The following is a 105,869-nucleotide window of genomic DNA, read 5'->3' on the forward strand; positions in this document are numbered from 1 at the left end:
GCAAGGCGCAGGGCTCCAGGGGAAGCCCAGGGCAAGTCTCTCCTCCAGCACTTCTGTTCTTTTGTGAATTTTAAAACGCTCAGCAGGTATTAATAAATTTTCTTACCTATGAACTACACATTGTTTTAAAATCTAATTTTCAGAATCTCAAAGACCAAGACTAAGACTAAGTCTGCCCAAGGCCTTAAGCGAGAGGGTGGAGATGTCAGTCACTGATAAACTAATTAAAACACCACTATTCAGTTGGCAGTCAAATTCTAATAATTTAAGTTTCAAGGAAAAGGCACTTTACTTAAAATCCTTACAGACTTTCACATCTAAAACAAAACCAAAAGTTTTAAATGTTATCCCCTCCATCTGGCAGTGTTTCTGGGTGTTTTTTGAAATGGTCTTATACGGATATTTAACTATTCTGAATATTTGACGCTGCATCTTTGTGGAAAATTGTGATTTTTATCAAAGAAGAGGCAATTAAGTGCTGTCACTTGGAACCTGGATCTTATCACACAAGAATCATCCCGCAGCAACTGCCGCCCTTTCCAACCGGGAAACAGATAACAGAAACCGTCCTGCATGAGGCACAATAGTCTAACGTGATTAGAAATCAGGCAAACTCTGGCTTCTCTTGAGCTGTACTCCCCCACAGGCTGAATTATAGCTCTCCTACCAGTCCCAAGGCGCTGAATGATGTCATGGGATCTGCAGCTCAGAGAGATGAAAGGGATAAAGCAGAACCCGCTGGCACTAGGCAAGGCTTCCAACACACAATCCACAACACAGCTTGGGAACCGAAAAGGCTACAGATCCAGCCACTCAGCCCAAGCTTGGGAGAACCGCCGGTATTGCCCCGCTGCAAAAAAAAAAAAAAAAAAAAAAAAAAGGAGGAAAACAACGTGATCGGGTTAAACAAAAGAATTTGTGGACGAGGAGGCTCGAGGGTGACTACCTGCTGAAAGTGAACTTTCTTAATATCCGTGCATCTGTATAAATTTAGCCCTGCCTTTGATGTTCTGCAACTGATCACCGATCAGATTACGGGCATTTCATCTCCCTGCTTGTCTGCCTTTGATCTGCATGGTTAATTTTATTTTCTTGGATTTGAAGTTTCGTCTGGGCTTGTGCTGACATACATTTTTGGGAAGGTAGAAGCATTTGGCATAGAAGTGCTGCCAAGGAGAAACTAACTTGCAGAAAGGGTGAGTGCTGGAAAGAGTTCCTCTGCTGCAGGTACAGCATTTTGTGTGTTGTTGTTGCTTTCACTTCACTTTTCCTGTATGTTCTAAGAGAAAGATGGTTTTAATCAATTAAAAACAAGCATTTCTATACTTGAATACTACATTATGCTACATGTGTGTATCAGAGTAAAGACGATACTCCATGCCATTTTCGTAATTTGTAGAAAAGAGTTTGCAGTGTCATGGAAATTTTACTTGGAAATAAGTTGCTCAAAAGGACAAAACAGAAGAGTGCTAACTTTAGCCTACAATCGGTCCTTCAGAGCCTGGGATCCTAGGCTGTAATTGCTCTAAGTATTTGCAGGTTACTTTATTTAGTAAACAGGCGGTGGAGCTTTACTTGATGCCAATGCTTTTCTTGTTTTCTTATATAAAAGAGTATAGTGCATCTCTGGCACTACTGTTTCTTTAGTTTATTTCTTCTCTCACCTCCAAGACATAAACCTATCACATGCATTTTCTTATGCAGATAGCATCCTCAAGGGAATCGCTGAAAAGCCATTCAAGTACGATTAAAGACTTTCATGTGTCAAACTGAAGAATTTTAAAGCAGTGAGGGTAAAGTTACACTAAGTTTGGTTAAAAACCCTCTAGTGACTTTCTGTAATCTTTGGAAATAGTACGAGCCTTATTTGCAGAAACATTCGCAAGTTTAATATTCTAAATTAACATTTACTTTGAATTTATAGTGACAGCTGTCATAATTTAAAATCTGCCAACTGTTTATGAAAACTATCTGAGTAATCAACAGCTATTATGTTACATAAAATTTTTAGTCACATTTTCGCTTGGGTTTATGCTCAATATGGGAAAACCAAATTACACTGCTGTGCTGAATTTGAAAGTTAACTTATTAATTCAATGATCACACACACACACACACACAGTAAAATCTTTACATTGAGATGCAAGAACTGAATACAGTGGAAGAGTTCCATGTTCACTCCAGTTCATTTTAATGTTCCAGTCCTAAATTTATTTGGGTAAAATATTTAATTATCATCACAATAGTCTATTCTATGCTAGATGAACCGCAAAGAAATTCTAAACGATAAGACCAGTTGTCCTTCAGTCTGAAATTCTGATGAAACAGGAAAGGTCCAATGAGTCTCATTTCATATGTAATTAATCTTTCAGAGCCAATTAATTCAATTGCTTTCTAAACTTCCCTCCTGGGCTTAGAAGGAGGGCAATTAGCATTGTTTGCTTAATTTTAAAACTTTGATAGCTGTTAAGTGGAGATTATTCAAAACCGTACTGACTATATTTTTCAAATGTGTCAGTAAGAATTTAATCTAAGACTCAACTGTGGTTTTTAGTCATGCTTGGGAGAGGCATTTAAATTTTTGTTCTACTGACAATGTAAAAAAGCATGTTTATAATATTCCAGAGGATCAGTTTAGGTTGATTGTTTTCATTCATTTGTTTAAAAAACCCTCTTTAAATCATAAAAGCAGTATTAATATTCACATTCAGATAAAGAAAATTAAAGCAATGACTGGAGAAGATGCCTAAAAAAATAGTGTGCTTAGAAACTCGTGGTCACTTAGCTCAGAATTGGGATTTTTTAATTTTTTGAAATCTTTTAAATGACTGTTTATTCTGCTACCAGGCTCATTTCAACAAATACAGACTCTCCTCAGCACAAAACAAAAGGGAGAATTAGCAATTATCTGATTAATTTAGGGCTTTGTAGAAAACTAGCTTGGGCAAGTCAAGTCTTTGAAAATCCACTTCAGTGTCTGGATTAATTCACTTAATTGTTTCCTCCTTGTGTCTTCATTGAAAAATGAGATATTGTACCCGATTCTAAAAGCAAGATGGCTATTGCTGAGTGTGCAGGTACAGTCTCAAAAAGCGTTTCTGAATTAATGGCCGCACGATGATCTTGACTGTGGTTGAGCAGATGCACTCCATGGTGCTTCCTTCTAGGACACTGCTCAGAGCGCTTTCCTGTCTATTGCTTCAATGGCTGCTTTGTTCCTGCAGAAAGTCCAAGTCTTCAAAAGACTTTTATTTCTAGTCCTGGTTCTGTCACTGATTAGCTATGTGACCTTAAGAGAGTCACTTCGCTCAGTTTTCTCATGCATGAAATGAGGGGGTGGATCAGATCATCTTCATGAAATAAGCAGGGTGGAATTTTTATAGCCATTTTACAGATTCGGAAACTGAGACTAGAGAAAAGTAACTTGACTCTTAGCCAAGGTCACATGGCTAGCTTCCCAAGTCCTAGTCCAGCATTCTTTCTAGGTCACCATGCATAGTCTATTTTCCAACAACTGCTAAAACAAGTGCACGGGGTAGCTGATCGGAGAACAACGTTAGTTTAAAAGATAAAGATAGCCACTTCCTATGGCAGTACATTTTTTTCTTTCCATGATAGACATGTCAATCAACTGGATTAGTCTGGTTGTTTTCCGACTGTTCCTTTGCTTCTGCAGTTCTGACCAGTTGAGACACAATTACTGCTCACACAATTTACCACAATATTTAAAATGACTTTCACAAAAAATCTAGTATATCAATGCAGTGTGGAATTATTTGTATTTGTGTGCGTGTGTGTGTGTGTGTATACAAGTTTGGCATTATAAAAGCACATCTTTGTGTGTTTCCAAGGAATTGATATTTTTTTAGAAGATGTTAATGGTGTCCGTGAAAAGTTTGATAGTTAATTAAAGGTTGTTATTTCTCAAAGAAGATTACCAGTGGGATTTTGAGATTTCAGTTTGCAAGTTCAATATGGGTTTGTACATGATTTGTGTTCCATACTACATCTGATTATTTTAAGAATCCTCAAACATATTTTCATTAACTCTGGTTTTTTTCTTGGAAAAAATAATATATTTCTTGTGAATACATTTATTTATTGACTGTAAATTGTACACATGCACACTGCTCTCAAGACCAAATAGCTGTCCCTCATGTTTTATCAACCTCGTAAAGGTTTCATATAAAACTTTACAGATTATTACTTAGTACCATTTACTAATATTTATGAATTCACTAATTATTAATTAATTCACTAATATTTATTGATATACTTGTGTATTGAATACTTGTGTGCCAGGCACTCTAACAATATTTGTTTAAACGCTATCTCATTTAAATTTACAGCATTTAAGTTTGTCATGCCCATTATACAGATGAGGAGAGTGAGTCTCCAGGGTTAAATAACACGCGTAAGATCACAGGGTAATTAAGTGGCAGCACTAGAGTCTGATTTCAAATCTTTTGTTCTAGGGCTAGGAGCTAATTCTCCTATAAGAATTATGTAAAGCTGAACTTAACTGCCAGCAAACATTATAGCCAAAATTTTGGTCAAATATGGTCTCCTTTTTTTCTTTCTTTGGTATATTCTGCGAGAGCTCTGAGAAATTTTTGATGGAGTTTTCCATCACTTGGCCTAGAATCTTCAGCTATGAAGCCCTCAGGACACAATCCATTCTTTCTCTGCTTCAGGACGAGACTGAACTCGAGCATCCACCATTGCTTTGGTCAGACTCCCTGTAAGGGCAGGTCCAGTTCAGCCACCCTGGAAAAATTAATAATTTGGTGCCCCTCTAAAGAGTGATTCTTTGAAATTTTGTCTGCCCAATTTAGAGGAACGGGCTAGGAAAAGGAGGACAGAGGAGGCCCCCAGGTGGCCATGCTGCAGTTCTCCTCTACTGTCACAGCCATTCAGCTTCGGCTCCAGAGTTGTCCCTCGAAACCACCCGCTTGCTGAATTCACCACCCAGAAGTTACCAAGGTTGAGAGGCCGTTTAACACTATCCGTTGTGACTTAAATTTGCTCTTTGGTGCAAAGGGGGAGGGAGGGGTGAGTTGGTAGGGTGGGGTTCTCGAGCGACTTTATCAAACCATTCCTTCCCACATAAACCACACTCTCCCTGAGAGGAGTTCTAAGCACATCTTTCTCCATCCTGCTTAAACGTCCCCAATACTTTGGCAGCCCCATCTCCTCGCATCATGGGCTGCTGCCCAGTGAGCCCGTTTCTTAATTCAGCCATATGCAGAGGAGTCCACCATATTCATCGGGAGAGAGAGGAGGAGGGTCAATGGCCTGTTTCTTCTCATTAAACTCATGAAAAGCCTGCCCAGTGGGGGTGTCGTAAGCTCACAAAGATCAGTGTAAGTGCTACAACTTATAACAACTTTGCTCTGTAAGTCATGAGTTTGACATTATATACCCAAGTAAATAACCTCCTTGGCCTTTTCATGTATATTTGGCAAACTTTGTTAATCTTTGGGATTCTCCCTCCCATTTATTAATTCATTCCACAAATTTTTAATGAGTACCTACCATGTGCCAGTCTCTGTGGACTAACAAACAAAATTCAGTAGTCTCCTGGAGCTGGCATTCTACTTCATTTTCCCAAGGAAAAGTGATTTACACTAAAAATCACTAGAAAGTTAAACAATTTGCCATTAACTTTGCTTCCAGTGAGCTAGCTTATTGCTGAAACTATTTTTAAAAGAAGTTTGTTACTTCATTAGTTCAACGTTTTTGGGAAAAGATCCTAAACAAATGCACTGTGTATCAGCTTAGATGTTGCTAAAACTAGCTTCAGGAAACTGACCCTTAACATAATCTTGAAAACAACACCTCTACCAAGATCCTCATAATAATTTGGCTTTTCCAATAAAAATTTCAGTCCATTAATGATATTCAACGTTTTAAAGGGAGAAGGACGTTTGCAGCCCTAATTCTAATCATCGATTTCCTTCTGAATGAGTCTAAGAATCATACAATTAATTCTGTTCTACCGCCGGTCCTCATTTGTGGATCTGGGTTCTCATTCCGATCACACGATCATACTGTCTCCAGACCATATAGACACTCAAAGTGAGGGGGAGAGGGGAGTATTTATTTAACTTAACTAGCCTCTCCTTTAGAGAGTAAGATGCCTGTGATAGCTAGAGTGCAGAGCTTCAGTGCTGTTTGTCCCCACTGTCACATATCATTTCAATGATCATGTATTTACTGATGCTAGGCATTGTACGCCCCACAGAAGATAGACTGCTAATTATGGCTGCTATTTAGTGAGCACTTACCATGTGCCAGGCCTTGTACTAGGTGGTTTAAATACCTTATCTTAGTTAACAACCACAATAAAACAATGCATTTTACAGGTGAAGAAATGGAAATTTAGGCGCTGGCCCTGTGGCCAAGTGGTTAGGTCCGCAGACTTGGCTTCGGCGGCCCTGGTTTTTGCCAGTTTGGATCCTGGGCATGGACCTAGCACCGCTCAGCAGGCCATGCTGAGGTCGCGTCCCACATAGCACAACCGGAAGGACCCCCAACTAGAATATACAACTATGTACTGGGGGCCTTTGGGGAGAAGAAGAAGGAAAAAAAGAAGATTGGCAACAGATGTTAGCTCAGGTGCCCATCTTTAAAAAAGAAATGGAAATTTAGAGCGGTTAAGTAACATTTCCAACGGCATGCAACTAGTGAATGGCAGTTGGTATCTGAGACTAGATCATCTGATGCCAAAGCCTGGTAACAGTAGGGTCTCTCTCCACAGGGAGCTAACAGGCTAACTGGGAAGATCAATCAAATACACATGAAATGATGCAAGAACTAATGAACTAATAATGTGTTACTGTCTCTAAGTACAAAAGGAGGCCAGAGAAAAAAAGAACATTTGGCTGAAGTCAAAGAGTAGTTCCTGAGCCAGCAGATTAAATTCCACTCAGAAAACATTCATTGAACATTTGTGTGAATGTTTGATACTATCAGAGATACAAGTTTGAACAACATATGTCCCTTCTCTGAAAGCAGTTTTAACTCTTTGAGGAAGAAAGCTGAGTCACAGATAATTATGACACAGGGAGAATGTGGCAAGTGCTGTCACTGCAGTAAGAAGGCCACAAACCTTGGAGAAACTCTTGAGAGTTGTGGCTTTTGAGTTGGTCCTGAAATGGGAGTAAAGTGAGTAAGGAGTTAGACAGGTAAGGGAAACAGGTGAAGAGGATGAAGCTTAGAGAGCAAAAGGAAGGGCAAGTTCAGGGCACATTTAAGGCAAGGCATGCAGACCAGTTTGGCCAGAATATGAAGTGTTCAGTCTACAGACAAAGATAAGGCTAAAAATGTGGGTGGAGCCCAACATGGCAGTCTTTGAATGCTAATTCAAGGAGTATAGAAGCCATTCTTGACAATGAGGAACCTCTTGTAAATATTTTAATCGGATAGTGACAGTGAGGAAAGGCAGGAATGGGGAGTATTGGCTGGACAGAACAGCACGGAGCGTTTGATGGTGTGGCGAGATTCAGAGGAAAGGTGGGGAGGGCCTGTACTGTGGTGGAGGCGGTGGAAAGAAGAGAAGAGGTCTTAAGAAAGGGTGAATGTGTGAGATCTTACAAAGGAAGAAGGAATAATTCAGCTTAAAAAAGATGTGCTGAGCATCCTATGTGTTAGGCTCTGCGATGTTCAGAAATTAAGATGTGCCCTCAGGAGACTGAAGTCTAGTTGGGAAAGGCACCCAGACAAACAGATAGCTTCCCTAGAACAATGAGCGTATTAGTGCCATGAACAGAGTCTGCAGTAGGACTAAGGAACAGCTGACAGGCTAGGGGAACATATGCTTGCCTCGAGCTTCCAATGAGATAGTGTATATCACTTGAAAATCGTTTACAGAGAAGTCATTATTGTGATTTATATTCTGGCCCTGTTAGATTTAAAGCAGACAACCTTGAGGTGTGACACTTGGGAATGATAATATTTCTAATGTATTTTTCACAAGTACCTAGTACAGTACTGTGGTGTTCTCAGTGTAGGATCACAAGATGTGCTTATAAGTAATTAACTATAACGATTTATTCATTCATTCAACAAATATTTAGTGAAAGGCTACTATGGGCCTTGGGGTGTAGAAGAGAAACAAAGGATTGGGTTCCATCCCACGAGACGTGCAAGTTGTGCCGGGGAAACACAGCCAACACAGGAGAAACGGCGGATGCCTCCTTGTACCAGCCATGCACAGTATCCTGCGTTTGAAGGAACTTTGCCTGTTTACTCAGTCTTCGGACAAATGAAACAACAATTACATTTCTATAGCATTCTACTGCTGGAAAAGCTTTTATTTTAAATGTACATGCTTCTCTTACTCCTTCCAATAAATCTGCAAAATGGGCACCATTAGCTCCCCTTCATAAATGCACAAACTGATGCTCAGGAGTTTCAACACTTTACACAAAGTACCAGTGACGACACGGAGCCCAGGCTCTGTGCTCCCCGCACGTCGCCAGCGACGTCCAGTGACCCTGGGAGCTGGACTGGGCTGTTCCTGGCGTGGAGGAGATGGACACAGGCGTTCGCCACCACACACCCCTGAGCTCCAGAGGTTTCTGTCGGGTGGGCGAGCCTTGGGTGAGTATCTGCCGGGAAAACGCATCAATGAATGAATGAGGCGGCTGGGTCACCAGAGCTAGGTCACCGTGATCTGGACCCCCCCGGAGCAATGTGCCGCATCGTTTTCCGGAGGCCCTTTCTCATAGGCAGAAGCGGGCGCTGGGGAGAACAGGACCCCGCAAGAGGAAGCCACAAAGGTCCCAGGAAAATACGTGCAGGGTGGAAGCGCAGGCCCCTCTCCTCACAGCCAAGCTCTCGGTGGTGTGGGCGTGCTCCGTCCCCCGCCGCCCCAGGTCCGCCCGGGGCTGCAGTCCCCAGCTCCAGCAGTCGCGCGCGGGCCGCCAGCGCCTCCCGCCGCCGCGGGCCGAGCGGGGCCGAGCCGGGCTGGGCGCCGAGGGGCGGGGCGGGGCGGGGCGGGGCGGGGCGGGCTCCGGGGGCGGGCCCGGGCGGCGGCGGCCGTTGCCCGGCTACGGGAGAGCGCGGGCGGGCGGCGCGGGGCAGCGCTCGGCGTGCGCGCGGGGAGAGGAGCGGACCTGCTCCGCCGCCGGTACCGCGCGCCCCTGCGCCTCCGACTCCAGCCCGGCCTGCGGGGCGGGCGGAGGAGCGCGGCCTCCGAGCCTCTCAGGTGACGGGGAAGGTAGGTGCCCGCTGCACCCGGCGCTGTGCGGCGCCGCGCGCGGTCCCTCGCCCTCGCCCGCGTGCATCCCGCGGGAGGGAAGCCGGAGAGGAGGCGGCGGCAGGGCGGAGGGAGGGGGCGCCGGCAAGGGCTGCCCACGTGCAGAGGAGCGCGGCGGCCGGACTGAGCCGGGCGAGGCGAAGCGGGCACTGGTGACAGCCAGGGGCTGCCGGGGAGGAGGCGCCCGAGATGCTGGCGCTTTGGCCGCCGCAGCTGGAGGGACGAGAGGGTGGGAACGCCTCCCTGTCTCCGTTGGCGGTGGGGATGGCAGGACTTTGTCTTTCTGTCCAGGGACCCGGTAAGTAGAAAATCTGCTTGTAAGGCGAACGTGTGTGAGTATGCATATAAATCCGCGTGGGGCGTGACCCCCGCCTGAGACGATTGCGCCCCCTTTCCTGCCCGAGGCGCGTCCGCCCCGCGCGGCGCTGGGAGAGGCAGCCCCCGAGTGGGCGCGCCCCGGAGCGCGCTTCTCGGGAGGAAGCTGTCTGCAGGCCGGGGCTGCCCAGTTGTAGCTAAGGAGTCGGAAGGAGAACATTTACAAGATTTACAAGTAGTCCATAAACATGTTCATTCTGTGGAAAAAGAAGGTTTCGCCAATGTCAGCAGTATTTATTAGTACAGTGATGGGTAGAGCGTGGAATGGATTAGAAAGGTCAGCTCTCACAGCCCTGGACGCGGTTCTGATGCCGTGTCAGGGAATAGAAATTTAGCTAATGTGCTTTTGGAGATGAAGTTTGAAAGGACCAGAATTCAGTGATCTGTTTTGATGGTAGCGAACTATGCATCAAAACCTACATTTACCATTGTAAGAAATCCACGTCGCTTTACTTTGGTGTTTCAATGCAAGGACTCAATTTACAAACAAAAGCATAAGAATTGTGCTCCATATTTCTTTAGTTGATACAATTTAACCCGAAATATATATGAAAGTGTAGTTTATACTCCAGTGAGAATTTGCCTTTACTAGGAGATGATTTCTTTATATAAACAGGAAACGGTTGTTAACCATGACTTCTGCAAACAGAAGAGTTTATTTTAATAGGTTATTTCATGAACAGATACTTCTGTGCGACTGGGAGGATTATACCGCATTCATTCAGGGTTTGCTCATTATGTTTTGTGTTGTGCGGTTTCACCTTAGGCATTTCTGCCAATGCTACTTTCATGTCGTTTAAAAAAATGTTTTATTTCAAGGACTGCTTATTATCTAATTTAAAGATAGAACTAGAGAGGGTGAGAATTGAGTCCTTCTGTGGAGGACAGTTTTTGACATTATTCCATAGAGATGTGGGTACTTAAAGAATTTTTCTTTGCGTAATATTTATCGAGTTCTGAAAATATTACGAAACATAAAAATGCAGTTTCCTTTTGAAACTGTTGCCTTGATATCAGTACATGGTACATTATCATGAGCTCTGTAAGTTCTTTACTTTTTAATCTATGAAAATGTCTTATGACATTTGTTTTATTACCGAGGCCACATGGCTTTATTGACTTTAGGCTTTTTTCCCCGTAGTTTCCAGTGCTAACTCTGGGATACTGTGTTAGCATTATCTGGGCCACTCATGGGAGTTATTTGTTTCTTTGACAGGAGTGTCTTTTGACTCTTGAGTCCAGACTGGGTCTTGAGTTTGTAGTTGAGGACATATGAAGAGTCTTTTTATGCAGTTGAAATTGCAGTGTAAAGTGCCTTTTCTATCCAGAAGACTTTAATAAGGAATATTCCTAATATTTAAGAAGCTATAAGAAGCTTTTAAAAAAGCAATTTTTTATTTTTACTTCAGATCGCCATGAGTTTTAATTTATACCTACTTGCATACACCCATGAATGGAAAATGAATTGAGACGTGTATTTGTCACATGCTGTCCTTCATATAGTAATTTAATTATAACTATACTAATAGCTCTGATACCTGATCTAGGGCACATTGGGGACTTTTGAAGCACAAGGGAGGAATTCTGTGCACGCTCATGAGGAGAATTTGATTCTCCTTTTTCACCTGTTTGAATCTCTGAACCCAAGCTTAACCCAGCCCCTGTGACCAGTTCCCTTATTCAGAAATTAACACAACACCAACTAAAAACTGCAGGCATCTTTATTACATGAAAGAAGCCAAGTCCTTTCAAATCTGATGAATCAATATTTAAAGTCAAGCATTTAAAATTCTAGAAAAGGCCAGCATCCTCTATCTGTGTTGACTACAGGTTTAGTAAGAATACCCACCTTGAGGGGCCAGCCTGGTGGCGCAGCGGTTTAAGTTGACACATTTCACTTCTCGGTGGCCCTGGGTTCACCGGTTTGGATCCCGGGTGCGGACATGGCACCACTTGGTGCACCATGCTATGGTAGGCGTCCCACGTATCAAGTAAAGGAAGATGGGCACGGATGTTAGCTCAGGGCCAGTCTTCCTCAGCAAAAAGAGGAGGATTGGCAGTAGTTAGCTCAGGGCTAATCTTCCTCAAAAAAAAAAAAAAATACCCACCTTGAATAAATGTACACCCCAAATAAATAGACAGCTGCTGTGTGATAAGAGAGCCAGCAACAGTGAAATACATTCGTCTCATGGCAGCTGATTATGCACTGTTCAGGCCTCTTTAAGGTAACCTCCTAGCTGAAGAAAAAGAACAGCAAAGCAGGATGAACACAGTTTCTTTTCATGATTTACTGGTTGAGGAAGGAGTTCATTCACCGTATTTTGTCTGTCTAAAATGTTTACATTTAAAAGTAAGATGTTTAAACAGTATTGGGTTATCTTCTAGTCCACACATCACAGTATATGTACCTTTTAAACTGAAGTTTTAAAACCTAGGTTTTAAAAAGAGAATAACCACCCATCAGTAATTATATAAGACAAAAGAACATGTATATGTGAAGATTAAATGTCGTTGATCCCTGCTTCAGTCAGCTTGGATGGGTCTAACATGAGGAAATTCTAAAAGAATGAAGGCTACTTGTACTGGAGAAGAAGACTACAAATGTTACAAAGAGGGCTTTTGGAATCTATCCAGACTTACTTCTACAATAAAAATTTAAACAGCTGTGTTTTAGAAATGGTTATACACTGTTCTCTTAACTGAGTCCATCTTTGAGGTCCCTTTAATCCTTGATGTTGCAGTTTATTCTTTCTGTATTTTAGGATAGAGAAACATTTATGAATTCGGGGAAAGGTACCTTGATTACAATATGCTTGTTGATTGAACATTTTGAGAACGCTGACAGTGATTTTCCTAAGGCAAAGAGGATGGGTGTACAACTCCGAGAAATAAAAAGAATTAGTCTCAAAAAACGCTATCCTAAGTTAAGTTCTGTTAAAAAAAAAAAAAATTGTAGCCTGACAGCAAGTACCCCCTAATGTTTTTGAACTTTGGGGGAATTGAAGATGTTGTATTTGGCAACAGAACATTTTAAAGCTTGTAGAGCTTTTAGTAGAAAATATTTCATGATTTGAAAAGGGAAATCATTCTCATTTCCCAGCCAACAACAATATGTATATTTTCATTACAGCATACCTTTGTGAACTTCCTAGGCTCCAGGAGGGGCTGCCAACGCCACAACGTAGGAAGAATGATTTTCGAAATATGGGAAAATGGAAGGCTGTGATAAGGAACAGCTAGAGGCCAGGGGTTAGTGTCCTGTTTGAAGATAGCAGTACCCTAAATTTCTAATTAATGTTTTATTCTCTTAGCACATGAAATTGACCTTATTTCAAAGCCTTTTATGGTTATGTTCCACCATTAAAATGTAAAAGGCTGTATGTATTAGCATGTGTAGCAATGCTGATTTTATGAGTTGTAAGCCTGCCAGTTTACTTTAATGTTGATTTTAAAAAATATATTTCAACCTATTGCATATTGGAAAAAATGTATGAGTTGAATGTAGCTTGATTACGTAATGTTAATACAGTTTCACTAGATGAAAACTGTTCCCAACTGCATGCACTGCCTGTTGGATAATAAATCAAATGGCTTTTAAGGGACGGAAAAGTAAAGAAAATTAAATAATTTATTCTGAAAAAAATTATCCAGATTATTTGAATTATTCTAAGAGTCGTATATTTTGGTCATATACAAGATAAAAAATAAAGGTCATTCTCAGAAAGGTCACTGAATTGTTAAAATTAGAAAGATACACACCGGACCTTCCTCCTTAGTGATGTCTGTCAATGTTATAGCACTGCAGTCAAGGAATGGAGTCCTGGCTGTGTTCTAACACAATAACTTTTACTTCAATGTCGTTATTCACGTATTTTTCATATGTATTGTTTTAGCTCTTACAACAATCCTGAGTAAAATAGTATCCCTAATTAATGAATTTCTTCATTCAGCGTGTATTAGGCACATATTTTGGGTGAGTTACAGTCCTAGAGTGAAGTCACAGTTCTTTGCTTTAAGCCTCAGAGCCTGTGGTGATAAACTCAGATGGCTTGGTTGGTGATAAAATGAAGAAAGGGAGCCCATGTGACAATAGGGAGTGGTGGAGACTGGAGCACTAGAAAGTATATTCTTCTGTGTAAGAGACTACCAATGCTCAACTCTGGCTCATGTTACCTTGATGTGGGAGACATCGTTGCCAGATTTTCTAATTTTTCAAGAAAATTCTTCATTTTTAATATTAAAAACTTACTTTAAAAATTGACTACTATGGTGTCTGAAGAAAATAATGCTGCAGGCAAGATGGCAACACAATGGCTACAGAGCGAGAGAGGTTACCAGATAATTATGCCATGAGATAGAGAGAAGTCCAGGGTGCTATGGAAGCATGAAGGAGAGGTCATGCTAGCCTTAGGGAGATGCCAGAAGAACGGTGACAGATGGGGCAGGCATGGTAGATAAAGGCACAGTACACAGGAAGGCCCCAAGGCGGAAGGGAGGGTGGCAGTGGTTTGGGAGCCAGTGGTCTTGTCCAGCCAGTAAGAGATGAAGCCTAGAGCTGCTCCTCCCCACTGGGGCTCCTGTAAACTGCCACCTCTGAGACTCTGCCTCTTTGCCTGTTGACACCCCAGTGTGGGTTTTCATGATTTAGACAAGGAAGTCAAAGGGCTATACATTTCAGCACCTTTGGATTTATCCCATTGAGAGGCTGGCTGGCGAGGACACACACATCCATGTTAGTTACCGTTCATTCAAATGAGCAGGCTGAGCAGCTCGATTTGATAAGCAGCCGCTTTCTATGCAGCTGAAGAGAACATTTGCTAGCTCTGCGCTTGCGGCTCCTGTATCTTCTGTGTTGCTTGCCTGGTTCTCTTGATCCTGTCCCCTGCTCCATATTGGGGAATAGCAGATATGAGGCAGAAATTCCATACTCCTAGAATACAGTAAACCAAGCATCATTAGTCTTCTCCTTATTGCCTAGGTAGGGCCAGTTTCTCTGTGCACGTTTTGCAAAAATGAGTGCTACATTGTTAGTAGATGTTGTCTAGTCTGGATATTTTGACAAACTATGAAAACTGCAGTGGACCCATTGTACATAATCTCAATAATTTATGTATCTCATGCTTGATAAGTCATCCTCAAATAAATAGAACACTGAAATATATAAAAGGATTTTTGTATCTGAGCCAGACTCTGAATGTCCAGAAGTTAAAAGCATTTTCTGTAAATACCTTTTTATTGCCTTATTTTTATTTCAAATGTTATTACTTAAACACTTGTTTCATTAAATTTTTCCTTTTTTCATGAAGGCCAAAGCATTTCCAAAGGTATTTCATTTTATTCCCGGAAATTCAAGGTCACTCTTATAACACTCCACCAGCGAAAGTGTTTTTTTCCGTATACCCCGTGGCCGGGCTATCAGGAAAGGCGTTCAGGAGATTCCACCGCCCCTGCTGACCCCGGGGCTCCCTCCAGTGCACCTGTGGGGTGTCCTCCCCCAGCCTGGTGCTGCCTCCAGTCAGGCCTCTGACACCTGTTTAATCAGAGTTTGTTGGATAAACGGCTAAATCATTAGATGTATGTTTTGTTATGTAGTTTGTTTTGGTTGACGTAGTCCTGCTCTGCCGCATGCCAGGGGTCCCGGATGCTGCCCTGGAGCGGGATATGGCCCTGCGTCAACCTGGCAGAATGGCTGAGAGCCCTGGAGTCACCAGGCATGAGTTTGGTTCTGTTTCCACCATTTTTAGTACGTGTCCTTTGACTCTCAGGTCTCTCTCCCATAGTGTGGGGATAAATATCTACTTTAGAGTGTGGTAGTAAGGAAGAAACCTTATGCTTCTTATAAAGCCTTAACACAGTACTTGACATTATAAATGCTTCGTTCAAACTTTGGGTCTATTCTTAGTCTTCGAATGCTTTCTGCAGACCTGTGCATCTTAAAACATGACCTGCCACTCGGTTGTGACCGTCCGAATAATGTCTCCTGTTTGTCTAACAGGTTACAATCTTCAAGGACTGTTACATACACTGGATCATTTGATTCTCAGTATAATATCATTAGCAGTGACAGCAATCCTTGCTGACACTTACGTAGCACTTATTATGGGCCAGAAACAGTCTATATCGGTTAACTCTCCTATGAGCGCTTTACAGTGGTTAAACTCACTCACGCCTCACGGCAACCCCAGCAGGTAGGTGCCATCACTGTGCCCAATTTAGAGATGATGGGCGAGACTTAGGTTAAGGAACTTGTCCAAGTTCACACAGCTAATAAGTGATGTTCTCAAAAACAGCAGCAGCAATAGCAACGTCAGCAGCCATCCATCATCGAGGAGGCTTTTCTTCTGTTCCAGGCACTGGGCTAAGCACTTCATGTGCATTATCTCAGTTAATCCTTGCCACACCCCTGTGAGTAGCTTCTGTTTTTATGTCTACAGATAGATGTTTTAAAGTGACATTGCTAAGAAATGGAGCTGAAAACCCAGGTGTTTCCAGTTGCCTCTGCCAGTCTGGATAAAACCCTGGCTTTTTTCACCCATATTGAATTTACATGCGGAAAACTATTGGTACTTGACTGTAGGTCACCCCAGCTGCCGTCAGGACGATCTCCCGACCCGGGATCCAAACTGGCGAAGCCCCGGGCCATCAAAATGAAGCACATGAACTCAACCTCTCCGCCGCGGGGCCAGCCCCTATTTTGTGGCTCTTCATTCTCTTAACTGATTCAGTAGACATTCACTGAGCAGCAGTATGTGCCAGGCACTGTGCTAGACACGGGAATATGAGAGTAATAAGGTGGGGTCCCTGTTTTAATGGAGTGTACAGTCTGTTGAGTAAAGCTGACCTACAGCTAAGCATAATTGCTCTGCAGTGCGATAAATGCTGCACGTGAATGTAGAAAGGGCTTTAGGGCCATAGGGAGCAAGTCTTCACTGTGCTTGGTCATGGACAGCATCTCAGCAGGGTGACAGTGAGTTGGTTCTTGGTGGGATTTGGTAGGAGAAAGGCTCTCCAGATCAAGGTTACAGTGTGTGCAAGAGGGCAAGATCGTGGGTGTTCAGGAGAAACATGAGTGCCCAAGCGTGGCTGAGCTGGACAGGCAGTGAGGGCAGTGGCCAGTGATGAGACTGGCAGGCCAGTGGGTGAGATTATAAAAGGTATAGGTGCCAGACTAAGGAGTTTAGAAAATAATTTGCAGGGACAAATTCATTCAACTATTCAGTTTCACATGAGCGTTGGGGGAATAATACAAATCAGCAATAGGATATAGTTCCAGTAGTTTTTTCCTACCTATCGTCGAAAAGAAAAATTTCTTGGTGATGCAAAAATCATAGCACTTTATTCAGTTTTCTCCTTTCTTTGGTGGTGTTTATGTGGTTTTTATCTTGTCACGTCTTTTAATTTATAAACTTTTAAAGGAGAAGGACCATATCACTTACCTTTTTGCCCCAAGAACACTATACGTAAATTTTTTCATGATTAATGAGATTTTTACGTTATAAAGAGTTTTTGGGAAAAAGGGCTAAATTTCACCCAGAATGCCACAATATAAATGTAACGGTTGATAATATTTTGGCATATTTATTTCTGCACATAAAATAGGTGTGTCTTATGAAATGAGAATCATATTGCCGTGACTTTGAACTTGATGTGCATGTCAGTGATTGCCTTATAAGAAGATGCTGCAGGATTTGTCTGCTTCCACAGAAGTTAGTACAGCATCCCAGTATTCTGTCCAGGCTGGTTGCTCGATTATGGTGCGCACTGACTGACTCTATCAATGTCTTTTTTCTCATTATTTTGTGTAAATGCTTTGGTATTTGTACCTTTTCCATATTAGTGTAATTCCACATAGATTTTATGCTTTTTACTTTTAAAAATTAGCACATTTTAAAAAATTTAGGACCATGTTGAGAAAGATAACCTGAAGCATACCTTTCAGAGAATGTGATTTTATCTGCTGACCCCAATCCTGTGTCTACACAAGCAGTAAGCCGCATAGTTGGGTAATTGCTGGATGATTTTGAGATATGCAAGGGGGGAGAAAAGCTATGACCAAGAAGCTGGAAAAGCAAAAAATGTTGTTTGAATTCACTCAAAATGGTTCCTTCATTCAACAAATGTAAAAATGATCTTTCATTCTCTGATGCTTGGCCCTGCTCGGGCAGCTGAAATGACCATTGGGTTGTCCATCTCCAGGCTATGTTCGTGTGCACCCTGGTTGGCTGCTGGGCCCACGTTGAGACAGCAGCCTGCCAGCTCTGCTTCCGTTGTTGCTACTGGCGTTGTTTTTCTTGAGCTCTTTGCCCACGGTTCTGGTTCTCTGCTCTGCTTTCTTTCTAAGCAGGCAGATAATCTGTGTTAGGTCTCTGTTAGTTTTGGAAGGTTCGACTCTAAGGAGAAACTGAACCGTTGTTTCTCTGCCTGACAGATGGACCCACCAGATGAGTCTTCACTTTTTTTTTTTTTTAAATAAATCTCTTCTCTTGACGTTGTGTGGATCTGTGAAAAAAAACAACCAGATTGGTTTCTACATTTTAGATCATTTCTGGTGAGGATAAAGAGGCTTGGATTATCTTTTATTGAAATGTCAGGTGCCTCCAATTTCATCACTTGTAAATGATTTTTAGATGTGTTTAAATGAATGCTTATTTTTCTGCTAATAGATAATTTGCACTGTGCTGGTTTGGGGAGGAATTCACAAATGCCAAATGTTAGCTGTGTCTGCTTTTTAGTGGAGCTGAAGGCTCCAGACCCAGGTATATCATTTTCACTAAACACAGCAGAGAGTTTTGCAGGGTATATGTGACACAGGGACACTGGGGCCAACCCACCTGTGTTCGCATCTAACTCTGCCTCTTAGCAGCAGTGTGACCTTGGGCAAGTGACTCAGCCCTCTCTGAGCCTCAGTTTCCCCCATCTCTAAACTGGGGATAACAGTACTATCTACCTTCCCGAGTAGTTGTGAAGATTGTCAGTTAACATGCTGAAAATAGTACCTAGCACAGAGTGCTCAGTGCGGGTTGTCGTTTTATCACTACTGTATCCTGCTGGCGCTCACTCAACCTGTGTAAATGGAAGGTTTATATAGTCACTGTTCGAATGTAATTCTCTACTGGGTGAGTAGATTGGACACTACACAGACCTGGTTAGAAAATAAAGGCATGTAGAGCCTGGGAATTCAGAGCCAGTGGGAGTTTTGCATAGAGTGTGTTAGTAGACAAAGCTTCGATTCTCATAGCCTCAATTTTTAAAGAATCCCGTATTATTTGCCTATTGTATCTTTTTTAAAGGTTTTATTATTTTAAGGTTATTATTTAAAGGTTTTTCTTATTTTAAAACATAATTAATATTACCTAGTATATGTAGCAAATGGTAAACATTATATAGTAAATACAGAGCATCTTCACTAATGTTATTTATGTTAACTATATCTTATCTTTTAGAACTCTTCAAGGATAAATACATTTACTAAGAGCAATGGCTTTAAAAGTGCTACTCGAACAAGAGAAAAGATTTTTCACCGTTGTAGTTTTACTAGCCTGTTTGGTAAGTCAACTCTTAACTTTCATATGAATGTGGTGAAAATTCCTATAAGTAGAGCCAAAACTATTTTCTATGTCTAATTTCATATTTTAAAACATTTTTCATTGCATTTTTTCATTGTGACATTTAATTAATAAGTCAAAAATTGCTGCTGTATCTGGACATTTGTAACAGTCATTGAAATTGCCTTATTTAAATTTAGTTGAAGTCAAAATCATAGTGTTCCTTGCAGCCCCGTGACAATGATACCTTGGTTTACAGACGTGTCTCTCACAGCACATCCCAGACCCTGACAAGACCATCAATGCCGGTTCGGAGCCCATGACTTACACACTTTTTGAAGAGCTTAGAATTGATTTTTAAAAGAGCTGTTATTTTTATGTAGTTATTTATATCTTTCTTGCTTCCAAAAAGTGTTAAAGACAGATGGGGAATTTTAATGTCTGAAAGCTTGACACAAAAGATCTATGAAGGTGTTTGAAAGAACTGAAACATTTAATCTGGAAGTATAATCATGATTTACACTGAATTATTTATACCGAAGGCAGCCCCTAAAGTCTTCTTGGAAGACAGAGTAAGAGGAAATGGGGTCAGATTGGAGTCTGAGATTCAGACAGATGCAAGGAAAGCTTCCTTCCTTTGGGATGAGGTTGTTGAACACTGGAAGAAAGGGTCTAGGATGGAGGTTGTGGAATTTCTTTCTCAAAGCCATTACAGTGTGTTTGCTGGAGAAGGGCTCTCCTACCTCTTAAATGAAATCAGGCTCCTCTACGATTGGTGGTGAAGGGGGGTTCAGAGAGGTGGAAGGAGATTGTCAGATCTTTAGCCCCAAATCATGTTCTGACCCTAAACCCACCTTGAACTCTCCCTCCTGCCTGCTCTAGAGGTTAAGGCTTTGGTTTTATTTAAGGAGGCTGGCTGACATCATTACAGATATTCCTGCCTCAAGGTGGAGGGTAGTTTGTACTGAATGACTGCTCATTATTATAACTACCAAAAACAATTTTCGTGTGCCTGTGTGATGGGCATTATACATAACAACAGTCTCTGTTCGCCCGTGCTTCCTAAGGTTTTCAGCCTTCACTTAGGAAAACAAAATTATAGTCAGGAGTGTTACTGAGGCCACTCCTGCTTAGGGTAAGAGGTGGAACTGAATGTTGTCACCAATCTGAGATTCTATTAATATCCACTTTTTTTATGAAATGCTATCTGTTAAGAAGCAGATAAACACACTTTGTAGGATGATAGTATATGAAGCAAACTTATTGTTTTTACATAAAATAAGAAAAAAAGGCTATATTTTGGAAAATAATTTACAACCTTTATTTTGCCAAAGTTGATAATCTTTCTATATTAAGTCCTGTGCTTATTTCTATATTGATAATCTTTCATATTAAGTCCTATGCTGTGAAGCAAAGTCTGTAGTTAGATCCCATTTAAATGGTTAAATGGTCATGAGTAAGAATGTAAGTTCCTATTTACGTAGCACTTTTACTTTGAAGAGTTCAGAGAGTTTGGCCACTGTTCTCATCTTTATCATCATCAAGAATTTTACTCATCTCATGACTGTCAGATAGTGTTTTTTGGAAGACAGACTCTAGGTAAATGCAGTTCAACTGAAAAAGATTGAAACTTCTATATCAAAACCGTGTGGCGGATGTGTCTGAAGGATAACAGCAGAGTCCTTGTGACTATCCTAATTGATTCCATTTGTTTATTTATCTAATCATTATACTTAAATGTGTTTATATTTCTTGAAGATCAAAAAAACATTGTTTTTGAATTCAGAATTCTTCAGGTTGCAAAAGGATCTCACGTCTCTTACAACTATTCTTTTATACATCCTCTTACTAGAAAAGAAAGTGGCTCCTAAGTCATCTTTTTCCTTGGGTACTCAGAAAAGTATCAAAGGAAGATAGCGATTAATTCCAAGAAAAAGGGAGACCTCATTCAGGGTCTCCAGAGAAGAAGCAGGCTTATTGATTTATTTGTTCCACTGACTTACTCAGAAAGTGGTTTTTCCTCCTAAAGTGAAAATTCATTTAAGAAGAATTTTAAATTAATGTTTACATTCAGTGATTGTGTGAATAATACTGATGATATTGTTTGTTTTGAAAAAAATTTAATTTACTTACTTTACAATAACGCTTTGTGAAACATTTTTTTCAGGCATGTGAGGTGATTTGTGAAACAGGAGACTGTAGACAACAAGAATTCAGAGATCGGTCTGGAAATTGTGCTCTTTGCCAGCAGTGCGGGCCAGGCATGGAGTTGTCTAAGGTAGATGTTGGATACGTGGTAAAGTTGTCGATCGGTGTTTTTAAAATGTGTTCTTTTCAGCTAAATTCTTTTTGTTAATTACTAGTGAAGATTTGGACACCATGACAGAATTCTTGGTTCATTATGTCACTTTAGCCAAACATTATACAGTTCCCTTTTCAGTACTTTTGATTCATGTGTTACTGAGATAAAAAAAATAGGTTCTAATAACCAGAATTCAGTAGCTGTCATTGTTTTTTTGTTGTTTTTTTTTTTTAAAGATTTTATTTTTTCCTTTTTCTCCCCAAAGCCCCCCGGTACATAGTTGTGTATTCTTCGTTGTGGGTCCTTCTAGTTGTGGCATGTGGGATGCTGCCTCAGCGTGGTCTGATGAGCAGTGCCATGTCCGCGCCCAGGATTCGAACCAACGAAACACTGGGCCGCCTGCAGCGGAGCGCGCGAACTTAACCACTCGGCCACGGGGCCAGCCCAGTAGCTGTCATTGTTTTATATAATTTACTTTTTATCATATTTTGCTGAAAGAATATAATTTCTAAGGTTTATTTACATTAGTTAAAAGAATCAGTATTCTACTAATGGTTTAAAAACAAAGCATTGATAACAGAAAATGGTAATGCTACCCTTTACGGGGCCTTCTTTTTCTTACAATGATTGTGACCATTGTCAAGAAGTAGAGCCCAACAGTGACTTAAGTAACCATCCTTCAAGCTAGTAGTTCTTTTCCAACCTGGGTTTTGAACACTCCTTTGACAATGCAATTATTATTCATCTCCCCGTGTTGAGTGTGTGTTACTCTCAGTAGCGTTTTAAGTATATTCATTTTCACCACTATTTAAGAAGCACTGTGTCCTAGCAGGGCATATTTCAGTCTTGGATGTTCTTGGGGCCTTTCTTTTTTGTGAGCATGTTCAGAGCTATACATTCATTTGCTTTATTTTCTGACCTTTTGAAGATGTTACTAGTTGTGGACAATTGATGTATCCTTTTATTCTAAATAAAGCATCAAAGTCTTCCTGTTAGAAAAGGAACAAAAGATTTTTCTTTTTATTTAAAGTGACTTTTAGAAGAGAAGTCCTTTGCCTCTACAGACTGCCATTATTGAAAGTTGAGTCTTGTCATTCATAGATTTTTGATCAATGATCTACAAACAGCAGGAAACAAAGAATTATGCATTCCACAAGTACTTCCTGGAGGATGGCCCTCTCTGGTGGTTGTGTTAAATAAGTGCTGGCTTTCAGGATCCTGGTTGACTGGAGCATCTCAGCTGATGTTTTTCAATCCCTGTTGATTGTCAAGTATGTGCATTTTCAGACATAAGTTCTGCTATGTAAGACGTAAAAAGATCCTTTATAGCAGCTCTGCATACCTATGGTCAGTGAACAAAGTAGTTAAAAATGCAATAGTGCCCAAGAGGAAAGTAGATGATGATGTCTCCACTCCTCAAAGAAGAAGGAAATCCTTCTTTTCTCAAATCACTATGGAAATCTGAATGAAACTACACAGAATCTAAGAGATGAGTAAATTATTTCTGAGAAGTTGCTCCCTAACTTTCATCCTTTGAATCCAGGAAATACAACCTCAAAATAATTTCTGGAGAATCAGACCAGAAGATGAAAGTCCTATAAGCTCTAATATTTCTTTTTTAAAGATTTTATTTTTTCCTTTTTCTCCCAAAGCCCCCCGGTACATAGCTGTATATTTTAGTTGTGGGTCCTTCTAGTTGTGGCATGTGGGACGCTGCCTCAACATGGACCGATCAGCAGTGCCATGTCCGCGCCCAGGATTCAAACCGGTGAAGTCCTGGGCCACTAAAGTGGAACGTGCGAACTTAACCACTCAGCCACAGGGCCCAATCTCTAATATTTTTTTATTTAAAAAGTCCATCTTCTGAGATTATCTGGTAACAGTTTCTGTATTTCATAATTTCCCATTGATAACCAGAAGAGATATTTTTCTCTTAGGTAGCAGTTTTCCCTGAGTATTGAAACAGCCGTCCAACCGTGTTACATTGGAAGCAATCAAAGGGAAACAATGTGAATAATTCTGCCTTTATCTGCTTATTTTATTTATTTCCATTTCAGTACTTATTATCATTTTCTGCGTTAAAAAAATAGACCAGGAGAAATCGAGTGAGAAAGGATAAAAGTAAAGGTAATGATATCACTGAAAAATTAGATTCATAAGACCCACTGAGATGCTCAGATGTTCTGAGTGGGTCCATATTCCTGGGTGCCCTGAGGTGTCCACCTGGAGGACAGACAGCCAACTCCTTCAGCTTTCATCCTCAGTGTCTAAACAGTGTGCCTTGCTCCTGACAGACACATAGTATATCTTTGCTGAAGGAGTGAACAGATCAGCCAACCTCTGATAGTTCTCGGGGAGAAAAGTGACCTTTAAATCTAGTAATATAAAAGTTAATGAATTTGTGTGTATTATAAATAATATTTTTGCTAAGTCTTTTATCTTGATTTTAGCTCATAGTCAATAAAATTAGCAACTGAGCCTTGCTCATACTCTAAGATGCAAAACAGAAGAGAGGCAAAGGTGGAAATCCAAGCCACAATGAGATGTCACCTCACACCTGTTATAATGGCTATCATCCAAAAGGCAAGAGAAAACAGTGTTGGTGAGGACGTGGAGAAAAGGGAACGCTTGTGCCTTGTTGGTGGGAATGTAAATTGGTGCAGCCACTATGGAAAACAGTATGGAGGTTCCTCAAACAATTAAAAATAGAACTACTGTATGATCCAGCTTTTCCACTTCTAGGTATTTAGCCAAAGAAAATGAAAACACTAACTGGAAAAGATATATGCACCCTCATGTTCATTGCAGAATTATATATAATAGTCAAGATATAGAAACAACCTAAGTATTCCTCAGTGGATGAATGGATAAAAGAAATGTGGTATATATATATATATATATATATATATATATATATATATATATATATACACACACATACACACCACCATATACACAGTGGGATATTATTCAGCCATAGAAAGAATGAAATCTTGCGTTTTGCGACAACATGGATGGACCTTGAGAGCATTATGCTAAATGAAATAAGCCAGACAGAGAAAGACAAATGCAGTAAGATCTCACTTACATGTGGAATCTAAAATAAACAAACAAAAAACTGAAAAACACAGCTGACAGACACAGAGAACAGATTGGTGGTTGCCAGACGTTGGAGGCATGGGCAAAATGGGTTACAGGGGGTTAAAAAAGTACAAACTTCCAGCTATGAAATGAATGTCATGAGATGTAATGTATAGCCTGGTGACTATAGTTAATACTGTATTGTATATTTGAAAGTTGCTAAGGGAGAAGATCTTAAAAGTTTTCATCACAAGGAAAAGAAATTTGTAACAATATGTGATGGTGAATGTTAACTACCCTCACTGTGGTGATCATTTTGCAGTATATTCATATATCAAGTCATTATGTTGTAAATCTGAGAGTAGTATAATGTTATCTATCAATTATATGTAAATTTAAAAAGAGAGAGGCAAACATACCAATGGAAATATACAACTAAATAATTATTTTTATTTCTCAGTTAACTAATTAAGGCAAGGAGCTTGAGGTTTTTATAAGCAGTTACTTTGGGGCTAGAAATTTCTGTGCCGTCCACTCATGAATTTGCAGTTGGTTCTTTCCAGGCTGCCTTTGTTAAGTTTATAGCAATAGCATACCTTTCAGAGCAAAGAAAAGTAAGTTCTGAGTCTATTAAAATCAGATAAATCACAGAACAAGTATACTCAACTGGTTAATTATGACTTTCAAGCTTTACAAATCCAGGGAAAATTTATTCTTTTGACCAAGACTCAGCTTTTTAAAAAATTTTCACACAGCTCCGTTTATAAATAATCTAGTTGCTTTTTACTTGGAATACTAGATATGTAGTCTGGAGGGGGTACCTGAGAATTTGTAATGAATAGATCAGTCTAAGAGCATCACCTTTTTACCCGAGGCTGACGGTTTTCATTACCTGTGGTGTCTGAAATTTTGAAAGCACGATCACCAGTAAATATTTTAAAGTTAGTTATGGAAAAGTAGAAAGCTGGATCAAATTATTGATATCCACAACTAAAGTTTTCCTTAAAACTTTTTAAAAAGTGCATTTTCACCAGACATGAAGCTTTCAAATTACCTTTATTCTAACATGATAATGTTACTTGTTTTGCTGTACTAAGGCTAATTTAAAACTTCTGTCCATTTTCTAATATCATGTCTCTCTATCTAAAATGACAAACCCTGGGTCATGAGATTCTTTGAATTACATGTGTCTGTGTCTTAAAACTGAAGCTTGGAAATACTTTGGGTAAGCAGAGACAGTTAACATTTCCGTCTGTGGTTTTGTTACTCCTAATTATTATTTTGGGGCAAGACATTCAGTTCTGTTTTTCTCAGGGTATCTGTGCTTGCTTTCCCATTGTTAGGGCTCTGCCATTTAAAACATGAAGTTGGGGGGGGCCGGCCCCGTGACCAAGTGGCTAAGTTCCCGCGCTCTGCTTCGGCGGCCCAGGGTTTCACGGGTTTGGATCCTGGTTGCAGACATGGCACCGCTCATCAGGCCACGCTGAGGCAGTGTCCCACACAGCACAGCCAGATGCACTCACAACTAGAATATACAACTAGGTACTGGGGGACTTTTGGAGAAGAAAAAAAAAGAAGATTGGCAACAAATGTTAGCTCAGGTGCTAACCTTTAAAAAAAAAACAAAAACCATGTAGTGGGGCTTGCGGGAGCTACTGGAACAGCCTTCCTGGAGATGGTGCGTCCTTGCCACACCTGTGGTGTACGGTCAGTGGCTCCACCGACCTCTTTTCATTTTCTTTCAATTATTAGATGGTAAGAAGTCCCCACCGAGCTCCATAATATCATTGTTGCTTATTTAAATTGACGCCCTTTTGTTCTTTGGCCGCTTTTTAAATGATTACTTATGTTAACCTTTCACCTTGGAAACTTTGGGTTATATTCATCTAAAGGATGTCCCTTAACATAACAGAGATGTATTATCTCTCAAATATGTCTTTAATTATTACTCTGTAATACATATCATGCAACCAAAATAGATAATGTTAGCTAATGTTTATTATAACAAGCCAGGTTCCATGTGATGTTCATATATTACATAATGGAATCCTTACAACCTGTGTCTCAAATAGCGAGTATAACTACCTAGTTTCATAGGTGGAAACTGAGACAGAGAGTTAGTTATCTGTCCAGGGTCACTGTTAGTGAGTGCCTGACAGTGAGCACTGGGGAAGGAGGTGGAGCCACTTGGGGGTGACCATCTGTTTCTCATTTTGACAGTGCTCTGTCCAGCACTGTCCAGTAGAACTTTCTGTGATGGTGGAAATGGTCCGTATCTGTGCTGTCCAGTATGGCAACTCCTGGCCACTGTAGTTATCAAGCGCTTGAAATGTGGCTGGTGTCACTGAGGAACTGGATTTTTTATTGTACTTCATTTTAATTAATTAAGTTTCACCATATGAGGTGATGGCTCTTGTATTGGACAGTGCAGCTCTAGAATGATGAACTTCCCTCCAGAAATTCTGGCTTAGGATCAACTTCTGAAAGAAGACGTATCCAAATCACGTGGATCTGCTGCATGCGCCGTCTTCCCCTCCTTCCTCCTCTGAGCTGCCCTCGTCCTGGCCACCGGTTCCCACACTCCCACCGGTTTCTGTTCCGCCATGGCCCCGTTTGGCCTTGCCAAGTGGGAGCATCGCTGTGGTTCCTCACACCAGATGCCACCCTCCTTGTCACCTCTCGTCCCGTCCTGAGCAGTCTCATCTCATCAGCTCTCCCGGCTTCCAGTTCCCTCCCTGAAAGCCCCAAGCATCATCTCGTCTCATTAAGGTTCTTTTTGGTAACTCAGCTTAAATAAGTAGTTTTCCTCTATCTTTGGGAAAATATATGACAGGTCACTGAGCCATTTGGAAATTGTTTTGAGAATTTTGTCACATGGAGCCATATTTACTCTCTCTCTTCCGCTGTAGGGTTTAGTTTTTGAAAGTTCATGGGAAAGATAATTGTTAGTATCCTTTTCCTATTTCTGAGGCAAAAAATACAAAATATTGTTTACATTGCTCCATGAGTAGTACATACTGGGCATTTGGAGCCATGCATGTGCGTAGCAGTGTTACATGACCATCCTTTCAGCTCATGAAAATAAACAGTGTTGCAGTATGTGGGAGGAGGAGGATTGTTGTTTTCCTAAAGTGACCACATTAGACTTTTAATTCTTACTGTCTAGAATTTGCCCAGCCACGGCCTCCTCCTTACCGAGTCTTAATGCCAACAATGTGCTTTTAACATGATCGCCTCCCAGCAGTAAATCAGGAAACTAGTTTTTGCATGAACCACTTGAAACAGACTTCAAGTCTCTGGCACAGCTTTCAAAGTAAGCTTTTCTAACCAATTATTGGGATGACTTTAGTTAATGTGAAAAAATTAATTCTTGTAAACAACTGCATACCTCCCTCCACATGAGTGTGTGTCCGGCTTTATATTTTTAGAAACACTACATTTCTTTAAACTGTTTTCATCCCTATGGAGAAAGTCAAATAAGAAAAAATGAATGTAATTTGCAAGCATAAAAAAGATTCATTTCTGCCATTTAATTACAGCGTTGCTCACTTTATTTATGTTTAATTATACCTAATCGAGCCCAGTGATGTTTGGCAGATATTAACAAGCTCTAGCTTGTAATTTTTCTTTAAAAAACTCAACTACGGATTTTCATAAACTGAAAGTTGAGGAGGGGATATGCCTTTGGTGATGTTTTATTAAAGGAAATTAAAAAGCTGATTTCTAAAAACCAGCCACCTAAATCTAATTTGTCATTTTCATTTGTGTGCCCTAGATTTTCTCCACAAATAACTTCTTCTCTGTCCAAATTTGAACTTTTAAAGTTCAAAGAACCAACATTAATAACTTGGTGGCTGTACAAATAAATAGTGCTTTAGACCCGAGGCCCCTGAATGTGTGTCCTGGACCATTGTGGTCCGTGAGGACCTCCCCTGTGGCCTGGGGAGCTGCTCTTCCAACATGCAGGTGGGACCCACTGTGTTTTTAGGTGCTGGATTTGCACAGGGAGAAAAGAGAAGGGGATTTGAGGACTGTTTACTTTGAGTCATTTTGCTACTGGAAAGCCACCAAATGTGGCTTAAAACTATTGGGCCCAGTGACAGAGCCACTGCTGCCGCCAGCCTGGGTGGAAGCAGCCCAGCTGGATCCGGCCCTCTCCTGCCTTGGAACCCAGATAAGGAAGGCTGCTAACACCTCCATGCTCACCCCACCCCGACCCCCCAGCCTCGTCTCCCCCACCCCCAGCTCCACCTCCGCCAGCCAGGAGAGTTCTTTGTCCTTACCTAGTGGGAGGCTGCTGTGGCCTTTACAGGTTTTGCTCCCTGGAATAAAATAATCACAGAAATAGTAATAAACTTTAGGAAATACTGCCCTAAATAATATTTGTTCATCCATTTGTTTACTCAGCAAGTGGTTATTTATTACTCGCCAGCCTGTTAGGTACTGTTAAAAAAAGAAAAATTCAATGACACCTGTTAAAGATGGCAAGGCAGGCTTTGTTAGCACCTTTGTGGTAGGTGGAGGGACCAATGCAATGGGATTTTACAGTGGGGAACAGAGATTGGGCTGGACTCCGAATACAGCCTGGGCAAGTGAGAATTTATAGCCAAGGAGCAGGGCAGGGTCAGTGGATGGAAAATGACTAAGAGGAAACATCAAGGCTAAGGGGGATTCTGGGTAAACTGACCCAACAGGATTCTTCTCTGAAGACAGGCCAGGGTGATCTGACATCACTGGGGGATGGTGGAGGAGGAGGAGCCCAGGCAGATGCTAAGGGTGGGGGTTCTGGGTAAACTGATTTGGCAGAGTTCTTACTAAAACTGGATTTTACAAAGACATGTAAAGCTGGGCCTGGTAGAATGTTCGGGAGCCTGACAAAGTCTGATCAAGCAAAGAATCTTTGTCAGTCCCAGGTGCTATGCTAGTCTTTGGGAAAGAGTGGTGGAGGAAGACGTCATGCCAAGGATTGTGCACTTATTGTATGATTTTCAGAAGTGAGTAGGAACCTTACAGCAATGCTTTTTAAAAATTGCATTTTTTTATGCATGTGTGTATTTTCCCACCTCAAAGTTTATTAATAAAAAGGTCTTCTCAGAGATTCAGGGAAGTCCTAGGTATTTCCTTCAACTTTTAAGGTACCAGATCATAATTTCAAAAATAAAGACTATAGGATTATTTTACATCCTAAATATATTTCTGCCATTGATATTAATGGCAGACCATGCCCCATAAAAATGAAACACACAGATCTAATTCTGAAGCCCAGGCCAATGATTGACTGACTCTTCCCACCCTTGTTTTCCCTCCCACTTACCCTCCCTCACCACACACACACACACACACACACAGTCCTTCCAATGAAATGAGAAGGAGAACTCTAGTGCAACCTGGAAAGTGTCAAAGAAAACTGCAGCAGGACAGAGGTTAAAGCAGTAAAACCAGATTTTATTCAGGAACTATTGCAATGGGGGAAAGAGACCTCAGTATGGAACTGGGCTCAGTTCCAAATACAACATGGACTAGTGGGGATTTATAGCTGAGGAGCAGTGTGGGGGTCAGCGGGTGGAAGATTACTGAGAGCCAATATAGGGGCGAGGGGAATTCTGGCAGGCCGACCTGACCGGACTCTTGCTGAAGGCAGGCCGGGTGATCAGACATCACCTGGGGGACAGTGGGGGACGAGGAAATGTGATTAGATAGCAAAGGTAAGCAGATATTGAGGGTGGGGGATTCTGGCTAAACGGACTCTTGAGGACAAGGCCCAAGGATGGGGCCTAACGGAAAAAGTGGCTCAGAGGAGCCTGGAGAGTTTGGTCCCGGAGAGAGCCTGTGAGAAGGCTGTCTGACCACAGTCCGCCGGGCAGCTCCCTCTCCTCTGTGCTCCTTGTTCTAGCTCACCGAGACCCATCCATACAATTGCTTCTGTTCCCAGGGGTAGTTGACTGGCCTGCCGCAGAAAATAATATGCCTAGGGAAATGTCCCCTTCCTACCCAAAAGTAACGGGGGGAACACCCAAAGATTTGATAGTGTTTGCGGGAGCCGCGCAGCGAGGAGCACGAACGCCGCCCGCAGAGTCAGTCAAGCTGCGGCCTGTAGCGCTCGCCGCGGGCTCATACGTTGAGCAGGGGACACAGACAGACTACCTGCAGAACCGCGTGTTACACACACACTCACACATATTTGTGGCAGGTTGCCTCGAAACCTGGTGATAGAGTTTGCCTGTGTGGAGGGAGTAGGACGTTAGAGACCAGAGATGGGAAGGAAGGTATACTGTTTGGTTTGTTAAAAAATCTTGTGTGTAGTAGTAGTTTTTCATAGGAACAGGGACAAAAAGAAAAGGGAGAAGAAATGGCATTCAGCCGGGCGGTGGCGCCCGTTTGTGAAGGCCCGTCTCCGTGTGTGCGTGCGCGGAGGGTCCTGGCGGCGGGAGGCGGGGCTCAGCTTCAGGTATTTGTTGCACTTAATGGGGGTGATTTCAAGGCGTTTTAACCCCCTAGTTTTCCTGAATGGAGTAAAAACATCAAAGTAGACATTTATATTGAGGTAATTAATATTTATATGCTGTTTACTCTATAGCCTGGATTTCAAATAATTGCAGCATCTCTATGTTTATGGTGCTTTAGAAATACGACAGCCCTAAAAGTGGTTGCTGCTGTGGACTCGACATTGTAACTTAATTCCTTGGAAATAACTTATCTGAATTTCTAGTTAACTCAAGGTTTCTAGTTAGTTTAACATGTACAATGGTCACTTCATAAATTTCTTAGACTATCATGAACTGTAAGCTATGTTTTTGAGTTTAAAAATATAATATTAGTTTGGTTTCTAATACTGCCCTGTTTAAAATGGCAAATATTTTAGAGAAAATACATTTTTAATATAATTTTGTAATTCTCTAATTAATATGTTATATCTAATTATATAATAAATTACATAATTTATTAAATGAATATCATTTAAATAAAACCCCCCCAAATAACCTCTGTAAAAGTTCCCTGGAGACAGACTGATTCACAGCACATGCTCCATCAATTCTGGTGTTATTTTGTGACAGTCACAGATAGAAAGCCTTGGCTCAGCCTCCATCTAAATCCATTCCGAAGAAAATTACTGTTGCTGCTGCCAAAACGTAGAAACTTTAAGCAGAAATAATATGTTAATATCCAGATAATAAGGCAAAATATGATGCATCTGGAGCCGAGCTTTGTTTTCTTTCTATAAATGATTTGGTCCAGTGTAGAATGGATCAAAAAAATTTTTTTCTGTGTGAAATCCTCCTTCTACAGAACATGATGACATATAAATGACACAGAGTGATATATGGCAAAAAGGCATTGGTCAAAAGGGCCCTTATGTACACTATAAACTCTAGAAGACAGTCAAGAATCAAAAAATAAGCACAAAGATCTCCCCAACGCTAAAGTGTATATTCTTTTTCAAAAGAGATGAGACTGTTGAAACACCCATTTATATTTCATGTTCCTTTCTAGTTGGGTCATTTATCTAGTTTCTCAGGAATGGAGAGAGGAAGTGAATTGGAGGCAGTGATGCTCAGCAAGAGCGAGGAGTGAGAGTGGACTGCCTGGCAGGGGTGTTAAAACAGCAGAACTGCCTGTGTGGACACAGCGGCTCCCTAGGGTTTTGTATTGCAGCCCAGCGCAGGAGTTGATTCAACCAGATACGGTTCAATTATGTTTTATGTACCTGTTTTTTAAAAGGCCGTTAATTGCAATTCACTTTAGAAAGATTTTATTCAATAAAAATGTTTTAGATGGAAAGTGATGTTTCAAGTAACCTGGAAAAAATTGGAATCTGAAGATCCTCTTGATCCTCAATGAGGCTTTATTATGCTTGAATCAGGAAAGTTGGTTTATTGGGTTGTAAAGAATCCAAAATAACATAGCCATAGGTGTCATTTATTTGGTGAATGCCTACTCTGTGCTTGATTTATACTTGAGAGGCTTTATATGTTTTCTGTTTATTCTTCAAAGCAACCCTGTAGGGCTAGTGATTGTCCCCATCTCACAGCTGAAGGGACTGAGGATCAGAGAGTTCCCAAAGTAATTTAGCTGACAAGTGGTAGAGTTGGCATTCAAACTCATGTGTCTTTGGCTTCATGGTAGGAAAATACATACTTTCCCCTGTGTCAGCCTTGCTTGAAAATGGGCAAAATTTCAAGACCTTTACTCTCAGTTAGTGGACTTTTCTCTTCCCCTTTGTTTTCTCTTCTGCTCTCTTCCTTTTTCCTTTCCTTCTTTGTTGTGTGTTAACTCGTACGTGAGACTCCTACAGTCCAGGCTGCCTGGATCAAAGTGTGGTTTTCAGCACTGCTCCTGCACGAACCTTTGACGTGGAGGTGCTGAGCCTGTGAAGGACGAGGCCCCGCCCCCCACATGTCAGGTGCACCACACTTTGATCCTGGGAGACAGTGGAAGGCCCTCTTCTGTGCTTAAAGAAAGCCTTCGGATGCATGGGGCTCTCCGCAAAAACACACTGGTGTCCGGGCACAGAATCACATGCCCACTACAAAGCAGTGGAAACAGCGGTGAACTCCTCGCAAAGACCTAGTGCCTGTCCCAGGAAAGGCTTTTGAATATCTGTCTTTATTTTTTCCTGATTACTAGAGTAATAGGTGCTTTTTGTAAGAAACTCTGCCACATCTCGCTGTGTCCGTGGGCTGCCCAGCATGCTATCTGCCTAGATACTCTTCTTGCTCTTACGCTGCTGTCTGCTTTTTTTTAAATGGCCAGTGTTCTGTAGAAACCATCACAAAGTACAGATAACCAGTGTTAACATTCGATATGTAATCCTTCAAGCATCTTCCTATGTGTATGTCAGGTAAAGCACCTGACACTTCCTATAGTTTAGTGATAAGAAGTCTGACTGAAATCAAACTGTAGGTTCAAATCCTGGTTCTGACATTGGCTGTGTCACTTTGGTTAAGGTGTATACCTTCTGGGAAGCTCCGTATTCCCATCTATGAAATGGGAATAATGATAGTGCTTCTCTCACTGGGAAGGAGTATGAATTAATGAGATAATGTGTTTAAAGTTCTTGCATAGAGTAGGCACCCAATAAATGTTAGTACTTACGTTTTTGTAAGAAATGGGATCATACTTCCAATTCTGTATTGTGACGTTTTTAAACTGTCCTGAACACATAGCTACATCATTCTTCTTATGGTTGCATTATAATTACATTATATGATATGCTGTGATTTATTTAGGGCTTGAACTCGTGGAAATGATCATAAGTGGGTCAAAGAGCCATCTGTTTCGCCCATCCTTGGGAAACAGTACTGTGTTCTGATGCTCAAATCTAGAGAAGCTTGAGACCTGTAGTACCACACAGCTTTATCCAAACAAGAATTCAGTGTTCTTTTAAGAACTATGTAAAAACCTTCTGCTATCAGACACTAATAAATAGCTGAACATTTCAAGGTGCTCTCCCCCCGGTAGATTTCTAGGCTTGGAAGCTTGTGAAATTTCTTATGTAGTTATCCTCGTTTTCTAAAATCTCACTATTGATATCAAAGTACTTATTTTCTGCTTTGATAAGTGAGTAAACGTCTGACTATTTCCCTGACGTCCGTTTCTGAACATTCACAGGACTGGCTTTGTTAGGAAAGAAGAAAGTGCCATAATTCTGCCATAAGCTGGCAGTAGTGCAGCCGTGGGGGTCCTGGAGAAGAACCTTTATTATTCAGATGCTCGTGGCTCGTTGAATAAAGTGGATGACTAAGTGTACTTATCGTAGTAAGAGAGATTATTAGCAGTGGGAGACACATTTGACCTTGCTGAAAGAGCTGCCTTTGTTTCTAGGAAGGCCGGCGCTGGGTCATTATGAGACCAGCTCTTCGTTTTATTCCAGCCACCTTCCCTTTTTCACGCTCGCCGTGTCTGAATAGCTTTCTATTGCCTGTTAATCCCGGCAGGAATGTGGCTTTGGCTACGGGGAGGATGCCCAGTGCGTGACGTGCAGGCCGCACAGGTTCAAGGAGGACTGGGGCTTTCAGAAATGCAAGCCGTGCCTGGACTGTGCAGTGGTGAACCGCTTCCAGAAAGCAAATTGTTCCGTCACCAGCGATGCTGTCTGCGGGGACTGCTTGCCAGGGTACGTTGGATGATTTCTTTCCCTCATAATTAGTTAATTATTTTTCAACAGGCGTTTCTCTTGTTCCTTTCCAGACTTGAGTGCATGCTGATATTAACTTGAACCCATTTGTCGAGTGTTTGTGACTTCGTATCTCCATGTTCACCACTAGATTCTTTGTGCCAACTATGTGGTATGCACTGTGACAGGTGCTGGTTATAAATGAAAGGATTAGTGTTGCGAAAATCTGAAGAGTTCCTACAAATGGGTAAAAAAGAAAACATGGACAAGTGGACAAAAGAATAAACAGGCAGTTCACAAAAAAGGACACACAAATGGCCTGTGATCATATGAAGATGTTCATCCTCATTACTGATCAGAGAAATAGAAATCACAGCCATTCAGTCATTTCAGCAGATATTTGTCGAGCAACTATAAGGCACCTCTTAGGGAAAGAGGCAAAAATCCTATCCATGTGGAGCTTATATCCTAATAAGATGTTTAGAAATATCTACACAGTAAGTATTAAAGAAGTAAATTATGCAGAAAGTTAGAAGATGATCATTGCTGTGGAAAAAAAAAACTAGAGGAGCTAAGGGGGATTGGGCATGCCCCCAAGTTGGGTTGGCAAGTTGCAGTATTAAAGTGAGTAATCGGGGTACGCATTATTGGACAGGTGGCAGTGGAGCAAAGCCTTGAAGGAGATGAGACAATTAGCCAAGTAAATATGTGGGGGAAGAGCAATGTAGACACAAGGTACCGCTAGAAACAGGTCCTGAGGTGGGCGTTCACCTGGGTTTTGTTTTGTTTTTTATTTTTTTATTGAGGTTATGATAGTTTACAACCTTATGAAATTTCAGTTGTACATTATTGTTGGCCAGTCATGTTGTAGGTGCACCACTTCACCCTTTGTGCCCACCCCCAACACCGCTTTCCCCTGGTAGCCACTAATCTGTTCTCTTTGTCCACATGTTTAACTTCCACATATGAGTGAAGTCGTACAGAGATTGTCTTTCTCTATCTGGTTTATTTCTCTTATCATAACACCCTCAAGGTCCATCCATGTTGTTATGAATGGGACGATTTTATCCTCTTTTATGGCTGAGTAGAATTCCATTATATATATACCACATCTTCTTTATCCAGTCATTGGTTCATGGGCACTTAGGTTGTTCCACGTCTTGGCTATTGTGAATAATGCTGCAATGAACATAGGGGTACATGAGTCTCTTTGAATTGCTAATTTCAAGTTCTTTGGATAGATACCCAGAAGTGGGATGGCTGGGTCATATGGTATTTCTATTTTTAATTTTTTGAGAAATCTCCACACCGTTTTCCATAGTGGCTGCACCAGTTTGCATTCCTACCAGCAGTGTATGAGGGTTCCTTTTTCTCCACACCCCCTCCAACGTTTGTTATTTTTTATCTTGGTTATTTTAGCCATTCTAACAGGTGTAAGGTGATATCTTAGTGTAGTTTTGATTTGCAGTTCCCTGATGATCAGTGATCAGGAGCATCTTTTCATGTGTGTGTTGGCCATCTGTATATCTTCTTTGGAGAAATGTCTCTTCATAACCCCTGCCCATTGTTTGATTGGGTTGTTTGATTTTTTGTTGTTGAGTTGTGTGAGGTCTTTATATATTATGGAGATTAACACTTTGTCAGATATATGATTTGCAAATATTTTTTCCCAGTTGGTGAGTTGTGTTTTTGTTTCAATCCTGTTTTCCCTTGCCTTGTAGAAGCTCTTTAATCTGATGAAGTCCCATTTGTTTATTCTTTCTGTTGTTTCCCTTATCTGAAAAGACATGGTGTCTGAAAAGATCCTTTCAAGACTGATGTCAAAGAGTGTATTGCCTATATTTTCCTCTGGAAGTCTTATGATTTCAGGTCTTACCTTTAAGCCTTTGATCCATTTTGAGTTTATTTTTGTGAAGGACATAAAAGAACGGTCTGTTTTAATTCTTTTGCTTGTGGTTGTCCAGTTTTCCCAGCACCATTTGTTGAAAAGACTTTCCTTTCTCCGTTGTATGTTCTCAGCTCCTTTGTCGAAGATTGGCTGTCCATAGATGTGTGGTTTTATTTCTGGGCTTTCAGTTTGTTCCATTGATCTGTTTGCCTGTTTTTGTACCAGTACCATGCTGGTTTGTTTTTTTCTTCTTTTTTTTTTTTTCTGGAGGAAGATTAGCCCTGAGCTAACATCTGCTGCCAATCCTCCTCTTTTTGCTAAGGAAGACTGGCCCTGAGCTAACATCTGTGCCCATCTTCCTCTACTTTATATGTGGGACGCCTACCACAGCATGGCTTGCCAAGTGTTTCCATGTCAGCACCTGGGATCCCTGCCAGCAAACCCTGGGCCATTGAAGCGGAACGTGTGCACTTAACCACTGTGCCACCGGGCCAGCCCCACCATGCTGTTTTGATTACAATAGCTTGGTAGTATATTTTGAAGTCAGGGATTGTGATGCCTCCATCTTTGTTCTTTTTTCTCAGGATTGCTTTAGCAATTCGGGGTCTTTTGTTGCCCCATATGAATTTTGGGATTCTTTGTTCTATTTCGGTGAAGAATGTCATTACAATTCTGATTGGTATTGCATTGAATCTGTAGATTGCTTTAGGTAATATGGACATTTTAACTATGTTTATTCTTCCAATCCATGTGCATGGAATGTCTTTCCATCTCATTATGTCATCATCACTTTCTTTCAGGAAAGTCTTGTAATTTTCATTGTATAGATCTTTTACTTCCTTGGTTAAATTTATTCCAAGATATTTTAATCTTTTTGTTGGGATTGTGAATGCGATTGTGTTCTTGAGTTCTCTTTCTGTTAGTTTGTTATTAGAGTGTAGAAATGCTACTGATTTATGTAAGTTGATTTTGTACCCTGCAACTTTGCTGTAATTGCTGATTACTTGTAATAGCTTTCCAATGGATTTTTTAGGGTTATCTATATATAGGATCATGTTGTCTGCAAATAGTGAGAATTTCACTTCTTCATTACCTATTTGGATTCCTTTTATTTCTTTTTCCTGCCAAATTGCTCTGGCCAAAACCTCCAGTACTATGCTGAATGAGTGGTGAGAGTGGGCAGCCTTGTCTTGTTCCTGTTCTCAGAGAGATAGCTTTCAGTTTTTCCCCGTTGAGTATGATGTTGGCTGTGGGTTTGTCATATATGGCCTTTATTATGTTGAAGTACTTTCCTTCTTTACCCATTTAATTGAGAGTTTTTATCATGAATCAATGTTGGATCTTGTTGAATGCTTTCTCTGCATCTATTGAGATCATCATGTGGTTTTTATTCCTCGTTTTGTTAAATGGTGTATCATGTTGATTGACTTGCAGATGTTGAACCATCCCTGTGTCCCTGGTATAAATCCCACTTCATCATGGTGTATGATCTTTTTAATGTATTGCTGTATTCGGTTTGCTAATATTTTGTTGAGGATTTTTGCCTTTATGTTCATCAGCGATATTGGCCTGTAATTTTCCTTCTTTGCATTGTCCTTGTCTGGTTTGGGGATCAGCATGATGTTGGTCTCATAGGATGTGTTAGGAAGTGCTCCATCTTCCTCAATTTTCTGGAATAGTTTGAGAAGGATAAGTATTAAATCTTCTCTGAATGTTTGGTAGAATTCTCCAGAGAAGCCGTCTGGTCCTGGACTTTTATTTTGGGGAGATTTTTCATTACTGTCTCAATCTCTTTACTTGTGATTGGTCTATTCAGATTCTCTATTTCTTCTTGATTCAGTTTTGGGAGGTTGTAAGAGTCTAAAAATTTACCCACTTCTTCTAGGTTATCCAGTTTGTTGGCACATAGCTTCTCACAGTATTCTCTTATAATCTTTTGTATTTCTGTGGTATCCATTGTAGTTTCTCCTCTTTCATTTCTGATTTTATTTATTTGAGTCTTCTCTCTTTTTTTCTTAGTGAGCCTGGCTAAGGGTTTGTCAATTTTGTGTATTTTCTTGAAGAAGCAGCTCTTTGTTTCGTTGATCCTTTCTACTGTCTTTTTTGTTTCGATTTCATTTATTTCTGCTCTAATTTTTGTTATTTCCCTCCTTCTACTGATTTTGGGCTTTGTTTCTTCTTCTTTTTCTAGTTCTGTTAGGTGTAGTTTAAGATTGCTTCTTTGAGATTTTTCTTTATTAAGGTGAGCCTGTACTGCAATGAATTTCTGTCTTAGGACAGCTTTTGCTGCATCCCAAATAAGTTGGTATGGTGTTTTCATTTTCATTTTCTCCAGCTAATATTTGATTTCTCCTTTGATTTCTTCACTGATTCATTGGTCGTTCAGTAGCGTGTTGTTTAGTCTCCACATCTTTGCTCCTTCCAAGCTTTTTTCTTGTAATTGATTTCTATTTTCATAACATTATGGTCAAAAAACATGGTTGATATTATTTCATTCCTCTTAAATTTGTTGAGGCTTGCTTTGTTTCACAATATATGGTCTGTCCTTGGGAATGTTCCATGTGCACTTGAGAAGAATGTGTATTCTGCTGTTTTTGGATGGAGTGTTCTATATATGTCTATTAAGTCCATCTGGTCTAGTTTTTCATTTAATTCTACAATTTCCTTGTTGACTTTCTGTCTGGAAGATCTGTCCATTGTGTTAGTGGAGTGTTGAGGTCCCCTGCTATTATTGTATTGTTGTTGATATCTCCTTTTAGTTTTGTTAATAGTTGCTTCACATACTTTGGTGCTCCTCTGTTGGGTGCGTATATATTTATAAGTGTTATGTCTTCTTGGTGGTGTGTCCCCTTTTATCATTTAAACTGCCCCTCTTTTTTTCTCTTTACCCGTCTTGTCTTGAAGTCTACTTTGTCTGATATAAATATGGCAACACCTGCTTTCTTATGTTTGCTGTTAACTTGGAGTTTCATCTTCCATCACTTCTCTCTTGGTCTGTGTTTGTCTTTGGGGCTGAGGTGTATTTCCTGGAGGCAGCATATTGTTGGGCCTTGTTTTTTAATCCATTCTGCCACTCTGTGTCTTTTGATTGGAGAATTCAATCCATTTACATTTAGAGTGATTATTGAAATGTGGGAGCCTAAGGCTGCCATTTTATTGCTCATTTTCCAGTTCTTCCTTTGTTTCTTGTCCCATGTATTTTGGACTGCCAATTCAGTTAGGTAGTTTTCTATGTTTGTTTTCTTAATTTTCCTCTTATTTCTAATTTGTGTCTCTGTCCTAATTATTTGTTTAGTGGTTACGATGTGATTTGCATAAAATATCTCACAGATGAGATAGTCCATTTTCTGATAGCCTCTTATTTCCTTAGACTAAGCTGGTTCCATCCCTTTCCTCTTCACATTCTACGTTGTTATTGTCACATCTTTTTTTCTTCTTGTGTTGTGAGTTTGTGGTTAAAATGACAAGATTATATTTATTCTTGGTGTTTCCCTTCCCTTTATCTTTAATGTTATACTTAAGCATTTGCTAACCTGTTCTGATGGAGAGCTGCAATTTTCTGATTTTGTCTTTCTACTTATCTCCTTGCTCAGGGTTTTGTCACCCCTTTCCTTTCTTTTCTTTTTTTCTTCAGGTATGAGGGCCTTCCTGAAGATTTCTTGTAGGGGGGCCTTGTGACAATGAACTCCCTTAACTTTTGTTTATCTGGGAAAGTTTTTATTTCTCCATCATATTTGAAGGATATTTTCACTGGGTAGAGTATTCTTGGCTGAAAGTTTTTGTCTTTCAGAATTTTGAATATATCATTCCACTCTCTCCTAGCCTATAAGGTTTCTGCTGAGAACCCTGCTGATAGCCTGATAGCGGCTCCTTTGTAGGTTGTTTTCTTCTGCCTTGCTGCCCTTCATATTTTCTCTTTGTCGTTGACTTTTGCCAGCTTTACCACTATGTGCCTTGGGGTTGGTCTTTTTACATTGATTAAGTTTGGAGATCTATTGGCTTCTATCACATGGATTTCCAGCTCCCTCCCCAGGTTTGGGAAGTTCTTGGCTTTTAATTCTTTGAACAAGCTTTCTGCTCCATTCTCCTTCTCTTCTCCCTCTGGCATACCTATAATCTGTGTATTGCGTTTCCTAATTGTGTTGGATATTTCTTGGAGAGTTTCTTCATTTGTTTTTAGTCTTAGTTCTCTCTCCTCCTATATCTGAAGCATTTCTATATTCCTATCCTCCAGACTGCTAATTCTGTCCTCCATATTATTAGCCCTACTGTTCAGGGAGTCCAGGTTTTTCTTAATCTCCTCCATTGTGTTTTTCATCCCCAACATTTCTCATTGGTTCTTTACAGTATCGGGGCTTTTGTGATGTAGCCCTGAACTCATTGAATTGTCTACCTGTATTCTCTTTCAATTCACTAGTGTTTTAATGAGAGCTCTTTTGAATTCTGTGTCATTTAGATTATAGATTTCTCTGTCTTTGTGGTTATTTTCTGGGTACTTGTCATTTTCCTTCTGTTCTGGAGATTTATTATATTTTTATACTGCTTGATGGCGTGTATTTGTGCCTCTGCATAGAGATAAGAGTTTGGTTACTGCTTCCACTTGCTGCCACTGTGGGGAGGGGTTCAGAGCTGTGTAATCTGTGCTTACCAGGATCGCTGACAGCTGTTCCTGACTGAGCCTGGGCCACTCCCTGGGATCACAGTGGCCCTGTGGGGTCTCCCGTAAACTGTGGGAACAATCACATGGAGGTTTCGGGTTGCTGCTGCCTGCTCCCACAGACCTGCCTAGATGTGCTCCCTCCTTATGGTCTGCAGTAGTGTTATGGGCTTTCGTGGCAGCCGGGAGCTTGTTCACCCAGACTTGCAGCTGTGCCGCTGTCTGGTCCCGCTGGATCTCACTTGCCCCTTCTGGGCTGCAGCAGAGCTATGGGCATCTAATGCAGCCAGCAGTTAGCTCGCCCTGCCATGCCACATCTGCTCCTGGGTCGCCTAGCCTGTGTGCTTGGTGGGCGGGGGCTTTGCACCTGGTATTTTTAAGAAACTGCAATGAGGCCAGAGTAGCTGCAGGAGAAGGGGAGAGTAGAGTAGAAAGAGAGGCAGTGAGAGGGTGGAAGGCAGGGGCAGGTGTGCATGGTGAAAACCTGAAATGTGCACACTGAAAATGAACTGAGGCTGTGGAAAGAAGGGGACCATGTCTGGGCCAGGCAGAGAGACCATACCCAGGAGGAGGGATTCTAAAGTTGTAAGTGCTTCTAGGTAACCATTGGACAGATTCCCCAGATGAAACAGGCAGTTGGGGGTCAGAGTCTATATGAAGAGTGGAGTCAGGGAGGCGTGGGTGGTGATCTGTCAGGAGTGAAGAAGCCTTACGACAGGAGGTAAGAAGGAGAAGAGGCAGAGCAGAAGGTCAGGACGATTTAATGAGTGTAGAGGGGAGCCAGTGTTACCAACCAGAGTCAGAAGAGAGAATTCAGATTTCCTGGAGCTTGGAAACCAGGTTGCATTGCAGAGGCATGGCAACCAAACAACAGCATTACTGGAGCAGCCAACATTTAGTATTTATAATGTGCTGGGCACTTGGCTAAGCACTTGCCATGAATTATTTTCTGTAATGTGCACAGTGTCTTAGAAATGAAGAAAGTGATCCTAATAAAGGTTTAAGCTTCCTCAGGCAAGATTGCTTAGCCAGTCTGAGGGGAAGCTTGGAGCCACATCAAGGAATCTAATGCCAGAACTCACACTCTGAGTCACTGCAGGCAGGACTCTAACTGGGCCTGGCCAGAATATGCCCACAAGAGCAGGGTGGTTTTGACCAAATGGCACAGGCTAGTTCTGGGGCTTTTATTGAGGCTGGATGGGGAGGTAAACCTCTGCACCTGGAGGACAGAAAGAGGGTGGGAAACAGCATTGTGACTATATCAAGTATGTCCTTATGCAACGACTCAGCCCTTGAAGAGGTGCAAAAGTAGGGGTCTAACATCGCAAGCACAAGCAACCAAAAAAAAAATAGCTGTGTTGAACTTCGTCAAAAGTAAAGTGTGCTTCCAAGGATGCCATCAAGAAAGTGAAACGACAACTCACAGAGTTAGAGAAACTATTTGTAAATCATATTTGTGATAAGGGACTCTCTTATCTAGAGTATATAAAGAACTGTTACAACTCAGTAATAAAAAGACAACCCAGTGAAAATGTGGGCAAAGGATTTTAATAGACATTTCTCCAAAAAAGATATACAAATGGCCAAGAAGCTTGTGAAAAGAAGTCAACGTCATTAGCTGCCAGGGAAATGAAAATGAGAAACACATACCTCACACCTAGTAGGATGGCTATAACCAAAAAGACGATAACAACCGTTGGTGAGGGTGTGCAGAAATTGGAACCCTCATGCACTGTTGATGGGAATGTGATAGGGTGCAGCCACTTTGGAAGACAGTCTGGCAGTTTCTCAAAAAGTTAAACATAGAGTTATCATGTGACCCAGCAATTCTGCTCTGAGGTATATACCCAAGGGAATTGAGAACACTTTCACACAAAAACTTATACACAAATGTCCATAGCAGCATTATTCATAATGGTCAAAAAGCAGAAACAACCCAAATGTCTATCACCTGGTGAATGGATAAACAAAATGAAGTATACACAAATAATGGAATATTATTTAGCAATAAAAAAGAATGAAATACTAAGGCATGCTATGATATGGATGAACCTAGAAAATATTATGCTAAGTGAAAGAAGCTAGTCACAACAGACCACGTATTGTATGATTCCATTTGTATGACATGTCCAGATTAGGCAAATCTATACAGAAAGTAAATCAGTGGCTGTCTAGGGCTGGTGGATTATAGTCCATTATTTTTTTTTAAAATAGATTTATTGAGATATAATTCACATACCGTACAATCTACTCATTTAAAGTATGTAATTAAATGATTTTTAGTATATTCACAGAGTTGTGTAACCATCAGCACAATCAATTTTAGAACATTTTCATCACACCAAAAAAGAAAGCCTGTACCCTCTACTAAAAGCAGGTCTGTGCATGTCTGCCCTCTTCGTCTCGGGGGGCAGGGAGAAGAGGAGGTTCACAAGAGATGCGGGGGCTGAGATGCTGCCCAGAGAGAGTGGGGAAAAGCTCAGGATCCAGGGGCTTGGTTTTTGTAAAGAGGGAACCTGGGCGCTGTGCTGCTGGAGGGTGAGAGAGGCTACAGTCTTGCCAGGAGCTCCACCCAACGTGCTTCCTTGTGCTTAACCTCCCTTCTTGTCATCTGAGCCCACTGCTTTAGTTTCTGCGATGTTTGCTCATTCTTTAAATAAATGCCTAGATGTGGGAAAGTTAGAAATGAGTAGACATTTGAATTATGTTTCATAGTTTATTTATATGATTAGTTTAAAATTACATCCTTTCTAAGCCAATGTGAACATAAGAGGCAGGCAATAATTGTGTAGTGACTTTTACCCAGGTCTTCCAGAGTGTTTTAAAGGTGCTCATCCAGCTTGACTGTGGTTATGTGAAGAAAGCAAATAGTTGAAACCCATTTTACAGACAGGAGAATTGAGGCAGAAAGAAAATAAGCAAATTTGCATATTGCTTCTGGAAAAATGATGCCGAAGTCAGACATAAGATGGGCGTTTTTCTTTCTGGTGCCACTCCTGCCTTCTGCAGCCTCAACCTCACTTGAGTGAGGATCTTCTGCTGCCCACATGCTCAGCCCCAGCAGAACACCAGCTGCTTTTTTCCAGTGGCAGATACGTGTAGAAATAGTCTGCCCTCTGTGCCCACAATTTGAGCGATTAGAGGGAGCCGGTGCCCTTGTCCCCAGATATGTTCAATGACTTTAGGCCAATCACTTAGTCTTTCTGACACCCATTCTTCTCACCTATAAGAATATCATCTAATAATAATACCAACCTGCAGAATTCTCAGAAGGATTAAGAATATAATGCTTGTCAAGTGCCTAGCAAAGTGCCCAGTCCATAGTAAGTACTAAATAAATATTTGACGATGTTGCCAAGCAATATTGCTGGGGGCCAGTGGAAGCTTTGCCCGGCTGCTGTTTTCAGAGTGTGGCCAAGGGGTCACTGGCCTCCTCCGTGGCCTCTTGTCCTGTCTCTGCTGAGGAGGCTTGGGCCCAGCCCTGGGAGAACAGCCTGGGCCCTGCCGGGTCTCTGCTGCTTCCACTCATCGTGATGGCTAAGTTATTGAGTGCTCACCATGTGCTGAGCGAGCCATGCAGATTAGTTGATTTAATCATCAGAACCAATCTATAAAGTCCAGATTAATATCATCCCCTCTTTATAAGGAGGAAATTGAGCCTTGGAGTGGATAAATGACTTGCCCAAGGTCACCCAGCTGGTAGGTGCACTGCTGAGCCGCTGTACTGAAGCCCACGGCTGATTTCACAGGGAGGCCTCACCCGGAGCTTCCGTGATTGACTATAATGGCTGCCTCTGCCCATTCTGCGCCCCTCTCCACCCTCACAGCGTGTCAGCCCCCTTGCATCTGAAAGCTGCTTGCGTTGCCCTGGTCCGTTTTCTCATCTCGGCTCTCAGTTCCCCTTGCCTAGGGCAAACATGAGCTCTCCTAACGCCACGCCGTTTGTGAGGGCTGGACTTGTACTCTAAGGGTTCGTCTTCTCATTAGCATTTGTTTAGATTCAGTAAGGGGCCATTGCTGTGGCTTGAGGAGAGACATGAACAGTGGGCTGACCAAGCAACCCAAGTCAGGCACTAACAGGAGTAGAGCAGAGAACACAGTTGTCAGTGGTTTCCAGCATATGCACGGAAGAAAATTTGACCTTGACTTGATACTGACACACAGGACGTGGTGGTAACTGCACTCAACCCTGTGTTAAGTGAGATCGTTATATAACCAGAGCTGGACTATGGTGTGTCATCTCCTTGCAGAAATGCATTCATTGATTGAAGAGTTAATGGTCCCCAACCTGGCTTTCTTAAAATAGTAGTTTTCAAACACAGTGTTCATTAGGCTAACTAGTGTTATTTGGATTCACTTGAATTAAAAATTCCTCTTTAAATTCAGTGTTTGGGGAAATTTAGGGTCTGTAAGATGTATTTATGTGCTGCCTCTCATCAAACAGTGATTAAGTAAAATTCAGTGTGTTTTCCTTTTGTCTTTTTGACAAAAGCCCAGAGTAAAATTTAAAGTTCAACTATGGAAACCATTTCACCAGATACCTTTATATGTCTCTGTTCTCTTTTATTTAATTTGTAAAATTTGTGTCCTGTCTCACTTGTTCAGGAAGTAAAGTTGCATATGTTCTATGTCCCAAAAACCAGGCCACTCTCAACAAAATAAAGAGAAAGGATAATTTTTAAAGATTTATGAACTTCTTTATCCACTTAAAGTTACATCTTAAAACTCTAATTTCTGCATCTTCATTTTCAAATTGGATAATTTTGACCAGAGCTTTCTAAAAATTAAAAATAAAATGTTTTTGATCATTAGTACATAATTGGTAATTTAGTAATTATTCTGTGCCTTATGATTCTGACCTTAAATGTCACTTTGTACTAACTGGAGAAAGTGAGAGTCAGTTGATGGTTTTGAAAATTTTGTAGCAGTTAGAAAAATCTTGGATTCTTCCATCAAGCCATTGCAATAGAGCAGCTGGCCACCCAGGTTCTGCATGCTTTCGAGTAGTCTCTGTACCGCAGCTATGGCTGCTGTCAGTCATGCCGGGTGTCACCTCTCCTTGTGAGCAGTGGTTATGTGGAGCCCCCTGAACTGATGCTCCCACGCAGCCTCCTTGTAGTTGCTATTCTAGTTATTTCTGGTTAGATTTCATGGTCATTCAGAACAGATGTGATTGACTCACCTTCTAGCCTCACTTGTGTGAAGGCCCTCAAACTCGTATTTTAATAAATAATATTTTTAACAAATATGTTTTGTTCAGGTGTCAGGGAAAGCTCCGACCTCAAAACTGTTTTGTCACAAGTAGAATTCCTTATTTTAAAAATGTTAAATAACATCTGCATTTGGTTCCCAATACTTTGCAGTTCCTTAATTTTTAAAAATATTTTAAAGTGTGTATTTCTATGTCAATATTTGCTGTTGAAAATGTTGGATATTACAATTTTTGTTTCACTTTTTGTTTCGCTTATTTACATAGAATGAGTTTTTATTTATAAAAACTATTTTAGACTGTCAGTACTTAATCAACTTATAATTTGGCAAGTTTTCTAGCTGAGAGGAAGAGTATTAGTCTGCATATAACAATGTTTAGCCAGAAATACATCTTAAATAAGAAAGCTCCCTTATAGTGTCCTATGATATTTACCTTATTTTTAAATTTTTATGCATTTTTAAATTGTAAAAAATATATAACATAAAGTTTGCCATCTTAATCATTTTTAAGAGTACATTTCAGTAGTGTTAAGTATGTTCACATTGTTGTGAACAGATCTCCAGAACTTTTCCATCTTCGCAAACTGAAACTCTGGACCCATGAAACAAGAACCCCCCATTCCCCTCCCCCGCAGCCCCTGGCAGCCACCATTCTCCTCCCTGTCTGTATGAATCTGACTGCTCTGGATACCTCATATGAGTGGAATCAGACAGTATTTGTCCTTTTTTGACTGGCTTGTTTCACTTAACATAATGTCCTCAAGATTCATCCATGTTGTAGCATGTGACAGGAGTTCCTTCCTCTTTAAGGCTGAATACTATTCCATTGTACGGCATATCCCATTTTGTTTATCCATTCTTTCTTCCGTGGGTGCTTGGGTTGCTCCCACCTCTGGGCTGTGGTGGACCGTGCTGCTGTGAACAGGGGTGTGCACATACCTCTTTGAGGCCCTGCTTTCTTTTGGCTACAACCCAGAAGTGGAATTGCAGGATCATATGGAGCTTCTATTTTTAATTTTTAGAGGAACTTCTAGACCGTTTTCCATAGCAATTGTACCATTTTACATTCCCACCAACAGTGCACAGGAATTTCAGTTTCTCCACATCCTCACCAACACTTGTTATTTTCTGTTTTTTTCGTCTGTTTGTTTGTTTTTGTTTTTTATAGTAGCCATCCTAATGGGTGTGAGCTAATACTTCATTGTGGTTTTGATTCATATTTCCCTGATGATTAGTGATATTGACCATCTTTTCATGTGCTTATTGACCATTTGTATATCACCTTTGGAAAAATGTCTGTTCAAGTCCCTTCCCATTTTTTAAACGGGTTTTTTGATTTTTGTTATTGTTGAGTTGTAAGAGTTCTTTATATATTCTGGATATTAACCCCTTATTAGATATATGATTTGCAGATATTTTCTCCTATACTCTAGGTTGCCTTTTCACTCTGTTGATTGTATCCTTTTCTTTTCATCTCAGAAGGAACTATTATTATTATAATTTAAAACTTTCTTGTTGGTGTAACTTTTTTTTTTTAAATGAGGAAGATTGGCCCTGAGCTAACATCTGTTGCCAGTCTTCCTCTTTTAGCTTAAGGAAGATTGGCTCTGAGCTTTTTTTAGATATGATGCTATTGCACACTTATTAGACAACAGTATAGTATACACATAACTTTTATATGCCCTGGGAAACCAAAAAAATTTGTGTGACTCGCTTAATTGCGATATTCACTTTGTCTCAGTGGTCTGGAAACCAAACCCACAATATCTCTGAGTTATACCCGTAATTAAAACTAAAAAATATGGGGGCTGGCCCGGTGGCATAGTGGTTGGGGTCATGTAGTTCTCATGCTCTGCTTCAGTGGCCCTAGCACTGCTCATCAAGCCATGCTGTGTCAGGCATCCCACATGTTGAGTAGAGGAATATAAGCACAGATGTTAGCTCAGGGCCAATCTTCCTCAGCTGAAAGAGGAGGATTGTTAGCAGAAGTTAGCTCAGGGCTAATCTTCCTCAAAAAAAAAAAAAAAAAATTCTGGAAAAAACAAAACAAAAACAAAAAACTAAAAAGTATCATGCGATTAAAACAAAATTTTAATGTTTAACCTCAAGTTAATCAAGGAAATGCAGGTTGCAATGAAAATATACATACTTTAATTAAAAAATACTTTATTGCTAAAAAATGCAAACTGTCATCTGAGCCTTCAGTGAGGTGTAATGCTTTTGCTGGGGGAGGGTCTTGCCTCGATGTTGATGGCTGCTGACTGATCAGGGTGGTGGTTGCTGAAGCTTGGGGTGGCTGTGGCAATTTCTTGAAGTGAGACAACAATGAAGTTTGCCACATCAATTGACTCCTCTGTAGCATTTTTTTTTAAAGATTTTATTTCCTTTCCTTTTCCCCCCAAAGCCCCCCAGTACATAGTTGTATATTCTTCGTTGTGGGTCCTTCTAGTTGTGGCACGTGGGACGCCGCCTCAGCGTGGTTTGATGAGCAATGCCATGTCCGCGCCCAGGATTCGAACCAATGAAACACTGGGGTGCCTGCAGCAGAGTGCAAGAACTTAACCACTCGGCCACGGGGCCAGCTATCTCTGTAGCGTTTTTATAGCATTTTACCCACAGCAGAACTTCTTTCAAAATTGGAGTCCTCTCCAACTCTGCCACTGCTTTATTAACTGAGTTTATGTCATATTCTAAATGCTTTGTTGTCATTTCAACAATCTTCACAGCACCTTCACTAGGAGTCGGTTCCATCTCAAGAAACCCCTTTCTTTGCTCATCTAGAAGAAGCAACTCCTCATCTGTTCAAGTTTTATCGTGAGATTGCAGCAGTTCAGCCACATCTTCAGGCTCCACTTCTAATTCTAGTCCTTTTGCTTTTTCCACCACATCTGTGGTTAGTTCCTCCACTGAAATCTTGAACCCCTCAAAGTCATCCACGAGTATTGGAATCAACTTCTTCCATACTCCTATTAATCTTGATGTTTTTTGACTTCTTCCCATGAATCACCAATATTCTTAATAGTATCCTGAATGGTGAATCCTTTCCAGAGGTTTTCAATTTACTTTGCCCAAATCCATCACTATGGCAGCTGTAGCCTATGTGGATGATTCTTTACTTAGTTTTGCTTCTCAGGTGTCTTTAATTGTGTGTGTGTGTGTGTGTGTGTGTGTGTGTGTTCGTGTTCAAAGCTGTTAATCTCTTCCATTCTGGCTCCTGGGTTTCTTGTCAGGCCTAGAAAGATGTCCCCATATCAAGACTGTGTAAGTATGTCCCTACATTTTTCCGTTGCTCTACACTTTGCTTGGCTTTTTTGGTCTCTGAATTTCAACTGTTAAAAACTAGCACTTTCTTTATAAGGTGTTTTGTTGTTTAAGTTACAGTAGAAATGCCAGAGACCACCGATTTCGTGTTCCCTCACCAATACTCCTCCCTCCATTAGAGGCGGTGGGGCTGAGTAGAAGCTACAGAGGCAGGTTTAGTGGGATTGATATTTCTTAGTCGTTCACTGCATGCTCAGAGGGCTTTCTGAGATGTGTCTAAGATACTGTTGTATTTAAGACTTTGAGAACCTTTTTTTTTTAACAATAGAAGTGGTAAAGGAGACTGCCAATAATTTATGACATAAATCTGTTTGTTGCAACTCTGAGCTCAGATGAAAGAGCTAACAAGGGTTATTTTCCTTTCTCTTCTAGATTTTATAGGAAGACAAAGCTTGTTGGTTTTCAAGACATGGAGTGTGTACCTTGCGGAGAACCCCCTCCTCCTTACGAGCCGCACTGTGAGTGAGCTCTGCGCAAACACAGCCCAAGGGCTCTTGGTCTTTTTTCAAACCTTTCTTTGGTTGGCAAATGGACCAGAATCTGTCTCTGCTGTGGGGCTTTATAGTGTGCATTCTTTTATCAAGCTTCCAGCAGGACATAAAGCCCCTTTTGTTGTGTGCCTCAGTCAGCAAACTGTGTCCATTGATTTGAATCTCAAAGTGAAATACAGACATTTTGCTGCTGCTGTGCTCCATTCAAACTCTTATCTTCCTTTCTAGATATATAACTGGCAACTCCAGTTAACTAGGTGGTCCAAATCCTCACACATAATGTCTTTGTGCCATGGCCCCCTAAATTCCTGTGCTTTCGCTTCTTAGTCCCCAGACCCTGTCATGTGGTGGCTTCTCTGCCTTTCCGGAGATGTTCCTCTCCGTGAATCACCTGCCCTAATGAACGTATCATTAAGTGGAATCTTAGTTCATTTCACTCACTCCTTCATTTTTCTCCTTTAACAAATAAGTAAGAAGAGAAAAATCCATTGCATGCTGGAAATACAACTGTAAATGAGAAAATTGTGCCTTTTCTTCTTTGTATTAGTATTAATCTTTTTGACCATATTTTTCCTTAGATGTAAAAGGTATTTGTTACCAGTTATCAACCTGCATTGATTTTGACTAGGAAGAAGAGTAGCTCCTCACTCTTCCTAGTCCTAAATATAGATCTGGCCCATGAAAGCCAACAGGTAATGAGCCAGGAAAGGATCGGCAGGTGTGCCTCCCCATGCCCTCATGTGCTCAGGGCACGCTTGTCTTTGCTGAGCAGGGCTTTAGTGAGCTGTGCTCCCCCACACACGAGACAGCGAAGTCCAGGAGGGAGGACGGAGGAGGTGCTTTATTCGTGCCTAGGTTGCTCACGGCTTTCTGGGGAGCATTGGTAATATAAATGTTTATATTTAGTGGTTGTTTTGATATAATATTCAATGCACAGGATCTGTCTTCTTGCTTCTTACTGTGACAGAAGGCCCCTCTGAAATAATTGAAAATTATTGCATTCTTTGATAAGGTCACATAGTGCTTCCATTTCCAAGAATGTCATGGAATTCTGCAGTCCATATTATTATGTCCTTTACCAAAATGCATCACTTTCTATCCTTCATTTGAAGTGATAGAAAGGCAGAAAAACTGAAGACTCCTTCTAACTTTATAGAAATGTATTTTGACCCTCCTCTTTATAATATGCAAACAGTCACCAAATAAATCATGCAGTTAACAAATGCAGTATTGAATGCCTATTATGTATTAGTCATAATCCAAACTGTTTTAGTTAATTTTCTCGATAGTCCATCATCAGCCCGCATTCGTCAATGAGGACACCAGCTCCAGAGGTGAATGCCTTTCCATTGTTGGCTGGTAGTTAGCAGAGACGGTAATCAAACCCCAGTCTGTCTAACTGCAAATATCGTGCTTTTTCTGCTTCACTCTGCTGTCTTCTGAGACAACCGAGCTATCTGCTCTGCCCTCCCTTGGCTGATGGCAGCCCACTGCGTGTTGACTTTTTCTTGTGTTGTTTGCTTTAATGTTCGTCATCTAATGAAACTCTAAAAGGGTAACGTAGAGAAGACGCTGAAAGAGCCACTTTATGCTACACAGCCCATAAAAGGACGCGTCCTCTCGCCAGTTAAAACAGAGCAGCAGCCCGGTCTTGCCCATGGGTCAGCTCAACCGTCATTTTGTCCAGAAGGCGCAGATTATGCACTTCATCCCCAACTACCATGAAAAGATTTAGAAAAGAAATTGGTATTGCCTAGTTTACAGTTGGAAAGTACGAGGGTTTTTTTTCCCCTTTAATTTATTGGGTTTAAATTTAATATAATCTAGTCATAAGTCTGAGGCATTGGAATTTTTTGCCTTTGGGGTTCTGACTAAGCTTGGATGTCATAAATTAGCCTTTAAACGTAGATTTCACATTTAAATTTTAATGTCTCGTAAAGCTCTAAGTAAGTTGTAATTTGAAAAGAAAATTAACTAGTTTAATTTATATGAATAGCTAGCCCTATTTCTACCTATGAGAAACTTTTTAGAAAGCAAAGAAAATAAATTATTTCTCGAAGTCAGAAATGCAGTGTGCAAGCTCATAGCCTTTCGAATCGTGAAACAACAGTCTGGCGGTCCTCAGCGAGCCTGGGTCCTTATCTCTGCAGAGGAAGGTTTGCTGCCTTTGGCATGGTTCTTGGGAATAATTCCAGAACACAACTCATCTCCTCAAAGGAGATCGTGAAGGCTTGGGGGGAAATTATGTAAGGCGCCTCCTGTTTTCATTTCTTCTACCTTGGGCTTTTCAGCTCCTCCACAAAGAACTGCCTCTTCAGGGATTTCTCCCCCTTGGGAGTCCTGTGTTATTTAGACTCTTAGCCATAAGAAAGTGTCACCACTCAAGCTGCCTCAAGTAATGGGGTTTGTTTCCAGGATACACATGGTAGTGAGAGAGCCTGAAGGCCCCAGAACCCAGGAGGAACCCTTGCTCGGGACCCCGGCAGCCCTGGGGCCCAGGGCCTGTAGCCCCCCTGGTGCAGGAGGCTGGGCGCCCTGCCTGGAGCTCCGTGTCAACACCAGCAGCTGCAGTCTCAGCCTGCAGGACTCTGGGTACGACTCCTGGTTTTCCCTCATACTTTCGGCCAGCAGCTTTGCTGTCTTCTTCCCTGTGCAGGCTCCTGAAGCAGAGACTCTGATTGGTCTAGTTAAACACCATGGTCCTATGAGGCAGAGCCTTTTTCACTTCTCAGTTGAACAAATATTTGAGTGCCTACTGGGTGCCAGGCACACAAGGGAGAACAGATAGACCCTGTCCTCTTCTTCATAGAGTTTAGGGTATAGTGGGGGCATTGTCAGCTGCTCCAAATTAAACAGTATTCAGACCCTACACACGTGGATGCAACACTGTGACTGATCAGCTCCGTGCCTGGAAGGATCCCCGGGGCTCCAAGAATGTATGATGGGTAATGACGCAGCACTATTAGGGAAGGCTTTCCCAAGCTGTGACTTGTGAGCTGTGATCTAAAGGATCAGCTCGAGGAGGGTGAGCCCGACAAGGAGACTAACAGAGGGGCCCAGAAGTCTGAGGAAGCCAGGAGAGCGGAGTGTCCTGCAGCGTTGGATGCTGTGTGCCAGCCGAGTCAGTGGACCCTGGAACTGGCCTTGGGACTCAGCACCCTGGAGGTCTTTGAGGACATTAACAAGAACCGTTTTAGTGATGGAAGCCAGGTTACAGTGAAATGGGAAGTTCACGTAAGGGGAAGAGTGTGACGATTATAGACACCTCTGTCCAGATGTTTGCCTGTGAAGGAGTAACAGGGCGATGTGTGGAGTGTGCACACAAGGGAGCAGTTTGTTGAATTTCATTTTTTTAGGTGAGAGACAAACCTGCCTGTTTGAAGGTTGCCGGGAAGGACGCACTTGAGAGAGGTTGACTGTTTTATATGAGGGAACTAAAGAATGATCAGTCAGGTAAGGTTTGCGTAGGTGTGGCGTTGACCTCTCTGGAAGGAGGATGAGCTCCCTGCTGTAACCGGGGAAGGAGGGCGCAGGGCAGATGTGAGTGGGCTTCACAGTCAGTGGCAGGCGGCGGGAGGTTCCTCTGCTTGGCTTCTGTGTGTGTCCAGTAGGAGGCACCGTGTTCTGCCAAGTGAGTCTGGAAGCAAGGAACTCAGGCTGGAAGAGCATAGGGGTCTCAGGTCCTCGTTACAGAGAGTGGGCGGGAAGTCGATTAGAGAAGACAGTGGGTATCCCAGGAGCAGCGAGGGTCCAGCTGAAGTTTGTAGTCATGGTGAGGCATTGTTTGCTTCTCATATGGTGTCTCCAGGGGCTTCTGTGCGGGGATGACTCAGGCCACCTCTAAGCTGCCCCAAGATGCGTGTGACTTGTAACCCGAATGTGCAGCTTATAGCAAGCTACAGACAAGTCTTTGAAAAGGATGACTGTCTAAGTGTTAATCACACGAGAATAATTTTAAATGGATGTAAATACATTTTCTCACATAATCCCTGAAGCAAACCAAAGTAACAAGAAAACTCAAGATTGAAAACTTCCCACGTTTCTGTCAACTCTCCCAGGGGCCACCCCACATCCATGCTTGTCTGTAGCTGGTGTAACTTTGGCAGGTGACTTAACTCCCTTGTGGCTTGGTTTGGGCCATAAAATAGGGTGACCCCTCCCTGCTAAGGTTGTTGTAAGTACGAAGTAGTCAGTGCATGTAAGTCGCGCAGCACGGTGTCTGGCACGCAGGGTCCCCAGTCTACTGGCTCCCTTCCTGCCCCTTTTACCACAGTGCTTCTTTCTTAGATCGGATCTCCTAGCCTTTAGGGGGAGTTGCTGTCTTGAGAAAGCACCAAGTGATGGCCCAGAGGTGTGGTGTTTAGCAGGGGTGGTGGTTCAGAGAACAGCAGTGAGCTGGCACTCCACAGGAAATGGCATAAGGGGAGACGGGAAACTCTGGCCATCAGATAACTAATAGGTTCTCTACAGCTCAAATTTGTAATAAAGGATGTCAAATTAGAAGTTCCTGTCTTTGTAAGGTAGACCTGTATCCCTTGTAAAGTGACTTCAAAAACGAGAAAGAAGTTTCTATCCCTCATGACCCTTTACGCTATATCAGCCCAGTCTTAAGAAGTCCTTAAAAAGGTGGCATCTGTTAGAGGCTGTGGAGCAGAGTAGAACACAGTGTAAGATCTGCAGCCAGAAGTTTTGGATTCGCATGTAGGCTCTGCCCTGTAGCGATGGTGTAACCTTGGGTAAATGTGTCACCACTTCATACCTCCACTTACTCCTTGGAAAAGGGATAATCATGCCGGTATTGGCAGTTTTTGGATTGAAATAGTCACCCAGAAACATGCCTGCTGCAGAGTGAGCTCAGTAATGCCTCTCTCCCTGGTGGCCTGCCTTCTTCCAAAGGATGGCTGCATCCGCCCAGCATCCCCTCGGCCCCGCCCTGCCCTGCCCCGCCCCAGGTGTGCTCTTTGGAAATGGGTGGCTGGGAGTTGTCCCATATGGGGAGGAGCTCATGATGCAGCTGGCTTTGGTGTCTGTCTTGCTGGCCCTCACCTCCACTGGAGAGTGAGCAGGGAAGCGGACCTGCAGAGAGAGGGGCTGCAGTGGGTTTTTGTATCTGATTACTACTGGCTAGAACACCAGGCTGAGAGACCCTACTCAGGCTGGTCTCTTTCCTGTCTATCCCATTGCCCAAAGCCTCACACCCCATGCCCAACCAGCACGAGCTTTAAGCTTCCCTTGCCTCAAAACAATGATGTGTGTGTGAATATAACCAATTAGTCCACCCATATCCTCTGTCAGGTCACGAGTAGCGTTAACTTGTGAGAATGACCAATTGGGCATGGAGCATGGGGTTGGTTAATGACATCACTGTAAATGGCAGATAAATGAAAGGCACTCTTTACGTGGAAATCCCTGCTTCGGGCTTTCTCCCCATTGTCTCCTCACATCCTAATAATGTGCACCCGTTTAGAACGTTAAGGAGAAACACACAAGAAATTTTAGGAGAACCATATCCTGTCCCGGGTTTGATAAGAGATGCAGATTTCATGTGATTTCTTTTAGCAATGTTTACTTAATGGGGAACAAATACTGTGGTTGGAACAAATGGTTTTGAAAAAAGTCAAAGCAGTTTTCGCCGAGTACAGCTTTATTTGAGTGTGTTTAACCTAGATGTTTGCTTTGTTCCTGGGGGCTTTGTAGAACACGCCACGTGATCCTAAAGAGATAAGCGATCAGATAAGTCCCTGTGTGGGGGAGAAAGAAAAGCGGGAGCTATGTTGACCTGCAACTTATTAGGAATTTTACATGGCTTAATACTCTCAGAAGACAGCAGGTCTCTGCACCAATAAGTAATGAACCACATTATTAAAAAAATGGTTATTTTCCAAAGGAAACTTTAAAATATCTTCTAGGTAATGAATAAAAGCAATTTCAAAATAAACTTTTAAAAGAAATATTTGCTCATTAAAGATGATTTTTAAAGGTTAGTAGAAAAAAGGACGGGAGAACACTGTAAACAAAACATTGCCGGCATTTGAACCACCCAAAACAGAAGACAACACTGATGGTTTTCTTTCGTCTTTTTTCTATCTGTACCTCTGATTTTTAAAAAATAGATGTAATTATGCTGAACATACTATTTTATATCCTTTTTCCACTTTAAATTTTTTTTCACACACTATTTTCTAAGCCTTACTGTAATATGTGGAGTAAAGTATCATGTAGGTGTTTGGACCACAGTTGGGTTTTGAGGCTGCTGCTGTTCACATCTCTGTGCAGGACCTTTTAACGGATTGATGCCCACGGCGTGTTTGCCTGTCTGAAGGTACTAAGATTTTTGTCTCTTGATAGGCAGTGCTAAATTATGTTAAAGTAAGGGTGCCTAGTAAACACCTCTTTTAAAGAAAACAAAAACAAACTTAAAAGGAAATAAACTGGAAGTGTTTTGAAATCAATACCAATATGAGTTTTCAGGTTTTCTTCAAAGGAAGCGGGAGAGGAGAGGGAGGGGGCGGGAGGAGAAGCAGTGGCTCATGGTGAGTGAGTTTCACCTGAATGCTTTAGCCCCTAAACTCCGAGGTTAAGAAGGCAGCTCCTGGTGCTCTCCCAGCACCCAGTACTCCCGTCCTGGAGTACTTAAACATTTGCTGCCTCTGATCAGAGTGAATGACTGGGTAACGGGTTCCAAAAGAGATGCATGTAATCCAAAAGTGTTTTACAGTTGCTTTAGAAACAGTATGTGATTCTTACTGTTCCTGTGTGTTTTTTGTTTATGTAGCAGTGTTCTTCTGACGAGTTTGCTAATACTTAGTGGTCCGACTTTCCAAAGTACTTACTGGATCCTCTGTAGGATGGGTCCACAAAGCCGCTGTGTTCTAATTAAGGGTTCAGTTTACTGAGGGTTTTCAAGTAGTCTGTGGTCCTCAGGCCAAGACTCCTTAAGTGTCTGGCCAGGGGTTGCTGCCCTGGGTTGTGTCGATGGAGCCGACTTTGGGCACTGTTTCAGGAACAGAGGAGGGCCACTCTGCCTCCTAAACAAGTCGATAATGCAGTACAGAGGGGAGCGTCTTAAAGAGAAGTCTTAGACATTTAGCTCTTTCCTGTTAAACAGAACTTAGGGAATAGGAGGACAACAAGATCAAAGAGAACTCAGCACAGACAGAACAGCCCATGGCTTGTGGCAGACAGATTACGAAGCCAGCCCTCCCCTGTGACATTTGAAGCAGAGATTTCCTCTGCTGTTCACTAGTTTATTTGTTGGTTTAAGAACCATTGCTCTTCTCTTCCGTCCACTCTCTACAGTTCCCCACTTTCCTTTAGTATCTCCCTTTCTTTTTGTCAATGTTACGTGATTTCATTATTTTATTGAAAAACAATCTAAAATAGTAGTAGTCAAGATCGCTTACGTGGAAACCAAAGAAACAGAAACCAGCCAGGTCCCCCTGCAGAGTCCCGGCAGGAGAGTGCTCTACACAGAGGAACGCTTTCTAAGCCCTCCTGTGGAATCCATTTATTTTTTAATATAAGCATTGCTATGCCAAGCAAGTGAGCCACGGTGCAGGGAAGGAGAGGCGAGGGAAGAAGCTAACAATGAGGGATGGATGCCACAAGAAGTGAAAAGGCAGCCTGCGGTCCAGTGGGGAGGAGTCGGAGACACCGCAAAAAACAGCCACAGGAACTCCAACCACACTGTAATTTTGTGCCATTGAGCACAGAGCAAACAGACCTATGCAGCCTAAGGACTGATCTCTGAGCTTTTCTCTCTAATACCACTGGGAGGATAGTGACAGTTCTCATTATTATTCTGGACCCAAAAAGAAGTGGGAGGGATGATCAGATTACATTTGTTCAAGTCTTCTTAAGAAAGCAGGAAACTGTTGTAATTGATTTTAGAATGATTTCCTTAGAAAATAATCCTTTTTAAAGCTGATTTGCTTATCAAGGCACACAGCTGTTATCTCAAAATAGGCTGAAAATTTGTTATAGCAAACTCCTCATTTTCTGAGGATGTTGAGAAAAACAGCTGGGCACTTTCAGTGTCTTGACCTCTTTAGAGAAAAAGAGCGCTATAAATGCAACTGCTCTGTATGATTATTTAGCTATTTCAAATATTTATCTTCACATAGCCCTGGTTTCACTGAAGTTGTAGAAATCAAAAATTCTTAAAAGAAAAAAAGTGTCTTAAACTCACGTGCTCTGCATTCATTCTTGTCTCCCAATGTAAAACCGATATATATTTGTAAGACATTAACTTTGTTCCAAGTAGAAAAAAGGGAAGTTTAAATGCCGTGACTGCGTCGGCTGCAGCGCCCCCTGAATCCGGGATGCTGTGGAGCGTCCTGAGCTAGAGGCGCGGAAGGAGCCCAGAGCCTTTGATCCGAGCTCGCGGCAGTTGATGATTACCCAGTCAGCTCTGAACGTACTTCTCTGCCTTTCTCTTTACTCTCTTTTAGACATTTAAAGTCACTGAGCTGGTTTAAATATTTACTCACGAAGAAACAGGTTGTGGTTTGTTAAAGGCCATCACTAAATTAAATGAATGTTAGATTAAGTACAGTTTATTTTAAAAAATATAGTCTAGCAGGCCTGTTTCATTAAGTTGTGGACTTTTACAAATGGCACAGTGATTTGTGTGCGTACCCATTAAATGCTTAAAATAAATAAGTTTGGATAAAACAATCGAACAGTTTGTGCCAAACCTGCAGTGGACATACTCAAAGCCTAATCTTAGAGATCCCTGCGTTTCTTACAGCGGAGCACTCCTTCTCGTCCGGTGGTGTGTTAGGGCTCACGCTCCCCCAGGGCCCAGTCCTGGCCTTCTGGGCCCCCTTCTCAAGGGGACTGGAATATGTAGCCTTCACCAGTGGGCTGGATCCCTTTGTCTTTAAACATGAGTGAGTGCCTGGCCACTTCCAACATCAACTGCTGAAGGAAGGGAGTTAATTTGAGGAACATCGTTTTGAGGAGGGAAAACAGAAGCAACAGGAGAGTTTAAAATAGCAGACGTTTGTTAAATTCTGAAGGGTACCAGACACTTCATCTGCATTTCTCAGCCGCCCTGCAGTAATTCTTGGCCGTGAGCATACCTGATGCCCTCACTCCACAGCTGGGAAGCAGTCACAGGGACCAGGAGACAGCATTCAAACCTGAGTGGGCCTGCAGCACAGATGCGCTGAGCTCAGTACTGCCTCTCCAGGTGAACTCAGCAGGACCAGGAATAAAGGAGTTTGAAAATAATTTTAAAATTAAGGGAAAAAATTTGAAACTATAAATAAAATATAATTGAGTCATCCTACTTGAAATAATAGTGTAAAGTAACTCAAAGGTTGCAAAAGGTAGTAGAAAGTAAAAATTGGAAGCCTGAAGTCACATATCAAACCAGGACTTAATTTTTAATTTTTTTCTTTTTTGGTAAGGAAGATTCGCCCTGAGCTAACATCTGTGCCCATCTTCTTCTATTGTATGTTGGATGCCACCACAGTGTAGCTTGAGAGCAGTGCTAGGTCCGTGCCTGGGATCTGAACCCACGAACCCCAGGCCGCTGAAGCGGAGTGCATGAACTTAACCAGTACGCCACCAGGCTCGCCCCCCAAACAGGGCTTAGTTTTTTTAATGATAAGATCCCACTTCAGGTGTTTAAAGTATTATTTTAACTGCTTCACTTACTATTTTGACCATCTTGGAGAAATTAAGTATTCATGAGAGTTTTGCCTACATTGTGAATCATGTAGCCATTTTTTAAATTAAATACTCAAGAAACATCTTTTCTTGATACTTACACAATTATAATTAAAGGGAGGAAGTGCTTTTTTTTTAACTGTTGCAAAATAAATTTGTAAATTTTATTGAAATGTAATTGACGTACAAGAAGAGGCACCAGTTTAAGTGTACAATTCATTGGGTTTTGACAGATGTATACTCCTGTGTAATCATCTCCCCAGTGAAGATGTAAAATGTTTCTCTCATCTCCCCCAAAAGGGAAGTCATTTTAAGCAATGACTTTGGAGTGGCCTCAGAAGTGTTCTCTTTATCTTATTTACCAACTGTCTTGAAGACACGGTTTGGACATCTTTTTGTTCTCTTGAATTTTTAAAAACTTATTAATGTGTACATTATAGTTTTCTGTCTATGTTTCATTTTCTATCAAGCGACCACAGGGTTATGGTATGAAATGTTGAATTTTGTCTTTAAATGATTTTCTGCAAAATCTTTAGTATCAAACTTAAAAAATTCATTGAAAAATCAGTCAGTCACTCCTGGAAAGCCTTCCAGTGGTCATAAGAGGCATGCTTTTCCTTAAAATGAGAAACATTACATTTTAAAATCCTTGGCGTCAGGCTGTTGAACTATGGAAGCGGGTCGGGGGCCACTTTCGACTGCCTGGTGCTGGTCTGGATATCAGCAGCAGGCATCAGAAAGGTCTCTCTCCCATGTTGTGCATCACCCGCCTTCAGGCTGCCCTCTCATTCGCTGACAAGTGTATCGAGTGCCTACTCTGAGCACTGATGTGGGCACTGGGGACCCTGCAGTGAAAAACACACACTAAATTCCCAGTCCTCCAGGAGATGACGTTCCAGTGCTCCCGAGGAGGGGTAGTATAAAAATACGGTGGTCAGGGAAGGCCTAGGACAGGGCCCTGGAGGAGGGAAGGAGGGAGCCAGCCGTGGGCAGAGTGTGCAACACACTTAGCAGAGGCTGGAGCCCAGTGGGTAGAGTGCAGGGGCTTGGACCAAGTAGGGCTTGTAAGCCATTGTGAAGAAGCGGGTCTTTATTCAGAGGGAGCTGGGAATGTGAGCTGACTTCAGTTGTAGAAAGACCCTTCTGGCTACTGCTGAGAACAGACTGCAGGGAGCAAGGGGAGCAGCAGGGAGGCGAGGCGCACAGTGTTTGCATCCGACACAATAAACGTAGCTCTTTGAAGAATGGACTTTCCACCCTTTCTCAAGAGTTAATTATTAGTTTAATTTATTTAATTAATTTAAATACTTTTAATTTATTTAATTATTAGTTATTAATAGTATAATAACATTTGTTGTATTTTGCTTGCTCTGTGTGGTGTGAAAGAAAATTAAAGAAGAACATGGTTGATCTTTTTTCTAAACTCGGGCAAAACACCACTTTGAAAGAGGTTAACTTAGGATTTTACATCATACCATAAGATTTCAATTCATCATAAATATTTTCTATTATTTTAGACGCTGAGGGCACAGATAAAAATCTGAAAAATAAAAGGGAGTTTCTCTCTAACTTCTAATGCCAATTAGCACCACGAGGCACTTGCACAGAACTCCCTCGGTTGGTCATCGCGAGACTGACGCAAACCAGGATCTGCGTGGTGTTTTTCATGAATTCACTTGTCTAGTCTTCACAATGGAGAGGGCTTGATTTTGAGTCTGGTCCTAATACCTAACTTTCAGGCAAGTTTAGCTTTTCTGTGTCCCAGGTTTTTCGTGTACCAGGTGAAGATTCTAATAATTTCAAAAGAGTAAATAAAGCCTTGGTGAAATTCCTGACTCAGCTTCATTTTCCAATCCTCAGGAAAACCGTGCTCCTTCCAACCCAATCCACAGTTTTGTTCTTTTTTTTTTTTTTTTAAAGATTTTATTTTTTTCCTTTTTCTCCCCAAAGCCCCCCGGTACATAGTTGTATATTCTTCGTTGTGGGTTCTTCTAGTTGTGGCATGTGGGATGCTGCCTCAGCGTGGTTTGATGAGCAGTGCCATGTCCGCGCCCAGGATTCGAACCAACGAAACACTGGGCCGCCTGCAGCAGAGCGCGCGACCTTAACCACTCGGCCACGGGGCCAGCCCTCACACAGTTTTCTTCTTTACCATAAGTTCTGTCATTTGTAAAATAATAAATTAATAACAATATCAATAATACTGGAATAGGAGATAGCAAGAAACACTGTCCAAATCCAGATTTTCTTTTCAGTGCAGACCCAGCCATATGAAACTATGCATAGACATACACACATTTTTTTCTTAGTTGAAAATTAATGGGTGGAAATAATTTGAGTTTTATCATCTTAGAATAATTTCACAGTAGATTACTTCTTTAAATACTGAAGTAAGGTAAATAGGAATTATCCACTTTACTAATAACAGGGAACCTGAGCAATACAGGATGCAGAGTCCTCAGGTGAAAGCATGCGTATCTCGTGCCCTCTCCAAAGATGAGGGAAATGCAGTCTGCGCTTTCACAGGGACGCAGGGTGGAGGGCCCCGTGTGGAGCTGGCGCTCAGAGGGTTAGGTGGAGTCCGCTCCGCAGCAGGGGGCGTAGCTTTGGCCCAAGTTTCGTATCTTTGTTCCAATTCCCAGATGGCAGCCGTGTCTGTTAGTCCCAATTGAAGCAAAACTATTTTTGAGCTTGTGTATCCTTCAGCACAGATGTTCAAGACCACAATAATGTGTTTCTTTTATGGTGTCTTTTCTGTTTCTTGCAGTAAAGTTTAAAAGCTTCCTTGTTTCATAAGTCAAATAAACACAGCAAGACCTTATAGAACTGTGGGATAATGAAAAGAAGAAAAACATCCTTGAAATCAGAAAAAGATTCTTTTGCTTTATCATATTTGCAGAGAAATACTATAGACAATCTGTTGCCATTTTGTGGATTATAATTTTTTTCAGTGTTAATTATGGTATTTATCGTAATTAAGGAACCAAATAGTTATACTTATAATCCACCAAGTGCCAAAGAGAATCTAAAGTAATGAGCTCGCTCCTGGCATAACAGACTTTCTCTGCACAGTGCATGGCAGGAAAAGTCTCCAGTCAACCCTGGAGCCCGGACTGTGGGCTGCGATGGCCTCTTGTTCACCTCCCTCCCTGGCCAGCCACTCTCCTGTGATAACTGCTTTCTCTGTCTTTCCTTCTTGCTTTTTCTCTTAGAGACATGCGTGATAATATTTGGCCTACACCATCTTGGTGGGGAACAGATCTCTAGGCCAAGTTATCTGGAAGCAAGGTCAAGAACAGCAAAACTAAGTGTGGTGAAGCAGTTTACCATGCCTCAGCTGCCGTGACCTTCAGCCTCCCAGTGTCAGGGTCCCTACCCAGGATTTTCTCCCTTCTGGGCATGCTTCTACCTGTCGAGTTTAAACTTCGGGATCCCCTCTGACCTCCTGCCCTTCAGACCACTCTCTCCCCACCTCCCCGGCCTTCGGCCTTCGTGGAGGCCTCTCTATATGTTGCCAGCCCGAATCGCTCCTCCGTCACCCCAGCACCTCTCTCAGCGACACTCCTGACCCTCTGCCTGCTCACCTCCCATCTCGCCTACTCCGGTCCTGTCGCTGGGCTGCCGAGTGCCCTTGAATCCTGTCCCCTTCAGTTTTATCGTTGGATTTCTGATAGTGCATTCAGTGACATATGTATCTTAAAGAGTAGGAAACTCTTTACCTTGTCCATTTATAATTTTCTTTTGCCCTGTTAAGAAGAAGTACAGCTGTTCAGTTCAATGCCTTATAAATACAGTTAAATTTCTCTTTCTGGATAGAAACATTCACATTTTATACTAATAAATAAAATGCAAAGCCCAATTTAAAGAAATGTTTAAAAACTCTTCCCCACTCACAGTTGGTAACAGTCACTGGTAACTGAGTACGCACTCGGCTATTGGTGCTCGTGGGTGATGACAGGCTTGTCCAGGACCCCAGCTCACTCCACAGTTCCTTCTCTTCCCCTCACCTCAGGAGCCACACCTGTGCTCAGCGTATCCATACCCTGGGTAGATTTGTCCTCCCTGTGCCCCTGGTGTCTCCCTGCCAGTGTTGGGGAGCGAACCATGAAAGATGATGGCTCTCAGAGCCCACACTTGGTCTCTATTTCATAGGCAGCTCCCCAGCCAGTACTATGTAGTCCAAACCAGACAGGGTCCTGTGGCCAATTTGGCCAGCAGGGCAGTGGTCTGCATGCCCTGGCCTGGGAGCATGCTGGCCCCTTAGGAGCCGTGTAGTTGAGGAGGAGATGATACACGAGGACTAAGGTAGTGACTATAGGGAAGGAGATGAGGCTAGAGATCCAAGTATTTGGAAAGACCATTTTCAAAGCAGTGTATACTACAGGATGTGAAAGGATATGCTGAAATCATTATTTTTTTTAGCAATTGAAATAACAAGGTACTTACCACTGCAGTCAGAATAAATGATGATACTGTGATTTTTCAGCTTAGGAATAAAAACTATATTGGCACAATAACAATGCTTTGTGCTTAAGTTATTAAGTACCGTCAACTTACTTTATAGCTTAGAAGGTGTTTTCGCTAGTCTAATACACTGGGGTGGTGACGAATGGGGCAGTGGAGAGAGTGCTGGGTGGTGCTGTCTCAAAGGAGAAAGGAGCTGGGCTACCTAAAAGACTCTGTTCAAACATGCTGTGTGAGGCCATTTATTTAGTTGGAGGAGGTTTGCAGTGGAAAATAATGGTCTCAGTTGGACAGGGAACCAAGCCCGTGTCTACACACACCAATTAAAGGCTTGGTGACTTCGGCCTTATTTTTTAAAATCAGTTTTTGTAACCACACAGGTTAGTAATCCAAGTCAGAAAATATAGCTAACTGTGTTGATGAGAGTGAGAAACTGCCAGATTTCTACTCAGCTTCATGCTGTCAGCTTATTACCAGATAAATGCGATCCCAGACTTCTTGGACTACCAAAATGTACCCAGTTCTGAGTGAGAGTTTGATTCTCTCCAGGTAAAAATAAGAAGATAAAGTCAAGGAGAGAGAAGAGACGTAGGGTCAAATATCACCAACACTGGATAGAAGCTTCCATTGGTCAGTATATCTTTTTGGTTATAAATGCTGTGCTGGGCCAGAAGGTCTTCCAGTCTCCTTTCTCCTCACTCTCTCTCCTCTTTCCTTCTCCTCCTCTCAAATAGGAGTGTTTCTGTTCTCGTGTTGACAATCTAGAATGTCTGTGTTCATCCGAGTGTCACCAACCCACCCTCATGAATGAATGAAGTCACAGTAACTTGCCCATGAAGACAGATATCACATGTCCATGTAACTGGTCCTTTTTTCTGCCATAATTTTGCAGTAAAGGAAGACCATTTAAATATTGGCAGTAACACCAAACAAATACATATGTGAGAAAATAGAGATTTCTTCTCTGTGTCTTCCTTTCAGACTGTCATTTCTATTAATTCCTTTCCCTTCAGTATCCCATTTTGCATGTAATTTAAATATGTAATATTATTTTTGTTTAAAGCTTGCTTGTGTTTCTGTTTATTTGTTACTATGCAGTTAATTAATGAGTCCAAATCATGGTTTTAGTGTTCAAGGGGCTAGGGAAGAAAGAATCATATTGTTTTAGTTCATTCACTCCAAAATACCTATATCAACAATACTTAATAAAAGTCTTTGAAAAAGATGTGGAAATCTTGCACAAAAAATTATGCTCAGTTGTGGTACTATCAGCTTGCATGTCATCCATTCAGAAGTCTCTGCAAAGGTGTTGAAGGCAGAGTGAGTGCAGGTCCATGGCCCGTCTTCCACACCCCTTGAGTAAGACCATGAACCACGGCGCTTTCTTCAAGTGTTGGCCTGCGTGCCTCAGCTCTGTATTCTCAGAGCCTTCTCTGTCAGTGACAGATAATTGAAACTCTTCTTATTAGCCTTTCAAAGTTTTTTTTTTTTCTAAAGAGTTTTCTTAGTAATAGTTTTAATGTTTCATTCACAGTATTCTTGGAGGTTTAGTTCTTGGGCTAATTGTTGCTTATTGTTACATAATGTTGCTTAATGTTACCAGTTAGGAGATCGGATGAGACCCTTTGAGATACTTAGATAAAAGAAGTAGTAACTTTGTGTTTTGTAACAAATGAGTCTAAACCTCTGGAGAGAACTATTGTGGTTTGTTTTTATTGTTATTTTCCTTCTGAACTTTCCAGTGCTTTAGGGATGCTAGGTGGACACGTGTGAACACAGTTGCAGGCAGCTCATTCCGTCAGTTTATTCAGTGGCCTGCCTGCTTTGTGGGTGCTTTCAATTGAGTTAAAAGACAATCCAGATTCCGACATAATAATTATAATATAATATCTAATTCCGAATAATCATAGGAGAAAGTGTGGCTCACACTTACAGAAGCTCTACTGTGTGTGAGGTACGTGCTAACCCTTTATGTGAGTTAAATCCTATGAAGTGGGTATTGTTATTTCCTGATTCTGCCAAAAAGGAAGTTGACTCGAGAGATCGTCATTTGCCACTGGTAACACAGCCAGTAAGTGGCAAAGCCGAGTTTGAAGCTAGACTGTTGGCTACCAAGGTATTAACCATTAGAATGTGTAGCATTTTACAGTCAGTTTTAAAGCCAGGAAAAGAGGGAAGGAAGAAAGGATGAAGGCCTGCTGAAGTACATGTATCGTGCATGGACCAGTGCGGGGAGGCTTCTGTCTTCCCCTTTTTTAAGATTTAGTCTGTGATCCTTCAGAAGCAAAGTGCTTTACTGATCAGCAAGCAGGGCCCCCAGTTCCAGCATATGTGCCTACAGCAGAGGCCCAGCGAAAAGAGCAGGGCAGGCCTTCGGAGTGTGTGTTTGCTATTTTAATTCTCATTTAGTAAAATCGAGTTCATATAAACACAACTTGAATATGCTCCACAAATGTGAGCTCTTTACCACCAGAATCTGCTTAATTCAGTTACTGTGTATATTAACTTATCTGGACATCATTGATACTATTTTCCGCTTCATGAGTGGGTCTAATTAAAAGCGACTATGCTATATAATTAAAATATTGATATTGCATTCATATCTTTAACCCTTTGATTCGTATTAGTGTTTTGTCACTACCAAAGTATTAGCAGTCGATTAACTTATTTCTCTTTAAGATGATTAAACCACTGACTTCAGTTAATATTTTCTAAGAGCAGAGATAAAGTTGCAGATAAGAACTGATAAGAGTGAAGAACTGATAGACCTGTTATTTAAAGAAGTTTCCACTTTTCTAATTACAAACCTCTTCTGGTATAAGAAATTTAGCAAAATGTTTCGGTAAAAGCTTTCTAGAATGCAATAAAGGACTTTGATTCATGTAATTAATGTTTTAATTGCAAGATTTGGACCTTTCTATAACTCAAAAGATAACAGTGGAATAATTGGAACCATTTTAGAATATTGGCTATAATCGTATCTTTTTAAATGTGTTGTAATAGAAAGTAGTATTTATTAACAATTTAAAGGAAATTATTATTTAAATGACTTCATATAAGAATACGAAAATAGACATAAGTGTGAAGGACACTCCTAAGTGCTTTAAATTTAAGAATGGACATAACATTATTCGCCCTCCCTACCCCCATCCCCCAGTTTCAAGAAGGACATTTCACATTTCTTCATGGTTTCCTCTCGGTAAACATGGTAGCAGGCTGACAGTGGCAGTAAGACAGTGACGGGCAGGCAGCTCAGAGGAAAACAGAAATTGATCAAGTCAGAATTGCTGGATGGAGAGAGGGCTCAAAGACCTCCACAGGGAGCTCAGGGTCTCCTGGGCTGCTCTAAATAACCCGAATAACCTCCATCCCATAATGCCGCAGCCGGAGAGCCTGTCAGTGACATTGCAAATCCTATGGATTCCTTAGTTCCAAGGATATCCTTTCAGCTTTCATATTTCGCTTAGTTTCCACTCAGTGGCCCTTAGATAGAACTTGACCAAGTGGGAAATAAAGATATAAAAGTTTACTTCTTAGGGTTGGATTCTGTTTATAATAAAACCATATTTGTGAATCATCTGTATTCGTATTAAAAGAAGCGAGCTCGGGGCCACCTTGGGGCTCTGCCTTGATTCCCCTGCTTGTACATTGTGAAAGGACTGGTAATTAGAGCAATGCCCAGAAGGGAAGTTAAGAGAAGGAATCAAGCTCAGAAGTTTGTATTTATAAACAAATGTTACAGCATTGCTCAGCAAAGAGGAATGCTGGCATAGCTGTACTGTTTTCAGTGTGCTCTCAGTTCAAAAAGGAAAATCAATAAAATCAGTGTAGGGCACTAACTTGGAAACTCAGCCCTCAGAGCTGTTTGAAAACCGGTCTGACATGATGAACTTTGGGTTCTCCATGTGCACAGCTGGCTGTCCCAGATACAGATGTTAGAGGACAGTCTAGCCAGTGGTTCCTGGTCTCAGATGCTGGTAAACAGGGATGGCAAGCCAAAAAATAATGTATTTATTTGGGGGAAGCTTCAAAAGTAAGATCACAATGACTCCTTAGGAAAAAGATGCAAATCCTAGTCTCATCTTTCTATCATTCATCGAAAACTATTCTTAATTTAAATAATCTTGCGTTAAGTAATGGAAGCTTGCTTAAGTCATAGTTACTGTTTCTTAGAAACTTCCACTGAGCTTTGCTGCTCTTATTTGACTTTGTAGCATCACATTTTGGTTCCATTTTAATTCAAAGATTCATTCAACAGTAAATTTGTAGGCATCTACAATGAGCAAGGTCATTAATTTTTTAAAAATCACAAATCTAGGGGCCAGCCTGGTGGCATAGTGGTTAAGTTCGCGCATTTAGCCTCAGTAGCCGGGAGTTTGCAGGTTTGGATCCTGGGCGTGGACCTACACACCACTCATCAAGCCATGTTGTGGTGGCGTCCCACATACAAAATAGAGGAAGATTGCCACAGATGTTAGCTCAGGGACAATCTTCCTCAAGCAAGATTGACAACAGATGTTAGCTCAAGGCCAATCCTCCTCCCCCCCCAAAAAAAGAGAAAAAGAAAATTCACAAATCTATTTAACTTTCCTCCAGAATGTTGAAATTTGCTTTTTATAACTAATCTCCAAAGTAAAATATCCTAAAATACCTAATTATTTAAGAATCAGAAGAATTCATCTCATTAAGCTTCGGTTTACTACTTCTTTCTTGAAATGCATTCTTTTCCAGGCTTCCTTGACACCATTCCTGCTTGTTTTCTTCTTATCTGACAGCTGGCTCCTCTGCTTCTATCACTTTCCTAATTTCAAAGTGTAGCTGGATTCTGTCCTCGGCCCTAGTGTTTACATTAAACATGTAAGGGATTTTAATGGTCCCTTGGCTTTGGGTATTATCTATGCACTCATGGTTTTCAAATTTCTATCTCCAGTGACAATCTGTCTTCTGCCTGTTCTTACAGGCAGAATGTACACCCCCTTATCCGTGGGGTATACATTCCAAGACCCCCTGTGGATGCCTGAAACCCAGAATAGTATGTATACAGCATAGATACACTGGACAAAGGGGTGATTCACATCCCGGGTGGGCCGGAGCCAGCCAGCGTGATATTTCATAATGCTACTCAGAATGGCCCACAATTTAAAACTTACAAATTGTTTATTTCTGGAATTTTCCATCTAGTATTTTTGGACCAAGATTGACCGTGGGTAACTGAAACCTCAGAAAGTGAAACCATGGATAAGGGGGGACTACTGTATCTTCAGCTGCCAACTCAACAGCTCCACATGGGTAGATAATAAGTATTTCGGACTTCAGATTTCAAAGCAGAATTTTTTATTCCTTGCTTTCTCACCCCCACCAAATCCACTGTCCCTCCAGTTTTCACTCTCTCAAAAAATTAGTCAATGGCACCATAATTTTCCCAATGGTTTACTCCAAAATCCCAGGCATCATTGTTGACCCTCCAACCAGTTTCCGATAGTGTTTTTTGTTGTGATAAAATATATATAACATAAAATTTGCCCTTTTTAACTGTACAATACAGTGGCATTAATTGCATCCACAGTGTTGTGCAGCCATCACCACATCTACTTCTAGAGGCCTGTCGTCACTCCAAACAGGAATTCTGGGACGACTAGGTAAGAACGTCCTGTCCTCCTCTCATCCCCACCCCTAGTAACTTCTAATCTACTGTCTGTCTCTATGAACTTGGGTGTTCTAGATATTTCAGAGGAGTGGAATTATATCAATATTTGTCCTTTTGTGTCTGGCTTATTTCACTTAGCATAATGTTTTCAAGATTCATCCACGTTGTAAAATGTATCCAATTTTATTCCTTTTTAAGGCTGAATAATATTCCATTGTATGTGTATATTCCACATTTTTGCTATCAAGTCATCTGTTGATGGATGATTGGGATGTTTCCACCTTTTGGCTATTGTGAGTAATGGTGCTATGAACATTGGTGTACAAGTACCTGTTTGAGTCCCTCTTTTCTATTCTTTTGGGTGTATACCCAGGAGTGAAATTGGGAGATCGTGAGGTAATTCTGTTTAACTTTTGGAGGAGCTGCCAAATTATATGCTCCAGCAGTTGCACCACTTTCCATTCCCACCAGTGACGTGCAAGGGTTGCAGTTTCTTCACATCTTTGCCAACATTTCTTTTCTGTTTTTTTAATTATTGTTATAGTCATCCTAGTAGATGTGAAGGTGGTATCTCGTGGTTTTTATTTGCATTTCTCTAATGACTAATGATGTTGAATATCTTTTCCTGTGCTTATTGGCCTTATTTCTGTGTTCTTTGGAGAAATGTCTATTCGAGTGTTTTGCCCATTTTGTAATTGGAGTGTTTGCCTTTTTGTTGTTGGGTTGTAGGAGTTCTTTTTATATTCTAGATATTAAACACACACCAGATATATGATTTGCAAGTATTTTCTCCCATTCTGTTGGTTGTCATTTCATGTCCTTGATGGTATCCTTTGAAGTACAAAAGTTTTTAATATTGATAAAGCCAAATTTATCTGTTTTTTCTTTTGCTGCCTGTGCTTTTGGTATATATTTAAGGAACCATTGCAAAATCCAGTGACGATTTTCCTGTATGCTTTTCTTCTAAGAATTTTATAGCTTTCACTCTTAAATGTAAGGCTTTGATCAATTTTTAGTTAATTTTTAATATGGTATAAGATAGTATCCAGCTTCATTCTTTTGCATGTGGATATCCAGTTTTCTCAGCACCATTTGTTGGAAAGACTGTTCTTTCCCCATTGAATGGTCTTGGCACCCTTGTCAAAAATCACTTGACCATAGATGTTTAGATGAAATGTACAAATTCTTAGAAATACATAAACCAACAAAACTAACACAAGGAGATATAGAAAATTAAAATAGATCTATCATAAGTAAGGAGATGGAATCAGTAATCAAAAACCTCCCAACAAAGAAAAGCCCAGGACCAGACAGCTTCACTGGTGAATTCTACCAAATATTTAAGAATTTACACCAGTCCTTCTCAAACTCTTTCAAAAAAATGAAGAGGGGAGAACACTTCCTAATTCATTCCATGAGGCCAACAGTACCTGATACTAAAGCCAGATAAATGCCCTACAAGGAAAGAAAACTACAGATTATCAGATCCCTGATAAATATAGATGCAAAAATCCTCAACAAAACAGTAGCAAATCAAATTCAGCACATATTAAAAGATTACACACCATGACCAAGGGTTCATTCCAGGAAGGCAATGATGATTAATCATGTGAAAATCAATCAATTATGGTACACAATAATAAAATGAAAGGGGAAAAACACACGGGTATCTCCATTATGCTGAAAAAGCACACAACAAAATCCAACACCTTTCATGATAAAAACACTCAGTAAATTAGCAAGAAAAGGGAACTTCCTCAACATGATAAAGGTCATACATGAAAAACTCACAACTAACATCATATTCAATGGTAAAAGACTGAACACTGTTCCGCTAACATCAGGAAGAAGACAAGGATGCCCACCTTCACCACTTCCATTCGACAGTGCTAGAAGTCATCATCAGAGCACTTAGGCAAGAAAAACAAATAAAAGGCATCCAAATTGGAAAAGAACAAGCAAAATTACCTTTGTTCAAGATGACCTGATTTTATATGTAGAAACTCCTAAAGATTCCACAAAAAAACCTGTTAGAACTAATAAACTATTTCAGTAAAGTTTTAGAATACAAAATGAACACACAAAAATCAGCTGCATTTCTATACACTCGCAATGAACAGTGCAAAAAGGTAACTAAGAAAAGAATTCCATTTACAGTATCAAGACGACTAAAATACTTACCAATAAATTTATGTAAGGAGGTGCAAAAATTATACACTAAAAACTGTAAAACATTGTTGAAAGAAATTAAAGAAGACCAAAATAAATGGAAAGACATCCCATGTTCATAGACTGGAAGACTCACCATGGTTAAGATGACGATACTTCCCAAAGTGATACGCACGATTTGATGCAATCTCTATCAAAAGCCCAACGGCTTTCTTTGTAGAAACAATAAAACCCATCCTAAAATTCATACGGAATTTCAAGGAACCCTGAATAGCCAAAACAATCTTGAAAAAGAAGAAGAAAGTTGGAGGACTCACATTTCCCAACTTTAAAACTATAAATGCTACAGTAATCAGAAAAGTATGGCACTAGAATAAGGATAGACATATAGAGCAATGGAATAGCATTGAGAATCCAGAAATAAACTGCTTAGAGGAAAATTTATAGCAGTAAATGTCTACATTGAAAAAGAACATCTAAAGTCAATAATCTAACTTTCAACTTTAAGACATTAGTAAAACAAGAGCAAACTAAATCAAAAGAAATGTAGGCCATTTTGAAAGAGTTTGAGAAGGACTGGTGTAAATTCTTAAATATTTGGTAGAATTCACCAGTGAAGCTGTCTGGTCCTGGGCTTTTCTTTGTTGGGAGGTTTTTGATTACTGATTCCATCTCCTTACTTATGATAGATCTATTTTAATTTTCTATATCTCCTTGTGTTAGTTTTGTTGGTTTATGTATTTCTAAGAATTTGTACATTTCATCTAGTTTATCGGATTTCTTGGTATACAATTATTCATAGTATTCTCTTAGAATCCTTTTTATTTCTGTAAAGTCAGTAGCAATGTCCTCTCTTTCATTTCTGATTTTAATAATTTGAATAATCCCTTTTTTTTTTTTTGGTCAGGATGAAGTTTTGTCAACTTTGTTGATCTTTTCAAAGAACCAGCTTTTGGTTTTATTGGTTCTCTGTATTGTTTTTCTATTCTCTATTTCATTTGTCTCTGCTCTACTCTTTAGTATTTCCTAGCTTTTGGTTTAGTTTGCTCTTGTTTTACTAATGTCTTAAAGTTGAAAGTTAGATTATTGACTTTAGATGTTCTTTTTCAATGTAGACATTTACTGCTATAAATTTTCCTCTAAGCAGTGCTTTTGCTGTATCCCAAAGGTTTTGATATGTTATGTTTTTATTTTCATTCATCTCAAAGAATTTCCTTTGAGATTCCTTGTTTGACCTATTAGTTACTTAAGAATATATTGTTTAATTTCTGCATATTTGTGAATTTTCCAGTTCTCCTTCTGTTATTGCTTTCTAGTTTCATTCCATTGTGATTGGAAAAGACGCTTTGTATGATTTCAGTCACTTTAAATTTATTGAAACTTTTTTGTGACCTAACATATGGTCTATCCTGGAGAATATTCCATGTGTACTTGAGAAGAATGTGTATTCTGCCATTGTTGAATGCATCCTATTGTTATTAGAATGAAATCCAGACTCTTCACTACAGCTTCTAAGTCCCTACATGAACTGGCCCTGACCAGCTTCTCTGGCATCCTCTCCCTCCACTCTTCCCTTACGTCTTGCTAAGGAAATATTTTTATTTCCTGACTTATTAGCTTAATGCTTTAGTGTAATAACAATAATGTATCTTTTGATAGCATATGTAACAGTTGCTACGTATCTTTGTGAAAAATCTAAAAATATATGGAAAAAGCTTGTATGTGAATGTTCATAGAGCGTTATTCACAATAGCCAAAAGGTGGAGACTACCCAGGTGTCCATCATCTGATGAATGGATGAGCACAATGTAATATATCCATACAATGGAATGTTATTCAGCCATAAAAGAGAATGAAGTTCTGATACATGCTATAGCATGGTTGAACCATGAAAATACACTAAGTGATAGAACCTAGACACAAAAGGCCACATAATATTGTATGATTCTATTTATAAGAAATATCCAGGGGGGCCGGCCCCATGGCCGAGTAGTTAAGTTCACATGTTCTGCTTCAGTGGCCCAGTGTTTCACCAGTTCGAATCCTGGGCATGGACATGGCGCGGCTCACAAGCCATGCTGAGGCAGCGTCCCACATGCCACAATTAGAAGGACCCACAACTAAAAATACACAACTATGTACCAGGGGAATTTGGGAGAAAAAGGAAAAATAAAATCTTTAAAAAAAAAGGAAAGAAAGAAACATCCAGAATAGGCAAATCTGTAGAGACAGAAAGCAGATTAGTGCTTGCCAGGAAGTGAGGGGAGGGGAAATGGGGAGTGACTGCCTAATGGGCATGCAGTTTCCTTTTCGGGTGATGAAAATGTTCTGGAATTAGTAGTGATGGTTGTACAACATTGCGAATGTGCTTAATGTCACTAGTGGTAAATTTTATGTTATGTATATTTTACCACAGTAAAAAAATCAGTCCAGTTTTAAAAAAAATAAGTAAATATATACATGTATGTAAGTACAAACAGAAAAAGCTCATTTTGGAGTAATATTTCTATCCGTTGTTGAAAAACAAACCACATAGTTCTAAGACGAAAGTCTAAAATGAGAAACAAGTAAATGATGAAGGTTCACTCTCTGACGTTTATCCAGTGTCCGAGTGCTTGGTAGAAAGTGGATAAAAAATCCAGCTATTTTGTTTATTGGTAGGCTCTTTTGTGGTACATCTGGAATTCATATGTTGAGTGTTACCATAGATATTTTTGTTTAACCAGTTTAGATTAACAAGATAAAGCTTACACTCCAGAGCTATATTCTTACCTCAGTTAAGATTGCAAAGAGCTCTTTGTTAATAATTTTTTCTTTTTAAGCACATGGCTAGAAATAGATTCATCAGGTTTTAATTTTTGCTAAACCATTATTTGACATGGGTTTTGGTTGGTAGTGGTGATGGTGGAAGAGCACAGAAAGCACTGGATTGAATTATAGTTTACTTGAAACAAATGTAAAAGTCAGAGATAAAATATTTTGGTAAAAATTATTAGAAAATGTCTAAATTATATGCTGATATTCCAGAACTAATTGTTAATTGAATTTCATGTACCAAAACATGGTCATCAACAAGTGAAGATGCTCACATTTCCAATTAAGTTGGAGTTTCCATAGCGACATATCGTACAGCAGGAAACCTGATGTAGTATTTTCATGTACTAAACTCTGATGAAAACACAAGCCATTGGTGAAATCTTGAAAATGGAAGCCCAGACAGCAAGCGTAGTTCATTCACAACTTGTTCTTCCTGACTATATTTATTTGATACTCATCTGATTATACCATATAGACCTTAATAACATTTAAAAGTTAAATTTAAAAAGTCATGTTATTTTTCACTGCAATAAAATGCAATGGCCTCTTTAATCTTGGGGGTGAGACAGGTTGAATTTGTGAAGCTACATTTGTTTTATATCAGGTCAAGTTATATTGTATATATTAGCTGATTAACTAGAATTTACTGGTCTGTACAAAATTTGAACCAATAATCCTTCACACTATAGTATATTTTTTGGTCTAAATGGTTGGAAAGAGCGTAAGTTTTAGAATAAGACAAACCAGGCATAAATCTTGATCAAACCACCTGATGGTTGTTTGAAATATATATATTCATAAATATGTAAATATATATATATATTGTTTTTGCTGAGGAAGATTTGCCCTGAGTTAACATCTGTTGCCAGTCTTCCTCTATTCTGCATGTGAGCTGCCTTCACAGCATGGCCACTGATAGACTAGTGGTGTAGGTCTGTGCCCAGGAACCGAGCCAGGGCTGCCAGAGCAGAGCTCGCTGAACTTAACCACTAGGCCACCAGGGCTGGCCCCAAAAAATCTCTTTATAGATATGTAGAGACCTCTTCATCTATAAAACCCTTACTGTGAGGGATTATTATAACATTTCTAAAGTGAGTAAGTAGGAGCTAGCTCGCTGTAGGCATTTGGTGTATGGTAGCTGTGATGGCATTGATGATAATTTGGGTAACTTTCTAGAAAAAAATAATTATGGGCTCCTGTCGTTAACAATTCTCTAGAGTCTCATGTCATTTTATCCATACTTCTGAACAGTTTTAGGGGGAGAGGGTAAGTAAAAATGTAAGATTAGGATGCCTAATTTGATAAAACCGTAGGAATGTTTAATTGTTCCCTGAGTCCAATTCGCCTAATAATTAGCTGCTGAAATTGACACCAAAGCAGCTTTTGTTGGAAGATGTGGCTGGCCTCCCAGAAGTCCTCTCCTTTTCAGGCTTCTTTGGTAATTCGTTAAGAATCAATCCTCAATGCATGTGTATTGTTAACTAAGATTATATTTGGCATGTGGTAACTAAAATAAGATCTCTGTGACGAGTCCATGGGGTGCTACTTAAAATTGACTGCAGAAGGCTAAATTTTTGTTTCTATCCATTTTGAGGTTATATTCAGTAATCTTCAACCAATAAAATGGTTGCCCAATTTATTTACATTGATAAATCTGGGCAACCCTTGCTCTTTCACCCATAGTCAGATCACGTTACATACAGTCAGTGCACTCAAACAGCATTGTTAGTTGCCCCCAGCTGTTTTCATCTGCACTGCAGTGTTCACATCAGCTCCATGGGCAGAGATGAAAGGAGGTGAGACAAACGTATTGTTGGCATAATCTCATCTTTTTGACTAGACAATTCCGCATTGAGTAAACTTTTTGGAATACTTCATGTTTTCCAGTTTCTTTCACAAACATTCATTCATACCACCATTTATCAAATATTTATCGGGCACCAGCTGTGTGCCAGGAACTCTTGTAGGTATTATAAATGCAGTAGTGAACAAAACTGACAACACTCCCTGTCCTTATGGACGCCATATTTTAGTGAGGGATGTCATTGGTTAGGGTAAAGGCTAAGTTGCTATAACAAGGAGACCCCAAAATGTTGCAGCCTAAGTAAGATAGAAGTTTCTCTCTCCGTTCTCTAGCAGTCCAGCCAGTTTAGCCTGGTGGAGGATGTCCAGCCTGCAGGATGTCATTCAGATGCCTGACCTCTTGTCCCCATTGCTTTGCCAGCCTTTAGATATCTTCCTTATCTGTAGGATCGAGACTGGGCTGCTGCTATATCCAGCGCCCCAGCCCACAGTGGAGGGGAAATCTAGGGCAAGCCGTTTGTCCCTAAATTGGAGATGACCCGGATGCTGCACACATCACTTCTGCTCCTCCCCTGATGCCGCACTGCCTTCTAATGTGGACGTACTCTCACACCTCACTGCAAAGGAGGCTGGGAAATGTGGCCTCTTGCTGGGTGCAGCTTACACACAAGCCAGACAGTTGTGTCTGGGGAAGCAGGATGGGTTCTCTTACTCCCGCTGCAGGGGAGAATGAGAGTGAAGCGGACAAGTTAAATGTGTAAAACGTCAGACGGCGGTTAGTGCTAGGGAGGAAGAGAGCAGGGATGGGGCTACAAAGCTGCAGGAGAGACTGCATTCTTAAGGAGTTTGGTGGGGAGCCTCACTGAGTAGGTGACATTTGAGGAAGAACATACAACAATCATCCATGCAGCAGCCCAGGGAGGAGCCTTGCAGACAGAGGCAGTGACAGGTAGGGAAGATCTGCGGGAGGAGCAGGGGGGCTTTTGAGGGGAAAGAGGGTGGGTCATGGTTGTAATGGAAAGCTCATTTTGTGAATATGTTGAGTTTAAGATCCCTACATCTCAAAAAAAAATAAAAACAAAAAAAACAAAACAAAACAAAAAAAAGATTCCCTACATCTCTATCCAAGAGGAGATGTTCAGGAGGCTGCTGGATTTGTGAATCTGGAGTTCAGGAAAGAAGCTCAGACTGGAAATAGAAATTTCAGAGGAGAAACATACAGCATCCTGCTTAATCTTGCTCTTTAATGTAAAGGCCACACTCGTTTCTGGAGGGAGGAACCGGCCAGGCCACAGAGAGGTCCTGGGACTTCCAGCAGCAGACCCGTTGCAAGGGCGCATGGAAGCTCGTTCTGCACAAACTCGTCTGCCCTGAGAGAAGTTTTCAGTGGCCCCTCGTGGTGGATCTTGGTGTCTGCATAATGAGCTACTTAATCTTCCTTGTGAGGAAACTGAGATCCAGAGAGGTGGTCTTCTGGTAAAAGCCAGATTTGGGAGGCCAGTTCCTTCCTCCCAAGCCAGGCCTCCTTGAACAGGGCCCTTTGTTAGGAGTTTACTTGGAGAAGAAGGATCTTTTGTTTAGCAGGTTTTTAAACATAGCCTGCTAGGAAGTTGGAGTGGTTAAACAAGTAGGGAGATCAATGGAAAGCAGAGTTCTGTTACACTGAGGAGGTGGGCCTGGCACCCAGGCCGAGCGTGCACAGGCTGACACTGCCAGCAGCCGTCTGCACGGCTCCATCTCTCTCTAATCCGGGCCTTTCCAGGTTCAGTCACCTCCATCAGTTTCCTCTCCTCCTTGCCTCAGCGACCCTCAGTCATTGCTCAGAGTAGCCACTGCTGGCACGCTGGCTCACCATGCAACACCAAGGCCCACACTGAGGCGGGGGGCAGTGACATTTTCTCTTGGGGCAGATGCTCTCGTGTGGAACGAGCTTCCATGGGCACTTGGACGGGTCTGCTGTTGAAAAAGTCCATGACCTCTCTGCGGCCTGGCTGGTTTCTCCGTACATGAGTGAATGTGGCCTTCACCTCTACAGACAGGAGCTAAGCTTGCTTACCGTTAGTTGCCTGGCAGAATGTCCCCTCTCTCAGAAGCTGCATGCGTCCATGGAGCAGTGTGGTCCACAGGAAAGGATCCACAGGCCTGATTCCAGTTCTCAGGCCAGCCCCGCTTTGCTGTGTAACCTTGAGCCAGTTACTCAACATCTTGGTTTTCTCATCTGTAAAAGGAGGGTTGTCAGTGAAATTTCACCACCTTGCCCTTTGTGAGGAGGATGAAGTCACTGAAGGTGTGTTAGCAATGTCCATGTGTGTGAAAGCCCATGGAAGGTCTCAGAAGCAAGTGCTCACACCTCAGTCAACTCTGTGGCCCGCAGATGAGTTCCTTCTCAGACTTTTCCATGTCTAGTCCAAGAGTCCAGTAACATAAATATCCCCAATATGGGCATCTCTCCAGCCCCTCTCCGAAGCTCTTCGGAGGGCTGACGTGTGAGGAGAGTGTCTCTACAGTTGGGATTTGTGCTCCTCTGTCACACTCCACAGACGGTGAACGTAGACTTTATGCAACCAGACTCTGCTGGTGACCTCTGTTTTCTTTTCATCTATTCAGATTCTCGTTCAATGTCATAATGCCTTGTAGGATGTCTCATTCATAGTAGATACTCAGTGCGTAATTGTTCAGTTGAGCTGAACTCCTAAGGAAATGTATAATAGAAATTGAACCCATGTAATGTATTGTAAACTTGAAGCCAGGAAAGCAGTTCTCACTGTGAAGTAATTGCCAAAGGGTAGTGCTAAGATTGTAGTGGAATTTCATAACTTGATTGATTAAGGTAAGGGATGCCTTTGTTTTCCAGAAAAATTAAAACTTCCCAAAGAATGTGGATACTCTCGTTCCCAGTCCTTCAGAAGTGCTGTCAGAATCCTAGTGAGGTATGGGTCAAGTTCCTTACAGGCATTCAGTGTTCTTGGTGAGCTGTGGACAGGGAGTTTAGTCCAGGCAAGTGAGTGGAAAGAATCTTTAATCTCAATATCATTGCCATGGGCACAGGTTAGCAAAACAATACTTTATAGTTTGTAGTAGATAAATCCTTTTCTGAGGAATTCTCATCCTCATCTCAACTGACCAGAACTTAGTAGGATAGAAGCCACCTCACACAGCCAGTACCTCCCCCCTTTTTTTTTTTTTACTACTCAAGTCAAAAGAATTATAAGAAAATAGGCTGTTATTAGCAGCTGATGTGAATGAGTTTCTGAGGTGGTTCTAAAATCCAGTAATATGCAGCCCGCTCCCCCATAGCGTCTATATTTGTGTCTGCATTGCTGTTTATGACAATTAACTTCAGAATGATAAACCCATTTGTTATAAAAGATGATGCTTGCTGTAAGTGTTGTCATTAACCTGTCCATATAAACAAGAATCAAGAATGTGGTTTCCAGGGGCCAGCCCCGTGGCCGGGTGGTTAAGTTTGCACGCTCTGCTTTGGCGGCCCAGGGATTCACCAGTTCGGATCCTGGGCGCAGACACGGCACCGCTCGTTAGGCCACGTTGAGGTGGCGTCCCACCTGCCACGACTAGAAGGACCCACAACTAAAATATACAACTATGTACTGGGGGGCTTTGGGGAGAAAAAGGGAAAATAAAATCTTTAAAAAGAAAAAAAGAACATGGTTTCCAGAGCCCTACTTCCCATGGGGACTCTCTGAGGGGATGCTTGAGTTAACAAGATACCTTTTCTTATTTAGGTGTCAAAAAGTGGGAGGTAAACGTATTTTTCTTGTTTATCTTCAGATGCTACTGCCTGGAAAATGTATAGAGAATGGGCTTTTGGGATGTACTTTCCTTTAGAATTGCTGTTGCTATGGCAACTCATCATCGTTGACATTACAGTATCAGTACCCTACCTTGGAGAGATATGTGTTAACAAGACTTTTGTGATTGGCTTGGGCAAAATAAATCCTGAGTCACAAACCACCAAATTAAAAACATAGTCCTCATTTGGGGGCATTTTACCTCATTTACTAGTTAGAAATAGTTCCTTTTATATGAAGGCAAGTAAGTTGACTAATACATTTTAGGAAGATTTTAAACAATAAGAACTTAAAGCGCTCAAATCATGATCCTCCTTTAACCTGAAATCCCTATAACCTATAATCTCCTGTAACCTGAAATCTTGGTAGGCTTTTTCTGAATACCCAATACTATGTTAATTGACGAGTTTAACTTAATAGTTACAGCAGAGTTAGGAGCTTTGAGATCTTCAGCTCAAATCATATGTTATGTCTCATTTTGATGCCAGTTTTGCTAAAGCCCTATATTGAACACAGCTGGGTTCTTTGATGGAAAGCTTAAGCTAAGGGACCCGGTCTCACTCTGAAGTAAACTACCTTTCTCACAAACAACATGAGATGTGGTTTTCCACAACTTTACCATTTGGTCCAAAAAGATAATGCTCACATTTCCCGGGTCACTTCCCCTCCAGTGTAGCCCACTGTTTTACTTGCATAGAATATAAATTCCTCCTCAGTTACTTATTTGCCAGTGTTGGTACAGCTGTGCCTGTGTTCATACCTCCTTCTGTGAATTTGTCCACTGCTACAGGTCAGGGATGTCGGTTAATTGCTGTATGATGGACATTTAATATGTGCTATTTGATGATTACAGTATATCCATATAGCTAGAAGTGATAACATACTTTTTGTGAATGTTAAATGTTTACAAACAAATATCCTTTCAACTGTGTGAGTGGATTATGATCCCTCTTCATCCAATCCCCAGGCACATGGCTTGCGTGCCTCTTCAGGTGGCAATACAAAACCTTTATCAGTGTGGCCTGGAATCACTGGGCCTCAAAATACCAAGACTCAATCTTCCAAAATGATCATTCCTGCTCTCCTGTTTTTATGATTCAATAACATTAGCCCAAAAGTTTCTCTCTGGTTCTCACCTCAAGTGTCATAGAGTGGAAAGCAACCTTATGGGGTGCAGTTGGGGAGGGGGTTGGGGAACATGCGGCCAGGGAAGAGGAGAAAGCTCCCAGACGAGGGACTTGTGTTTAGGTGCTGTGCTGCACAGACGTCACGAACCTTTCGTCTTTGGCCTTGGATGTCTGTTACGAGAGCCGTGAGCCGTGAGCCGCAGCGGCTAACGGGCACTTGCAGTATGGTTAGTCCAAATCGGGATGTGTTGTCCATGTAAAATCACACCTGACTTTGAAATGTTTGTACGAGTAAAGAATGCAGAATAAGTCAGTAATAACTTTTATATTGAATACATGTTGAAACGATAATATTTTAAGACATATCGGGTTAAGAAAAATAGATTGACTTTACTTGTTTCTATTTCCTTTCTTAATGTGGCTTCTAGACAACGTAAAATTACACGAGAGGCACACATAGCTTCTGTGGGGCAGGCGTGGTCTGGAGGAGCTTCAGCAGAGAGGGCAGTGCCTGCGGCAGCGCTGAGGAGCTGAGCGCGCCTGAGGGGAGCGGCCCAAGGGCCCCCTCAGCGCCCAGGGCAGCGACTCAGGAGGAGAAGGCAGGACTGCCCTCTATGTAGCTTTCAATCTCCCTCAAACTCTTTTGAGGTTAATAGAGTGTGATGTGACTCCACTGAATGTAGATTTCTGGTCCAAATTAGTTTGTTCATCCCAGTACCCTAGAGATACTTAAAGTGCTAATGACGATCATCGTCATTCCAATAGCTCATGACTCAGTAGCACGGAGTGCAGGGCCTGTGTGATAACTCATTTCAGCCCCTCAAGGGCCGGGTGAGACAGGAACTATTGTTACCTCCATTTGAGCAGATGTGGGTGTGAGACTCAGAGAAATTAAGTTGCTGGCTCCAGGTCCCACATCTAGAGGTTGACCCAGGCAGTGGGACTCCAGAATCTCTGCTCTTAACCATGATGCGATACCACCCTCTGAAACAGGATCTTTTTCTTGAAACTTCCTTAACACATTACTGTGCCTGCCTCTCCACAGTATAACTGCAGCCTTAATTTTTCTCCAAAACTTAGATGTTGTTCAGCAGTTTAACAGCTAAGGCATTAAAAAATGCTTACTGTCTCAGAAATTGTGGGCCTACTGTAAGGTCGTGAGTGATCCAACCTCTTGTTTTTCCCAAAAGTTGCCCAAAAAAGCGTATCTGAGTGCAGTCTGCTTAAAAATGTAGATAGTCTAATTCCAATTAAATAACAAATATCAAAAAATAGCAAGGGTTTTTTTTTTTTTTTTTGCTATTTATTAAATAACAAATAGCAAAATATGTTTACTATGTGGCAAACACTGTGCCGATTACCGGGGGACAGAGAGAAAGATGACAAATTCCATCTCGCAAACAGTTCTGGTCGAGTGGCCCTGGAAGCACATTCCTGCAGCACAATGCCTTGAGGGTTGTGTGTTCAGTGTGGTGGGAGCAGAAGGGAGGCACATCCACACATTTGGGGGTTCGGGGTGGAGGTGTAATAGTCAAGAAATCTAAGAGGAGGGAGTGCCTGAGCCATCTTAAAGTGCCTCCCCTGGGTTTCTGGGGTTTTATTTCCACTGCGTGAAGGCCATGCTGCAGGCAGCTTTGGTGTGAGCGCTTGTGTCTGCTGGGTTGTTGAGAGCCTGCTGATCCCATTGCTGGTTTTCAGGTACCAGCAAGGTCAACCTCGTGAAGATCCCGTCCACGGCCTCCAGCCCGAGGGACACAGCCCTGGCTGCCATCATCTGCAGTGCCTTGGCCACCGTCCTGCTGGCCCTGCTCATTCTCTGCGTCATCTATTGTAAGAGGCAGTTTATGGAGAAAAAGCCCAGCTGTAAGTTTTGAGGTCTTTCTGTTTCTTACATTTTCGTGACGTGCATTTATCATCATTGTCATTCGAATCTTCAGCAAGAGACTTGACTAAGAGGAGAATCCAGGAGCTGTTAAAGGGACAAAGAGCCCATGAAAATGGACCTCACAGCCGGCTAGCCCCAAAGAGGCACTGAGGGGTGGCACCACTTTATAAGGACATTGAAAGGCAGGGATGTCCCCCTGCCACTAGGCAAAAATAAAAATTGTTGTAAGCTCTGGCAACATAAGTACTCTACATTTTGAGCTTTCTTGACAAATTTTTTCCTATTTGTGCCTCTGTGTAAGAAGAAATGTTTTGAAGATTGAATGATAGCCTTCTTTTTCTTTAAAAATACAAAAACTAGAATGGTGCTGGTCTGCATTGTGATGTTAACGAACCCCTTTGTAGAGGAAATTGTCTTCGCTGACAGAATTCTTGCCCCCTTCATTTAGGGTCTCTGAGAGCACAAGACATTCAGTACAACGGTTCTGAACTGTCATGTTTTGACAGACCTCAGCTCAACGAATCTGCTCCCAGAGCCTGTTGCCAGTGCCCCCGGGACCCGGCCCAGAGCTGCGGTAAGCGGAGCGGTGAGGAGGCCATGTGGGGACCGGGGGGTCACAGCTCTGAAGCTGCGAAGAATTGCTCCTGTCCGTCCCACAGCTGGGCTGCTCTGCTCAGTTTTCTAGTTAAAGCTAATCTTGTTAAATTTTTCTCCACTGTCCCCTGATGGTTTGGGTGCTTTCAGTCTCTTAAATATTAAAAAGAAAAGGAGCATCTCATAAAAATCCTAGAACTCTTGGGTAACTTTTGAAGCAAATTTGCCTTTGTTGCTTTGGGTCAATTGATTTAAAATAATATCAACCTTGTGTGGAGTAGGAGTTTGTATCCTTTCTCGTCTGGTGGATTCAAACTGGGCGTTAGTGTGTCTATCGTCATGTCTTTTTTGGATTTCTTAAAGAAGAGGCAGGAGGGAGCCTCTGTGACAGGGTTTCCACAAACCGTAATTGCCTCTGGGATTATTGACAGAAATGAAAGTTTAGGGAAGTAATTCAAATGGACATTGGTTTCTCGCTTGGGAAAAAACAGGCAAAGGGTATACCAGCTTTCTTTGCCAGTTATTTATATTCATCAACACAAGGTTTCTAGACAGACTTTCACTTCCCCCTCCTGTCCCCACTGTAGCGACCTCACCTCCTCTGCAAAGTCAGATCCCACGTGGCAGGGTCGCCCTCCTGGAAGCCCGCCCTCGCTCCCTCCCCCCTCCTCACTCCACACATCTCTTAGCACCTTTGAAGCAGTGCTCGTAGCACTGTTTTGTCTCTTACAACCGTTCTTTGTTTTAAGTTAAATGTTTCCCAGTTAGATTGACTTATCCTCTTGGAACTATCCAACCTTTCTTTGCAAGAATTTGCAGGATTCAATTTTTTAATATTTCATACGTGGAATAAGACGTTCTCAACATCATTATTTTCCTATTGATCATTACTCCCTTCTAGTTTAGGAATGGGTGAAGAATAAAATATGGGACTTGTGGTGGTGTGTGTGGATCTTTTTTTTGCCTTTGCCTACGTAGATAACGGACTCTTAGAGAGCTACCGACAGTGACCATGATCCTTAAAACGCCCGAGTGCGTTGTCTCCTAGATCTTATACAGTGACACTGCCACTAGAATCAGTGAGCAGGAATAATTTCTGAAAGATGAACTCAAATTTTAAATATAATAAAATACAGCTTTGTGCATACTCTGCCTCATCTTAACTTCCATCTGAAAAGAAAGATTCAATGCGTAGATGGCCTCGTTGCACGTCCTTTTAACAGAACTGGAGACAGTGCCCCGTGCTGATGCCAGGTTCCGGATAGCTTTTGATTTCAATCACTTCCTCCTTAATGGCAGCACCATTTTTCTTTGAACTTTGTATTATAACATAATTTCAGACTTAGAAAAATGTTGAAAGAATAGAACAAAGAATTTCCACAAACCCTTTACCCAGGTTCCCCAAATATTAACATTTTATCTCCTTTCTATATTTGCTTCATCATTTCTCTCTCTCTCTCAGTATGATGGAGATGTGTAGATATATATTTTTTTCACTTGCCATGTAAAAGTCAGTTGCAGATAGGATGTCCCTTTACCCTCAATACTTCGGTGTTTGTTTCCTAAGAACAAGAACGTTCTCTTATGTAACAGCACGATTATTAAAATCAGGAAATTAACATTAAGTCAATGCTATTATATAATCTAAAGAGTATATTCAGATTTTCTTAATTGTCCCAGTACTGTCCTTTGTAGCAAAAGAAAATCCCAGATAAAAGTTGCATTTAGTTGTCAGATCTCTTCACTCTCTTTTAATCTGGAATAGCTCCATTATCTTTCTTTGTTTCATGACATTAGTATTTTTTACAAGCACAGGCCAGTAATTTTTTTGAATGACCCTCAGTTTGGCTTTGTGTGATGTTTTCTTGTGACTAGATTCAGAAATACACAGAGATGACGTTGTGTCCTGATGCGCGGCACAGCGTGTCCATCCGTCCCATTCCTGGGTTAAAGTGGTGTCACTTTGTTAAGGTGGTGTCTGCCAGATTTCTGTGCTGTGAAATTATTGTTGTTCTCTTTGTAATTAATAAATACCCTATGGGAGACTCTTTAAGACTATGTAAATACCCTATTACTCTCCAAACTTCCACCCAGAAGTTTAGCATCCCCTGATGGACTGATTGATCCTCAATCAGTCATGATGATGATAGCTAACAAATTCTGGCTTTCTAATTCCATCATTCTCTCTACATTTATTAGTTGGTTTTCTATGGTAAAAAGGAACTTCCCCTTCTTCCCTATTTATTTGTTTACTTTAATTAGTGTGGACTCATGGACCTCATTCAGTGGGTTACGACCCTTTGCTATCATTATTTATTTTGATGCTCCAATTTTCCTGGGTTTGGCCAGTGCAAGGCCCTTCAAGCTGGCTCATGTATCGTTTTGACTTGTCCTCATTATTCTTTTAGCACTATCTTACTTTCTGACACAAAAAGAAATTCTAGGCTCATCTTCTGCTTTCCCTCCTTGAGCCCTAGAACCAGCCATTTCTACAAGGAATGGCAATGCCTTTTGCTTTTAAATAATTTTGAGAAATTCCACAGGGAGCATCACATGTTTGTTGAGTGAATTGCCAGTGGATCCAGGCACGTCCCCATGATCACAGTGGTATATATTCAGATGGCACAAGATGGCGGCCTGCTTTGAGAGATTTGGGGGAAGCTGTGCTGGTGTCCGTCCTAATGAAGCCTGGTTTCCAATTGCATCTCAATACTTAACATTGATTTTTAAAAAGGGAAATATTTGTTTCGTAGTTTTTTTTCCTGCTTATAAAGGTAAAGGGATAATCCTCATGAAAATTCTGGATACACACACAAACATATTTTTATATATGTAAATATATCATTTCTTCAAGTCTTTTTCTCCCTATATATGTGTGTCCTTGTATTTGTCTGTCTACTTTAGTATGTTTATGGTTTTTATAAATCAAAGCTACATGTGCATGTATATAGAGAGAGAAGTCTGGAATGCTGTTCACCAAATGTTGACAGTGTTTGTTTCCAGTTTATAGGATTGAGGAAGATCTATTTTTAAATTTCTTATCTAATATCTCTTTCTTTTTTAAGGTTTTTTCTTCAGTAAACTTGTATTATCTTTGTAGTCAAACATATGTACAGCTTCAGTGAACATAATGGTGTGTAAAGCTGTGTGCACATAGCTAGTTAGTCCCTAAGTTACACTCCCAGCAGGCAAAAGAAACGAGGATGTGCGTGTGTGTATCGAGTTAAAGGGTTTGAAGATTTTTCTGTTCTTGTTCTGTATTGCTAGACCACTCGCCGGAAGCCGTGCTCTTTCTGCTTCTTTACCAGTACATGAGTCTCATTCCACGTGTCCTCTCACAGAGCGCATGATTACGTTCCAACATTATTTTTTGTGTGTAGCAGAATACACACAACATGAAATTTACCATTTTAACCATTTTTAAGTGTACAGGTCAGTGGCATTAAGTACATTCATTCTTGTGCAGCCATCGCCACTGTCCATCTCCAGAACTTTTTCATCGTCCCAATCAATCTGAAACTGTGTGTCCATTCTCTCCCTCCCCCGGCCCCTGGCAGCCGCCATCCAACCTTCTTTCCGTCTGATTTTAACTCTTCTAGGTGCTTCATGTAAGTGGTTCATCATTTTTTTTAAGATAACAAGAAAGGGAAAAAATTAAACCTCATACTCCTTTTCCTAAAACAAGTCCCCAGAGGAGAATAGCTAAGTTTTCAAGGGCAGTTTTGAAGTGGTATTGAAGAGGAGGTTCCCAGGGAAGAGCCGTGTGCTTCACCCGTCTGTGGCTTTCCTAGGGCCTGCCCACTTGATGCCATGCCTGTGCCGTGACGAGGCCTGCAGCGTCCACCGGGCCGCTCCTGGCTGTAGAGTGCATTCCAAGGCCGCTCTTCAGGACAGGTAACTGGGTATTTTTAATCAATATAATTTCCCGTTCCCTTGTGCATATATGCATTCTCCTCCATTTTCATGTGAAACTATGAGAACATCACTTTTTGATATTATTAATAACACTCAGGACATTGGAGGAAAGCAAATCTTTGGCAAGAATTAGGTGAATCTCTCAGGGTTACTGATATCCCATGCAACATTCTTTATTCTTTACACTTTATTAGTTTTATTTTTGTCTCATATTCGTGATTTATGACACTTCTGTCATCTGTAAGTAATTTTTAACATGTCACGTACTCCCAGAATTGTAGAGCATCAGTCAAAGAAACTCAGTGAAGACCCAGGAAACTACATATTTTAGAAATTGGATTAAGTGTAACTATATTGATTAGAAGTAGGTGTAGAAATTCAGTTTCAAAGTAAACGGAGTAATTTAACTTGTAGTGTTGAAGCAAGTTTATAACAAAGGAAGCGCTACAAGTCTGCTTTAACAAATTGCTGTTTCATCTAGAAAACTTAAAAGTATAGGTGGAACGTTGCTTTGTAGATGTGTTTTTCCTCCCCGTGGGACACTTAACGACCTTTTGAACGTGTGTTCAGAAACGCAGGTCCATTGACAGAAACGACGCCCACTTTCTTCGGATCTGTCTGTGGCGAGTTTTCGGACGCCTGGCCTCTGATGCAAAATCCCCTTTGTAGTGACGACATCTCTTTTTGTGACGCTTTTCCTGAACTCACTGGAGAAGATTTTCATTCTCTCAGTCCAGAAAATGAAAGTTCGTCATCTTTGGATTCCGACAGTAATCAGGATTTGGTTGGTGGAGCTGTTCCAATTCAAGCCCATTATGAAAACTTTACAGAAGCTACTGATTTGTCTAGACGTAGCAGCTCACTGACAGAATCAGTGCTGACTCAGGATACACTAACTTCTAGAAGCCAGCTAGATCAAGAGAGTGGCGATATCGTGAACCTAACCACTCGGACCTGCCCCCAGGTAAGGCAAGGACTGGTGTCAGAGTGGACGTAGCGTGGACTTATGGAAGACCAGAGGGAGTGGAACTCCCACCAAAAATGTGGGGCAAGCTGATGAGAAAGCTTTTTCATCTTTTATAACTTCTTGTATGTTATAGGAGAATGTATTTTAAATTAAATTTCAAGAGCCTTTTTTTTTTCAACTAACAGCTCATCTATCAGGGCCTAAAGGGCAGTTGCATCCTTCTAGTCTTCTTTGTAAATCCAGCTACGGACTTAGCGCATCTCCTGGCTCTGTTCCTAACTGGGAGGGGTGAGGTAGTTGCGGGAGCCTCTTGTAAACAGTTCCTCACTGTCGTTTTTCCCTGTGATATTCTTATGCCCAGTACTTCAGTGCACTTCATTCCCTGTCAAGTTAGTGAGAATTTTGGTGACCTGAAGCCACTCCTCTTCGCTCCTTCACTCTTGTTTACTAGATTGTTCTGCTTTAACTGATTGATCAGTTTGGTTGGAAATTGATTGTCAGTTGTGATATGAGACCAAATGCAGCATAAGAACCTTCCAGATAGAGGGGTTTAAAACCAGTTTTTGGGGAGGTGGTGACTGCAGGGAGGGGGCCGTGGGATGGGCTGCCAGGCTGCAGGTGGAGAAGCACCCGGGATACCTGGGCAGCGACCCTGTCCTCTCCTCCAGGCGAGGATGTGGTCTTTGCTGAGTTTGCCTTAGTGTTTATAAATATTTCCTTAATGTAGGCACATCTATTGTTAGTATACGTCCTTGTGGAAGAATGATGCCGGCCTTGAGTATAAAAGGGCAGAGTCACAGCAGGGGCGAGGCTCCCAGCCCCACAAGCCCCTGCCCTGCACAGACAGCGTTGCTCTCACAGCTTTTCCCTCCCTGCCCCAAATCAGGGGCCCTGGGGCCTGAGGGAAGCTCTCCGAGACCTGCTGCATGTGCTCCTGTGGGCCTGCGTTTCCATGGGCTGTTGTGTCCTTGTCTGATTATATCAGAAACAGCCTGAAGTCAGAGTGTGGCTGGAGCTGTGTTCCTTTTAAGAACAGTACATAAGTTATATATTGATCTATATCTGCGGGGTTTTCTTTTTGAGGAAGATTAGCCCTGAGCTAACATCTGCTGCCAATCCTCCTCTTTTTGCTGAGGAAGACTGGCCCTGAGCTAACATTCGCGCCCATCTTCCTATACTTTATATGTGGGATGCCTACCACAGCATGGCTTGCCAAGCAGTGCCATGTCCACACCCAGGATCCAAACTGTTGAACCCTGGGCCGCCAAAGGGGAACATGTGAACTTAACCGCTGTGCCACCGGGCCGGCCCCTGCAGCACTTTTTTTTTAACTGCAAAAAAATTCTATAGCGAATTTATGGGGAGTTCTATACAGAAAATGATTGTTGGCTTTGGAGAAAAAAAATGTTGGTTTTCTCAAAATAAAGGAAATTAAGAAGAAATAAGTGAAGGGAGGGAAAACAAACAAATTAGACACAGAAGCCATCCTCTGTAGCTGAGAAAGATCGCTTACTGACCTTGTTCTTTTGAGCCAGCCCATGATTGTTATAACTTTCATGATAATAATAAAACTTAAGAGTTAGCGTAGGCGAGTGGAGGACTCAGGAATGGACCGTGGGCCCACAGAGCTTCGGGGCTGAGAACGAAGCAGGAAGGAGGCCCTGACACAGGTGAGAGGACCGCTCTCAACTCCTTCAGCAGCTGATCCCATCGTCCCCACCGGGTCCTTGCCACGCACTTCTAAAATCAAAGGCTTAGGACTCTGAAAATTCGCTCTGAGTCCCATTTCCATTCCAAGATGCTGAAGTCAGTCAGTTTGGATGATAAACTCGCTGCGTTACCATCACCACATCTCCCTACCTCTCTTGTAGGGGACGTCCGAGTTACAGAATGACTGTGCTGCCAGCTTACTGACTGCGTGGTCAGTAAACAGAATTACCACTCATCTTAATTCTCCAGCTTGTCTGCATTTCTCTGATGTAAATTCTAAGACTAGGGGATGAAACATCTTGATACCAAATCACATCAGAACCAACCCGTTCTCTACCTTTTTCTGCTTATGTTGTTGGTGAGGTGGATGTGGGGTTGATAAGCACCATTATCACAGCTATATGAACGTAAGACTTTAGAACCAGTTTAGTATATAAAATTGGTGTATAATGATATCAATTCCTTTTCAAAGACAGTTGTCAAGGTAGTTATGAGCTGCATAAAGATACTTTCAACTCAAATTATTATGAAAAGAAAGTTCTAACTACATATAAAATGAATGAGAAAATGTTACATTCAAGTTGCACAATGTAATTTATTAATGAAAGGTTCTTGTTAGCTTTCCAAGATGTGTTATCTCATAATTATTAGAGAATTTTTGTAAATCTAAATAAAACATTCTGAATTCAGGAAAGGAATTGTTAAAATGTAAATCATTTCAGTTTTCTCCCTGTAATTAAAAATAGCAAATAATATTTTGAGCCCATTTTAGAAGATAATATTTTCCAGATTCTGAAAAGCACTTTCTCTTCGGTTGCATTCACTAAATGTGTGAAATTGAGTGAATGCACTTTAATCTTCAAAAGAAAATAAGAGGTGGCCACAGCTGCACGTCCTTGGGAGATGACCCTTTCCGTGATTTCAAGGGTCAACCACGTATTTAACTCGAATGGTGGTGTTTTTCTTCAATCCATCAGATTCCAAAAAGTATTTCACACTTCCTCCAACAGGCTAATTCTCCAAGGTAGAAAACATACTGACTTCTCATAAAGAATTTGATTTCAGCAGCTTGCTATTATAAACCAAAGTCAAGGACTTCTGTTCCTCAATTTCGTGTGTAGTGAGTTTGGCTCCCTGGCCTGGGCTCATTCAGAGTTCTGGAAAGCACTGTATTTCAATTTGGGAAATATATAAAGGCAGCAATAGCTGTAATAGCCCTCCTTTTATTTTATTTATTTATTTTTTTGCTGAGGAAGATTGGCCCTGAGCTAACATCTGTTGCCAATCTTCTTTCTTTGTTTGAGGAAGATGATTGTGCTGAGCTAACAGCTGCGTCAGTCTTCCTCTATTTTGTATGTGTGACGCTGCCACAGCATGGCTCAATGAGGGGTATGCAGGTCTGCACCCGGGAAATGAATCTGCGAACCCTGGGCCTGGAGCACACGAACTTAACCACTATGCCGCTGGGCTGGCCCCAAGCCCTCCTTTTTTTTAAGTGATTTATCTCTATTTTATTTTCAATGAAACTTTAATTTCCTATCCAGGCATTCACTTGTAGTTTCAGTTTTTTAACTTCTGTTCCCCCCTTTTTTTCCAGCTGTATTGAGATATAATATTGTGAGGTCAAAAGTGTACAATGTTATGATTTGACACATATGTATATTGTGAAATGCTTAATGCCATTTTTGTCCTACTTGGAGTGAGCCTCAGATTTCTAATGCGTGATGCATTTGTTTCCCAAAACTGTATTTTTCCACAGTAGTTTTCGTGTGGGTGGTTTAAGACCACCCAGAATCTGATAATGAGAGTTATGTTCCAGAGTAAGACAAATAGGTGTGAGAGGCTCCTGTGGTCTGTATGACTCAATTTTAATCAAATTTTCCCTATACATACCTCCCCAGAGGGAGCGGAACTAAGATATTTGGGACATCATTTGCTAAGATATTTGGGAGAATGAAGCCAGCCTGTTTACCTACAGGAAAGCTTTTTTGGGTTAGTTTTTAAACCAACATTTTAAGTGTCAGCATGAAATAATGGAAGGGATGGTAGAAAAGATATGAGATGACCTGGGTTCTAGTTTCTCAATCTATTTTTAAAAATCTCTGTTTTTTCCTTATTGGCAAAAATGAGTCTAATTTGCCTCCCACAGAAGGGTCGATGTGGTTATTACTATATCAATTGATCAACATATTTGATAAAATTCTCTCATTATCAAGAGTACTTCAGAAGCTTCTATTTCTGGATAATCTCCTTAGACCTAGGGAAAAAATTTTTCCGTAAACTTTTCTGATATGTCACCCATGCCCAATTTGTAGTAAACAAGTTGGTGAAGGTTCCCGCATCAGTGCGGGTTCTGCTCACGCACAGTGCTGCCCCTCAGTGAAAAGGACAAATCTGCTGGCTCCACTTTGCTGAGGATGTTTTCCTATGAAGAGTATGAGTTTCCAGGAGATCATTATAAGAGAAATCTCATTCCCAAACTATTTCTAAACTTTCTGCAGTAGTTTAACATAAGTTTTAAATTCAAAGACTGAGGATGGCAGGCGCTATTCATTAGTCATCTCGTTCTTGGAAAGAAGGGACTAAAGGAGGCGAAGAGCTTCACCTACGAATGCTTTCAAGGAGTGCAGCACAGAAACAAGCTTCAGATGTTTGGAGGAGGTTGAAAATCAGCAAAAGAAGTTTGTTATACATTTTGTTTACTGTGAGTTGCATTATCATCTTGTAAGTTCTATTTGCAAATATTGAGTGTCTAGGAGTTATGAAATCTTTATTGTCAGAGTGCTTGGGTACCTGGATATGTGAACACCATTAATGAGCTTCTTGTCCATAAGCTTTGAAGTTCATGTGTACAGCTAAAAGGCAGGTACCATAATTTTTTACAATGACAGTTGAGCAGCTTTCATTTGTAAGACGTTGTGTTTAAAGCCTTCCTTCTGTTGCTGTTCTAGGAAGCGTAAAGGGCTTGCTTCTTGCTGCAATAGAAGTGTGCATATGGAACCCAAAGGGCGCCTACTCCTCTGCTTAGGCTGATGGACTGAGCACAGTCTGGACCTTGCTTGGCTTCTGGGGCAAAAAAAATAAATCTGAACGAAACTGATGACATTTTAAGCTTTCAACCAGTTGCTTCTGAGCCAGACCAGCTGTAAGCTGAAACCTCAAGAAACAACAAGAAAAGACTCCAGGCACTCGTGATACTTTGCATCTCTCCTAAACAAGAAGCTTCCATGCTGCAAGCGTGACTTCAAAGAGTGATGGGTCAAGTCTGCAGCCTCCGAGATTATGGGCATATAACGAGAAACAAATGCATTCTTACTTAGTTTTATGGTGGATGTGGTTTTACAAGACTGAAGACCCAGAGTATAAATTTTCATTTACATTTTCTTTCCAGAAATAATTTCATATAGCTGATTATCCTACTAAAAGTCAACGTCAGATTAGTTACCTTAGTTTTTAGGTAAAATGGTTCAAGAACGAATGTTTCTATTTGATGGTCACTTTTTCATCATCTTAACTAATTAGCTTAGGAGGTTAGAATTGACTTCATCCTGCCTGCCTAAATCTTGGGTTTATTCAATGAAGTTACCTGACTTAACTAGGAATCAGAGGAGAACAAGTCTTTTCCAGAATCGACACTTCTAACCTCAGCCGCTGTCTCATGGACCCCTCTGGGAGCTGGTAGAGAGAGGCCTGAGTTGGGGGGGTGGCTGGGAAAGGAGCGCCCATCACCCTGTGTAAAAACCCACTTAATGCACATCTCCTAGATTAGCATATTTATGGGAGAATAGGTTGATAGGGAAGCAGTTGTTACTTCTGTCCCTGTAACTGAGCTTAGAAGATCCAGAATTTCTTTTATAGAAAAGTAGTATTTGTAAAAATAATGATCTTTTATTTGCCTTGTATCTTCTATTAAAGGCTTTAGAAATTACAACATATCAGGTTCCCCTCCTACTGAAATATAACACCAGGGGAGGAGTCTCATGAAGACTACACTGCATACTAGAACCAGAAGGACAAGCACAATCTGTAGGCGGCGTTTGGGTGAAGGGTCTGTGACAGCCGTAGGGTAGTTTGACCAGGATGCAGCAGTGTTCCCTCTGCTCTTGTAAGCTTAGTTAGCGTGATAATCTCCTCTGTCTGCCGGATGATGCTGGAGAGAAGAGAGCCGTGCTTCTCTGAAGGCGCTCCATCCCGTCCCACCCTGTGTTTACTCACTAGATTTATCTCTAGAGCTGATAGAAGTGAACCAAGCAACAGCTCGTTTGTTCTTACTCTTTGTGTCCTGGAGAGGAATTAAGTGAGCAGGATTTATTTTTTTCCTATTTGAACCTACATGATCAGATCTGGCCTTTGTCTTTTAACTGATTACTGTTCTGTCACTTTTGCACTTAAAAAAGAAATAGACATTGGAACATCATTGTGTTAGAGTACACTAAGATATTTTGTTTTGGAATTGCCCTGCCCACGTCAGTGTCTTTTACCTAACATTTAACAAAACTGAAATAGGAAATTAGAGTGTCTCATGGTAACGCACAGTCTTTCCTGTCTACCTGGTGCCCAGTCATAACTGATTGACTTTGTCTTTTCCTTTTTTAGCATAAACTTTTGGTTCTTAAACTTTGGGTACTCACCAACTCTTATGAGACTTGTCTTTAGGAACTCATGTAAAATATTTAGGATTTGATCACAAGATGTCTATGAAAACGCAAGTTTCCTTGAGTGGCTTCATTGTACTTCACATGTGTGCCACTGTTTGCAGTCTGATCATGTTTGTTATGACAGAGGATGATCAAAGCAGCCCAGGGTGTGTTCCTTTTTGTAACCTGCATATATTTTCCATATGTAGAGCCCTCATTAACTTCAAAGGTGAGTACTTGCTGGAGAGAACTAGATCAATGCAAATGAGACTTTGGCCAAAAATCCTGAAACATCACTTTTGATCAGTAGGGAAATACTTAGGGTTGAAAGTCGATTTCAATTGATACTGTGTTTGAAAAATCCTAGGTTATATTTATCAAGATGAAGACATTTTCCCACCACTTTACTATGGAAACATACAGTGATGTTTTTTTGTAAAGTTTTTACACATTTTGTAAACACTTGAGAAAGAAATCCCATTTGCATTTCACTTTGTGGAATATCCGACAGCACTCGGATAAACTCAGCTACTCGAGGCCCGAGAGCGCACGGCCGTGACAGCGCTACGAGGCCCGTCGAAGAGGATGACACGGGGATCTGAGAGCAGCACGGAAAGGCGTGGCATTTCTAAGTTTGTGTATATGGAATGTATTTTTCAAATATAGATTTTTCTACTTTAGATAGAATGTTAATGTTGCTCTTACCTAGGTTAAGCACTATTGTCTGTGCTCGGAAAAAAGAAGAGGAAAGGGAAAAAACCCATCATTGCTTTAAGGTAGCCTGAATCGGTTCAGATTTCAGCATTACTACTTTGCATACTGGAATTTATAAATTTGTAAATTTTCGTTTTCTTATACAAATAGTTTTGTAATACCTTTTTTTATTTGTGAATAAAACTGATACCTGGTATTCTTATTTACCTATCTGGTAAGAGAATGATTGCTGCTGTGAATGTGGGCACGTCTTCCCGTCTTGCTCCCCGTGTGCGGGGCACACTGAGTTCTGATCCTCCTGGCGTAACCTTCTCTGGCCCCTCAACCTTGTGCGGGGATTTGAATCCTTCCCAGTGACCTGGTTGTATCTCTCAGGCATGTCAAGCTACTGAAAAATGCTCAGTTATTTGAGAAGCTTTGGTATCAAGATTTTACTATGATCTCTTTTTTTTCCCTTCGTTTTGTGGCTCAAAGAGGGAAAGACCTAAAGAAGCAGAGGTTTTACAGTCGTTCTTTTTGGATGTCAGCAAGGCGTTCTCCGCAGAGGAGTGGACTGAAGAGCGGAAGACGCTTCCACAGAGCGGCACAGGTCACTGCAAGAGTCTCTTTTTTCCTTCCCGGCTTCTTCCTTTCCTTCTTTCTCAATCCCTTTCTTCCTTTCCTCTTTTCCCCTCAGGAAAGCTTTTATAGCTATTATTAGATTTTGAGAGAGGACTTTAAACTTCCTGGAAAAATAAAATGAGTTAACGTGATACCATCTCCCGCTGGTTAGTCTGTGGTGTTGAATGACACTAAGGATTCCACGAGGGAGGGACATTCTTTAGCTTCTTTCCCCCTTCCCATCCCCCACCCCACTTCAGCCCCTTGGCTTGTTAGACTTTTCCAGTGTCCATGCAGACTGACTGGGCTCATGGTACCATCAACTCTGAGAAAAGTACCTCTAAGCTCGTGAGGTTCTAACAGGAGGTCTGCAGTATTCTGTAGTCACATGGAACAGGAGCCAGTCAGTCCCCTGTTTGGAAATGCTGACGTATTTTCATTATTACCACTATCATTAAGGTCTCTGCAGTTGGCTACTGTCATTCTGAATTTATCTATTTGTCCAATTTTAACTTGAAAAAGTATTCTCTGATGTTTTTTAAATGTATTTGGCACCCAATAAAGTATGTAAATACAGCTCAAATTTATGGTTCAGTCATCTTGAAACTAAACAGCAGTCTGAGGAGTTCCAGCATCTTCCATAATAGCTGAGAAGTTTCGATAAGACCTGGTGTGTGATTCTAGAGATGTAACTATACTGAATCAAGTCAACAGGTCACAGTAATATTGGTTATGTCACATTTCAGCCAGAGGAAGGCCACAGGGTTTCTGCTGCAGAGATTAAGCAGCCAAGGTCAGGTCCTTTCATAGACCACAAGTGGCATTTGCGTTAGTGCGATTTATGGCTTCTTTCAGATCAGCCTCTCCAAAAGACTCAGATTTTAAAAACTTAACCAGCAAAACCACTTTCTCTGGAACCATGGGTGGTCTTCTGAAGCAGGTTTCAATTATTAGTCTATAAAGACAGGATTCTTTCTTTTTATCTTAATTTCTAATGGCATTAGCTATTCCTGCTGAAGACAGACATAGTTGTGTTCTCTCAGCTTTGTTTGGGGTTGAATTTAGCCAGCAGAACTCCGCACAGGCATTTTCCTTGCCTGAGTCGACTGTTTACAGTAAACAGAAGGTCTTCAGAACAGCCCGCTGGCGATCCTTTAATCGCAGGCCAGGGGGGCAGGCGGCCCGCTCGAGGCGCGCATCACCACCGCCATGTATCACGTACGAGTTGTTCCCCTTGAGGCTCTGAACACAGCCTAATTCCTCTCAGAAGACTCTCCACGAAGAGGCCATTTGCTATGTCAGTGCTCCATCCATCGTGGCCCGACATTGATATAGTTGGGTAGAGCATGCACTTGGTTGCAAATGCAATGCCAGGGTTGAAGCAGACACCGGGAAATAGGAGGGAGACAACCCTGTCAAGTATTTACAAAGTCTTGATTGTAAAGATCTGAGCGGTCATTCTTCCTGACCACGGGGAGCAGTGACGTTCTGGGGACAGTCCGGGAGAGCACAGAGCTGGGGGATGCGCACGGTGGGCCGTGCAGATGGCATGGAGTTCGCCTTGCAGGGGCGCGCAGGAGGAGTCGCAGGGCAGGGGAAAGGCCCAGCTTGTCCTGGGAGTGCTGAGAAGCACGGGGTGGTGGCAGCCTGAGGAACAGAGGTGCCGTGGTTCAGGCCCTAGGCCCAGCTTGACAAAGGTCTGGTGCGCTCTGCCCAGGCTTTGAACTTGACCCTGTAGGAATTTGTCTGCCTTTAAACACATGGGTGACATGACATAAAAACCCTAAAATCTGTAGTCTTTCAGAAGCTCAGAACTTACAAAACTAGGCGAGTTAGACCTCTCCAGAGGTGGAGTAACCCCAGTTAGTGAGAGGTCAAGGCCACCTGTGCGGGGGAGAGGCGGACCGTCAGTCCTGGTTTCGAAATAGACTGAGACTGTTCTGTAGTCGAGGTCATCTTGGTCCTGTTCTGATTCCACGGGGGATAGTGCTGAACGCAAGATAGATGTTCAGGACTTGGCTGAGCCACCTGCCAACTTCAGATCAACATTCCGCCCGAGTCCTTGAGAAGCCTGGAGTCAGGGTGACAGCCTGCTCAGCGCCAGCCCCCAGCCCCTCTGCCACCACGTCTGAGTTAGCCTTGAGGGGGAGGCGAGCTTGCCCCTCATTCCTGGGTCTTAGCCAGTCACCTGCACCTGAGAGCTGAAGTCCCGCCTCCTCGTTTTTCTCCCCCCTTACCCTTGTCTTGGAAATGTTCTGCTTCTGCTGTTTGTCCCTGGGGGTGAGCAGCCTCCCCACGGGGCCTCGGGCACAGGCAGGCTGGCCTCGGGCCGGGGGCGGCAGCGCGCATGTGCCAGCCACCCTATTGCCCTTTGTGCTCAGAGAAGCCACCGTGTCTGTGGCCGCAGCCCTACTGCCCATCGGCTCCCTGGACTCTGCATGCCTGCTGGCCATCCTCGAGATCTTTCCAGATATTTTAACCACAGGCACATGCACCGAGAGGTAAATAAATGGGCCAGCTGGAGAGGGAGCCCAAGCATGAAGCTGAGGGAGAAGTCGCCCAGAGAAGCCCAGAATCCTGTCTGCACTGAGGGAGCTGCCCCTGTGCCCTCTGCGGCCTAGAGCTGACAGGCAGCGGCTGCTGCGGTGATGGAGCCAGAGGGCTGCCCCCTGCGGTGGTGTGCACACCGTAATGCCACCATCCTAACACTCAGCGCCGGACCCTGAGAGACAGTGGAGTTGATGGTGGTTTTTCACATGCAAGATTTAGGATTTCCTCCCCGGGTTAACGTGGGGAGGAAAGATGAGAGTTACTGCTTCCTCCCTCAATTACTGCTTTCTCCTTCGCTTCATGTCCTTCGCCACGTATTGTGGAATCTTGGTCTCCAGCTTTCCAGCAACACAGGTTCCAGCAAGCGTGGAGCTGCCTCCTCCGTGGTCTGACAGCCTCTGGTTAGGTTCACACAGCAGCGCAAAATGAAACGGGAGAGGCAGGCCGGCGGTGCCTCCAACCGGGTCCGACTGTAGGCCTAGGATTCCCCAGGGGAATCTCACATTTAACAAATCTGCTCGGGAATACCTGGGCTTGGCTCTCAGGCCTGAGGACAGAGGCTCCTTTGAAGACGTCCTTTCCTGAAAGGTGAGTTTGATGAGGAGGTTCCATGGAAGGCCAGATCCCAACGGAGGCCTCTTCGGAGAACGTCGTCTTCTCTCAGTTTATAAACCAGTCAACCGCCGTAACACTGGATTCTCAGTCACTCTCTGAGCGGATCCACTTAGACACTGTGTAGGGGAGTATCAGCCTGGCTGGGCCATGGCACCCAGATACTTGGTCAAACGTCATCTAGATGTTGCTGTGAAGGCATTTTTTGGATGAGATTAACATTTAAATGAGGAGACTGAGTAAAGCAGGTCACCCGCCATCATGCGGTGGGCCTCATCCAATCAGGCTTCTAACTCAGGAGACTTAGGAGAAAAGACAGGCTCCCAAAGGAGCGGGAAGTCCGCCTCCAGTCTGCCTTCAGATGCAAGCTGCAGCGTCAGCTCCCCCTGCGTCTCCAGCCTGCGCCCGCCCGCGGGTCTCACACTTGTCAGCCCTTAAAACCTCTTGAGCTAATTCCTTAAAATCTCTCTCTCCCCTCCCTCCTACCCCCGCCCACACACAAACACACATACGCACACTGCTGATTCTTTTTGTCTGGAAAACCTGGATTAATACAAGGACTAATAAATTAATCAGTTCCTCAAGCCAAATAGACACAAGTGACCAGAACTTGTGGAGCGGCAGTGAGGGAAACGTTCTCTGTTGGGCAGACCAGTAGAATCTCAGGGGGCTCAAGGGGGTCTTAAAAGCTCCAGTCACATAATCCAGAAGTCGTTGGTCTGTTGGTGTGAAACTGTTGGAACGTCTCATCTTTTCTTCAGGCCCAACTCCCTTTCGCTTTCCTCCCTTCTAATAATTCAGACTGAGTCTCAACTCTCCACTCTTCTCTACTGTGTAGGCTTTGCCTCTCACCAAAGATGAAATTCTCCATTACGAGAATGGCCTCGCTCTGGTTGGTTTTGATATGACGACTAGATATTAGTTCAGGGAGAATAAGAGAATGGTTCCCTTCTGGAAGAATGGCCAAAATGATGCTTTTTGAAGTAAGCCCTGGGATTAACACACACTATTTGTCATTTGTTATTAGACACACAAACTAGCCTGATTCCAGTTGGCTGAGCGCCACAGAATCCTTTAGTCTCTCCCTGTACCCATCCAAGAAGTGGGGATGACTTTACCGTGAAGAGAGAGGCACAGAAACAGCCTGAGGTCTTCCAATGACTCAGAGACAGGATCAGGGGAAGAGCCTCCGTCCTCCACAGTTCCCAAGCACCATTTTCATGAATCCGGTAGAAACTTGTTCCCCGAGACCCAAAGCAAAGTCCCTGCCAGCGTGACTTCTCCCTTCCCTAAAAGCCAACCCCACCTACATAATCTTATCAATCTCTTCAGGGGGAGCAGTCTGTTTTCATTCTAAACACAAGTTTTGTATCACTCTCTAACTTTGGGATTCGAGGTCCTACGAATGGCATGTCCAGGACATTCCTCTCATTGGCCTAAAGGCCCAGCATGCCATTTCGTCAGCAAACCAACTCAGCTGCTGATTTCCACGCTTCTTTGAACAAATGGTAAAGCTTGTTCGTGTTAGACCAGGAGCCTGAACTTTAGAAAAATCAAACAGTAAAAAGTACAGTCGAATCTGCCACATGAGAAAACAAGCTCATGACATGGAAGGTATTCCTCATTTCTAAACAAATTTGAGGAATCTAGCTGGATCTGCCCCTATATTCAAAATCTATAGTTCTATGGGTATAATTACAGAATTTTCACCAAAATTCAATCCAGCGAATAAAGAGTTACCACCACCAAGGATAGCCCAGCTTTAGAGACAGCTCCAAAAGATGCATTTCATAGTTTTAGGTAACAGCAACATTGTCAGAATAATGAATTGCCCAACCAAGGGACATCTTTGAAGTTAGTGGTATTTATCTGGATATTCAAGGCTTGTTTGTTTAAGAAAAATCTCAATACTTCACAGCCAGACCTTGTACCCTGGACATTTCTGTCAGAAGTGATGAATATACTCAAAACCAGATTTTTCTGGGGGATCTGCTGATGATTATATGTAACGTTGAAAACAACTCATGACTTCTTGAGCACTCACATGCATCATTTCACTCGCTCTTCTCATCTGTCCTATGACTGGGATTACTAGCTTCATCTTGCAGATGAGGAAATGAAGATTTGACGAGATTAAGTAACTAACCCTAAAGTCGGTAAACGGTAGAAAGTGTTTGAAAACATGGTAAAAAAAAAAAAAAAAAGGTTTCAGCCAGTGAGTGGTAAAGCTGGGATTTCAACCCTGGATTTCTGACTCCCTGACCCATGATCTTTCTGCCATGCAGTGCAGTTAAGAAGTGACTTTCCACACAAGTGAAATGAGAGGAGATTTTGGGTTTCATGACCATATTGTGCCGAGTGAAGACAAAGGATTGTTCCAACAGAGCAAAGGACTCCTTGCTTCACCTTACAGCTCTGGTCTAGAGCTGGAAGGGACTGCAGCAAGTGTCTGGTCTAGCAGTTTTAGCATGGTGATCCATGGAGTCCCAGAGTTCTGAGGAGGCTGCCCCAGGGAGCGAGAGAGAGGCCTGGGGAGGGGCAACATGGCGGCTCTTGGCCTTCCTCTGAACACAGGACCATTAACCTCTTCACTTTGTAAATGGAGATACGTGGACCTAGAGGATCCCAACTTCATCCCTATTCCGGCTCCAAATCCACAGCTCTTCCTCCTACTCCAGTCTGAATTTCATCCTAAATTCCTATCTTTTCGGTTAGTGGAGAAGCATCAAGTTCCACACTACCACGGCCCAGGGCCTTTCTGATATGATTGTGGTATGATTATGTACCTCCTTCTCCGACCCTGCATGCCTGGCCAATCCAGTGTAAGTCCCGACTCCTTAGCAGAACACTTAAGACTCTTTGTGATCTGGCCCCGTTCACCAGCTCAGCTTGGTCTCCCTCAGTCTCCTGCTCCATCTCAATCTCTCACCCCTCCCCACTCCACAGCCCGCAGCACCTTCATCAAGCTCTCACCTCCTGGTGTCCTCGGGGAGTCCAAGTCTCAAATCATAGACTAATCTCCATGTAAAGTTTTCCCTAAACTCTTTGCACAGTCTAGAACCTTCTCCTCCCTAAGGGGCCCACTGTTCCACCTGTACTCGAGCACTTGGTGTATTATTTCATGATGGTTTGTGTGCATGTCCTTCTCACTAGGCTGCGAGCACGGAGTTTGCCTCTCTATTTTTATATTTTTAGCCTAGAATAGTGCTTGGCACATAATGGGTATTTATTTACCCAACACTTATTACTGTATATAAATATTTGTCTAATTAATATGTATTAGTTATAAATGTTAATTATTCATATAAATATCTATTTATTGCAGATACATGTAAATAAATGTATTTATTTACATCTACTGAATGAATGAATGACTCTCAGATCCCTCAAAGCCCCACGGTTCTTAGAATAAGTTACAAACCCTTTATCCTGGCCTTCAAGGTCCCTCCTGATCCAGTCCCTGTCCCTCTGTCAATCATCTTGTGCTGCTTCTCCACTGACCCCCCTCTCCTCTACCCCCGGGCATTTGCACTTGCTCTTCACTTGGACTGTGAAGGCTGACTCAGTCTCATCCAGGGACTTCAGGTCAGGGGCACCTGCAAGAATCTTTCCCTGTCTGCCCCTTAAATTTAGTATGCGCCCCTGTTACAGCCCCACCAGCTAATTTACTTTCTTCACAGTGCTCAGCATTTATTAACATATAATGTTTACTTACTTGTCTATTCATCATCTGCTTCTTGATATAATGATTAAGTGCAAAATAGGGAAGAACGTTGTCTTACTCATCATTAAACTCCAAGGCTGGAATGTTACATGGCACATGGCGAGGCCTAACAAGCATTTGTTGGCCTGTGTCTACACGAGCTGGGGCAGCAGGCGGTGTATTGAGTTATTGGCCCCCTTGGCCCCATCAAGTCCTGACGTATTCATTTCCAACCTTCATTCACATTTTCTGAAGTCAGTTCAGCATCAGACTAGACAACGTGTCGTCTCACTTATGTTTGAGGATGACAGAATGACCTATCGGACTTGTGGGGATTTTCCCTGGAAGAGCTGTGCAACCCTGTCAGTGTTACTTAGCCTCTCTGAGCACCAGGTTCCTCCACTACCAAAGAGAGACAATAACTGTCCCTACCTCCCAGTAGAGTTGTGAGAATGAAATAAGAACTTAACGCACAAAAGCCCATATGCCATACGGAAAAGTTCAACAACCTCCCATTCTTATTGCACATATTCTTCCAGGATCCCAGTGACGGTAGCCCAAATGTCCAAGAAGGGAGGCAACGGCTTGATGAAAATGGGCACTAAGACACAAACAAAGAGACCAGATTCTAATCCGAGTTCTGCCACCAGCCAGCCGAGTGACCTTGGGCACCTCACTTCTGTGGATCTCACTTTTCTTTATTCTACAAAATAAAGAAATCAGATTCCATAAGCTCTTTCAGGCCCTGGGTCCTGCCCCCTGAAATCCTGGGGGTGGGGACTCTGATGCGCCACACACGGGGTGACACACGCCATCCCTGCTCGCGCCCGCCCTGCTCACCCTCCACACCCGTCATGTCCCCATCTGCAGCAATTTCCAGTTCAAACCCCAGGATCACATCCTCCTTTTATAGTTACTCCAGGAACACAGCGGGAACTGGCTGTGACGCCCCCGCCAACTCTTTCTGGATGCTGCCGGAGCAGAAACACTCCAGGTTCCTATAAAACGTTCACAGACTACAGAATGCCAGCGCTGCCGTGGCTCCTGGGGAGTCATCTCATCTTTTTTTCCCTCTCTCAAAAATGTCTGTCCATCAACAGATGAGTGGATAAACAGCATGTGGTACATACATTCGATGGTATATAGTTCAGCCTTAAAAAGGAAGGAAATTCTCACACATACTACAACATGGCTGAATCTTAAAGACATTATGCTAAGTGAAACAAACCAGTCACAAAAGGACAAATACTGTATGATTCCACTCACATAAAATACACTGAGAGCAGGCAGATTCAGAGGGACAGACAGGAGAATAGAGGTTTCCAGGGGCTGGAGAGAGGGGCATGCGGAGTTAGTGTTTAATGGGCGCAGAGTTGCTGTTGGGGAAGATGAAAAAGTTGTGGGTATAGACGGCAGTGACGGTAACACAACATTGCAAATATATTTAACGCCACTGAACTGCAAACTTACAAATGACTAAAATGGTAAATTTTATTTTATGTATATTTTACCACACCCAATTTTTTTTAATGCAGTCTATTATCTAAATCAGGACTCCCTGGGGCCCAGCCCAAACCATCTGACTCTCCGGGCCGCCCTGGAAGCTGCATGTCAAACAAGCTGCCCAGGTGATTCTAATAAATCTGAAGCTTGGGGACTGCTCACCCAAGCCTCTCGTTTTAAAGATGGGAAGACAGAGTCCAAAGGCCTGCCCACTCCACCTAAAGCCGTGCAGCTGTGGGGAGTGGGAGTGATACCAGACTCCCAGCGTGTGGTCTCCGAAGGGCACTTTTTGAAACACCTCCCCAAGATGCATGGATTTGTGGACAGGGCTCCACCAAGGAGCAAGACGAACGGCAGGAAAGGCCTGCAGACGAGAGGTGGTGGTGCCTCGCTCCGTGTGGCCGCTTAGCAGGATCACTGTGCAGGTGCTCCCTTGCCATTGGCCGGCGGGAGCCACCATGCAGCTCCGGACACGTGAAGGACAGTCTCTTCCAGCTTCTGGTGCTTGGTCTCCACCCAGGGTGGCCACAGGACATTGGAAAGTGAGCCGGGGCGCCAGGGCTGCGGCCGAGCTCCGCCATCTCCCGCAGGGGCTGACCTGGCCACCAGGGCGCGAGAAAGAGCAGAGGGGCCACCCTGCTCTCAGCAGCTCCCTGTGCATCCATCCCATGTCCCCTTCCTCCCAGGGTCAATTTACTGAGCGCTGTGGGGACCAGATTCA

At 41.9% G+C, this 105,869-nt stretch overlaps 1 protein-coding gene across 4 annotated transcripts; it reads left to right on the forward strand.

The window, feature by feature from the left end:
- The first annotated feature begins 654 nt into the window (after window positions 1–654).
- Window positions 655–97,360, forward strand: TNFRSF19 (TNF receptor superfamily member 19). Of its 4 annotated transcripts, none has more exons than XM_070520405.1 (10): window positions 655–1,227; window positions 19,081–19,183; window positions 21,350–21,460; window positions 34,501–34,679; window positions 50,129–50,214; window positions 83,457–83,621; window positions 84,092–84,217; window positions 88,029–88,131; window positions 88,723–89,116; window positions 93,781–97,360. In XM_070520405.1, the coding sequence occupies exons 2-10, from the start codon at window positions 19,115–19,117 to the stop codon at window positions 93,787–93,789; spliced, it is 1,242 nt and encodes a 413-aa protein (XP_070376506.1). In that variant the 5' UTR covers window positions 655–1,227; window positions 19,081–19,114; the 3' UTR covers window positions 93,790–97,360. The 4 variants fall into 4 exon arrangements, with proteins under 4 accessions (XP_070376506.1, XP_070376505.1, XP_070376504.1 ...); XM_070520404.1 differs by having other exon boundaries at window positions 704–1,196; XM_070520403.1 differs by lacking the exon at window positions 655–1,227 and adding an exon at window positions 9,041–9,223.
- The last annotated feature ends 8,509 nt before the right edge of the window (window positions 97,361–105,869 follow it).

This window comes from Equus asinus, chromosome 11 (genome assembly GCF_041296235.1).
Source record: "Equus asinus isolate D_3611 breed Donkey chromosome 11, EquAss-T2T_v2, whole genome shotgun sequence".
Classification (NCBI taxonomy): Eukaryota; Metazoa; Chordata; class Mammalia; order Perissodactyla; family Equidae; genus Equus; species Equus asinus.

Excerpts from the sequence above, each read along its gene's own strand:
- TNFRSF19 (XM_070520405.1), top strand. The coding sequence starts at position 19,115 with ATGGCTTTAAAAGTGCTACTCGAACAAGAGAAAAGATTTTTCACCGTT. Across the intron at positions 19,184-21,349 it reads TAGTTTTACTAGCCTGTTTG|GCATGTGAGGTGATTTGTGA; the intron begins GTAAGTCAACTC and ends CATTTTTTTCAG. Across the intron at positions 83,622-84,091 it reads TATGGAGAAAAAGCCCAGCT|GGTCTCTGAGAGCACAAGAC; the intron begins GTAAGTTTTGAG and ends CCCTTCATTTAG.